General features: G+C 38.9%; 3 protein-coding genes and 1 long non-coding RNA gene across 6 annotated transcripts; 2 read left to right on the top strand and 2 right to left on the bottom strand.

Annotated features, from left to right (window-relative positions):
* The first annotated feature begins 2,598 nt into the window (after window positions 1-2,598).
* mipb (major intrinsic protein of lens fiber b) lies at window positions 2,599-5,682 on the top strand. The gene is made up of 4 exons (XM_032561681.1): window positions 2,599-3,332; window positions 3,408-3,572; window positions 3,656-3,736; window positions 4,468-5,682. The coding sequence occupies exons 1-4, from the start codon at window positions 2,973-2,975 to the stop codon at window positions 4,651-4,653; spliced, it is 792 nt and encodes a 263-aa protein (XP_032417572.1). The 5' UTR covers window positions 2,599-2,972; the 3' UTR covers window positions 4,654-5,682.
* A 3,512-nt stretch (window positions 5,683-9,194) lies between these two features.
* rbm38 (RNA binding motif protein 38) lies at window positions 9,195-33,324 on the bottom strand. The gene is made up of 4 exons (XM_032569693.1): window positions 32,796-33,324; window positions 28,628-28,751; window positions 25,597-25,651; window positions 9,195-10,727 (listed from the first exon to the last, which is right to left on the bottom strand). Exons 1-4 carry the CDS (start codon window positions 33,015-33,017, stop codon window positions 10,376-10,378), a joined length of 753 nt encoding a protein of 250 aa, XP_032425584.1. The 5' UTR covers window positions 33,018-33,324; the 3' UTR covers window positions 9,195-10,375.
* A 3,187-nt stretch (window positions 33,325-36,511) lies between these two features.
* On the bottom strand, window positions 36,512-109,411 carry LOC116724039 (nuclear receptor coactivator 3-like). Of its 3 annotated transcripts, none has more exons than XM_032569560.1 (23): window positions 109,306-109,411; window positions 73,059-73,146; window positions 62,591-62,698; window positions 60,279-60,439; window positions 57,529-57,629; window positions 56,859-57,033; window positions 52,584-52,766; window positions 52,028-52,114; window positions 51,785-51,925; window positions 50,822-50,969; window positions 48,981-49,513; window positions 46,710-47,782; window positions 46,493-46,625; window positions 45,252-45,410; window positions 44,021-44,248; window positions 43,479-43,584; window positions 42,845-43,016; window positions 42,212-42,538; window positions 41,324-41,422; window positions 40,885-41,134; window positions 40,528-40,666; window positions 39,780-39,972; window positions 36,512-39,035 (listed from the first exon to the last, which is right to left on the bottom strand). In XM_032569560.1, exons 3-23 carry the CDS (start codon window positions 62,677-62,679, stop codon window positions 39,024-39,026), a joined length of 4,509 nt encoding a protein of 1,502 aa, XP_032425451.1. In that variant the 5' UTR covers window positions 62,680-62,698; window positions 73,059-73,146; window positions 109,306-109,411; the 3' UTR covers window positions 36,512-39,023. The 3 variants fall into 3 exon arrangements, with proteins under 3 accessions (XP_032425451.1, XP_032425363.1, XP_032425278.1); XM_032569472.1 differs by having other exon boundaries at window positions 40,528-40,705; window positions 40,885-41,131; XM_032569387.1 differs by having other exon boundaries at window positions 40,528-40,705; window positions 109,306-109,410.
* On the top strand, window positions 76,231-76,677 carry LOC116724251 (uncharacterized). Its single transcript, XR_004340128.1, has 2 exons — window positions 76,231-76,350; window positions 76,427-76,677. It is a non-coding gene; the product is annotated as an uncharacterized LOC116724251 (long non-coding RNA).
* Window positions 109,412-111,816: the final 2,405 nt, after the last annotated feature.

The following is a 111,816-nucleotide window of genomic DNA, read 5'->3' as shown; positions in this document are numbered from 1 at the left end:
GTATTCTCTTTCACATAATCAGAATATGTAAATAAAATAGGGACTAATTGAAATCCTGCTGAATAATGGCCTGATGTTTCCAGATGCATCTCGTGTTTGTGATCGCTTTGAAATGCTAAAGCGGCTCTTCGCCGGCGCTGTGGGTTCAGTGATGCTCTCAAACAGGCCGTCCACGTCTGTCTCTTCTCATACGACCTGCTATTCACAGGCAAATGGACCTTCATACCTCTGTTGTGGTCCAACAGGGAGAACAGAATAAGCTTTGTAATTTAAAATGGAAACAATGGGAGTATGAGCACAGTTTCTGAGGAAATGTTTTGTTTTTGTAAAACCTTTAAGAATTGTTGTTTCTCGGTATGAACTGATATTTATCTAATTTCTGTTAGATACTAGCTGTTTTTATTTCTATATTTTTTTCCTATGACAAACACAAAAATCGATGTCTTTTATTGAGTCATTATATAACACAATTCAATGCATTATTGTAAAGAGGAGAGAAAATGATGCGTGGTTTCAAGATGGTTTCAGAACCAGCTTTTATTGCAATAACAGCTACAAGTCTTTAAGATGTATATTTCTACCAAATGTGCATATCTAGAGAGAGAAATGTTTGTTTGTTCATCTTTGCATAACAACTCAAGCACGTCCCCATGTTTCCACACGTCTCATCTCTGGTTTCATAAAATGATGCAACAGTTTGGGACGTTTTGCGTTTTAAATTGCTTGTATGAGGCTTCTACTAGTACTGTTTGCGATCAATTGCAACTCCAAAAATCGGATTTCATTCACGTTTGTAATTGGAATATTGATCATCACAAGACTGGACTTTGTTGTTATTTGTGTTGCATAAAAAAGTTGTTTTGTTATAGTTTCATGTTATTTAGTTTATTTCTGGTGAGTCTGAGGAAGCCTTTAATATTCTCTTTACTTACCTTTCACCAAACTGAACTTCACCGCCTTTTTTTAATGAACGATCCAAATATAAATAATCTGAACTGAACTTGATTTATTTATGAAACTATTTGAAAAACATGAATCCTTCTCCTTCTGCTTCACAAATTCTTTGTGCTGGGTGGTTACATGAATACATAAAAGTTTGTGGTTGTTACATGACAAAATGTTTAAGGAAAACTTCTGTAAGACACCGCATAAGACCGACCCTTTAAAACAAGTCAATGTTGACTATTATTGTAAAATCTTTAAATAAAACTCTTGCCATAAATGAGCAATGCTCTTACTGTGTATATTCTGGTTGCACATATGCCCACGCACTCAGAAAGGCTTGCAGTTTTACAACACACTACATACAGGAATTCACACACACACACACGCACAAAATCTACCACAGGACCAGCATTGTGTGTGTTCTTTCTGACATGTATAAAAGGCAGTTAAAACAACAAGATCAGCGTTCTGCATTCATCACCGCCAACACACACACTAGCAGCGACGGCTCTCTGCTGCTCAGCTCTGGTGAGCACTGATGTTACTCAGTGCCGCTGATCCCCCTCATCATGTCTCTACAACACACACACACACACACACACACACCCCGTGTCCACTGTGATCAGTCAAAGTCTTCTGCCAAACACAGAAACTAGCAATGCTTTGGTTATTTACTATTTGGGATTCTGGTTGACTTTCTGGTTTGCAGCTCTGTTGGCATTCTTGGTTTCCTTTTTGCACGAATCACTTTTCTTTATTAAATACTGTTTGATTTTAACAGGGTTTCAATCCCTTCAATCATCACATTTCATCTTTAGGTGTGTGTTATTTTTAGGTTATTTTTGCTTCTGTTGTTCATTTTCCATCTAACTGTCTCTTGCTGTAGCAGAATCAACCAAAACCCAGATAGTCAAGTACAGGTTTTAGATTTTGTCACCATTTTTAATCCTCAGCGATGGTTTAAATGTCTGTAAAACAAAGGCAAAGTGAAGGTGCAAACATTCCCCTGAACTTCACTGCATTTGTATTTTTGTCTTGTCTCTGAGCATATGTAGCGACCTTGCTTGTTGCAAACAATGGTTTCACAGGGTCAGGCATTTCAGTGTTAGCGTGTTAGCTTTGGGCGTTTCCGTGTGGGGCCCCAACTGTATTATCTGCATGCGTGTGTGTGTGTGGGGGGGTGTGCGCGCGTGCACATAAGCATGCATGTCTCGTTGTGTACAAGTGTGTGCTTTCTGCCCTTGTCCATCAGAATTTATATCTGCACGTTGTGACAGTTATGATATGTCAACAGATGACATGTGCCCTCAAGAAAACCTTCTCCTCTGAGTTTCAGCTGTTCCTCCCAGTGGAGGTTCGGCTCCGCTTCTGATCTGAATATACAAAAATAACCCTTCTTGATCCTATCAGTTGTCTGAAAAGATTTGTTTTTCTAACATATACTTCATCTGATTTGGCTCTTTGGTGGTTTTAGTGGAAGTGTAAGAAGAGAAGCAACAAAAGGGGTTAAGTTAGTTTGATTTAGGATGTTTAGCGCTGCAGTACCTCACCACCTCCCCACCCTCAGCCCAATAGGGGGATTATTACGTCACCTGGGGCCCCAGGAGGGGGTTTTATAAAGCGCCTGTCTGGCCCCCTTCCCTCCCTCACAGAGGCTAAAAGGTCCACTGGACGTCTATCACCGTCTGTGCTTTACAATCCCCCAGTTAGCATTGATGCCCACCTACTTTTGAATAATCTAAGCATCTTTGGTCTGTACTCACATCCCACATCATCTCACACCTATGTCTTTGCCACAGGTGGAGAGAGGTGGCAAGCAGCTGAGTTGACTTTACCAGCGTAGTGCACAGTTTGGTAAAGACCAGCAGAGTCCAGATTTGCGTTGAAAGCGGCTGTTTTTCAGCTGACACTACAACAGGAGATTTTTTGTTGTTTTAGCTGTTTCATGAAGGACTGAAAAGGTAAATTACCTTTTCTTGAATCACCAACACTCCTCTTCTCTTGACTAAGAACTTCAAGCACACATCATGTGGGAGTTTCGGTCTATGAATTTTTGGCGGGCGGTCTTCGCTGAGTTCTTCGGGACCATGTTCTTTGTATTTTTCGGCATGGGTGCCGCCCTGCGCTGGACCACCGGGCCTTATCACGTCCTTCATGTGGCCCTGTGCTTCGGTCTGGCGGCCGCCACCTTCATCCAATCCATTGGCCACATCAGCGGCGGCCACATCAACCCCGCGGTTACCTTTGCCTACCTTGTCGGTTCACAGATGTCGTTTTTCCGTGCCTTTTTTTACATCTTCGCGCAGTGCCTGGGCGCCGTGGCGGGAGCTGCAGTGCTGTACGGAGTAACGCCTGGGAACATGCGAGGCAACATGGCAATGAACATGGTAAATATCAAGGCTTAATGTTCAATATCCTGTGGGTCAAACATTTGCTGCATCTCTTAATTTTTGTGCCTCCAGCTGCAGCCTGGCATGAGCCTGGGGATGGCCACCACAGTGGAGGTGTTTCTCACCTTCCAGCTTGTTGTCTGCATCTTTGCTGTGACCGACGAGAGGAGAAATGGCCGTATGGGATCAGCAGCCCTCTCCATCGGCTTCTCTGTCACTATTGGGCATCTCATGGGGGTGAGAGTTGCAGGAAAAGGGTAAAAGCAACGCAAACTTGTGCACATAGACAATCTTTAACAAATGCATGAATTGTGTTTTAGATGTACTACACCGGTGCTGGAATGAACCCTGCCAGATCTTTTGCCCCTGCAGTGCTCTTCAGAAACTTTATCAACCACTGGGTAATATCTTTATTGTCATTTATCATTATAAGAATTTTGATTTATCAATGTCATGCTAAATTCTGATTAATGATGTTTAACCAAAACTCTATGTATTTCTTTGACTGTTAGCTTCACTATTTTTTCCAATGTTTGTTTATTGAGAGCATCAATAATTACCAAAAAAATTGAAAATATAATTAAATGCAATTACTGTGTGCAGATTAGTGATTCAAATCCCACTACTTTATGTAACTAGTATCCTAAAGAAGCATATAGCACACAGGTATGTTTTTTCAACAGCAGTTTTTGTTTTTCTGGAGCTAGAATTGCTGTATCGGCCACATAATTACCTAAAAAAAGAAATAATAAATACTTAATATCATGACTTTAGTCCTTACCACAATACTATAAAATATGGTGATAAAAAAATCCACATCGACCGTATCTATCTATCTATCAATACATAAATAGATAGATGGATAGATAGAGATAGATAGATATAGATAGATAGATTTCTAGCTAGCTACCTAGTTAGCTAGAAAGCTAGCCAGCTAGCTCGAAACTTTCTCTAATAATAAAATAAACTAAACAGATACATATATCCACCATTATCCAAAAATAAGATTACATAAAATTTATTAGAAAATCACCTAAAATATAATAACAGACAGCCGTACAAGTGTCTGCACAGCTGTGAATGGCATCGTGTAGAGCTCAACCGTTGACAACTTGTATGTCATTTCCTGCAGGTGTACTGGGTTGGGCCTATGATCGGGGGTGCCATGGGTGCCATCTTTTACGATTTCATGCTGTTCCCCCGTATGAGAGGTCTCTCAGAGCGCCTGGCCACACTGAAGGGAAGTCGACCCCCCCAGAGCGAGACTCAGCAGGACACTCGAGGGGAACCCATCGAGCTCAAAACGCAATCCTTATAAGCTGACCCAGTCCCCGTTTCTCCGATTTTGGGAGTCTGGGGACGAGGGACAAATCCCTGAGCTACGCTGACCCCCACCCACCTCAACTGTTCCCTCTCGACCTCATGCCTTCACACGCTCCTCTGTACAAGACTAACCCAAAATGTTCTCAGATATCCTAAAATGTAGGTTCACCACCTTCAACCTCAGCACACAACGAGAATCCTCAACCCCCCTCTCCCCCACATAGTCCTCTTTCTGTACTTTCACCTGGACATTGTGCTTTTTAAAGCCTGCACTACTCGCTGTCTCGACTCTTCACCGCCGTCTAAGATGCAGAAGGGTGAGGAAAGCCTGATATCAAACCGAGTGGTGAGGGTAGAAGGGTGTTAGAAAGTGGGAGACGGGAGCAGGATGAAGGTCAGAGGGAATTATAGAGATGGGAGTAAAGCGGGAAGTGGGTTTGGATATGACAGAGACAGGAACGCTGTCAGTTTTAGGTTGTGTTAGAACAGTGAAGATGGGCTTGCTTTTCAGTATTCATCCGAGCTTATCTCTCTTTTTTTCAGACACAAGATGTGGATGTAAAAAAAAACAAAAAACGTTTGATTTTAACAGGGTTTCAATCATTTCAATCACCACATTTTATCTGTTGGTGTGTGTGTGTTTTAGAGAGAAAATGTGAAAGAGATTGAGAGCAAGAGAGAGAGAGAGAGAGTGTGTGTTTGGAGGTGAGTGTGTGTAAATGTGCTTACTTGTGTGATCAAGTTTGCAGATCCAGTTGTTCTTATTTTTATTTTCATAACCACTCATCTGTTTTGTACCATTACCTGTGTTCAGTTTGTCATGCCATGATCATTTCTCCTCTCCCACCTGCTTGATGTCTCACAGTTATTTGCTATTTTATTAATTTTTACATAAATCATCTGCTTTTTTTGTTCTGAACCAGCATAATCCACAACAGATGTTGTATCCCAGGCATTTGGTCTTCTTTTAGTTATCTGATTCGTACTGGGAGCACACGGTGTTTCAATAAAAAAACAAAAAAAACCCCATAAAAAATCTAAACTTTACACAAATGTTGGCTCATTTTTTTCTTTTATTTTAACCTGCAACTTTTAAACATTTGAAGTACATTTCTAAACAGCGTGAAAATAAAACTTCAATGCATTTTTATGTGACAGACTGTCGTGGACAGTGTTTTTTCCAAGACACAGACCAACACAAAATAGTTCATAATTGTGAAGTAGAAGGAAAATGAGATCTGGTTGATTAATTTTTCTACAAATAAGAATCTGAAAAGTTTTCATTTGTAATCACCCCCCTTTACCAAAATACACCCCAAGATAAAATCAAGACCCAGTCCCTGATGTCCCTGTATGCCACACAGCTAAAATAAATATTTAGTTTAGCTGAAAATAGTGGAAAAATGTGCATTATGTTTGGTTTAACAAGCTCTAGTGCCCTTTGTGCTGGTCAGAGAGACTCAAAACTTGGCTTAGACAAATGCCAAGAGCTTTCCCTTTTAGATGATACCAAGCCTCTTGTACGATACCAGAGATGTTTGGTATCGTACCATGAGTCAAAACCGGACATACACCAGCCTCAAAAAGCAGAATTTATCCAAAGCGGTTTCTAACTTCATGAGGTGATAACTATGACTAAGCTATCACTTTGAAAACGCTATCGTACCAAAAATATTCATATAGAGACGTGTCATTTAAAAAAATATATATATATAATTAGGGTTTGCCACCATGAGATGGACCAAAATTATGCTGACTAATTAAATCAGTGGTACTGCCACATAGGCCATGTTTCTTGTCCCTTTTGCTGCACAGTTATTCGCCACTTTGCATTGGTTTTTCACTTTATGTTGTGCACAAACCAAAATTAGAAAGGCATCATAATGGATGTTTGGGAGAGTTTAAGTTGCAATGTATGACCATGACCAGAAGAGGGCACAAACAACACACAAAAAGCCTTAAATAGGAAATAGAAGCACTCAGTGACCTCAAACAAAATAAATATGAATAGTGGTGTTTATGGTACACTATTTTGGAAAATATTAAATTAATGTTCAGAAAGAGGGGAGGCTTTTTTAACCCTAACTCAGCTATGATTTTGGGTAGATGCCACATAATCCAGGCCTCAGGAGCAAAAGATGAGAATAATCTACAGCTGGAACAGAGCATCAGTCAAAGCTTGTAAATTAAACAGTATTTTGAGTTTGATTGCAAACATTGACAAACCTTTTGTTTCTTTTAAATATTATGTTTGTCAGCGGTCTTGATAAATAATTTCTCAGGCAAGTAACAGCCAGAATGACCAATTTGGAAAGTGAAAGAACATTTTTATAACTTTTACTGTACAAACGAGAGATAACTCCCTAAAAATCAAATGAGAGGCTTTAAAGTTCCCTAAAATGCAGTTTCAAAATAGAATGAGGCAAAATAAGCTAATATAATGGCTTTTATATTTCCAGTGCTGTATTACATCTACAGCTCTGGAAAAGACCACTTAATGATCAGTTTCTCTGATTTTACTTTTTATAGGTATATGTTTGAGTAAAATGAACATTGTTCTTTTATTCTATGAACTACTGACAACATGTCTCCCAAATTCCAAGCAAAAATGTTACATTTATTTGCAGAAAATGAGAAATTGTCAAAATAACTAAAAAGATGCAGTGCTTTCAGACCTCATATATTGAAAAGAAACCAAGTTCATATTCATTTAGACCAAACAATACTAATGTTTTAACTCAGGAAAAGTTCAGGAATCAATATTTGGTGGAATAACCACGAGGTTTTCAATGGGATTCATTGCAGTGGGCCTTAATTTTTTCCGGAGCTGTACATCTGTAAGTTAATATTTGCTTTTATCAAATTGTGGGTTCTTGTAAGATAAAGCAAACAGGCTAACTAAGAACATACATGCTCTGAAATTCGTGGTAAAATTCAGAGGCAGAACTAATTTAGCGTCACATTACAGTACATCACTTTCGCTGTCCTGAAAGTTTTGGATGCATCCTTACTCTAACACACCTGAATCAATGATTGGTTTATTACCAGGCATCCAGGAGGAAACAGAAACTAGGACAAACCAGTTAACAACTAAATCAAAAGCTTAAAGAAGGAAAAGTGATTTTATAAAACAGTGTAGAATCATGATATATAGAAGTGTCCAGCAAGTTGGACTCCACTTCTAATTCTAGTCCCACGAATCCTTGATCTAATGCAAAATTACAGCTTTCCAATTTTTGTCATAGCATATGCCAGCTATTTATTGGTCTGATAACGACATGAGACTGTTGACAAATTGAATGCTGTAAAACACATATAGTATATATTTTAAACCTATTCACCTACATTTGCACTATAAGAAACTTATAGTGCAAAATACATTTGCACTACTTCATATACTATACATTTGCAATGTATAGTACATGAACCTCTAGGCTGCTGCAACAGTTTCAGTAGATAACACTCATAGTTACCAGAGAACTAAGAAACCGAGAGCCACCCACTTCAAACATTCATTTTTATTTTGCATATTTGTTTAAAATCTGACATATGGCTTGGTTTAGACCACTAACATTGGTGCCACCGTCTTCCACACCAGAAGACTCCATTATCTTAGCTAAAGAACCTGTCTATATAACATAGCAAAAAGAAAAAAAAAACTGGACAATGGTACAAGAGGCTGGATGAGCGCTCTGCAGCATGCTGCAATGCTCTGAGTCCCATTCACACATACAGGCTACCAACATTCAAACACACGTTTCAATGCCCTCCACATATATTGGCAAACCAATATCCTTACCAGATATTTTGACTAGTTTTTTAGTACACTTGAAAGCAAGAAACTGGACCTAGTTTTAAGTCTATTATTCCTTAATATTTATGAAAAAGTACTAGTTAAAAGTGAAATAATCCATCAGTGGACATTTTCACTTAAGGTGGAAAAAATGTCTTGTTTCACTGGCAGATTATTTCACTCATATTAAATTTTTAAATTTAATATTAAGGAATTATTGACAAAAGCTCCTTTTCTAGCTGAAAAGTTGCTTGTAAATTAGTCTTGGTTTATTTGAAGTGTAATAAGATATCTTCACTAGAAACCAGACAAAAAATAATTTCTGTTTTTGCAGTGTAATTAATTACTAAATGATACTCAACTGCAAAAACACAAAGTCTTACCAACTCTATTTGGTCTAGTTTCTAGTGTAAATATCTTAGTACACTTGAAATAAGACTAAACTCATTTCCAAGTCATTTTCACCTAGATATGGGAGCTTGTTTTAAGATAATAATTCCTTAATATTGATGAAAAAGTTCCATTTCCATTGCAGATTATTTCACTTATGACATTTTCCCATATCAAACATGAAATAATCTGTCAATGGAACAAGTACTTTTTCATCAATATTAAGGAATTATTGACCTAAAACAAGCTCCTATATCTTGCTAAAAAGTTACTTGTAAATTAGTTTTGTCTTATTTCAAGTTGACTAAGATATTTGCACTAGACGTTAGACCAAAAACATTTTCAGCTCTTCCAGTTTTCTGGGGGAGTAAACCAGATTTTTTATTTAAAACATCCCAGCATTTTAAAGAGCTTATGATCTCATGCTTATAACAAAGTTCCCTGGACTTTTATGAGATAAACAGACCCCCAGCATCATACATCCTCCACCATGCTTAACATTGGTGCATTTTTACATATTAATAATTTAGTTTTTGCTTATTTAAATTCTTAAAGCTATTTACCTGACCTGTTTGGAGAGTGGCTAAGATATATTAGTTCCTTTCTTGTGTCATATTTAACACACAAGGTGTAGAATATGACTAAAAAAAGACACAGATCAACTTAAAACCCAATGTTAAAATACAAAAAAAATATATATTACAGTTGTACTTAAAGGTCACAGTAAGTCTGACATAATAATTTTTTCTGAATGTGGGATTTTTTTCAACTTAATTGTTCTTGAGCTTCTTCATTTTTTTTACTAGAGCTGCTAATAGCTGTGGAGGGCACTAAAATGAAAGAAACAAAAAATGTGTCCAGAAGACAAAAGAAGTAAAAAAAAAAGATCTTATGAATGTTGTGTTTAAATCCTGACAGAGTTGTGCTCTGCGTAATGCTCTAGGAATAGAAAAACAACAAAAACGAAATGCCAGTGTTGCCTACCTTGTTCTTACTCATCCTTAGTAATCCTAATTGCATATTCTGTGAAGATGCTCATGTTACAACCTCCTAGCAGTAGATAAGAGGAACAAAGAGGGATTACAATAAACTTTTTTTTTGTTCCTCGCTGAAAGGAGAGAGTAATAAAAATGATAAGTTGGGTGCAGAGAGAAATCGTCCTCTCAGATAGAAAGGTAACCTTGAAGCAGAGGGAACAGGCCCCGTGTTTCAGAGAGAACCTGGCTCTCGGATTGGCTGAAGTCCAGAATTCAGTGCAGTACCTTTGGAGAAAATGCAGCTGCAGCAACATGGCAGAAAGACGGATTTCTCTTTGTCTTTACTTTACGTTCCCTCCTGCCCAGAAGAAGCATCTAAAAGATCACAACAGAGTCCTGCCGGTTCTGGAAAAACATTCACAGTGTGTGCTGACGACAACGCAGGATGATCATTATCTGTTACACCGAGGAAAGAGAGTTCTCTCAAAAAGCCCTTTTTATAAACCCGGTCCAGCCTCCAATCAGCAGCAGTGTTTTGATTGGCTGCTCAGGTCTGCTCACTGCATCCGGTCGGGCTGGTGGAGGGGGTAATGGAGGAAGGCCGGTGGCGTGGCGGACACGGCGGTGAGCGCGGCCAGGGGAGGATGGATGGCCGCTGGAGGGGTGGGAGGAGCGGTGAGCGCGGGCGTCGGCGTACCCGGGGAGAAGCTGTAGCTGAGGTAGCCTGTTGAGGGCGACGGCGAGGGGACGAAGGGGTACTGCTCCAGTCCCGACGGGGCGTAGGGGCTGTAGGCAGAGCTGTACTCCAGGTAAGGGGAGGTGAGGGCTGTGGCGGTGGGGCTCAGGTGGGACTGCAGCAGCAGGCTGGGCTGGAGGAACGCCTGGGGGTAGACGTACTGCTGGGTGAACCTGCAGGAACAGAGGATCAGGTTAGAGCTGGGGGATGAACGAGGAAGGCTCTGAGGATGATGATTACCGTCTGTTTTATATTATTTACTGACAAAAGTCAAACGGTTCTTCTGCAGAATGATAGATGACTGAAAAAAATTGACAACAAAATAAGCAAAAAAAACCCCCATAACCTCTTTTAAGTAACAAAAACTAAAAATATATTGGTACATTAATGTATATTTACTGTAAAATAAGATATCTTTCCTCCCAAAAGCCATTAAAACCTACATTTTAAAATAAAAAAACACATTTCTAATTTACATTAAATACCACCAGAATATTACTGAATAAGTAAGGTAAAATTTTACCGTATTTATTGTATAAATGTGGCAAAATTCTGGCAACCACAGCAACTGGTATTTTACCTTAAATTGGAGATGTTTTTTATTTTTTTCCAGTGTATCATAACTCTTTGAAGACTTTGAATTAATGAGTTGCAATGCTTAATTTCCCTTTTGAATCAATAAAAGGGTTTTGTTTTGTTGTCAATAAAGTATTTTTGAATTTGTATACCAGGAATTAGGTCGGATTTGCTGCCATTTTTGTTCTAAAATAAGAATTTTTAATCCTAAAAAGAACAATGCAGGTCAAAAAGACAAAAGCCCTAACTGTTTATGTACACAGAAATGTGACAGACATTACAATCTTCTTTAAGAGATAAGTGGATGTTAATATGATTCTTCCAAATATGTTTGTGAATTGGCATTTTGTAAACAATTTGACCTAAATGTTAAAACGTTCGATTTGTTCTTCTGGAAGTATTTATTTCTCTTTCTGTAATCTCTACTTTTCTTGTTCTTCTTTCCATAGAAAGTGACTCAGCGCTTCTTTGTTTTTCTCCTTCATGGCCAGAGCCAGTAATGTTTTCTTTTTATTTGTCTTTCCTCTGTAAGGCATTCCTTCCGCCGTCTTTTTGTGTTTTATTTCTAAACAATTGGTGCGTCATCTTCATGCACCAACTAAAAATGCTTCTGGTTTAGTACTTCTGGGTTTAGTTATCTCAATTAAAAACTGTCTCTTCACAACACTCAGGTTGCAGAATTACTTCACAGTTAATGATTCAATGCTATTATCTTGGAATCACTAAATAAATTACTTTTTTCCAACTGGAATTAAACAATAACTACATTGTAATTGAATCTAACTATATGACTGGATTGTAGTAAAATTAATACAACTATTTGATTGATATTTGGACCCAGTTGGGTTCTATATATTTATAAACGTTGCTACATACTGTATGGAAAGTCCTTTTCATTATATCTAAAGCAATGATCTCGTTACAGGCGTTTTCCACCTCCCTTACTTGCGGTTCTCATCATTTGGTTTAAAATAGATATTCTCCCCTGAGTTTAAATTTAATTAGCACGCTGACTGAAAAAACGTAAAACAAATCCTACTTTAATCCAAATTAAACATTTAGACATGATTTCATACATTTCTGAACTGAATGTATTCTAGTTTCTGAACCATGTGCACTCAGAGACAGAAAATGCAGCAGTAGCTGCTCTTTATGAGAACATCAACACTCAACAATGAGAGAAAAAGCTCTCTACTGTCCTCCTGTATTCACTCATGCCCTTGCCTGAGGCTGCCCACTTAACCTAGACTGCCTCAGTTACATCTGGCAAAAGCAACAGCAATCATGTCAGAAGAATTAGGTTACACTGCGGTGTTAAAATGCTAACAGCAGAGCGAGGCTGTTCTCAACCCTTGCGTTTCCCTTTTCACGCCTGGAGACGTTCCGGTTATCGTGACTGTAAGTTTGTCATTGAATGGGAGCAGGTGAAAGGTGCTTACCCATAAACACAGTCAGAGCAGCGATCAAGTGTGCTTTCACAACAAACACAGCGTCTCGGCCCGTTCTCACCTACTCTGCTGTGTTCACAACACACAGACGCACACCAGAATGCGCCTGTCATCACTCTCATGAAGCCCGTAAAGTAATTCAAACAAAAATAACTCCACTTTTAACCCCTCTGACCCTGCTGGGTCCAGTCAAAAACCAACTAAAAGAAAATGTGTTTAATTTTGCTAATGTAAGTGAGGCAAAACAATCAAATACAAGACCAAAGGTAAAGTCATTCTATGCGTAAGAAGAGTCCGATATCATGTTGGTCTGTGTGCGATCAAGTTAAAAAGATGTGTAAAGTTCAATATTTGTTTCTAAACACAGCAGAAGACATTTTTTCTTCAATGTTTGTTTTCTGTTTCTGGGAAAAGACAAGATGGCGTATTAGCCCTCTTATTTGGGGCTTAAAGATATTCCTGAAGTTAGTGTGATAGTTTACAGTAAAAAAAACATTAACAATGACCTTAAAGGAGCAGTTGAATACCACTTGAATATTGGGTATAATAGTTTAGTCATTTGAGATCCCTTATTCTACTATGAGAAAAAACATTTACAAGTGGAAAACAGGTGAAACGATAGCCAACAAAGCGTTAGAAAGTGCGAAATAATAACCCCAAAGAGATTCATGTCAGATGCTACAGGTATGAATTAGTATGATAAATAATAATGTGACTGACAGTTCAATTATAAAAAAACCCAAAATAAAACTACAAAGCAGTACATGTTTGGTTCAAGACAAAAGCCTCTTTCCTCTCAAAAAACACCTATTTCCAAGTGTCGAGTGCAGTGAAAGAAGGGCGATAAATTGAGTTTGTTTTGTAGCCTCAGGAGCTTCGAATGTTCCAGATTTGAGATGATAATGAGCTATTCTGAAGTGTTTTATAGTCAAAAGTGAGATTCAGCTCAGTTCAAAATACTTTATCATTCTCAAAGGGAAAATAAATAAAATATAGATCATCTTTGTGACAGCTAAAGCCCGGCCCAAGTTGGGTCATGCAAGCAATGAAGCAATTTTGTATAAAGAGCAAGAAAACAATTCCTCCACAATGACATGAAAGACGATATAATGCAAAGCTTTTCCACTTTGAAGTTAGATTTAAATAATTCTGAACCTGTTTTTTTTTTTAGCTATATATTAGCTATATTTATATATATGACAAAATTCTTGGTTCTTGAAGTTGGGTAAAAATCTTTGCCATCACCCTAATCTTTATAGACTTTAGCTGAGTCACTCCAAAATAAAAATATTACTTCAGGTCAGAAGAGACATGTTGGTCGAACTAAAATTTTACTTTATAGCTAAATCTGCAAAGAGATGAATAAATTCACAGCAAAAACTCACAGTTTTACCATGTATTTTTAGTTTGTAGTGCAGATATCTTTACACACTTGAAATAAGACCAAACTAACTTACAAGTAACTTTTCAGCAGGATATGGGAACTTTTTAAAAGTAAAAGAAATAATTCCTTTAATATTGATTTTAAAAAGTACTGTTCCACTAGCAGGAACAAGACATTTTTCCGAAGTGAAATAATCTGCAATTGGAGCTGGTACTTTAAAAAAGTATTGATGTAAAGGTTTAACCAACGGATACTAATTTTAGGTTGGATCTGTGGATTACAATTTGGACAGATATCATATATTATACTAAAAACTATAACACAAACAGTTGAGAACAAAAACAGCAAAAATACAAAATCTTACCAAGAATTTTTGTCTGGTTTTTAGTGCAAATCCAGCTCTGGAAAACATTAAGAGACCACTTAAAATGATCCGTTTATTTATTGATTTTGCTTTTTATAGGTATATGTTTGAGTAAATTGAACATTCCTCTTTTAATCTACGAACTACTAACATGTCTCTGAAATTCCAAGAAAAATAAAGAAGTATTTATTTGTAGACAATGAGAAACGGTCAAAATAACAAAGAAGATGCAGTGCTTTCAGATTTCAAACAATGCAAAGAAAGCAATCATATTCATTTAGAAACAACAATACTAATGTTTTAACTCAGGAAGAGGTCAGAAATCAATATTTGCTGGAATAACCAGGAAGTTTTTAATGGGGTTTGGTGCCGTGGACTCGTAGTTTTTTCCAGAGACAAAATAAGACAAAATTAACTTAAAAGTAACTTTTTAGCAAGATAGGAGCTTGTTTTAAGTCAATACCTTCTTAATGTTGAAAAAACAGATTATTTCACTTATAACATTAGAAAAATGTCTTGAAATAATCTGTCAGTGGAAATAGTACTGACTGATCTAGAAGCCTTACAAGCTTCCAGATCTACAAAGAAAGTTACTTGTAATTTAGTTTTGCCTTTTTCAGATTGTACTAAGATAATTGCACTAAAAATGAGACTAAACATCCTTTGTAAGCTTTTGTGTTTGTACTCAGGTGTTTGTGTTATAGTTTTTAGTATAATATATAAAATTAGTCCAAATTGTAATCCACTAATCCGACCTAAAATCAGTATTGGTTAGTGAAACCCTTGTGTGTGCCTCTCTATTAGGATTTCATAATAGTTAATTAAATACTTTGTTAAATACTCTTTAATTATCCGACTTTGTGTTTAATACTTGAAAATGTTCAAAGATAAACACACTTAATTTGAATAAAATAGTGAAACCGTGCCGTTACATTGGACATATTGAGCAGTTCAGACCTAAGAAGCTGCAAGCTAATGGCATCCAGCTACATGTGAAGTCAAAACAAAGCTCTTCCTTGTCCTCTCTGAATCCCGTCACCCGGAGCAGAAGTGCAGTGTCATTGCCGCGGCCGCCCGCCCGCCCGCCTGTGCTTCGGCCTGACTGATCCGATGTGACAGCGTTATCGTAGGGAGGGAGCTGTGCCTCGCCTTGACTCGCCTCGCTCCTTCCCGGGCCTGACATCACTGCAGACTGTCAAGCACACACGCATACACGCACACACACACTGAAGATGTAAGCACGCTCAGACTCATCACGTTCAGGGAGAGCGAACAGGCAAGACGGTAATGCACATGTCTCAGGTTGTGTGTCGTTAGTTTAGTAGCTTAGAAGGAGGTGTGTGTGTGTGTGTGTGTGTGTGTGTGGTGAATGAGTGGGGGTTCAAGCATGGCAGGACTAATTGGCGCAGCTGCATGGGTGTACGCTCACTAACAGACTCATGAGAGCAGAATAACCTCCGCTGACTCCCATCTCCCTCCCCTCTGTGGGCTTTACTCCCTCACAGCCACCTTCCACTAGAAAGCACTCCCCCTCACCGTCCGCACTCCAACCAGGCATAGGATGAAAGAGACAGCAAACAATGACTACAGAGAATAAACGTGAAAACATCCGCTTATTCCTCTCTGCCTTTTTCCCTACGAAGGTCAGGGTTGCGTCTGAGGTGAAGGATCGGCGACGGTATCTCTCACGCCTTGAGCCAGCCGCACTTTTAAGAACTCGCATGAGGGATGTGAGTCAGTCGAAGAGACGCACACTCATGACCCTCTGTCCTCATAAACACACAGAGGCTTGAGGGAGTGTGGGCCGGCGTCGGAGCCGGACGCTCGGTTCAGGCGTTTCTGTCTGTATCACCAATCCCTGTTTCAGTGAGTCAGAGAAAGCAGAAAACAACTGACGGGTTTACTGGATAATATCACAACTCAGTCATGATGATTTCTGTGCGCCTTAGACTGCACTCTGAAGGGTATGTTACACAGTTGGCGTAATAAATGAGTGAGTAATGACCCCAATACTCCCAAAATTGCTCTTGTATGTTCTAAAAACCCAGATCTTAAGAAGCTGAAAGTGTTTTTTTTTAAAAAGTATTTGTACTAGAGATCATGTTTTTATTGGTCAAAACTAATTTGATTAGCTGATTTTTAGTTTGATCTGTGCAGTCTGATAAGTCCAAAATTTGATGTTTTTCCAGTCAGTGTGTTCATAATATCAATGCTGAGATCAACAGGCTGAACTCAATGAAAGTTGAATTTCAATTAGGTTAAATCAGAAGTCTGCAACTTTTACAACATAGAGAGACAGATTTACTCATAGATCAGCCAAATAAAACTTTAGAACTGCAAATGCCATGACTTTTCAAAAAAAGACAACATAGAATTTCAGATATTTGTTATATCTATATCTGTTATACATATGTAAATATCTGTTATAGGAAATTTTCTTTCTATTTTTAGGATTTAAAACAAAGATAAACGTGAAATGTTGCAATTTCTTTCTGTAGGACGGAAAATAATGTATAAAATAAAAAGTACATAGATTGCCAACTTAATTGCAAGAAAAAACGCATACTAGTAGTACTTTCAGTGTCATTCTTTATGAAATTCAATCCAAATATTGAGCTTCAAGCTCTGGAGCTGCAGGTTTCAGATCTCTTTGTTAGATATATCACATTGATTTAAGAAGCAACGTAAAAGTAATCAGTATTCGGTGAAATGTTGAGACAGGTCTGCAGTTTATCCGTTCTGTGGAAAAAAAGGAGAGAGCAGCATTTCCAGCAGGTAATAGGAAGGCAAAGTTTTTTCTGTTTAAACCTTTAGAAATTTTAACTTATGCATGTTTAGAACAAGTTGCATTTTTAAATGCTCGTCATCTCTGGGAAATCTCAGAGTTAAGATAAGGATTTGTTTATCTAAGTAAAAAAAGAACATTTATTTTTTATCTGTTCTATCTAATTGTTCTAACAGCCATCTAATTGGCTGTTCTATCTAATATCTAATAAAGAGTTATATAAGAGTACTTATACAACTCTTATATAAATACCACATATATAAGAGTTATTAAAGCTCAATGATGTTAAAATAGGCAGAGACACACTGCCGCAGTAAAAACTATCTGAGCTGAGCGTGTTAATTTTATTTTTCATGCCTGGTCCAAACCAATACATGATGTTCAATGTGTTTTTCTTTTAAATGTGGATGAAGTTTCCTCAGTGGTCATCTATAATAGGTTAAAACCTCGAAGCAGCGATGATTACCAGCTCCATCTCCTCAGAGAGCGTTCCCCTCTCTGCTTCAAGTACATCAGTTATTCTAGTAATGACACAAGCAACTCAATATTTGGATGGAATCGGAAAAATGTCTCACAGACCTTCACTTTATATAAATCTGCCTGCAAGCTGTTGATTTCCATTCAGCTGCTCTGCCCAAAGGGCTGGGCTTTATACTAATGTCAGACAAAAACTATCGACTGGTCTATCATATGTCTTCAAGGGCCTGAAACTGAAAAGACTTCTTCAAGTGCAGTGGAGCTGTGAGCTTTAGCTTTGACGAATAAACGCACTGCAGAGCATCCAGAGCTGGAAAAAAATATGGATCTGCACAACAACCCAAGCCAAAAAGTTCGTTTTTAACCAACTTTAACTCCGTTTTGCATCAGTATAGCTTTTTTTAAACGCTGGTCATCAGAGCCAGTCCAAGACATGTGCGAGTTGTGCGGCTGCTTAGGGCCCTCAAGGGCCACCAGGGGGCCCACAAGAGCAAAACGCGACATTATGAGAAATTAATAATAAAATGTATTATTTTAACTACTTGAAAGTAACATCAGGATATACCAGTATACATACAAATATATGTATGTATATACGTGAATATATACATATAGATGTATATATGCGTATATATAATACAAACTATTTTATAGTTGTAAAACTAAAACTTACATTTAGTTCGTATAGGTATTACAAAATAAATGTAATTACACATGACAATTTTGATCTATTTTTTATAACTATATAATAAATATTTGTGTAGTATAGGTACACAAATAAAATATAAGGTATTATACATAGGTTGATTTGATTTGATTTAAATTAAGTGTTTTTCTGCTGATGTTACTTTCAAATATTTAAAACAATATATCAAATTAACATACTTACTAATTGCAGTAGGTATTTTACACACTTAGAGTAGCCGAGGAATTATGAGCCGGCCTGTTGGCATGGGGGCCCATCAAATGAAAATCTGCTTAGGGCCCCAAAAAGGTTTGTGCCGGCCCTGTGCTTATCTGTAAACTCTCTAGTTCCCCTTCGCTTTTCTCTCCCCCGTTCCTTATCTGCCTGAAGGCGCATGATATATACAAAATCCTTAAGTTAGCCTGAAATACTTGACAGAAACTTGCCTCTACGTATATCTTCAACACTGTTCGCATACATTCATTGCTCTGACAGGAAAATAGAAAAAAAAGAGGTGGCAGCTGAATGTAGCACTTTGACACACACTTCACAGGAACAAAAGCTCAAAGCTGAACGACAACAGCAGCATTTTGAAAAGCTTTCAGCTGTGTTTTGCTTTCAGATTTTTTTTCTCAGACTTTGTATTTTTTCATCCAACAGAAGGGCCTCCTCTAATTAGGTCCCTAGCTGAGGGGAAAAAAAATCCACCGGAGGGTTTGCCATCTATCGCAAAGCCCTGAACAAAGAGAAAATGATAACTTTAGATGAAGAGAAATAGGTGAAAGGAAAAGAGAGAACAATCAGGGTGTGACTGTAAAAAATAAGAGGAAATATAAGCACTGGGGTTTTGGTATGAATATATAAAATGAGCTCCAGCATTGTGTCCATCACCAGCTCTGGAGCTGTACTGAAGACCCTCGGCCACAGGTGTGTGCTACGACTCTGTCACCCCACTCAGTTCCTCTGCTTCAACAGGAAATCCTCCCCCAGCTGCTCCCACACCATCTTAAACATGTCTCACCACACATCCATCTCCTTCCTCTCTTAGTTTCTCTCAAGAAATAGAAACATAAAAAACCTGTTGGGGAAAAAAAAGCAACTTCCTTTCTGCTAAGGAAATGCGTTAACCTTGTCTCTGCAGGCAGACGAGCGGGCGACCACAGGCGACAGACGCACCCTCCCTCCAGTCGCTCCTTTAAACTGGAACCACCCAGATTCAGTTGTATCTCAGAAGCACATTTGGCGGCGAGGCGTACCCTGTCTTCTTAAAACTTTGAGCAAATACGCAGAGGCAGCAAACAGAGCTGTGCCTTGTTTATCTTTGATATTTGCTGTTTATACTCTGAGTGTTTGTCTGAGCAGACTGGTGGAAGAAAAGGGGTGAAAGCAACCAAATTCCTGCTGACACATTTAAATAGAGTTTATGTCTATTGTGAAATTTATGGAAATAAATCTGATTAGCTTATGAACCTCCAGATATTTTTGTATCCTAAATAATCAGATTAAATTCTTTGATTTCTCTTGAAAATTATATTTTGTTTGTTGTAACAGCTAGGCCTCTCACAATAAGCAATACATCAATTAGTTGTGTGATAAATTAAAACAAATTCAATAATTTCTATTTGCATGATTTATCATTTTTGTACTTTTTTCAGATGTCAAAAGTCTTCAGTTTTGGTGCCAACTAGCCCTTTTTTTAAAGGTCAATTTTGTTTACAGAGGCTTCATAAGTTGTTTTTATTTCTTTATTTATTTTGGATATTTGAAATGTCTTCAGGTTCCAGTGTTGAATGTTCATCAGAATTTAAAGTTTATTGATTTCTGTGAACATGTTCTTGCATTATTAAGCCATCATATTGCTTGAAAATGCTCTCAAAACAATATTATCGTTTATTGCACTAACTTTTGGGACAAAATTTGTTATCATGACAGCCTGGTGACAGCCGGGTTACATTTTTAGTAAAAATGCACCAATGGACCAGCCAAAGCCTGTTTGTCATTTTTATGTGTAATTAACAGGTCAAATACAGAAAACAAATGATTTCCCCGCTCATTTCCTAACCCTTGTACTGTCCTACAATTAATCATCTACACCTCTTTGTATAAAAAATGTAAACATACAAAAGAATAAGTCTATAAAATGGGTGAATCTGGTGGAATACTGTAAAAACGTCCAATATCGCTACTTTTGTCCAAAATGAAAAGCAGATATTACAGAAGTTTATACTCTAAAGGCAGAGATTAAAAATAGTGTAAGTCAACTGGATGATTCTGGCAATAAAGCTGTTTCGTTCTTTGTTGTCAGCACTGCTTAGCTTGAACCTTTAGCTCTGTTTTTTACTTTTGCCTCTCATAAAAACCCCCAATATGTTGCCAACAAAAGCTGCGAACTGACTGCAGTCATACTGATCATGTCAAAGACACACACGGCCTCAGAGCAAAAACATCCGAGCAGAGACAGATGTGTCCTTTGCACATGCAGGACAAAAAAAATATTTATTTATTTATTTATTATGTCACAAGTTTTAGGATTCTTTGGTACCATATTTAAACATGAATTCAAAGTGAAAGTTGAAATCTACTTAATTAAATTTAAAACATCAACATTCGCTCATATCTCTTTCCATCGGTTTAGCTCTAAAATAATCCTTGACTTCCTACATTTATAACACAACATTTGAAGTGACAGTATTAAATCTAAATTGACAAATTATTGTTTGTTTGTTTTCTTAAAGCACAATACCTCATGCAGCTGTGCAGCACCAAGACCTCTTGAGGTTACCAATGTCTCAAGCTCTGGTCTCACTTCTTGTTTCACAACAGATAAATAAACTGCAGTGAAACACAAACTGATTGTTCGACGTCTATTTCAGAGATTTGTGTTTTAGAATGAAAGAAAACATGCAAATATTAAAACTGTTACCTGATTAAAGGGGGATTCTGCTCACTTTCTCAACACTGATAAACTTTACAGAAGCTGAGAAAAAGAAAAGTAGTTATCCTGCTGGGCTGCATGAAGACAATCTGCTCACCTCAAATCAAATAAAAATAAATGATAAGATCAGCAACAAGAAAAATATAGAATTTATTACCTAATACATGAGGCTAAGCAATCAATTAGAAAAGAAATTAACAAATTCTCTTGTTTTACATCTTTGATTTGAGCCACATCATCCTTAAGCTGATGAAAGAATAGTACATCAGGACTAGAATCAGAAATATTTTCCTGAAATGATCTCAGATCTGATTGAATCAGTGATGCTTTCCTGGCAGAATGCAAGCAGTGACATCTGTATTAAGATCAGTTTTTCACTTTGGATTCAGTCAAGAAAAACAAACAAACAATAGATCTATAATAATGAACATAATAACATTTGATTACGTAATAATGTCAAAATAAACACCACCCTGCTCACAACTTTACTTTTTTTTAACTGTGTTCAGGCTTGCAGCTCTTAATTATATTCACTTCTAGGTCTGAAATCTAGAAATATGTAAATGAAGAGTGATTAGAGACTTATCAAACCAGCACACTGCAGCGGGATTTAAAAGCTTTTTGTGGTGAGACTACTCTACCTGAATGACCATGTACAACAAAAACTGTACCTTTATTTCAGGTTAGCTGTTAAAAAGTTTGCTCCAGTTCTGACCAACAACGTAACTCCAAAGCTACAGCAACTTCACATCTCTAGACATTTACTTTACATAATTATGTTTCACTTTAAACTTAAGGCCTAGATGCCAAACCACAGATAGTTTTTCTTTGCTGACAGTGTTTTGATTAAATAAAATATACACCAAAAGGTTTCACATTCTGTGTTCATCGCTTGGAGACCTTAGTGACTCATAGGTGAGAAACCTCAGCTGAGAAAGAAAGACCATGCAATCCAATCTAACCCGACTTTATTTATAAAGCACTTTCAATTAACAAACGTTTAGTAAAATGACAGAACTACAACAATGAAAGCTTTAAAAATGACATACAACCAATCATGCCATTAAAAACTAAGCTAAAATAAACACAAATTAACATAAACATCCCATGTGGTGTAGCAGACAGTTATGTAGCCAGTCTGATGTGGCATGGTTGGTGATTATCCATTTTAAGAGCTGCCACAGCAAGAGTGATGCCTCCTCTAAGCTTGTGATCTGTTTTTGGCACAACAACCCTAGAAGACCCTCAAGAGATTAAATAAACTACATTCAGTAGCTCAGTACTTTAATTCTATCAAAAAAGCACAAAAGTAATGTTTTTTTTTCATGAGAACACTACATAAAAAATAGTTTTAGCAATGAACAAACCACTTCTAGTTACTAATCTCACAGACAGACCATTGCCTCTCTCGTTAACGCTAGCTGATCATTTCAAAACTTATTTTCTCATTCATCATTTCCCCGCCGTCCTTCATAACAGTTAAGATGTCAGATACATTGAAGCACACACAAGCACCTGAACGATAGTCCAAAATTATACTTCTGCTTCTCTGCTTGTCACCCATTCAACCTTGTAGCTTCATCAATGCATTTTTCCAAAAGAGCTTCCAAATAATACAACATAATCTGACGCCCATGGGTGCACACTCTGTGGAAGTAGTATCTTCAGAGCGTTCTTTAAAAACTTCCTTTCATGCAGTAGAAATGTTTATCTGCTTATTCAGTAAAGTTTTTATCATAATTGTCCAGCTGTTAGAGAAATAAAACACAAAGTTGTCTTGTAGCTTTAGTAGATGTTTTCAGTTAAATCAAAAATAAAAATCCAAGACTAATTAATAATAAATATTAGCTTTAAAGATTAATGTTAAAAGCAAAACGTTCACTTTATTTCAACATAGAAAAACTTGTGCTTAACTTCATTTTTTTAAAAAGTTAAAAGCAAATCCAAGTATTTGATCAATTATTTAGACACCATAGGAAAAGATTCCAAAAGCTTGAACTGGGGGTTTTTCTGTGTCTTGTCTGCGTTCGCCTCACGGGTGTGTCTGTTAGTTTTAGCGTACCAGGTGATGTTTGTTGCCTGCTTTGTTTCCATCTGTGAGGTGTCAAACCGCGAGTCTTCCTGGAAGCAGAGATTAAAAGACCAAAACCCCCCGCTGTGTTTCAAATGTCTGCCCTCGTTCTGGAAGATTTTCTATCACACCTCATCTCATCACTCATTCATAGGCCCATCTGGGTCAGCTTAAACTCCCTCATCCCTCATTCACAAATTGAGGGCTGCAATATTAATAGCACTCGCAACAGTTTTGGTTTTTAATGGGCTTTTTTGTAGCTGCAGCACGTCGGCCTGTGGGAAGTCGGAAAGGGGAGATATTTTTTCAAATAACTGAAAACTAGAAGATTCAGGTATCAAAAGCATCTTTCTTTATTAACTAAAGAATAACTAACCCTATGAAAACAGTTAATAAGAATCAAAATGCATCCTGAACTAAGATTACTTCATACATTGAATCTGATCGAAAACAATGACTGTTATAACGGTTCTGTTGCCATGGCGACGACTGTTTGGACGCAGCTGCGATGGCTCCTGAAAATATCGGACACTTACATTTATACTTATTATTGTTTATTTTAGCTATTTGTCATGCTTTTTATTTATTATTTTATGTATTTATTTAATATTATTAGAGCCTTGCAACATGACATGTACTTTTTAAATGTGCAGTTAAATGACAATCAAGCCTGAGTATGTTAATGATTACAAATGACCTGATGGATGCCATCTGTACAAAGGTATTAGTCCAGAGAAAAGCACAAAAAGTTCAACGGTATTATTTATGAACCATGACACAAAGTAATCAGTGATTAGAGAGTGTCGGATGACTAAAAAGTTATAAAAAACTGGAAATTTCATTAAAACGATTCAAAAGACGAGCTTGAAACTGGTCAGGGAAGGAACCAATAGGCTGACAGCAACACTGAAGAAGAATTCAGTCCGTAAGAGAAATCTAAAATCTTAAACATCCAGGTCCAATGGTTGAATATCCCTAAAGTCTGATTGGAGAATGCTTTCTGGTGTGATGAAACCAACCCTTGTTTTGAGCAATAATGTTTGGCATTAAAACAAAACTGTTATTATCGAGAGAACACGTACACCATGTTAAGTAGTAAATTTGCCCTTGCTGCAAAGTCTCCTGTTTCATATTCTTTTCATCTGTTTGTGTCTTTTACACCTGAATTTCAACAAATTTCAAATGATCCTCCATCTAAATCCATCCAAATTTATTTTAAGTGAAATATATTTTCATTAATTAGATGACAGCAGCACCCTTTATGAAATTCACATCTTAATACGATTACTTCTGTTTTTATTATGGCATAAATCAAGAGTAGCACCTCCTTTTGTAACTCCCAAACAATGAAAATACAGGAAAACATCTAAGCTAAGTTGGTGGAATCAATTAACTCACTCAATCTCTGGTTACTTAGCAACAGCTAACGCAATCGTTGTTTGGTTACCTAGCAACAACCTGTTGAATAACTTGTGCAGCAGCAGTTTAATAACTGCTTAAAAACAAAAACAACAAAGTGAAGTGAAAGCAGAAAATGAGAAGAATAGCTGGAAAGTGGCTAAAAGAGGAAAGGCCATGTCTCCAGTTTGGCAGCATTTCAAATATTTCAAATAAAAAACCAATCAATAATTATTGATATCGACTGATATGAAACCCTTATATTGTGATATGTTTTTCAACCATATCATCCAGTGCTAGCACATCTACAAAACTACGACTAATGATTGTTTTATATACCAAATCTGTACTTTATTTTCAAAAACAAAAGCCACAGTAAAGATTAGCATGGTAACATACTGTATGTAGCTTAATGTTTTCCTTATTATTGCCAACAGTATGATGATACTTCTGTTGAATAAAGATATTTTAAGGCTATCCGTGTCTAAGCATCTTTTCTGTCTCTTTCTGCCTCAGAAGACAAGTTTTAATATCAATAACAGTGCGCATCGAGTGAAGAGGAGTGTGTGTACGATGAGAAAAAGAGGAGGGAGTTTAACTAAATTCCTCTCAGCTTCAGTGAAGCTCAGCTAATGTGTGTGTGAAATTCAGAATTGAGCTTCTCACGCATTTAATGGACCAGAAAGAGAAGCAGACAGAGGATGCATCCAGTTCAAGAGTATATTTATAGACACAGTCCTCTATAGGCGATTTAGAGTTTATACAGACATCATTTATTTTGAGTGTTTTTTTTCTCCAGCACTGCAGGGCCACAGTAACCAAAACCCAAGTCACAGCAGGATGCAGGGATCCAAATGTCACAAATTAGAGAGAGAGAGAGTGAGGTGGAAACAGCCTTATTGATTGTTCTGTGTCTTACCCGTATTGCCTCTGAGCCCACGTAGGAAGGACTTGGTGAACTCCAGCTGAAAGAGCTGCACAGGAAGACAAAGAGAAAGACAGAGGGGATGTTTTATAGCTTCTGGTAGCACAGACATCCAGAGTGAGAGCTGCTTTTCTTCCTTGAAGTGTTTCTGTTGTTTCGCTCAGATATTAGCATGCTTATAATGGTATCACAGACTGTTACACCCTCAACATTTACTGTCACACAAATGGAGTTGCACAACATTCTCTGACAAACATCTGTGACCTTGTTGCCTCTAGACTTCATCAGGAATCAATTGGGGGATGAGTAAGAAAGGAGAAAGTTGTCCTCCTCCTCTGCTCCTCCTCTGCAACTTGTTTTCTTCATTCCTCCGTTAATATGTTTTTCTTTACCATGCTTGTGTGACTTCACCATTTCTTTTGTTCAAACATATATTTACGCGCACGTTTTCGTTCTTTGGGAGGACAAAGACGAGACAGACATGCTGTTATTTCTTCCCCATAACGGTCCCATCCCCTCTTTCTCTAGGCATTGTCTGCCTCCCTGAAACACAATAACAAAATACCAAGCGCTGCCATCTCCCTTCAGCTGCATGCTCGGGGAGTTGCGTCGCAGTGCTGGGCTCCAGAATAAAGGCAACACAGTCAGTTGTTGTTGGCGCCACTGTTTGTCAATCACACCTACGCGTGGCTGTTTTCAAGCCGAAGGAAAGAGGTTCTCAAGGTCAGACCTCAGAGGGAAAGCATGCAGCATGTGCGGTGGCAGATATCTCTGAGAAGAAAAAAAAATGGCATCAGGAAAGCTAACGCAAAGACCAAATGTAAGGGTGGAGAAGGGCTGATATATTCAGCTGAGTGGCAAGCATACCTGTGGTTTACCATGTTTTATCCACCTAACCTAAACATGCACAGATTCTAATAGGGATGGGGGATATGGCTTGAAAATTAAACATATGACTTTTTCTTAACAGATTCAAATTCCAATTTTAATCAATTTTTTCCCCTCTCGCTTTCTTTTCTAAGAAAGAAACTACAAATGACAGAAAATACTTTGAAAAAGTGGCTTTTATCTCAATCGTCCCTTCTGTGAATTGTACAGCAATGTGCTAGGGCCAGGCTATGAGACTTTTTATTTATTTACAACAATAAAGTCATAATATTAGCACAATAAAGATGCAATTATACCTGAAAAATGTCTCAAAATTAGAACAAAAAATTCGTTTTAGTGAGGTAAAAAGCTTTGATAAAGGTAGCAGGATTTAGAGTAAACAGCTCAGTTCATGCAATTCTTTCTTGGAAACAGATACAGTTTGCAAAATCGTTTCTGTTAATAATTTTATGTGTTAAAAGATTAAGTATTTCTGCAAAAGCACTAAAAACTTACATCAATGAATAACTTTACAAGATGCTCAACATTCCTTTTTTGTGTTAGAGTTCTCATAAAATTACAAGTGCAAAGCACTAAAAACTTATATCAATGAATAACTTTACAAGATGCTCCACATTCCTTTTTTGTGTTGGAGTTCTCATAAAATTACTACTTTCTTCTTCTAATATTACAACTGTATTATTGTAATATTATGACCTTATTCTTCTAATTAAAATAAATAAATCTTAGCCTGACCCTTATATTCTGTCATTAATTCAAACTCCAAATGAATAAAACAAGCTTGTCAAACAAGACGGCGGCTCTGGACGGGTTGACATCACTCTGAACTATGGAAAAAAATCCAGAAAAGCCAAATATTTGATCAAGTGATGTGTTAAGAAGGTGCATTGAGAAAAATATTCGACAATACTGGAAGGAAGAAAATTGTTAGAAGCTGCAAAAGACCTCAGGCTGAGGCGGAGGTTCACGTTCCAGCAGAACAACAAATCCAAACACAAAGCCGGAGCGACAATAGGAGAGTTTGGATCAAAGCACATTACGATATCAGAATGACTCATTCAAAGTGCAGACGTGAATCCAACTGAGCATCTGTGGTAAGACTGGAAAACCGATCTTCACATACTATCTCCATCCAATCTGACCAAGCTTTAGTTATTTTGAAAAGAAGAATCTTCCCATCATTTCAGCCTCTACAGTCGGACTCTGCAACCTGAGGGTCCGGAAACACAAGTGGCTCTTTGGATCTTCCACAGTGACTCTTAAAACCTTTCCCTAAAAATGATAAAGAACCAACTAAGGTTTTTTAATTATAGACATAACAACAAACGCAGGTTTTCAGTAGTTTTTGTCATTGAATATTTACTTCAAATTATTCCATCACAAAAACAGAAGATGCCAGTTAAATGTGTTACTTTTCTTTATCTTTAGGTCGAGAACTATGTGATTTTTTTATATATTATCTTTATATTATTTGCAGATAATTTTCTGCAAATATCAGCATCCGACAGAAAATAACTGTATTTTCCCTTTTTTTTTAAAATCATGCAGATAAGTGAAACTACCACCACTCTTGTACAGAAGGTTTGGTATTCAAAAGCAAAGAGAAGCTAATAATTATGATAATATGTAATGGCATAAAAGGCACAGTGAGGGATTTTAATGCATAAAGGATGTTACAATCTAATGCCAGAGAAAAACAGGTGCAAAACTCTAAATTCTCAGATTGATATGGAGGCAAAAATCAATTTTAAAACTAATGTTATGTTTTTTTGTGTGTTAAATCATAAAGAAAATAAGAATATTATTTCTATGATATTGTGAACCCTTTATATAGAGAAATTATGAAGATTAATATTCATATTAATCAGCTTAAATCTCCTATCCTTGCCAATGTATCCTAAATATTTATCAATCAGCAGGAATTAAAAAAACTAACTTGATCAAATATATACAACATGCTCATTTAAACAAGCTGAAATTTACCAATACACTTCTGTCATGAAGAGGAAAGAATCGGTCCTGCTTTTATTAGGGTGTTGTCTGTTTTTTAAATGATCATCATTGTATAAAAAACTTTTACACTTGTTATATATTTGTACCAGCAGATGAAATAAGGCGTGTTCAGCTGTAATCGTACTTGTTTGTGAGCTGCGAGGCTTTGCTCCAAGGTACGCCAGGTTCACGTTGGCCTTCCTGCCGTCGATGATGGGGTTCGGGTCTTTGCACGCCCGCTCTGCTGCTGCCCTGTCCACCATGGTCACCTGCAAACAATGATGCTGATCAATATCTGTTCAGAAAACTCTCTAAAGCCACGCGCTGAAGACAAAAGGGGGCCTGTGACCTTACTGCAAATACATTTACTTCAATGAATTTCCTTTGGATTTTATTTGACCAGGGGTCTGCAGCATTAAGACGCCAAAGAGCTCAATAAGCCTCACTACAGCCATAAATGTTACATGACCTTTTGACCAAACACATCTTATGATTTTTGAAAGAATATCTACTGATATAAATGTGTTATTATAAAAAGTTTTTTTTAAATTTTTAAATTAAGAAAAACATAAAATTTCTTGCCAAAAAGAGGAAAATAAGTGTCCTTATGTTGTGTGTGTGACAAATTTTCAAACTAATGACAAAAAATTGACACAGTACAACTCCCTCATACTTTTAATGTTAACATAGTGGAAATTGAATGCAATTATTACATAAAAAACTGCTAAAATTTGAATATGGTGTTATTAGAGCTGTTTTTAAACACATTAGGTGAGCCACAGCAGGTTGCAGACCCCAGTGATAAATCAACACAAGGTGGTGAACATTCATAAATTTAGATTGGATGGGGTATCTGGTTTTCAACATCTGTTGTAAGAGAAAGAAAGCTAAAAAATGTAGCATGCCTTTGTAGTCAGCCCCCTTTACTCTGATTCCCCTAAAAAAGATCTGATGCAACATCCAATGAGCATCAAAACAGATGATCTGTGAGGGTCTTATTAGACCTTATTAGATCAGTGGTTCTCACATTTTTCAGTTTCCGACCCAAAAAGTGACGCTGGAAGACTTTCTTAACCTCAATTATTAGTAAAGTATACCAGAATTACAACTGAGTCACTACATAAGGTACAATGACAACACAAACAGTTTCAGAAGCCACTATTTTGCTAGTTTCTATTTACACCATCAACATAAAAGACGACATGATTTTTATTATTTCGTTTCATTTCTGAAGATGATCTTAAGACTCCACACTTATTTATTCTCAATCTCAATTTTGGGAAACACTGTGGAAGAGAACATAAATAAATAAACAGCACCAGGAATAAGAAACACACTAGAAAGGTCAGAGATAACGTAGTAGAGAAGTTCAAAGCAGAATAGGGTTATAAAACTTCTGAGCTACAATAAAAAATTACCTGAACTTTAAATATATCACAGATCAATCATCAGGCAGACAGATTGGGCAAAGATTATTCAGAGAAGTAGCAACAAGATCCTTGGTAAGTCTGGAGGAGCTGCAATTAGGAGAATCTGATAAAACCAAAACTTTTACTTTTATATACGACTGGCAAGAAAACAGCCACTGCTGTGGGACAAGTTTAAGGATTCATGTTTAAAAGTTTGGCTAAAGTTTGATTAGCATTTAAAGTTTGGCCAAGACAGATTTCATTGGCGTAAATTAAAAATGCAGTGTGGAGAACTAACACCCTGACACACCACCCCTATGGTGAAGCACGGTGGTGGCAGCAGCATGCACTGGAGCTGGTCAGACTTAAAAGGAAGATTACTGAAGCTACAAATAGAAAAAAGCCTGTATCCTGTAATTAAAACAGGGGTAGAAGTTCATGTTTCAGTAGGACAACTTTAAACATACAAAGCTGCAGCAGAATGGTTTATATCAGGGGTTTCCAATATGAGGTTGGGGGGCCATTTGTGGCCCTTGGCATAAATTGATGTGCAGTTTAAATCACTGAAAATGGAGCTTTTGCAGATAAAAGCTTTCTATACATGGAAAATGTTGGGAAAGTCTTATTTCTTTTAATAACCATGTTTTTTACTTTCAATTTTAATATTATCGAAGTGGAAAATGTTTTCATTTTTGTTGCTGAGATTAGACAAAAAAACATTTTCAAGACCAAAACAATATAAAACAAAAAGTTAGAAACCTTCACTCCTGTCGTTAATTAAATAAGCTGCAATAAATGATTCTTTCCTACTTTGTTTCATGAAAATATTGCATGTTTAAATCATAAAAAACAAAGATTGACGATAAAACTATTTTGCATTTTCATTGTAGCAAAAGACGCCCCAACCGAGTGCTTTCAGTTTGGTTATTTTCGTTCACAGTGCAAAACAATTGGACATCCCTGGTTTAGATCAAAGAATATCAATGAGATAGTACTGTATGTCCATACTAATGAGAATATGTGGCAAAACTTCCTAATGATGATCACAGACAGTTTCAATCTAATATGACTGAGATTGAGGAATTTGGCAAAGAAAGATGGGCAAAAATATCTGTAAAAGACTTGGAGCTGAACTTGCATTAAAGGTGCTTTTATAAAGCATGACCTGAATACACATACATGCCGCACCTTTAAGATTTTTATTGAAAGTGAAAGTGTTTGAATCATTTGCATCAGTTGGTAAATTCCTGTGTTGACTCTGAAGTTGTGGTTGCAACCAACAGAAAACGTTTTACAACCACTAGACTCCTATCTGTTCAGAAAATCATTCAGTCTCTCTTCCTCTCTCTTTTTGTTTTTGTGTAAAAGCGAAACAGGACCCCCTGTCTGCCTGATGAGAGGAGGAATCTGCATTTTTATGCCAGGCATCGGGTCCGGCATGGGCTGATCTGTGGTGGGTAGGAGGATGAGATACAGAAATTTACCTTGAGGGAGCGAGCTGAGGAGGGAACAGATGGAAGCTGGGCGAGCCGATGAAGGTTAACAAACATCCACAGAGCTGCTACTCTTCATATACAAGGTAAACCACAGCTGCAGATGGCTCTACCACCACGAAGTGGGGCAGTGAAACGAAAAACATACCAGCATTTGGTTTTGCAGATCATTTTAAAGGGGCAGTATTATGTGTTTTCCATTTTACAGCACAATCAAGTAATTATGATACCTTCAGTTGTTATAAAAAGCCTATATATTTCAAACATGACTTAAAAGAAATTTGACTTTGCAATTTTCGTAAATCAATTTTTCTAATTTTACTGCAATCCAGTCATAAAGTCAGCATGAGATTCAAAGACAAACATCCCAATTCAACCCTATGATGCAAAACTGCCGACTGGTAAAAAGTGATTCCAGTATAATCGCATTAAATCATTAGATAAGCAGTATTATGTAATTTTCTGACACATGCTATCATTTTACAGCACAATCAAGTAATTATGCTTCCTTCAGTTGTTTTAAAAATGCTTTATATATCAAACATGACTTCAAAGAAATTTGACTTGAAATTGGGTCTCTGTCTCTTTAAGAAGCCCCTGCTCTTTCCACCAATGTTCCCCCATTAAGCCTTTGACAACATTTTTGCACTAAGTAGTTTCTATAACAGGTGTTTGCAAACTGCTGCTGCCGCTATTCTGGAGGAGCTGAACCCTCCAGGAGATTCAAGGTTTTCTCAAGCATTCATGAACAAATAAAAGCAACACTCCAAGTATGTTTGATGAGGGAATAACATTTCAGCATGATATAAAGCTAAAAAAAAAAAAAGTCAATTTCACACAATACTCTTTCTTTAAGAGACAAATGATCAGCCCAACCGAGAGGAAGCGCAATACCCACAACTCCTTCTCATTTTTTTTTTATCACTTTCAGAAACTCACAAACACCCAAATCTGGCAGAAAGAGAGAGATGGTGTGGAGGAGGAGGAGGAGGAAGTCATAATGAAACTACATCAGCCTTATCTCGCACAGCCAACCGACATGTCACACCTCTGAGACTGAAGACTCCCTCCTCTCCCCCAGCAGAGACATCTGCCAACAGCTGCAGCTGCTTTTACAAAGCGGAGTGTTTTTGCAGCTCATTTGTAGTTTAGGAGGACGGGGATAATTAATGACACACTTTCAAGAAATAACCTGCTCCTCACGCCGCCAGCATGTGACCGCCAGCATCTGACACGCTGCATGCGGTTGTTGCTTAAACAAAGTGGCAGTGTATGCGTGTGTGTGTGTGTGTGTATGTGGAGGAGGCCCTGACAGGAGCTGAGACACTATTTAAGAAATCAGTTTGCAGTCAGCAAAGTCAATCTGCGTCATTTTTTTTTTTATATCGGCTGAAAACAGATATCAACTCACAAAGCCGTATCCTCTGGATTTCCCCGTCTGCTTGTCCGTGATCACCACCGCCTCGTCGATGTCCCCGAAAGTCTCGAAATATTTCCGAAGTGAGGCGTCGCTGGTGTGGTAGGGCAGCCCGCCGACGAAGATCTTGGTGTAAGTTGTGTCCTTCTCCATGGTGGGGGGCATTATTTCTAGCGGGACCCCGAGCAGCTGACCCAGAAACAGCGGCGAACTCATAAAGCTCGGTGGAAAACCCAAAACTAAGCAGCGAGACGAGAGAAAGGAAGGATAACTTTACGCGCAGCGGTCGCACAAACCTCCTATAATATTAATGGTAACAATGAGGGTAAAACCGCGTCCATGCTTCAGCCTCGCTCGGAGTTTGTAGGGAAATGCGGCTCAAGCGGACAGGTGCCTCCAAACCTCCCGTCCTGGAGGAAAATAAAAACAAAAATCCCACGCAAAGTCTTTAAGCTCCGGCGGACTCTCACGGCGCTTTCCTTCTCTCCGCTTCTGGTCCAATCGACAGGCGGTGCGTCTGTTCCTGTCGGAGCATCCCGCCCTCAGCTCCACCCTGCCTCCGCAGCACGCGCACAAAGGAAACCCCCACCCCACTGAAACCATAACACGGAACTGTTGAACCCTTTGATAGAGAGAGTCATAAAAATACATGTTCACTAAATGAATCAAACAACTCACCTGATTTAATACGTATTTAGCAGAAAATATATATTACTTATGTGACGTAAGTTGATAATAAGCAGTTACTTATTGACTGCTTTTGCAGGAAAAATGCATAACAGCTTTTTCTGCCATTGTCTCATTTTTTGGATATTTTCTGTACAGGATGATTGATATAACAAGACCTACAATTAATTTATTAAAAGAGTGGGGTGGATTTTGTATTTTCCAGACACATAGCGCCATTTTACAGCACAACTATGTTTCCTTCAGTTGTTAAAAAATGCTGTGAATATCGAACATGTCTTAAAAGAAACTTAAAATTGGATCTATGTCTCTTTATGAAGCCTCCTCTCTTTCCAACACTCCACCTTCAGCACAAAATTACAAAAATGTTTCTCCATTATGCCATTTACTATCGTTCTTACCAGCGTTGCACTGAGAAGTTGATGGTATAATGAGCTCTGAAGACTCGCAGTTCCAACAGGTGTTTGCTAATTGCTGCTGCCGCTAGTCTGGAGGAGCTGAGTGGGAAGAGGCTTGGCTGGAGACCGCAGCTCTAAGAAGGAGCTAATGTTAATAGCAGAGTTTCAAGAATTCCTCAGAATCAAAGCAACAGTACAGATATGATTTTGATGAGGGAATAACAGTACAACATGATATAAAGTAAAAAAAAAAAAAAATCCATAATAAACTGGCTCTACCTTTCTATTCTAGTCACACATTGCTGTGGGATGTCGTTCCATTGTTTAACCAGTATTAGTCTCATTTCTGTCAATATGAACTTAAGTCAAAATTGTATGGACTAAGTGTGAACAAACTTCATTAGACGAACAAAGAAATCAACCAAACACAAATTTCCACACATTTTGTGTGAAGTATTTTGAAGCACTGAAAATATTCTGCAAAGATAAACACATTTCATATCCTCAATGCATTGAAATGATGAAGAAACCAGAGAAAATTGGTATTGCTGGAAAAGATGTGTATAAAAACATTTTAATAGAACATTATTCCAGAGACATGGTGACTCCAAAGGTTTTCTCCTGGACTTATGGACACAAAAGTAGGTTAATTTTGAGTCTGGTGAATAATTTCTTTAGCAGGATTTTAAATATGGATTCTGTGTTTTCAGTTTAGACATTTTTCATTTAGCATCTTCTTTAGAGACTTTGAAATAAACACTCTAACAAAGTTCCCAGTGAATCATCTGACCAGCCTTTTGCATGTTTATGTATAGATTCACTTTGAATAATAAACTCCAAGTGTTTAAAGCTGGAAGGCCTCCTTACCATCACCCTAATCTGTAACTCCCTCCACATATTCTGACATTTTCATGACTAACAACATCAGCCAGAAAAAAAAACATGATGGCAAAAATAAAAGAAAAAATCCTTCATCATATTTTTGGTAATTGAGGATAAGTTTTAAACACAGACGATTAAATGTTTAAATTAAATCATAAGGTGCAAACAGCTTTTGTTTAATGTTGTGCATATTTATGCAATCAGGTTATTGCAGCTTCTTTTATTTCATTGTTATTTCAAACAGGTTTGTTTGATGTTCATGTGAATTGAACAGCATACGTGTAAAACAGAAGGAGGGTGATTTACAGTACAAAAATCTCCAACAAACTAATTTTGATCTGGTATATAGAATTACAGCAAATGTTTAAATTGGTCTTTTATCAAGGGCAGTGCATGAGTGAATGAGTATCAGATGTCAGTCTATGATAGAAAGATAGTTTGTATTTTTTAAAACTACTTCAAAAGTAGTAGAGCTATCAGAGTGTTTATAAAAATTAAAAAACACAGCAGCTTCTGAACATAGGGTCAGGTTTGTAGGAGTTTTAGAAGTCCTTGAAGAGTGGTGTAAGATCATTTAAGAGGGGAAAATACAAGAAAGGAGAGCGGGTCTCACATGTAGGAGGGACAGGAAATGAGGAGATGAAAGTGAGGCTGTAGACAACAACATGGACAATGACTCAGACTTTTTTCACACTCTCATCCCCTTCACATGTTGATAGCCCCTCATCCACTCAAACACACTCATGGTCCCTTTTAATCCTGGCCAAGGTTTTTTTTTTTTTGCAGTTTTTTCCTCCTGAAAGGAATAGTTACAAAAGTTACAGACTTATCCAGCACTACACTGTAAAAACACACAATCATACCAACAATTTTTGATCCAGCTTCTAGTTCAAATATCTTAGTACGCTTTAAATAAGACAAAACTGGTCACTTCTGCCTCTTTTGAGCTCCTTTCAGAATGAACTGCTTTAGGGTCTCTTGTTACTTTAAAGCCAAATGTGCTGGCAACACGCCCACAAACTCAACGTTTGCACTCGCACGTGAAAATAGCTGCAAACATATTATATTGCTATACATACAGCCATACTACATTGAAAAGCAGAAGCAGAGCCTCCTGCACAACCAACAGCAGCAAGGGATTTCTGGATGGAAAGTCAACAACAAAGCTCTTCTCTTTTCCAGCAGCCATTGCACAACGTTTACAGTGATAAAACCAGCTGACCAAACACATGGCAACTCAGGTTGCTAGGTAACGATTCAATGACTCAACAATCTTGTTGGTTGTCCATTTCAAAATTGGGAGGATCTTGAAATTACTCATTTTCCAGACACCAAAAAACATTAACTTATTGCCAAAAAGTGGCTAGGAGTTTTTTTTGTTTTAAAAAAAAAATGTTTTAGTATTTTTAGAAGCCATCGAAACCAAAACAGGACAAAAACATCCAAAAAGTGAATTTTTCTCTTGTAGGTCCCCTTTAAGTCAATAATTCCTTAATATAGATTCCTCAATATGGTGAAATAATTTGCTATTGGACCTAGTACGTTTCATGAATATTAAGGTATCACTGACTTAAAACAAGCAACAAGCTTGTATTTTTATTTTATTGCTAAAAAGTTACTTGTCAGTTAATTTTGTCTTATTTCAAGTGAACTAAGATATTTGCAGTAGGAACGAGACGAAACATATTTGGTAAGATTTTGTGTTGTTTTTTGGGGAAAAAAAAAAAAATCACACCAGACACATTTTAATGTTTAAATATAAATTTGTATTTACATCAATATTAACATCAAGAAACAAGGTAAGAAAACAAAACCCAACAGTATTTTACATCCTGTGATCATGATCGTGTGTTTTCCAGATTTGCTCCTGCGATGTCAAAAGAAGAGCAACATTCCCTGTTTTTAATATTTATTTTTCCTCAATTCCAGCCAATTCCAGTTGTTTTGACATAAAAATAACACGAATCATGAATAAAACCTCTTCTCCAACTCAAAGGGACATTCTTGATGAATGTAAGCACCACATAAAAATCAACTGGCTGTAAGGTTCACAGAAAGAAAAAGATTTAAACCACCTCAGCAGAACCGGACAACCTCTCTACTCTATTTCAACTAGATCAGAGTATTTTATACGGAATCCAACTTTTGCTCCCCTTACATTATATGCAACAGTAAAAAAAACACACACACACACAATCTACTGAGCTGCTTCTATGCACTGCAGGATGACAAACAGAAATCTTTGGACTGAGCGTGTATTCAAAGGTAGATTTCTCAACAAAAACCTCCACAGGACAAAAAAAACCAAGAGAATTATGGATAAAATTATGATCTAAATTCCTCCTTTTGTAGCCTGAATTTGAGTTAAAACTACCAAATGTCTGAAAACGGATTTTTGAAGCACCTCAGGAGAGGATTGATTGGCAAGAGATCTGGGCCCACAGAACAACACAATCATGTGTCACTTCTTTTGCTGTATAGACATATTTCTTTTTTTTTTTTTATTCTTATTTTTTAAAAAGAAAAATAACTTATTTAAAAAAGCGTAACAACCTACTAGCACCTGTATGCTTTCCGACTACATTCTAGGAAAATAGGAAGAGGTTCATGATTTAAGGATTAGAAATAAAAAAAGTGCTTCCAGACAGCGTGAAAATGGCAGTATATCAAAGAAATATACATGTACTGCTTCCAAAAAACAGCCATTTTCCTCCCAATTAATGTATCGAAAAGAAGAGCTGACCTATGACAGAATAAGAAAATTACACCTTTAAATATCAAGCCTTACAATCTGTGCAAAAAACAGTATGTGAGCTAGAAAAGCATAAATATATTTATATATAGTACATTTGAAGCATATTTACAGATCATATTTACAGAAAAGAAGAGGAATAAAATGTTCCAAACAAGACATCGAGCTAAATACTGCGGTACCAATCTTTGGGTGAACAATGTGTCAGTGTTGTCCTCAGAGGGAAACCGGGAGGAAGGATTATTGCTCGATATTTGAGTCCAATACGATCATCTAGCACTTTGTTTTGTAGTGCGAGTGGATCGAACTTCTGTGAAGATAATTAGCTTAGTTTATAGTAACAACCTGGACTGGATTTGCAGCTCTGAACTTTCTTTTTTATCATTGCAACTTTAAAAGATCAGATATTAGCTTCTGACTGGCTCACCACTAATTTGTCTTGGTGAGGTGTAAAACAGTCTGGGGTTTTTGTGCATCTTTATTAGATGAATGTGCAGTTTGAATTTATTAATATTTCTAGAAGGAACCTCAAGGATGGATCCACATTTTGTATGAGTTGCGGAGGAAACGGCATGGTTGCCATAAAGTGGTTTAAACTTGTCAAGGAATATCTCCACTTATAGTAATAATTAAATTGCAAAAAGATTACTTCAAAAATCTCTAAAACATTAGGAAAGTTACCCTTTTAGGAGCAATTTTAAAATCTTAATTCATCTTCTTATAAACATAACTCTTCTCTGGTTCCCACTGAGGAGCAAAACCTGCAAAGTTTACCCAATCTTAAAGAATGTAAATGGAAAAAAAGAGGAAATTTCTGAGGCTATTTAGTAATTCATGAATAAAGGCCTCTAAATTGCCACAATCCGTTTGATGTTGGCTTTCCTTAAAGTGCAACGAGCCAACGGGTTAGTTCGATCCTACTCAGCGGCATCCTGGACGACGAGACGATATGCTACTTCTTAATAACATTCATGTGAGCGTCACAACCCGACGGCTCTTTAGCTGCTGGTCGTGTCTGCAGGGATCCTACGGGAGCAGCAGAGCGATGGCGGATGGAAAGTTCAGAATCGACATTTTTACATCTGAATATAGCTTCATGATACATTCAACAAAACAGAGGCTGTTTAAATACATTTGTCCATATAATGTAGCTTCACCGTTTGGTCCAATGAAAGGATATACTGAGGAACACTGGCTGCTCAGGAAGGGAGGAACATTAAATTCATGTCCGTCTCTCTGTGCATGATGGATAAACAGTTTGTCAGATTTTTAGGAAGGCTGTGTGTTTTCATGTGACAGTCTGTCTTGTTTTTCCTCTGGCGGTGAGACTGACATTACTGGCCATCATTCCAGAGGGAAGTTCACTCCCCCGTCTGGTGGGAATGTGGCGCTACACGGAGGATCATAACACGCCTGGTTTATTTCCACACACACTGCAGCTCAGAAGCCGTCTGCCAAATCTGGGTGGAGATCACAGTGAGACAAAAGCTTCTGGCGCGTTCATCAGCAGTATTTCTGGATCATCAGGGGGAAGAGAGCAGAGTGTGAGCATTTAAAGAGAAACCCACCAATAAAAACATGCAGAGTTCATCGCAAAGCAGCAAAGATTATTGATTCCTGTATCTGAAGAAAAATGATTGTCATGCTGAGATGTAGCAAAAAAAGGAGACAGAAATTAGATATTTGAACAAAAAAACCCAAAAAAACAAACAAAATATTTTTATCTAAGCTTATAAAATGGATCCCTTTGTTAAGAAAGATTGAGACCAAGAAGACATTTTTTACTATCAATAACAAGGATCTCCAGAACCACAAGTAACTGTCAAACACTTTGGCTGAAAATCATAGCGAACCAACTAATGTTTTTAGATAAAAATGTAACAACAAATGCAGGTTTTAGCAGTTTTTTCATGCAATAATTGCACTGGAGTTTCGCAACAGAATTAGACTAACAGTACAAATATTATTTATTTATTTGCTCCTGTGTGACAACAGAAATGTGTTTGTTAATATCATTATATTATCCAGCCAGGATGGATTTTTTTCTAGCCACTTTTAGTGTATGTGAAGCTAAAACTGATTTTAATTTAAAATGTATTATTAGCATGTTTTAGTTTTGAAAAGCAGAGGGACAACAATAGATCCCTGTGGCACTCCTCTTGTTGATATCCTTCTGAGATGCATTCAGATGTGTAAACCATCCTCAGAATAAACAATTAATGTTCTTTCAGTATTGAGACTCCCACTCTTTGCACATACCTGATCAGGACCCATAGGCATGCGCCCCATCACCATTGGGTTCATCCCCATTTGTCCCATGTGACCGCCTCCCCCGCTGGCCGGCATGCCGCCGTTCATCATCATGCCTCCGTATTGCCCAGGATTTCCCTGCTGTCCGAACTGCTGCTGACCAAGCGATGCCTGCGGCCCAAACTGCTGCTGAGGGTATGAACTGGAGATAAAAAAAATTTAATACAGACAGGATTTAAGTAGGGGTGCATTCACACCAGCCCTGTTTAGTCCGCTTTAGTAAAACTACAGTTCGTTTGTCTAGAAAGTTCAGTTTGACTGGGGAGGTGCTCAGTCTGATCCACCTACAAACTTAGGTCTCAATGAACTCCAGAGACCGCTCCAAAAGCAGGAAACAAAGGGCATTCTGGGTAAATACAAGCAAAACAAATGCTTGAGTCTGCCGATAGAGGGAGAAGTGGCTTATGGTTTTCTGCCACACACGAGAGAAATCCTACAACTGATCAAATCTGATGCTACTTGCTTTTTGTGTACATTCTGTGAAGGAGGAATTTGCTCTCATTTCTTCGATGGTTTTTAGTACACAGATGAGGGGCTAACCAGGTTTTTCCAAAGGGTTTGGTTTGATTGACAGTGCAGTGGGAAAGTAAGCTGCACCAGCTGAAAATGTAACAAACGTTGCAGTTTTGGTCCCCAATCAAACCAAGTCTATAGGACTATCCAGTGAAAATCATCAGGATAAGTGATGGCGTCGTACCTGTTGCGTCCCATGCCGCCCTGTGACCAGCCTTTCATGTCAGCGCCTGGGTACATAGGCCCCCCCTGTGAGTGCTGTTGCATCATGGGGTTTTGAGGCCCCATGCGGCCTGGCATCATGGCATTAGGCGGACTTCCACCTGATGGGCCAAAAGAGGGGTCACCTTGCTGGGTCACGCCTGCTGAAAAAAACCCTAAACCTTCAGCTCTCTCCTTCTACACACTGAAGATATCAAACATCAGACACCAAAGATAACATTTAACTTCATTAGGTCCTCTGTGAATAATTAATTTTACCAAAAGTTTGCTGCACAGCTTAGATCCACCACAAGAGAGCAGCAGCATTCACTAAACTCACCGTAGCTCCCACCGTAGCCAAACTGCTGCGGTCCCGGCTGGCCCATGTTTGGCCCCCCCATGGGGCTGTCCATGCCCCCGGGAGCCGTGACGTTTGGAGGCGGACTGAACCCCCCTGCAGCTGCTGCAGCGGCTGCTGCCGCCTGCTGCTGTTGCTGCTGCATCAGCATCATCATGCGCTGCCTCCTCATGTGCAAGTTGACAACGTCTCTGTTACGCTGAACCATCATCTGAGCATTTAGGAAGCCCTGCTGCACAAAGCAGATGTAATATTGTGTTTACTCTGATGTTTTGGTTATGTTTTACACACATTTAAGAAGATTTGAATCATTTAAAGGAGACATTTGTCGTATGGAAATCATATTTATCCTATTTATTGGTAAAATTACCATAAATAGACTTTATTTTGCGATATTCCAAAAGTAATTTCAATAATCTACCTGTCCTCCCATGCCAGGCTGCATGCCAGGCCTCATGCCAGGGTTCCCTCCTGGGTTCTCCATCTTCATCGCCATGCCCTGCCGTGTCTGATTCATAAACTTGACAAAAATAAATAAATAAATACACATTAGAAAATAGAGGAAATAACATACAGAAATATTTAAACTTTCTGGCAATTAATTAGTCCAAAAGACTAATGTAAAAGATATTTTTCTCTAAATTCAAGTAATAGATTACAGGGAGAGGATAGTTGCAGCTAATCACGATGGTACAACTAAATACAAAAAAACAAAACAAAAATTGAATGCATAACCATGTACATTGGATAATTTAAAAATACATCTGCTGATTTAATCAGGAAAAAAGTTTAACAAAAAAATTATCAGCAAAGCCTGTATAATAATAAATTTAATCTATTGTTTGAAAATAAAACCATGGATGGATGAAAAGACAAACAGATGGATGCATAGATGAAAATCTTTCAAGCTCTACTTTCCTTCTTCCTGTTTATTCAAACCTGAATAATAATCTAAATTAATTGCACCATTTTCTAGACTGACTGACACCGAATTTCTTTTAAATATACTTATATTAATTTTCCACTATTTTTAAAACAAAACTTAATCCTATTTAGTTCACAACATAGCCTGAGACTTACTGATCAGTTACTTTTTTTTTACACCCAGAATTAGGAAAGAAATTGTTCGTTGGGGATTTCACCTTAAAGCTATTATTGTTTTTTTTAATTATTATTTTGTAACGAGCCCCTTGAAAATGAGACGGTACGTCTCAAGGAGTCAATAAATAACATAAAATTTAAAAAACCTTATACCGAAATCTCCCAAAGCTGTAACTGATCGTTGCGTATGTTCAGCATGGCGTCCTACCTGCTGTCCCTGGAGCCGCTGCTGCAGCTGCAGCCTCATGGGCTTGTTGGCGTTCATCATCCTGGGTCGCATCATGTTGGCTCGAGGATGCCCCATGCCGCCCATCCCACCCATACCGGGAAAGCTCCCGCCTTGGCCCATCGGTGAGAGCATGGGCCCAAACCCGGCCTGCTGGCCCTGCCCCTGCATGGGGTTCCCTCCGTAGCCAGACTGCATCGGCATAGCAGGGGGTCCGGGATAGCCTGCTCCATACAGAGGCTTTTGGTCAAGCAGCATGGATGGGTCCTGTCCTCCAAAATGCTCCAGCTGCTGCTCTGCTCCCTGGGTCTGCAGCACACAAGACAAGGAGGACAAAGACAAGTTTGTCAAACTTTTCAGTTTAATTGATTCATCTCCGCCTGGTCGGCTCAGTAATTGCCTTTTTCTAAGCAGCACAGACGGACTCCTTAAGGCTCATCTATCTCCCTTCAGTGAGACGACAGCCTAGACACACTGAGTCATGACTGAAATATCCAATGCAAAAATTAATATGATGGTCTGTCGCGACTCACACTATGACAAATAATCTTTTCCTCCCGTTGCAGCACTTTCAGGGAGCACTACGCTGCAGTGTGGCTCTTTCTGACATCTTACCTGGCTGACAAGGTCTGGGATACCAAGAGCTCGGTCTATCTCCTCCAGAGCGATGCCGTCCGTGTTGTTCAGCAGCGAATCCAGCTGGTCTAGAAGCGCTCTCTCATCGCTCTGACCCTCACTGGTGGTGGGAGGAACCAGAAGATCATCTAAGGGGTTGCCAAACTGGCGTCTGCATCATGCAAACAGAAAAAAATAAAAAGGTTTGAATCACGTCTGTCGGTTAGATATGAATGCAAACTATAGCTTCCATTAAAACATTACAAATGTGTGCAATTTTTTTTTTTAAATAGTGCGCTAAAGTTTTAAAAAATTATTTTGTAACTGCGATGTTTCCATTAAATTAGAAACACAATTAAAGTCACATGGGAATAAGTTTGCTCAAACATGTCGCATCAGCATCTTCCTACCACTTCTTGTCGTTTTCTTTGTCATTTCTGCCAGTAGTAACATCCAGTTGTCGAAGCGAAAAAAAGTTGCAGTTTGGCAAAATACACAAATTTTGATACAGCTAATAAACCACCTCATCCTAGTTTTCAAAATGGTCGTGTTTCCATCAAGCAAATTTATTTTCATATTTCCAATTTACGAAATTATCATGAGCAATGCAACTCATGATAAATGATCCACCCACCTGTTTCCCTCCATGTTCATCATGGGTTCATGCCAGGATGGGGACTGGCTGGGCTGGCCCTGCTGGCTGAAGGGACTCATACCCATGCCCATATCAGAAGAACCTCCTAAACCAGTAAAGAAAGACAAAAGAAGTTAATAGTGAACAAGAAACAGAGGTTTTAGTAGGTATTCTGCAACGAAAGTCCAATTTCTGCAAAAAAAAATGCAAGAATAAAGAAAAAACTGTAGGTGTTTTAAACCATGATATACTAAATGATTCATAAATGGATTATTGGAGCCTGTGCATCGATTAGAAATACAATTTCACCTTCTGTTATCGTTGGTTGTCCTACTCTATCGTTCACCTTTAACCCGTGGAAACAGTTTCTGACCAATATGAAATAAACTTTGAAGGTTTCCAAGAAGTTTCAGTACCCAGAAATGCATCTTTACCACTGATCCACTGGGTTGGATACCAAGTTGTTTCTCTGCAGTTTTGAATCTCTCCCATATTCTCAGTTTTTTACTTATCACCACAAGGCGACAGTTTGAGCAGCGTACCCATATCCATGAGCTGCTGCTGCAGCATCGACCTGTTGCCCGGCACGCTGTTGGAGCGGCTGACCATGGGTCCTGACATCACGCTCTTCCCGTTGTTGTACTCCATGCCTGGGCGCATCATGGATGGATGTCCTGCTGAACTCACAGGGCTGATGCTGGAACGGGGCTTCCAGTCCCCAGAACCCCCCATGGGAGACCTCTGGGGGCCTGCGCCTCTATTCATTGGCCCTGGATATGCACAAATGACAGAAGAGCATTAGTTGGAATTAGGATTGCAAGTTATCGATTAAAGAGTTAATCTAAAGTTGACTGATCTTATCCATTGACTAATGATTAATTGATAAGCGTCCATTTCTTAAAAACCTGAGTTTTCTCTTGTGTCTAGAGGGCCGACCATAATTCCATAAAAAAACACAAATTCATTATTTCATGTCAGTTGTATTAAATACTGGCTGAATAAATGGAAAATGGTGGTTTTCTCACATTATTAAACTTATTTATAAAATAGAACAAAACAGAAAGTTGCTGAATAGAAGCAAAAAGAAATTAAAAGAATAAAATATGTGATACACTTAATTCCCCATGAACAGAAGTACCACCTGTGGTTGCTGTTGACAAAATGTTAAAACTTCACTCCATGAAGCGCATTATTTAACTCACAATCAACCTTGCTTATTGGCAACATGTTCCTTTTTCACCACGTAACAAGTTTTCTCTACTATTCTGTTTTTTTGCCATCACATCCTCGCCTTCGTAACACACCAGTAACTTTTGTTTGAAAAGTTGATGCTGCTTGAAGTTATGCAGTTCGGCAATTTCCTGCTCTGGTAAGGCCCCGCCATCTTTATTTCTGTATCAACTGGCTGCGCTGACCAGCTGACCAGAATGACCAGTGCTGCCCTCTGCTGGTTGGCGAAAAAATAAATCGTTTTTGCATCCCTAGTTGGAATCTTTGATCAGTTTTCTGGTCTTGGTCACTAAAATGTAAGTCCAACTGTAGTTGGATTTGGAGTTCCAGTATCATGTTGAGCTACAACTTATCCCAAAATGCTTGGAGATCTATTTGAACCCACACTTTTTCAGATTTTTATTAATAAAAGACTGTGTGTGTGTGTGTGTGTGTGTGTGACTGTTTACAAGAAAGTGTAATGCAATTAATTGAATCTGAGAGCAGATACCAGTGAGGGAGAGGCAAAAAAACAATAGAGAGGAAATATGCTGAGACACACACCCATGTTTCCTGGGAAGCTGTCTGGGCTGCCCATCATGTTCTCCTGCTTGATGAGCATCGGACGTCTTACAGCCCCTCCAGGCCCGCCCAGTGGCTTCCCATCCAAGGACATGGTCCTCTGGAAGGGCCCTCGAGGTCCTGGACCCATTACTGGACTCCCTGGACAGAGCAAGCAAAAAAAGAGAAAAAAAACCTTTTCAGAAAAACTGAACCTTGCTTAAATATTACATACATACAACATCTTGCAAAACAATTACTAATCCTTGCAATTTTTTTCACCTTAAAACCAAATACATTGGTCTTTTCTATTGTTTTTATAGGAGATAAACTAGAAAAGTAATACATAATTGTGAAGTAGAAGGTGAATCCTAAACAGCTTTCGAATGTTGTTAGAAATTAGAAAAAGTCTTAAAATGTGGATTTTAACCCCGCTAGAATGAAATCATATAAAATTAACTGAATGAAAATAACTGAGCTAACTAAAACAGGATTTACAACTAATACACCTGACCCTGAACACATCATCTCCACTACACGGTGGTGGCAGCATTATGCTGTGGCATGACATACCTCAATACAGTTGGAGATTTATTTGAAGTCTCACTTTTTGAGACTTTTATAAATAAAAGACTGATAAAATGTGTCATCTTTCGTCCACTGTTGTGTGATTAACACAACTGATTGTGATTTGAATCAATAAAATTCCAATAAAATGTATTGGGATTTCTTGTTTTAACATGGCAAAAAATTGGATATGAATACTTACGGCGTAGATAGTGACATGCACTCACTCTCATTTTAACATTACTGCATTTACACACACTTATTTATGCAGATAAGGAAGATATAATGAATTTTCTGTACTGTAAACCGAGCAGCAATGCAATTCTAAAACACCACTTCAACATTATACATCTGCAAACAATATTTTTCTCAGACTAAAATGCTGTATTCCAGTAGGACCAATTATAAACTAGAGAACAGGGCTGGTTGTCTCTTTCAATTTATGTTAAGTCTGTTTTTTCAGTTTATTGGTATAAAAGTACCAGTTTCAAAAAGACACAACTGAAAAAGACATGACATTTGCTTTAGGAAGAAAGCGATCCAAAAAGACAGCCTCTGATGGTGCCAGATGCAGTTTCAGTGGCATTTTGTTTTGATATCATTACATGTGATGTTACAACACCCACCCTGTCTGAAACTGTCACTTCTCATAGTTATTTAGTGCTTGAACTGCTTACCCTGCAGGCCGTCATCAAGGCACCCCTGTGGTTTGTTTCCTGTGTTGTTTGCCCCGGCACCTCCAGTCTGATCAGGGTAAAAGTCGGAGCTTGAACCCCTGAGATCGCCCAGAATAGACTCCAGGTTGTGCAACTAAATTTTAAAAATAGAGCAGTTATTTTTATTTTTGTAAATATCTATAAAAGTCATTATCATTTAATAGAAATATGCTCTTACATCATCAGGAGGTTCTGATTTGATCTTGCTCTCAGCATGCTCCGCCGCAGGGCAGCCGCCGCCGCCGCCGGCTCCAGAAAGACCTTTCCCTTCTGGATCTTCAAGTTTGGGCTTCACGTCTGTTTGTTCTTTGGAGTCGTCCTTGTTGAGGAGATAGTGGAGGAGAGCGTGGGTCTTCTCCTTCTTCGGGCTGTGCTGCTCCTGTTTGGGGTCCGCAATCAACCCAGGGCCCGACCCGGCCGCCGAGCTTCCAGCTGCACCTTCGCCGCCCTCCTGGCCTCCGAGCGTCACTTTCCCTGTCGCCTCTGCTGTGATCTTAGCAACTTCATCCGGAGTGTTGCCGTTCTGAAGAAGCTTGTGGAGAATTTTGTGCTTCTCCTGCAGCGACCCGGTGTAGTGAGCTGAGGCCGATGCGCCGCCCTGGCCAGCTGCTGGCCCCGCGCCGCCGCTGGCTGAGGAGGAGGAGACCCCTGTGGAGGAAGGGCTGGTCATCCCGCCAGTGGCTTCTTTGCTGTCCGACCCCGCTGAAGCGCCGTTGCTGTTTGGTGGAGGAGGTCCGGCTGGGCCCGTAGGTCCGCTTCCACTGATCCCCAGCTCCTCGGTTGGGGAAGTCAACAGCTGCAGCAACTTCTTGTGTCCTTTGCTGTCCGGCAGCCTCCGAGGTGGGTCTGCGCCCGCCATCCCCGCCTCGCCGCTCGCTTCTCCACACTCTTTAGCTGCAGTAGCTGCCTGGCTGTCTGGTCGCTCTGCAGAACTCTCCGCCTGAGGATGCTGATGATGGTGGTGGTGCACCGGGAGGTGGTGGTCTCCGGGTCCGGGCCCCAAGCCCCCGGCCGGACTTTTGGAGCCATCTTGTCCTGGTTTAGCTTGATGACTGGGCTGGGAGGAGGAATGGATGCTGGGAGAGCTGTCTGGTTTGTGGGCTGCTGAGGGGGACGTCAGAGTGGAGGGGAGCGAGCTCCCGACTCCCTCGCTGATGGCTTGGAGAGCATTCAGAGAGCTGCTGGAGAAGGTGCAGGTGTTGCCTCCGGCTGCTCCTCCACCGCCGAGGCCGCTCATAGGAGAGTGCATTCCTGCAGCAGAGAGATGTGGGTTAGTGCACTATCAAAGAAAACAAATCATGTTTAATCATGGTAAAACTGTTTCTAGTGAAATTTAAACATTTAAACAAATTACCAAAATAATTTGTTTGGAGGTTGTTTATGAGGTTCCCCGCGGTTCAGTGTCGAGACTAGTGGTGTTTATTTTAGTTTCTTAATAATATTTAATATTTAATGTTGTAAACTGATAAATTTGTAATGCTGATGACACAAAGCATCGAACGGGTGTGGAAAGGGTTTTCAATATCAACTGCAAGCCAATTTTTAGCTTTCTGAATAATTTTAATTCTGATTACAAATTTTACCACTACTATAAATGAATCAATGTTATTAGTTTATCATTTTATTGTTCGTTTTCCTCACACTTTAACTTATAATATTGTCACATGCCTAAAATAATGGTCTAAGTGATTTTTTTTTGCCTAAAGGGATTTTGGCAAAAACAAAAAAAGACTTTTTGAAAGTTGACGATATGGGAAATATGTCTTGTTATGCTGGGAAATTATTTCACTTATAACTATACGTTTTCATCAATATCAAGAAATTATTGACTTAAAACAAGCTCCTGTTTCTTGCTAAAATGTTACTTGTAGGTTAGTTTTGTGGTATTTCCAGTGTAACATGACGTTTGCATTAGAAAATGCACCAATAATACTTGGTAAAATTTTGATTTTGCAGTGAAAATGTCTCTTTTTCAAATTTAATGCATTCAAATTTCAGGTTCTTAGTAAATTATGATAATTTTAAAATTCAGTGTAAAGAGATAGGTTATTTGTTACTTGTCATTAGTATTTGAAGAGTATAATTTATATAAAAAATCCTCCAGGATCCGGGTGATGCATGAAATCAGTGTAAAAAAAGTTAACTTTTGTTTGTATCTTATTTTACTTCCAGTCCAAAATCATTTTGAGTCAACCTTAATATTAATGAAAAAGTTCTAGTTATAAGTGAACCAGACATTTTCCCATATTATAAGTTAAAATGTTTCACTTAGAGGAGTGATGGAGCAATGTCATTTTTAATCATCATCAGTGTAAATCCTTACAGGTGTGGAGAAGAAAATGTTTGGAAGGTTAGAATAAAAAAAAGTGAGTTTCTGTCTGATTCTTATTTTATTTCCAGTCCAAACTAAAGAGATACAATTCAAATCAGTAAAAACAAAAAATCCTACCTCCAGGTGAGAACTGGTTGGCCCCCATCTTTGGGCTTCCCCGGTTCCGGGGAGACATCAGCAGTCCCTGCTGGGGGCCGCCCATCCTGGGGCTCCCTGACGGACTGTTCATCCCACTGAGCCCGAAGCCTCCGGCGCTCTGGAACGGGGGCTGCTGCTGCGGGTGCTGCTGCATGCCCGGCCCGGGGTGATTCATGGGACCCATCTGACTCATCTGATTCATGTGCCCCACCTGATTCATCTGGTTCATCTGATTCATCTGCATCATGCGGCTGCCCAGGCCTCCGCCACCACTTCCTCCTCCGCCGTTCCCTCCGTACACAGAGCCGCCTCCCATCGGACCCATGTGGCCCATGTGGCTCTGCTCGCTCATGCCGAAGCCCCGGTTCATGCCCCCCATTCCTCCCATCCCCATCCCGCCGCCTGCATTCACGTTCATCTGGGGGTTCATGTTGGCGTTACCCATCCCTTGATGCCTCATGTTGTTGGGCATCATGTTGCCACCTGGTGCCGAGCGGTAACCATTGGGTTCCCTACGTTAATAAAACAACAAAAAAGTTTGGATAAATGGGAAAACCATGAAAATATTGAGGTTAAGCTTTGGGTGGAGCACCAAGTATTACAAAACTATTCGGTAACATTTATTTGAGGGAGTGTGAATAAGACTGACATGACATAAACATGAATGTTTATGATGTTACCATGAAGTGTGATTCTGTAAATTCTGACACTTTTAATGTAAAGTTGCATTAGAAGCTGCATGAAAAGTGTCAACTTTGAATTGTTCATTAAATAATGACAAATTTGTTTTAAAACTTGCATTAAAGGTGTCATTATTTACTGAATGAGACTTCATGATAAAAACAATCACAAACATTCACACCCCTTCAAATAAAGTGTTACCAACAAGTCACATTCAAACATTTATCTTAACAGTCTAATTCTATGATTGGTGCTCTGAGCCACATCATGCTTTCTTATTTATTTTTAAATTATATTTAATATTTCTGATTGCACTTTCTGAACCATTTGAAAGAAGGTTTATTGCAGTTTATTTTTTACATCTTTCACCAACGTGGCACAAGACATCTCCCCCGTATTTGAAGTTGAAATGTCTTGTTGTCTTGTAACAAAAATCAGGCAGACGAAATATTTTTCTAATTAAATTTTTTTCAATATAAAATCTATGAAACTAACAAAATCTGCAGGCGTGCGTCTGTGTCTGGTGAATGTTTTGGGTAAAACAAGCTTGTTCGTCATGAAGTGAAGTTACTCAAAGTGGGAGGAGAATCCAGAAACTTCACTCAAGTAACAATAGCGACACTTCATATTAAAATTACTCAAGTCAAAGTAAAAAGTCTAGCATAGTAAACAAACTCCTACAAGTACATTTCGTCCAAAAATATATTCAATGTAACTGAGTAAATATAACTATTTACTAACCCACTCTTCAAGTACTCTGTACAGCTCTGGTTAAAATGAAGAGACCACTGCACTCCATTAAAAACCTCCTGGTTATTCCACCAAATATTAATTCCTGAACTCTTCCTGAGTCAAAACTTCAGTATTGTTGTTTCTAAATCAATATGAACTTGTTTTCTTTGCATTACTTGAGGTCTGAAAGCACCGCTTCAGACCTCCTTTTCTGCAAATAAATAAAAAATCTTTCTTGGATTTTCAGAGACATGTTCTCAGTAGTTCATAGAATAAAAGAACAATGTTCATTTTACTCAAACATATACCTATAAAGAGTAAAATCAGAGAAACGGATCATTTTAAGTGGTCTCTTACTTTTTCCAGAGCTATATGTGTGCTATATGTTTGATTGCAGAGTTTCTGACCTCTGCAGCAGGTGAGTGGAGATGAATCCTTGCGGCTCGTTACTCATGGGGTGTCGGTACAGCTTGCTCTTGGTCTGGGCTGTTACTGGGGTGCCGTCAGACAGGGAGAAGCGGTACAGGGGTGTCTCGGCATGACCCTGGAGAAAAGCTGCGCACAAATCGCAACAAAAATAATCCCTCAAACTTTATTCATTGCTGGGAAGAAAAGCAAGTCTTTTTCTAATCAGTAAACACACCACACATAGAGGCTACCAGGTCACATTAACAATGCAGTCTGTAATGTGTAAAGCTTATCTTATGTGAATATTACAAGGCTTTACTTATAGTCAGGGATTGGTTTGCTGATGTTTGATATTTTTTGCTATGTTTATGCTTCCTTCCAGATATTTTAAAAGCTGCAGAGTAAAAATATTAAAACAGTCAGAAAAAGTACCTACCATCCACCTGGTTATGAGTTCACAACTGTTTTCCAAGTAAGACTTATCCTTTATGTTTTCCTGTGATTCATGGGTGAATACAATATTTTATAGTAGCAAAAAGTTACAATATTGGTTATTTTTAAGGCTTTTTTGGTGCTATTAAACCACCACTGCACACAGATCCTCTAAAACTCACTTTGTAATAAATAATAATCCAGTGATGTGTGATATAAATTTATGATCAAGAAATGGTAAAGTTAGTGAGACCTTAATTAGATGCAACTTATTCCATGAGATGGAGGAGAAAAACCTAAAAGGTGAAAAAAAACATACATTTTCTTCAGCCTTCCTGTTGTCTGCTGAAGTTTTTGTTCGCGCTCAGCTTTGTCGGAATGAAGCCACAAAAACAACTTTTGAATCAAACTTTTGAATGTCGCTGCTTAATCCAGTTATCTCTTTGCTCGCAAGTCCAGTTTTCTAATTATTAAAATAAAAAGCGCTGTAGTTGTTGACAGCAGCTGTGAGGTTCCAGGTCTGAACCCACCCTCGTGATAGTGCCGCTTGTGTGACCACGGCTGCCCGTCGCTGTGCTGAAGGAACATCTGGATGCAGCGCCGCAACAAATCTTCCCAGCCCGGACGCATGGACGCTCGCAGGGAGCTCTGGTCGATCTGAATCAGTTTACCTGAGACACGACAGGACAGAGGGAGGACGGGTCAAACCCACTCATGACCGAGTCAACACAGCGTGCTTTTGGACGCCACTCAGTCAGAGTCCAGCTCCTGACCTGACAGCTCATGTCGGGTGTTGAAACTCTCGGTCCGCTCCACGGCTGTGACCCGACGGGCCACGCAGATCATACATGACTGAAGGTCTGCAGAGGAAAGGAGAGCAGAGACGGAGTTAACAGACAAATGCTGTAACAAGTTATACTGGTTTTTAATTTAAATCCCCAAAATATGCCATTAAGTGTTTCTAATGATTCTATTTATCTTTTTTCTGATCTCATTTTATTTTTTGCTTTAAAGAATATTAGGTGATTTTTGCTATATAGACGCGTTGCAGCATGACATTTAGATGTGCTAGATCGCTACACTGCTCACCAACCAAGAAGTACATTATATGTAAATCTTTAATTAAATGTTTATTTTAAACAATAATCCAGTAGATTTTGAAACTTTATTTCAAATATATTCAATGTGAGGCTTCCAACTAAGTGTGTTGTAGAGTATTTTAATGTGTTGTGAGAGTTGTTAAAAGGAAAGACAATGTCACACACATGCAGGAACACATTTCTGGATCTAGTCGCCCATTTTTTGGCCATCACTGGTCCCTCCACCTACCTTCTCCCTCTTCGATCATGGCTTTGGGCTGCGTGAGAGCAAAACACTGCATTGTCTCGTAGCGCGGTCCTCCTGGCCCCTCCTCCATTGGGCCGTGGGCGTGGCCAAATTTGACCAGCATCCGGCAGGTGAAAGTGTGACTCTTCTGTCGAGTCGCCTCATTCCCCCACGACACGCCATTTACTAAAAATACAAAGCAAACCAAGAAACGGTTACTTAAGAGGAATAAACCTAAAGCTTCTGGGACTGAAAACCACAGGAGCTGTAAACCGACTGCCTTTAATTAAATATCACCAATGGCTCACATCCAATCGTACAAACAAAGCAAAACAAACAAACACCACCACAAACGAGCATTGTGTCTCTAAAACTGAGAAGCTAAAGCCTCTCCCGCTGGCTAAATGGACCATGGGATTAATGTAGCCAAGGCGTCGATTTCCAATATTTCTTTCTCTCAGTGGCTCTGCAGCCGCCGAGGCCGGGGACATGCAACCATCTATCCTCATTTAGGTCCTGACTACTCATCACAGCACACAACCACATGCACACAGATGCTTTTGGATGGGGTCACCTTCACAGAGAGAAGGAAAAGGAGGCAAACTTTAGAGAGCAACAGCAAAATGTCCTTTAGCAGTGACTAAACCGTTAAAGGTTTTATGAACAGGACTCTTACTTACAGAGTAAGTAAGAGTCTTTGGGATTTACAAAAGACCTAACTTTTGTAAATTTTTTTGCACAAAAATTATTCTTAGATAATGAAATTTAAATCTGGTCAGTTCTGTCTGAATGAGCTATTTTGGAGCCTCTTGTCACTTTAAATCCAAATAAGCTGCTGCAGGACACGCCCCCAACTCAATGTTTATGGTGCGTTCACACCAAACATGTTTAGAGCGTCGAGCACAGCATGATTTGAAGTGTTCCGAGTGTTTTGAGCGTTTTTAGCCTTTGATGCAACCAACGCGTCCAGGGCTGGAGTTGGAAAATCTGAACTTTCGCCGCTTGACACAGAGGGTCGACCAATCAGAGCGACTCCGCTACGTGGCGTAGTGGTAAATTTTCCAACGTGATCTCGAGAAAAAAACAACAACAACTATGGAGGATAAGCTAATTGTCACTGTTTGCTCTTGTCCTATAATCTACGGCAAATAAAGTTGTGACTACAGAGACAGGAATAGAAAGAATCAGGATCAGCGGGGAAGTTGGACTGTCGAGTTAGTTATAATTTTTACCATTTGAAAATATTTCCCCGCTTTTGCGCTATCCAGCAAAAACGTTGAGTCAAGTTAAATAAACGTTATAAATGTATTTATGTGGACGATATAAGCAGGAGACCGTGGAAGAGTTTGAAGGAAACTTATGCCAAGGAGTTTGCTCTTAACTTCCGCCTAGAGCGATTTTGACACATCTGACGCGCGTCGAGAGTAGAATGTCAAGCGTCTGACTTCAAAGTGCACACTCGTCGAACTTGACAGATATGGTTTCCAGATGGTGAGTCAACAACAAAACACTTTTCTTTTTCAGCCGCCACTATTCAGACCTTACAGGGAGTAAAACTAGATCATCAAACGTGCTGGAGTTCCGCTTGGGTTGCTAGGTGACGGGCTGGGCTTGGATGAGGTTGCTAGGTAACGGCACAGAGCCTGTTGAATGCGACTTAATAATCTGGAGGTTTTTGAAGAGGCTCATTTTCCAGCACCAAAACACACTATTGCCAAAAAAATGACTGGACAGTTTTTCTTTTAAACGCTTGGCTTGTTTTTAGAAGCAGTTGAGACCCAAATGGAAGTATAAAAACATTCAAGGTGTTTGGTTTTTTTTTTGTCTGGACAGTAAATCAGCTGGCAAAAGGTTTCTGTTTGGCAGGTGTAGAGCAAAAACAATATCTTACAGAGTATTTCTTGTATAGTTTCTAGTGGAAATATTTTAGTACACTTTAAATAAGACACAATTACTTAAAAGTGACCTTTCAGTAATATATAGGAGTTAAGCAAATATTTCACTAATATTGATTTTACAAAGTACTGTACAATGTGCATAGTATAATGTGGGGAAAAATGTATGTTAGTGAAATAATCTGCCACTGGAACTAGTAGTTTTTGCATCAATATTAAGGAATTAATTAAGGAATCTTGCTTAAAAGTTTCTTGTAAGTTAGTTTTGTCTTATTCTTCCAGGACAGGAGCATTTAGTTTTTATTATTACTTAGAAACTGTGGAGTACTCATTACTTTTACAAATTCAGAGAATATTTAAGAAGTCCAGAGAATACTTACTTACTTACAGTATACTTATTTAGCAACCCAGAACAGGAGCACCTATTTTACATACTTTAGATCAACATTAGATTATTTTTTTTCACTTTACTCTTTCTTTTGGTTTGTTATTTTGTTTTATTTTAATTCCTGTAAAGCACTTTGTATTGACTTGTTGCTGAAAATGTGCCATATAAATAAAATTACCTTACCTTACCTTATTTCAAATATACCAATTGATATCTGCACTAGAAACTGGAAAGAAAATACTCTAAGATTTTGTGTTTTTGCGGTGTAATAAAATTAGTTAGATCTGAAATGTGTAACGTTGACAAAAAACAAAAAGCAAGCAGTAATGGAGCACATACCTTTCGAACTGCAAAAACACAACATCTAACTATGTCTCACCATCAATCTGTGTTTTAGTTTGTGTGTATAGCTGTAACCACTGTGCTATGTGTTCATCCCACAGGAATGTGCACAGAGAAGGCATTTCATTCATGGGCCAAAAAGATAATGCAGACACAGGGAGAAAGAGAGAGAGAGAAAAAGAGGGGTGGGAGCGGCAGAGAGGGAGGCAGCCTGAGAAACGGATAGCCACAATATTCATCTTAGTAAGCAGCCATATTAAGTATGGATGAGGCTGAGAAGGAGCGAGCTGAGGAAGGCACCAGGGACGGCGAGAGGAAAAGTGCATAAAGAGGGATGGTTAGAGAGGGAAAAGCGAGAGAATGAATGACGGGGCGCAGAGGGAAGCAGGCGGCCAAGTCGATGAGCCGACTTCTGCTCGAGAACGTTACTGCAGAGCTAATCGAGAAGCGGGGTCAGCCAAGCACACACACATCCATAATTAATCGCCATTATAAATAGCGCACATACTTATGGGCTTACACGCTCATGCTGCTCCCTAAAAAATGCATCACTGTCATTTACACGTCAATACAGAGAATAATGAGGGGGTGTAAATAAGTGAATTTACTCAAGTACAATATTAAGGAGCAAATCACGGTGAAACACATGCTGAATTAAGCAGAGGGGAGCGAGGAGGCGCGTTACTCAGCCCTTATGTGGTAGCAGTGGGATCTGAATAGAGCCCGGCCTGTTTTACGCTGTCTGGACCACTGAGCTTGACAGACAGCTGCGCTACGCTCTGCCTGATTAGCAAAGAGTAGGTGGGAGCATCCGCGTAGCGAGTGTATGTTTTGTCAGGTGTGTATGTGTGTATGAACAGCTCTCGGGCTTCCCAGGAGCTCCTCATTAGAAAGAGGAGCTGAGAAGCGTGAATTTTCATGTAATTTGCTCACAAAGTTTTATCGACTTGGAACATGTCATCTGGTTTTAACTTCTGAGTAAGAATAAAATGTAAGCAACGAAGCGTTTGATTTATTGAAGGTGAAATAAAACAACAAATCAGCCACCAGTATTCAATATATTTACATCTGTAAAACTGAGTAGGACACTCGCACTGATTTAATCCTATTTCAAACACCCAGATTATCTCCAATAATAACTTTAATCTGAGCCAATCCCAGAATTTCTTTAAAATGTTCCACAATTTCACACCTTTCATACAAACCCAGATTAGATTTTGGTTGACATTGTCAAATCTAACTATGTATAATTCTTCAAGCTCTTTTTGCAACAAGTATAGTAGTAAGTGTTTACCCAAACCTCTACAAAATAACTTGAATATATGGCTACACCAAAGAAAAGAACGTAAGGAAATTATTATTTTTCTTCTCAATATAAAATTTTGAACGTTTTCCAGCAAATTTTGATATTGATTGTCACACTCAGGAATTGCGTTTTAGGTACTTTCTACATAAAAGTCTTCAATTTTGTCAGATGTTTGGCTTCACGTTACCCAGAAACTATTAATTTAGATTTTTTAGATTTTAAAGTTGCTAAAAATTCTGAAAAAAATTGATTCAAACACACACCCCTGTGGTACACCACACACATTTTCCAAGCATTCAGAATTACATTTTCCCATATTCAGATATTGTGTGTGTGTGTTTGCTCACTGTTGGTCCTGGGCAGGTTCTTGTGAAATTCCTCGCGGTCCTCCTCATGCAGGATGTTGTACACGCTGGTGTTGATGAGCTCCTCCTGCTTGTACTGCAGGTACTGGGTGACGTTGTCGGACACGAACACGATGCTGCCCTCCCGGTTCACCACAAACAGAAAGCCGTCCAGAGCCTAGGATCGTGCGATACGTACCACAAAACATTTTTATCGCAATATTTTGTGATACTCTTGTGACAATGATAAAAGTGAGGATAAGAAATCTTTAAAATGTCTTTTTTAGGTAACCGTATAAATGGAAATGCATGGAAAAAACATTTCCATTTGTAATGACTTTGAGACACCAGTAAAATAACAGTAACTGCATTTAATCATATTTCCAAATTTATTGATATTTGTTGATACTCTAAATGAACAAACTGTGCAGAAAATAATAAAACAAACAATCTCAGACAGTTTTTCCGGGGGATTAAACATCATTAATTAGAATTTATAGTGACAATGATAAATCAAAACTCCTATCATGATAAGAAATGAATCACGATAAATGATAAACGATATGATAAATGCCCAAGCCAAACAGAGACTCCTGGCGTAGAGACAGAAGATCAACCATTATCATCACCAACAGATAAAAACAGCAGCACATTCAATCAAATTCGGACTCACCTGCAGTAGAAGCGGCCCAAGGTGGTCCTTGTCAATGACCCCCTGACCGGTTGACGACACGTCTGATTTCTGGACGTCGTCATCGTTGGATGAAGCTTTTCCTGTGGGAAAGAAAGCAGAGGAATGTCTTTAAAAACAGAAAAAGAAAACGCCTGAAAAAGCCAAAACTTTAGCATTTTACTACCTAGATAAACCAGCAGGGGGCAGTGCTTCCACAGTTTCCAATTTCTTTCTTTTTTTTTAAAGCAGGGAGGAGGGGGAGGCAGATGGGGGTTAAAACTACAGGTGAGGAGGGAGACAGACAGAGGCAGGTTTCTGCAGGGAGCCCGTCAGAGGAGCATGTGGAGCAGGTAGCTGCTGTCCTCATGCTTTATATTCAGTGTCAGACTGTGAGGGATTGTCTGAGAGAGAGGGAGTGGGAGAGAGCCAGAGGAGCTGTGGAAGAAGCCGTAATGGTGCAGGGGCAGGAGCTGAGGCACCTGAATTAATGGAGCTGGGACCAAGAGAAGGAGGGAGACAGGGGCATCCAGGGGGGACATATAAAGACAAAAAAAGGAAGGAAGAAAGAGAGGTCCGGGGCAATGCTGGGAAAAACTAATAGTGGTTGGGTTGTTGTGTAAATGTGGGCTTTTGGAGTGTGAGCGAGGCAGCGGCTGCTTGACTACAGGAATTATTCTGTCTGATTAGCTCCCAAGAGGCACAGAAATCCACACAAAGGGGGTAAAAAAGAGGACACTACCACAAACAACTACTGAAGTTCAGGAAGATGAGCAGAGAGAAGGGGGGGGGGGGGGGGGGGGGGGGGGGGAACAAGAAACATGGGAGATAAATGCTCTGAGCGAGCTTCGTCGTGCAGTTAAACAGACGAGACACGATTTCAGGAAACCAGAGAAGAACTGATGGAGTTCAGAGAAACAGGAAGACTGAGCAACTGAGAGCACGCGGAGGGGAAACGAACAGGTATCGAGTGGCCAGACGAGCCTCAACGCCCGTGTCATGTCTGTCATCACTTCCTGTAACCACGGCAACCTGTCAGCAGCCAGTCAGGGCTGGCCGTTGCCTCTTCCCCTTCCTGTTGAGGTTGAAGACACTGACTGACTGAGCCCCAATAGAAACAAGAAAAATCAGCAGAGCTGTCTCAAAGCAGTTCAGCCTGAGTGGAAAGGAAATATCACACGCGCTCCAATCCAGAGTCACGTAAAAATATTCACACTCCTGGGACTTTTGCACATTTTGTCACACTGTAATAAGAGATTTCGGTGTATTTTCTAATGGTATTTGATGAGAGATACTAATGCAGAGTTGTGCTTTTGCAACAAAAAATCTTAAAAGTCTAGTCAGCCCCACTTTAGAGACCCTTTATTGCTTTTTCTGCATCCAGAAACTGAAGGTTTTACCCATTTTTCTTTACAAAATAGAGCAAGTCTTAGTGGACAAAGAGCGACTGATATTCCAAGACTGTGTGACTGACTTTCTAAACCATTTAATTGCAGCTCTGAATGTATGTTTAGGGTCCCTGTTGTGGTGGAGAGTGAACCTTTGCAGCCATCTCAAGCTGCTTGCAGCCTCTCACAGGTTTCCCCTGCCCTACATTTACCTCCATCCATAGATCTATCAACTCAGAGAAAAACATTCCTACAGCACTGGATGGTGAGTTCAGGGTCACACTTTCACCCAGAAATAACGATTTGTATGTCAATGTGGTTATCAGAGCATCTTCTATCACATGCTTGCAGAGTTCAAACATAGATTTTGTTTAAAAGTTTCATAAAGGTTTGTGGAGTAGATGACTGAAAGGTGTTTGGTTTGGAGATTCTCCCACCTGAGCTGTGTAAATTTAGGGGCATCAGTGTAGAGAGGGTCTTAGTTTTAGGGCTGCAACTAACAATTATTTTAGTAATCAATTAATCCCTCGATTATTCTGACGATTAATTGGATAAGAAAATTGCACAATCTACAGATTTGTCATTTAACCTCAGAAGTATTTCTTATATGTATAATATTAGAAGTATATTAAAACATGTAAATAAATAATCAATCAAATATTTTGAATAAGAATCTAAGCATTTTATTGCGTAAAATGCAAAAAGCATTTTATAAATCTGAACCAAGTGAAGTTAAAATTATACAACTTGTGGAGTTTTACCTAAAACATATTTACAGACAAAGGTGTTTTTTATCTTAATGCAACATTTATATAATTTTTATACGGTTTTTTGTTTAATTAATGATTAATGGATTACTAAATTAGTTGACGGTTATTTCAATAATCGCCTAATCATGATTAATTGTATAATTTTCTTTTCACAATTTTCCTGGTCACATAAAACTCAAACAAAATATGTTGAACTTTGTGGTTGTAAAGAGGTGTGTATGGCGTTGATCTGTTCCCTAATGGAGCATCTGCAAAGCAAACGTCGAAGCCGGCAGCTTTTCCATGTGGCTGCTGCAGGAAACAGCAGAAACATACCAGATCAGAAACTGAGAGAACAGCAGCTGTAGCAGAGCTGATTACCTGGCCGATCTGAAGAACAGAGAGCCATGTGTCTACCTGCAAACATCCAATTAGGCAGACCCTGGCGAGGCCAGCACACAGCTGCTCATGATCATACACGCACACAAACGCCACCCAAAACAGTAAAAGCTGTGAAATTTGTGAGAGATGAATGGGTGATTTGTCCTTGCATCTGGGCTCAGAGAAGTGTGTGTTTGTGCGGCCTTTATGATTCCAGACGTGGGCGTACGCTCACCTTGCTCCTTGATCTGGCGGATCTGGCGCACCGTCTCTTTGAGGATGGCACATTTGTCCGGTTTGACGTTGAAGCTGTCGATGTCGCTGAGGTTGGCCGAGATCAGCTCGGCCAGCTCCTCGATGTACTTGCTCTCCTGCTCCCGACGCTTCCTCTCACACCTGCAGGAGACAAGTTACAGAGATTGGAGCCAAACTAAACCATTGCTACATTTTTCTATTATTTTCAGTGCACTTCATAATTCTGAAAGCATTAGCTGATTGCTTCAAAATAGAGCAGAATGCAAAAGTCAGTAAATCTATCCTGTTTTGAAAAAAAGCTCTAAGTTATAGACGGGAGATAGTGTTGATGTGATTATTTCCATTTTTATAGCATCCACAAAAAGAGAAGAGGTTAGTGCTAACCAGCTTCTCTTTTAGCAACTTTAGGTTTCTGTTCTGTTTTTGAGGCATGATGTGTGAACAACACAGGTAAACATCTTAAAAGTAGGAAATGAAAACAAATGGCGCCATTGAATCTGAACGGCTCTTTGGAGAATAATCTGAACAAAAGCAAATCAGAATTATTCATTCATTACCTGAAAAGGTAATGAATGAATCAGAGAGGAAATTATAGAGGCAGAAGAAAATTATGAAATTCTAACATTTTGTATTGGTCAGTCTGGGTTTGATGTTTATTAGTGGCTTAATTTTGTAAATTTAACTCTCAAAAATATTTACAAAAACAAACCTAACCAGGCGCTCTCAATTGCAGATGATTTTATAAGTCGTAGGAATTTCTAGGTTTTAATACCACGTATAAATAATGTTCCCCTCCCAGTCTGACATTACATCAGATTTTCATTATTTAAGCCAAAGTTATTATAAACATTATGCTTGTGATGGCTCATATAACAACATTTGAGTTAATTGGCAGCACACCTGTGGGAAGATTTCAAGGCGACACCTGAAACATGCTTCTTATTTTTTGTCTCATCAAGGAGAAAATCAAATGAAATCTGAAAAAAAGGGAAGATGATTGTGGATCTCCACAAATCTGGGTCACCTCCAGGTTGAAATTCCAGACGCCTGCAGAAGCCACGTCCCATCTGTTAAAACAATATCCAAGTATAAACACGAGGAGAGGGGCTCTATGTTTTAGAGATCACTTCTTCTTGCTTCAAAATGTGCATGTCAACCCCAAAGAAGAAGAAAAAGACCTTGTCAGGAAACTGGCTGAGGTTGTGTCATTATCTACCAGAGATGAGTCCTGCACCAACACGGACTGAAAGGCCGTTCAGAGAGGAAGAAGCCATTTCTCAAAAAGCAGTAAATAAACCAGATTACAGCTTGCAACTCTGGATAAAGCCATTCATTTTTGAAGACATCTCCTCTGTTGCTGAGGAAACTAAAATTGGAGTGACATGACATCATCCCAACAGAAAGGCAATTCGTTTTAATTCAGTTTATCTATTTAGCGCCAATTCACAACAAATGTCTTCTTGTGGTTCTTCGTTAAGTAACACACGTTCCAATTGATCCCAGTTATCAAGTAGAACAGAAAGCTACTTATTCAAAGTAGCTAAAAAGTTTGTATCTTAGGAAAGATTGCATTAAGGCACTGACTTGCAGCATTTATTCCTTCTGGACGAGCTGCATTGTGTAGTTGACTTTACATCAATTTGTCGTACCAAGCATGCATGTAGCGACAGTGAAGTGACAAAACTTCCCTTTAACAGGAAGAAACCATCAGGCAGAACCAGAACCAGACTCTGTATCTTCCATGACCTACTGGGGGTTTGAGAGGACAGAGAAGGTACTCAAAAAGAAACTTATTTATGTATTATTTTTTATGTTTGTGAAAGGAAAAAGATAATAGAAAACCAAAGATCTGAATTTGAAGAAATCAAACAATAATCCCTCAATTGTTCTTGGTTAATAAAGTTAATAAAGAAGAAATAGACATAATGTTGGTAATCCCTGTTGTCTTTTTTATATAATATAATGTATACTTTACATAATTAAGTAATCTAAAAATAAGAAATAGTGTGTGATATAGCTAACGAAAGAAAAAAAATGCTGATTAAGAAAAACCAAAATGTGAGATCTTGTATTTTGGAAACATCTCACTTTAAAACCAATCAGAAATCTTTCAGTGCAGCCACATTTTCTCAGCTTGAAGCTTGAAGTCTTCTCGTTGGTTGAGTTTTCTCCCCATCACAGCAGACTTCACTCTGTTCACGTCTGGGTCCAGGCTCCAGCAACCATTGACTGACCCACTAGCCCACTTTCTTTCAGTTCCCCCCTCCTCGTGTGCCGACGCCATAAACTTACCCCAGACCAGGCGTGTCGCATGTGGACAGTTTGCGTTTGCGGTTTTCCGAGCTCAGAGGCTCCATGGAGTTGTCCCCCAGTCCGCTCATAGTGTGCACATATCAGCACCTGAGGGGAAGACGAAACAGCAACACACATTACAGCAGAGTCTGGGATTATAAGGTCACTTATAGCCTTTTTAGCTGGGGTTACTCTGCTAATTGTGAAGGGAAAACAGACAGTTGTCATGTAGAAAGAGGCACGATTTTGAAGCAGCAGCAGCAAAAAACAGTAGGGGGAAATATGCTTATATCATGCAAATCATATTCTCCTGGCAGCGACTGACGAACATAAACATGTCTCGTCAGCATCCTCCTCCTCTTCCTCCTGCTCCTCCTCCTGCTGCTGCTGCTGAGTGGAGAATGAGAGGTTATGTTTGGTGTGTGTGGACCCGTGCATTCACGAGTTCACCCGTTCAGTCCACACACACACACCGGATTAGCAGTGTCTCTGATGATAAGCACAACTAACCCCATCAGACAGGCGTCTCTCTCCCATAATGCATCACACTTCGTCTCCAGGAAGTGAGCTGATAAAGGTTGTGGGGAAGAGACGCAGATGGGATGAAAAAAAAGAGGAGGAGAGGGAAGGAGTGGAAGATATCAGCGAGGGAGGGAGAAGCCAGAGTGAGAAAGTGACTGCTGATTGGTCACTTGCCTCGCCACGGCGACAGCAGCCGACACTGGGGAAAGGTAGGAGGGAGGAAAGACAGGAAAGCAGAAGCATAGGGGGAGAAAAAAGCAGAGGGATAATAAGAGAGAGAGAAAGAGAGAGAGAGAAAGGCATGCCAAAGAAAGAGAGGAGGAACGGGGAGCAGGTGAAAGGAGGAGGAGGGAGGTGTGGAGCATCCAGAGCATCTGGAGTGTGTTTTAGATGCACGTGTGCGGTGCAGAGAGCGCTGAACGCATCAGTACCCCTCTTAACCTTCACAGCCAGCGCAGCTTTTTCATTCCATTGATTACACGGTTATCCTGTGACCAGATGACTGCCTCTGCCGCATGGCAAATCAGGCCAGCAACAGGGGAGAGATGCCAGGCCGTTATTTAATCATCACGCAGCATCATCTCTGACTCCTTCATGGGAGATCCGAGGAGCCCAAGAAGCTATGTAATTGAGTTTGTCTTCGTTGGCAACGAGGTCCTAAACACACCTTTCTTTCTGGGGCAAACTCACAGCCATTAGGCATTAGGGATGCAAGTTATCAATTTATGAATAGACCTTATCAATCAACTAACGATTAATTTATAAGATGGTTGACTGAATGCTTTATACTGAATTAAAATAAAGCATTATTTTGTGTCTGAATAAACAGAAAATTAAACATAAACATCTTTGTAAAATATAAACACAGGAGCCACAGAGGGAACATTGGGAATTCTTTTAGTTTGTGTTACCACACAAAAGTATTGCAAGTAAGTTGATAAATTGTTTGCATCCTTCTTGCAAGAATGGTGACAAAAGCGAATACTTGTGTGCTCTCAAAAGTGTTGCCCCGACCCTTCCTCTACAAGTTTCTTTCAGATTTCTGCTTTAATCATTCCCTGGAGTCCCTCCCATCAGACTGGCTGTCTGTCTTTGTCTACCTGCCTGCATCGCCTCTTGTCTAAACTCCTGGTTTGCTTCCTGTCTACCTGCTTCCCACTCTGCTGCTCTTCATTAGACAAAACCAGCGCTCGAGAAGGCGAGCAGCAAAGGGAGGAGGCGCAAAGTCGGTAGGATTGAGAACTCAAAGTGCTGGAGTAAAAACTCTGCTTTTGCTCTTGCACCGATCAAGCCCGCCTGCCCGCTCGCCTATTGATGGAGTTCTCAAAGGGGGAGCCGCTCTAATTGCAGAGTGAATGAGGCTGCCCCAGAGAATGGTTGATTAGGAGGCTGCTGAATGCCCCAGGGAAATGGGTCACCTCCAGCCTGGCGCGGGCCGCCCGCTTATTCCAGCACGGGGAGAAAGTCAATTACACGCTACAGGCATTGGGGCCTGGTGGCAGAGGGTGCAGCAGGGGCTGCGCTTGGTACAATGCAGCAGCGCTGTGGGGGGGTGAGATGAGCACAGAGGGGAAGCAAGAGAGGGTGATGGCAGAATCGAGGGCAGCAAGAGGAAAATAGGAATGGGCATGAAGAGGGTATTTTAAAAATCGAGTGGGCGGATAGGGTGGAGAGGTAAAAGTAAGTCACTCAGCTTGATTGTCTCAACTTTATTTACTGCATGTTTTAGGCTAAGTTTGGGTATAATGGGAAATAATTATCAAATACAGTTAAATGTAAATAGAAAAGGAGGATGCAGCCTTTAAATATGAGATGGTTCATCATACATTCAATTTCTTCTTGCGTTACAACCACCAATGACAAAATATTTCATTGGGATTTTATGTAGTAGACCAAATAAAAGTCTAAAAAATGTGGAGCTCAATTGCATTCAATTTCTTTGAGTGGTAAGATAAGCTGAGGCAATCTTATTTATATAGCAACAAGGTAGTTCAAAGTGCTCTGAATTAGAAGGAAATACAAACCAAACAACAAAACCAAAATAAAGACAAAAAGGTAAGGATAACAGCAAAAACACAAACAAAAGAAAACAAAACAGAAAAGTACAAGACTAAATATTGGTTCCACATGTTTAAAAAGAATAAGTAGTTGATAATTCTCTGAATCTTAAGTTTGTTATTGGTTAGTGAAGTATAAAGCTATATGTTGGTTCTCCATGTTTGATTCTTGCTCTCGGTTGCTAAGTAAACTAAAAGGAGTTTCTCAGGTCTTGCTCCGATATTAAAAGTACAAAGCTAAATGTTGGTTTTGACAGTACTCCACAATTTATTCACAATTTATAAAAGTAATGAAATAAAAAGTATAAAGCTAAAAATACAATATAGAACTATCTTCCATAACATTTCCTTACCCACTTTAGACATACAGGAACTGATATTTTTGCCAATTATTTCTTGCAATACAATTTTATGTAGTGTTAAGTCTATCGCAATCAGCAATTTATCAATTAATCACATGACAAATTAAATCGAGCTTCACAATTTCCATTCTGATGATTAATTTTTTTTTGAATGGCAATTTTGTTTACAGAGACATCATAATCCATTCTATTTATGATTTCAGTTTTGTGCGTTTTTTCTTTCAAGTTGTTGTTTATTTTGGATATTTAAATTATCTTCCAGTTCCAGTACAAAAATTTATGTTTATCAGTGATCAAGAGGGCGAACTTGTATTATTATGCCATTATCAATATATTACTCAAAAATTGTCTCAAAACTACAATATTATTGTTTATCACAATAATTTCTGGAACAATTTATCGTCCAGTAAAATATTTTATGGTGACCGGCCTATTCGGCACAGTCCCATTCCTCATCAACTCTGACCAAAACAACAAACAAACAAAAACATTCCCACAGCATGATGCTGCTAAGGCAGCAGCTTACAAATCCCAGTAGGTCTAAACCATGTGGGGGATTTCCATGAACGACTGAGGGGAAATCTTCTGCTTACAGGTTTTCACAACCTAATTCTGCTTGAAAACTTCTCCACAACTTTCTCCCTGACCTGTTTGTTGTGCTTTTCTTTTTCGGTCTTTGTAATGCTGTCTATTCACCAATAAACTAAAATAGGAAAATTGATGTTTATATATAAATATGAAAAGCAAGCATCATTTTCCTCCCACTTTGCTTTGGTCTATCACATAAAATCCATAAAAGGTTGAGGTTTTAGTGTGAGAAAATGTGAATAATTTCAAGTGATGTGAATACTTTAGCGATTCCAAGTTGGAGCTGCTTGTTTGGATCAGCAGTAGAAGGAAGCATCCAAAATGCATGTGAAACTAAAATCATCTGGCTGATTTTACACCCCTCCACATATGTGGTGCCATGCTGGGATAAGCGCAACAGAAGAGTTAAGGAAACTTTACTAAGTGCCAAGTTTTCCTCAGATGGCTGAATGACTTCAGAAACCCCCCGTCCATGTCCTCAGGAAATTTCCAGCATCAGCATGGAAAATTTATGTCACAGAAAATCCAAACGGGTCCCTGTTTGGGTGTGGTGTTGCTTTCTGATGGGGCTGAGCAAACTTCTGCATAAACTGGCTCTGTCTGAGTGCAATCCTGCGTATAAACCTGCTGCTTTTCAGAATCTCTCTCTCTCTTTTTGAGATCCTTAGACGACATAAGGAAAACAGGAGAGTTGTTTGAGGTAAAAATGCTAAGAAGCACACCCAGCAGGACATCAGAGGTGTAAAAAAAGAAATGAAAGGGGAAAAGGTCTTGGTGGGAATTAAGTGCAAAAAGAAGAGAGACACAAGAGCCACTTAAATGGATAAGATTGACTTCTTCTGCGAGCTAGGAGGTTTAATCACATTGTTGAGATTCAATAAAGGCATCAAGCAGAGTGAGAATGCTAAAGGTCTTAATCAGAGCTGCTTTTAGAGACTCGAATCATTCAAACTTATTTGTAAGGCATTTTTCATACAATGTTGTGCAAAACAAAATGTTTTACGGGATTAAAAAGAGACCCTCCCACCCAAAACACTTAAAACATGTCAAAAAAGGTCATTGTGCATAAAAAAAACCCCACGAATAAATAATCACAGAAACCAGATAAAATAGTTCAAATAAAATGGTCCAAAGAAAATATGCTGAAAATTATTATTGTTGTTAGAAATTCAACATAAAAACTCAACATGAGGTAAAAACTCTTTGGAAATTTGGCCAAGAATAAAAAGTCTAAATGATGTTTAAATGCTAGATTTAAAATTTAAGCACAAAACTTGCTTTTAACACTTTCGGTTATTTTCAGGTGTTTAGAGAGTCTGTTGCAGAAGTGAGGATTTTAATGGTAAGGAAAGACAACAGCTCAGCTATCAGCCCGTAAAAAGTTAGAGCATATTTAATGGCTCTGAACCGTGAACCATGACTCTCAACCTTGATCTTGACCCACGGGGTCACGACCTCCGCTGTGACCTGTGTATTTTCCAGGTCAGAGGAATCACTGGATCAACACCGATGTGTCATCACCACTTTTAAAGCTAAAAGATCCAAACCCAACAGTGACCCTGGGAGTCCAGCTAAAGCTCACAATCCAAAGGTTAAAGGTTAAACCTGAAGAAAATTATCAAATTAACATGGCTGCCTCATAAATCTCATACTCCAAATGATCCAAAAGAGCTTTTTTTTCCCCATTTGCCCTAAAAATTCATATTTTCTAACCTACCCATAACTTAAATTTGGTAATTTTTGATGAAAATTGAGAGTCAATGTGTAATTTTAGAAGCATATTTCTATTTATTTTCTGTTTTTCTGATCTAAGTAACTTTATGAACATGGTTTATGCCTAAGTGTGGGAAAAAAGTAGTTTTTACATTCATCACCACCAATTAAAACCATTTATTATTTAACATTTTAGCTTTCGAATGTTGTTTTAACATCAAATTTTATTCTTCTAAGCATACAACGCTGTAAAAACATTTTTCGCTTTCTCATAAATACGCAAAGACAATCGAGGTAAACACAAACATCTGCTTTCAATTTTATTTATTTTTAACAAAAAGTAATAGAGCCCTAAACCTAATTGTGCCATAAAGATTTTTTCGATGAGTCTTTTACATCATTCCGGTCCAAGAGTTGTTTTATTTCAGCCACATAGTCTTGAGTTTGACTAGGCCACTTCAAAACCTTAATTTTCTATCCATTAGGAGGTAGATTTGCTTAGATGATTGTTGTGTTACATAAGTTGGTTGAGTGTGGGCTTCAGGTCAGATCTGTTTTATTTTATTTTACATTGCCACCTTTTTCATCTTATGCAAACCGCTTTATATTGTCCATGCTGTGCATGCAAAGAGTTCTTTGATTGACTGGCAGGAAGTGAAACAATAGCAATTCATGATTTCTCAGGTGCCTTCTCACACCTGGCCAGGATTTTTTGGGCAGCTTTTCCCCCTTAATAAATAAAATCATCATTTGAAAACTTCTTTTTTGTTTACTAAGATAATCGTTGGATGATATAAACATTTGTTTGATAGTTTAAGACAGGAAATAAAGAAAAAAACTGCTACTCACCTTAGCTGGCCAATAGAGTCAAAGCGACACTTAAAAAGTTCACAACTACAAGAAGAAAGGCTCGACAAGGAGCCAAGTTTATCTTGCCACAAGTGAAGAGGATGACTAAAAGCTTCCAGTGTTTTCAGAGATTAGATATAAACTCTTTACAGACATTAAATCATGTTGCTTCATTTCTACTTTAATGTTCTGTAATTTCTTATTTGTTGTAAAATGGTCCTTAAATATTTCTAACAGATATTATCTTTTGGCATCAACTGATCTTCAGTTCTTTTACATTAAAATTCAGTGTCTGGTATGTTAAAGTTTTGACAATCAAGAATGTACAATGGGAGATTATTGTTTGAAGGTTTGAACAAAATGAAGGGAAGAAAGTCCCAAAGTCCTTCCAGTGCCGCGACAAAAGGAAATTTGAGAATGCATTCAATAATTTTACCCACAAGCTTTTTAAAATGTGTGAGGAGTAATCCTAAAGTATTGAATGTTCATATAATGGATGCTAAACAGCAAATACTCAAGGGGAGAGAGTTTTCTTCAGTCACCTCAGGCGGTTGTTTCTGTCTTGAAGTTTTTGCGAGTTGTTGCGCAATCACTGCAAAAAGCGACGAGCAGCAGATCACTGGTTAACTAAGCTAACGGACTTTAAGAAAGCAGAATCAAAATGGATGAACGGCGACTGCAAAAGCAAAACTATGGTTTTGGGTAGACAGAAAGCACAGCTGAGAGACGACAGAACTCCCACAGCAGAGTGAGTCATGGCGTACGTGGGGGGATGTTTGAAACAATGCAACAAACAAGAATATGAAGCAGAGAGTTACTGAGGGCAGACGAGGAAAACATGAGCAACTAACGCCACCTTGATCCACAGTCAACCTGTCATGAACTTCATTAACAAAGGAAGGATTATTCCTGTCTGAACATCATTAACATCTAGGGAATCCCCACCCTGATCATAAAACGCCTCATTCAGGCCCCTACACTTCAAGAAACACAAAAGTACTCGAGTTCATGAAAGAAAGTTTAATTTAATTAGAAAATAAAGATCTGTTTTAACAGCTTGACAGCTTCACCGCTGACTGAAATGAGGAAACCGAGATGCTTGGAGGCATCAAACTCCTGAATGGATCCGTTTCTATTCTCTTCATTAAAGTTGACAAAACAGAGAAAGCAGCAGGGTCAGAGCAGGCTGCTGCTGACAAAAGGCAGGAAGGTGAAGAGGTAAAGTGACAGAGTGAGAGAGAAAGGACTGCGCTAGATAAGTGATGCAAATAGCCGCCTGCCCAACACTCTTTTATAATATCTGTTGGCAAAACAGAAGCGCACAGCCCCGGTCTGGACATGTGAACTCACACTGGTGACATGTGGTTAAGGGTAACCATTTATCCAACCAGAAAAAAATAATTTAAATACATTTTCAGTCAGAAGATTACATACACTCATCATCAGTATGAATGTCATGAAAATTGGGAGCTTTAAGAATATTTTCACACCTGATTTTCAAATTACAACATTTGTTGCATTCTCATCTGGTATGATTCGCGTTCACACTGAAACCATTTCACCTGTTCCCTCCCTAACCTGTGGTGGCGCTGCACCAAGAACCACTGAAGAAATCGACATGAAAACCTTTGAAGACATGAGTACAACTTAATTCTTCATGGTATGGAAAAAGAAAATGAAGTAGCGTCAGATTTTAGCAGTTGTAGGATTTCTCTTTTGTCTTTGGCGAAAGACCATGAATCATTTCTCCCATTAGCGCTAGACACATTAGCGCTACGTTTGTTGTGGTTGCATTTATCAAGAATGCCCTGCGCTATAGTTCACTTCCTGCTTTTGGAGCAGTCTCCGGTCCACTTGGCATTCACATATGGACTCAAACTGCGTCAGAGTTCACTTCAACTGAACAGAAATTAAGGTTAGTAGGTGAACCAGAGTTTGCTTTTCTTCTCTTCTCTTCTCTTCTTTTCTTTTCTTTTTAGGCCTCCCCAAATGAACCAAACTTGCTAGTCAAACAAACTATAGTTAATTAAAACAGACTGAGTAGGACTGGTGTGAATGCACCCGAAGTTATACAATTGATTTGTGGGGGCAGAAGGATAAACTGCTTACACATTAAATAACAGCAACCATTTTATAAAAAATTCAAGATTGCCTTGAGAGCCTTGAAGATTTATTAGAGAACATTAGTGAACAATCAGCATCTTGAAGAACAAAGATAAAAAAGATAAAACTCCAGGAAGATTTAAAGCAGATTTAGGTTATAAACCAACATCACAAGCTTTGAACATCTCACACAAAACTGTTCAACCTTTCATATGAGGATGGACAGAGTATGGTATGACTCCAAACCTGCCAAGACACAGTCGGCTGCCTTAACTCACAGGACAGATGAGGAAAGCCTTAAAACGTGAAGCAGCCAAGAAGCCCATGGTGACCGTGGAGCTTCACAAATCTGGCTTTTATAAAAGAAGAAACAAGAAGAGCATTGTTGAATGAAAGCCATAAGAGGTTCTGTTTGCAGTTTGCCTTGATTCATGCAGGAGACAGAGCAAACACGGGGAAAAGGTGCTCTGATAAGACAAAACCAAATGTGAATTTTTTAGCCAGAATACAATATGTAATGCCAAGACAGCATATGTGACAGAAAGGTGACAGCCTAAATAACATCCAAAAGGTGAAACATGGTGGTGGCAGGATCAGGCAGTGGGAAAACTTTTCTTCAACAGGGACAGGAAAGTGAAGAAACCTGTTAGGTGGCTGAGTATTGTTATTAGAACGGCCCAGTCAAAGTTCAGCAGAGAATCTTTGGCAGGACTTGAAATGTGCTGTTCGAGACACTCTTCGTCTATTTTGCAAAGGTGAACAAGAAACCATTTCTGTCTGTTAAAGCTGAAGTATGTAACTTTTATTAGAAACATATTTTTAAATATTTGTTAAAACTGTCACCATGTTTTCACAATATGATAGGAGACTGAGCTCCTCTGCCTTCTCCCAGTGCTAATTAGAAACAACCAATCACAGCCATGAGGAAGGTCTTAGCGCTGTCAATCACCATTCTGTTTGGCACTGTTCATCTCCTTTTTCCCCTCCCGCTTGCTCTCTGCTAAGCTGCAGCTAGCATAGCCATAGTCATGACTGCTAAGATTAGTTAGCATAGCCAAGGATGACGGTGGATAAACGGTTTTCCTGTAACGATAGCTTGTTTTTTGTGAGGTTGATTGACAGCGCTAAGTCCCGCCTCCGGTGTCTGGTTGGTTGTTTTTCGGTGCATTTCTTGAGACAGAAATATCAGCACAGGGAAGAGGTGGAGGATATCAGTCTTTTCACAGATTTTCTGTCTCATTTCATACTGTCATGACATGGTAACAGTTTTAACAAATATATAAATAACATATTTTTATAAAAGTTATATACTGCAACTTTAATGTATAAAACTGGTAGAAAATCTGAAACTGCAGTGAAAATTGGTTCCACCAACTGATCGGCTCAAATGGGCTGAATACACTCCACGTTTTTCAGATTCTTATTTATCCATTTTTTAAAATTTATTCAGCATTTTTCCTTCTAATTAACAATTAGGCACTATTCTGTATTGTTCTACAACATACAATCTCATCAAAATTCGTAGTTGTAACCTCTCAAAACGCTCAAACTGTAAGAAGACGTTTTAGACACTGTGTGAGTTCAGTTTTAGTGGTTGTAGAAAAACTCCATCTCTCGTCTCCCGAACTCTTAGTACTTTCAGATTTTCCTCTTCCTCACTGCCCTCCCCCACTCCAAATAACTTCAACCCTCCCACCATCACTCCTGCTGCCTGTGCAACAGCAGCATGTCTGCAGGAACATTTGTGTGAGAACGCACATGAGCGAAAGAGAAAGTGTGGTTTGGTGAAGCCTGGGTACAGTACTGTGTGTGTTGTTGTTACCTGCAGACTGTGGGTAGGGTGGGGGAAGGGGGAGATTAATGCTCTCCTACAGCCTCTGTGGCAGGTAGAGCACAAAGAATAATTTGATTTCTCCTTCTGTCTCCTTGCTGTCTTCCTCCTCCTTCCTCATTTTCTCGACTGTCTGAAAGTAGTCAACTCTCTTTCTTTCCTTTCCTATCACAAAACCCATCAGGTTTTTTTTGAGCAAGCTATTCCGCTACCCAAGATTTAAACCTTAAGCATACATGCAAGAAAATGAACAAAAAACAAAAACAACTAACATCTCAACAAAACATCCGCATAAGAAAACATGCAGTGTTCTCTGAATTTCAGGGTTCAGGTCAGGAAGATGTTGCAAGAATGTGGCAACAACAAGAAACTGAGTCTGACAAGTGGCTCATCCTAAACCCAGCAGGCCGTTTCCATGCCAACCATACAGGATGTTAGCCCACCTTGTGATGGCGCCAAGATGACAGACGGTCAGATGGCCCCCTCCCCTCACTCTGGGGGTGCTCTCCTATCTGGGTTGATCAATTGACTCTGGAGAGAAAAAAGAAAAACATGCAGGAAAAGTTTAGCTCTCACGCTCACCAGTGTAAGTTCATTAGGGCAGTATTAATGAATAACCGGCAGCATATTAATCAGAATCATTAAAAAAAACCAAACAGGAGGCTGTGTTAGCTCCCTAATGAGTAAGGAACTATGAGAGAGCATCTGTATGCACTTTTGTCTTCATTATGGGTGCAGAGCGCACGCACTGTGGCTCCTGCTCATTTGCATTGATGCCCAGACCACTCCCACTCACCAGACAAAAATGCCCGACCACACACGCACAACTACACACAGAAAAAGTGACGCTGAGACACAACTTTTACAGGAAGCCACACAGCTGAAACCTGAAAGTGGCACTTCTAAAAACCAGCCAATCAACAGAGAGCACCTCTGTATCTTTTCATCTAAAACAAGCCCTACAGATCCAGAAAAAGAGGAATGATAACTTCAAGAACTTAATGTCAAAGGTCCGTGCTTGAAGGACTTAAGAGCAAAAGTAGAACCCCCCACCCCGCCAGCAAACTATTAGGTTAAATTGCAGCGCTAATGCCAGTAGCATATAACAGACCAATTTGTGCCTATTTAGATCCCGATAAGAACCGGAGTGTGTTCGCCTGTGTATTTTGGCTAGACTGAGTTGTTGCAGTAGCTCAAGTGTTCTGTCTGAACAATCACAAGAGACCATTCCGTAGAGGTAAACAGTTCGTAACCATGAGAACACTGGGCGTTTCCATGACACCCTGTCATCCGTGAAGCACACCAACAGGAAAGCTCATCTTCATCTGTCTTTGCGCATCAATATGTTTGTGTGTGTGTTGGTTGGTTTTTACAACATGAAGGGGTCCAGACCTCTCGATGATACGTACTTTGGGGACATTCTGTGAATGTGGGGACCAAATTGCTTTTCCTGCAGCTATGATGTAGTTTTTGAGGATTAAGGTACAGGTTTAAGGATTATGGCCACAAAAGCACAAGGTAAGGGTCAGGATTAGTTAACTGCACGACCCTTCGCACTTATACCCAACTTATGAGATAAATGTATAAAAAATAGGTAGAATACATTTAATATTAAGCCTGTCCCGATAACAAATTTCTCTGGATGATAAATTGTCCCAGACGTTAATGTGATAAACAATAATATTGTTGTTTTCAGACCATTTTCAGGTAATATAATTGTAATACAAGAACACATTGTCAAAGATCAAAATGATCTAAATATTTAACATTGGAACTAGACAACATTTTAAATATTCTGAATAAATAAAAAAAAACATATAAAATGAATTATGTAGTCTCTGTAAACAAAACAGTCCTTCAAAAAAGCTCTAGTTGAAACAAAAGCACCAGACTCAAGACTTATCACAGCTTTTGGTAGAAAGAGAAAAATGATGAACCATGCAAATGAAAATGATTGAACTTGTTTTAATTTATCACGCAATTAATTCATTTATTGATTATTGTGACAGGCCTATTTATTAGTGCCGCTCGCAGTTAAAATATATAAAATAAAGGCAAATTGTGTTTTTTTTCTTACTAAAACTTTAGCACATGTTCTTCAAACTGTGGTATAAGGACAACGGGTAGATATAGATAACAAATGTCATGATAACAAATTTTGGAGGATGACAAATTGTCCCAGTAATTATTGCAATAAATGATATTTAATTTTATACAATTTTCAAGTAATATATTGATAATGACCCCCGCTTGAAGACTAATAAAGTTCAACTTTGTAAAGAACACTTCACACTGGAACGGAAAGACATTTTAAATATCCAAAATGAAGCACAACAATCAAAAACAATAAATAAAGCAGAAATAAAAACCACACATAACCAAAGCCATAAATAACATGTAAATAAATTTTCCTACAAAACACATTAATTATCAGAATAGAAATGATCAAGCTCATTATAATTTATCATGAGATTATTTGATTATTGTTACAGCGTTAGTAGTACCCAGAGGTAAATATATATAACAAATAAGTGGGAGTACTTAAATAAGTAATTCAAGAACATTGATTTTTGCTTCAAAACTTCCATAAGTCCCTCTGGGAAGATGTTGCTGTGTTAACAAGTGGTGGTACTTATGTTGCATCCCATTTTCCACAAAAGTTGGAACGTAAACATGAGAATAAGGCCAAATCTGGTTTACTTATGTTTTGGTGGCAAGTAAGAAACCAGAAGAATTTGATAATTGCTGTTTAAAAGGATTCTTGTTCTTCATTAAAGGGACATTTTTCCAAATAGAGGTTTAAATCAGTTTATCCAAATTAAGGGTGAATATGTGGAGAAGTAAATCATGTCAGCTGTTATGTACAGCAGAAGATCTGTGATGCTGTGTGTTTGTTTATAACATTTTAAACTCTCCACAGTACTGGAACATTTAGACAAAAAATGGTGGTTTCAGCCAGAAACTAAATATTTAACTTCTTCTTTGGTCATGGCTTTGGTTAGGGCTTCAAACAACAATTATTTTAGAAATTCATTATTTTATCCTGATGATTAATCAATTAAATTGGATTAAAGAAATGCCACCATATGCAGATTTTCCATTTAACCACTTAAGCCTTTTTATATAATATTAGAAATTATTTAAAAGATGCAAATAAGCAAATCAATTACTTTAATAGAAAAAAATGTATTGGCTAAAATGCAAATCGTTGCATTCCTTTAGTTTATGCTTGATCACTTGCAGCAAAGGATGCAAAAATACTAAAAAATACTGTCAACTAATCTGCTGATTATTTGTTGGATTAATAAATAGGTGGAAAAAGGTGCTTAATAGGAGATTTATTTATTTTTATGTTTTTACAGAATTTGAACCCGCGAAGCTAAGTCTGTCACTTAAAGATTGCTGGGTGGAACAGATTTACAGACAAAGTCGGTTTTTTATTGTAACTGCAAAAATTAATATATTTTTTACACAGATTAGACTTAACTGCTTCACTGACTGTGTTTTTTTTTTTTTCAACAAAAGTTAACCATAACTCGACTACTAAATTAGTTGATGTTAATTTCAGTAATCGGTTTATCATGATTAATCTGATTACTTTAAGTCTTCATTGTCACAGCTGCTGTTGTGCAGTGACCACTCGCACCTGATCGTCATCCTCCTGATCTCCAGCTGCTGCCATATAAGGACGGAACTCTCCCTGCACGGCGTCAGATTGTTGTGAAACCCTCAGCGGTAACACCTTCAGACCTGTTACTGATACTTGAGCTGACTGCCCAGAATCTAACCTGTCTGTCTGTCTCTCCCTCAGCGATCCCTCTCCTGTCCCTGATCCCTGACCCTCTCTGTTGGAAAAGGACCTCCTGGCTTCGACCCCCCCCGGCCTGTCTGACCGGATACCCGTTTCGACCTGGGCTCTGGACCCGCGGGCTCGGATCCCCTGTTTGCCCGGCCCGAAGATCAGGGGCCGCCTGATCCTGAATTGATTCCCTGGTTCTGACCCTGGCCTGTCTGACTAAGAGTTTGTCGACCTCCCAATAAATACCTGGTTGTAATTTTCTGTTCAGTCCCTGTGTCCATCAGTGCCTGAGCCTGACATTCATTGCTCTTTATCATGATAAAAAGTGTTATGACATGAAATTTCTCGATGAAGAATCTTGTTTTAGAAATACATGATTGAATAAGTTCTGCAACAAAGTACACTTTTGTTTTTCTTGAGTGGACATGCAGAACATCGCAGCAGGGAGGGGACGTTTACAACCAAATCTCTAAGTCCAGTTCAAGTGTGTGTATGTTTGCATGGCTGATCTCATGCCTGGAGTGGCTGCAGTGTGTATGTTTATGTGTGCGAGTATGTTAGCACGTGCCTGACCGCTGGCTGCACCCCTGATTGGGAGCAGATGGGGACTGTCGGGAGTGTGCATGTGTGGGTTAGTGGGCAGGAAGGGAAAGGAGGAGGAAGAAGAAGAGGAGGAAGAGTGGGTGCTCTAGTTTAGGTGATGTATGGTACTCTCACAAACCAACAAAGACCCCATTTCAAATTATGTGTTTCCTATTAATTGCAGGGGTAGAAAATAGAGCCAACAAATCATTGTTTAAGTTAGGAGAATCTATAGATCTGCATTGATAAAGACAAACTAACCGATTCATTTTTACACGTGTTAAAAGGTTGTAATTTGGGACACGCACGAACAGGCCCTTTAGTGCCTTTAGTGTGATTATTACACTTCTTTGTGCTCACTTTCACACAGCCATGAAAGGTGGGAATGAATAAAATGATAGTTAACGGCATGTGGGGTTGCTCATACTGGCGTAAAGCCTTGAATATAAAAGCGGTGTGAATGAGCTTAAGATTGTGAATCAATGGAGAAATGTTCGGCTCGCAGACGCCAAGGTCTTCTCACAGTCAGCTCTGGTATTAGAAACCTCTCATCGTCTACCTGCGCTTGACAGCCAGAAAACTGAATAAAACCTCCGATAGCATTCTATAAATTTTTACTGGCTTGTCTTTTTCCAGCGCACTTGAGCAATATCATAATCATCTTTCAGTTGTAAAAACACAAATTAAAGGTTCAATAAAGATGCACCTCAAATGCAACTTTGGCTGTGACAGGGTGAACAGAAGCTGCTAGTTAGCCTGTGCTGACTAGCAGCAGAAGGAGACTCGCATGTGCTGCAGAGATCTTATCTCAGTGACATTTCTGCATTTCGAACTGTCAGAGAAACTGATTTAGCTTGGTGCTAGGTTTTCAAAGAAATCTTTCCACGGCCTCCAGGACAAACAGATGAGTCGTTGTGGATATAAAATCTTCAGCTTTTGTGAAAGTCACATCTTACTGCCTTACAATTCACCCAAGACCGGTACCAGTCAGAACTCGAGAAACACTTGCATCTGTTTAAAATCACAGTCAATGTATTTTCTCATTAGGACACGGTTCATGACAGCAAACTGGCAGAACTTCTTCAGTGACGCCAATAATTGAAAGATCAGGAGCAGTGCAATTGCTGCACCTAACTGCAAATTGCCATTTTAACTATAAAATTTTATGAACTGAGAAAGACTAGACTGAATGTTGGCTTTTTGATTAATTTATTGTTAGTATTTTATTAGTAAGTATTAGTTATTTATGCACAGTGGTGCAGTTGGTAGCACTGTTGCCTTGCGGCAAGAAGGTCCTGGGTTCGATTCCCGGCTGGGGTCTTTCTGCATGGAGTTTGGGTGTTCTCGCTGTGCATGTGTGGGTTTTCTCCGGGTACTCTGACTTCCTCCCACAGTCCAAAAACATGACTGTCAGGTTAATTGGTCTTTTTAAATTCTCCCTAGGTGTGAGTGTGCATGGTTGTTTGTCCTGTATGTCTCTGTGTTGCCCTGCGACAGACTGGCGACCTGTCCAGGGTGTACCCCGCCTCTCGCCTGGAACGTAGCTGGAGATAGGCACCAGCAACCCTCCCGACCCCATTAGGGACAAAGGGTGAACAGAAAATGGATGGATGGATGGATTAGTTATTTATTGTTAGTTGTTGTTTACCTGGCATATTTTCCCAATTTTAAGAACATATAAGGTCAAATAATTTATTACATATTCAAATTTATACAAAAGTTGGATGAGATTTAGCTTCTCTAAAGGATTGATGAACACTGAGCTAGTCTCTTGCCTAATGTAACATTTGACATTAATTTTAATGCAACCCTCCCCCCCAATCCAGATTTAGTCCATAGTTTCTGTTGGTCAGGACAAAACGTAAACTGAGTTTCCCATCTGATTGAACTTAAGTCTTCAGAAAAAGAAATAACTTGAGCTTGTGTTATACAATAATATTGAAAAAGGAACGTTTTTCAACAAAAGCTGTTAAAATCATGAAGCTTTTAAGCAAAGAAACATTTTGTTGAATTTGATCCAGTATGGAATCCTCTTACGAAAACCCAATCCTTTGAAATCCCTCATCAAATCTGATTAGGTTTAGCTTAAAACATTAGCAATTAAGTTCAGTTTTAAGGAGCTACAACTTCACGCTTTAATCACACTTCCTTCGGAGTAGTTAACATCAGTGAGAAGTTCCAAACTAAAAATCAGAAAGCAACCTGGAGACAAATATTATACATGTGTGAATGATATAATTTATTTCTAATTTAAGTCACAGTTTATCATCGACTGATTTTTGTTATATTTGACTTTGTAATAACCAGGATGACAGAAAATGTAAGAAGGACACGTTAAAGCAGAAACTATTACTAAGTCAAATCATTTATTTATTGAAGGGTGTTTCAGTCATTGAGTTGGAGCTGCTGATACACACTCAGAATTTGTTCCTGACTCATAACAAACTGAGTCAGACAAAAGTTGGCTGCTACTTACAACTTTTTAAAAAAACAAGATTCTTTGCCATTTCAGCGGAAACTTTGAGTTTTTATGTCAACTCTATGTCATTGCTTAGACCTTGGTGCCTGCATCATTCCCACCCTCTGCAGAGCAACGACTGCAGGGTTGCTGGGTAAAACAATCAATCCTGCAAAAGAAAATCTCCAAAAAGTGTGCAACCTTTGGAAATGATACAATGTGTGAATCAAAAGTTGATGGATTGAAAGTCAGCTTGAGCCTTGAAAAGAGCTGACAACTGTTTTCTTCAAAGAGTAAGAAGCACAAAAGCAATAGCAGTTCTTTCTGGTATTTTGTTTAGATTTTTTTTTATCCAAAATTTAAATATAAAGTTAAATTGTGTCTCCTTTGCATTTCGCAGCCAAATAAGGCAGGCAAACCCACTAAGACATTGTTTCTATGCTTTTGATACCAGCATAAGTGACAACAACATGCTGTAAGATACATAGATATGTTTGCCCAAGGTGAAGTCATTATGTCCCTTCAATACTTTTAATTTATGGTTGTTTTGTAATTAATAGTTTTGCTACTAAAAGGACGCAATGGTGCTGCATCTTTTGAGTAGACCATGTGTCAGTTTGCGTTGATACACTTTTAGTTTTCTATTACATACTAATTTTTCTGTTTACCATTAGAAAAATGTAGTTAAAGGACTGGAATGAGGTAAAATTTTAAATCTTTAGAGTCATGTTACCATGACATTGTGCAGTCCTAGAAACCATTTTACTAGGACTTTGATATATTTCTTTTGTAAATACAATTTTGAGAAGTCTGGTGTGCATTTGCAGTTTTTGTCCTATTATAAATAAAACGCCTTCCTGCTAAATGCTTTAAAAAAAAAAAATAGGATCCACTTGGTAGTAATTTAATTTCAGGATAAATATAGTTGTTCTGTGAAAAGCTCATAGGTTTGTTGCACTGTGAAGATCTGGTCATATGAGAAGAAAATTGACTTTTTATCTCACAAGCTAATGAAATGAAAAACAGAAACTATTTATCACCTCGAACATGCATTACCAGAGTGAAACATGGTGGTGGGAGCATCATGCTATGGGAGTGATTTTCAGTAGAATCAGGGAAGATGTTCAGCATGGATGGAGCTAAAACAGGAGAGTGCTGGAAGAAAACTTGCAAACAGGCAGCAACAGACCTAAGAAAGGAATAGAGGTTCACCTTCCAGATGGACAAGGTTGAAAAACATTGAAAGTACAATTACATGTTACTTTATAATGGTTAACCAAATACAAACCCAATAAAATACTATAAAGTTTGTTTATTGGGAGGTTACAAAATGAAAGTGGAATGTGAGCAAAACATGTTCATTGGGTATGAATACAATGTTCTTAACACTATTCTCATAAAAGGGTAAAAGGTTTTCAGACATTAAAAGTTGATCCACAATTACAGTTTGTTTCTTAGCGACCTTTACTCTTTTTCCTCATTTTACCTTTTGCATTTTTCTTTTCTGTGAAATGATTTCAGTCTAGCAGAAATCCCATTTGCTAGTCTTTTACACAACAGCACAGTGAGGAAAACCTAACAGTACATCGTATGGAAGTGTTTGCACTCTGGATGACTCTCATTCAGCCCCCGTCCAGCAAACCCCAAACCCAGCGAACACATTGGAGTAAAATACGAGCTAAGCCACATATTGGCACCTTGCCTCCTCTTAAACAAATCAGGCCATGGAGACTAATAAAAATATGTCTGAGTGCAACCCTTGCTTCCACAGACAAGGAGGTACCAAAGAGGGGAGCCAGCTATTCTCAGCTACCCTGCAGAAGACCGAATAGTGCTATTCACAAGAAGCACAAAGAGCAAGCCTCACCTGCGCATGCATATATACACAACCGCCCTACATTACTGTTAAATGTTGCTTTGGATTCATATTGTTCTTTGTGTCTCAGAAAACAAACTCACTCGTTGGAAACAAATTGCTTCTTTAGCTCAGAGACAGAGTGAGAGTGAGGTCCATCTTTAGACCAATTACTGCCATCACAGAATAGAGGCTGCTGCGTCAAACTTCACACTCCAGAGAGGGAAGAGATGGGGTGGCGGATGAAGAAAAGCAGAGTGTCTGTCTGGCTCAAGGAAGAAACAGACCCATCAGGTCTAAAACTCAAACTCATCCAAGCATCCAGGTGCGTTGGCTGTTAGCTGCCATCATAAGTAGATTTACATTTTTTAAAAAAGAGTTTTAGGTGTGTGAATGAGTCATCCTCACCCAGGAATTCAAGTGCAACATTTTATTACCTATAGCCCTAATAAATAATATACAGAGATACAGCAGCGAATCTCTGATGGTGGATAAATCTCAAGCAATAAAACAAATGATCTGTTATTTTAGCGCTTTTTTTTACATCATTGTTAGTTTATAAATCACTGAATGGCTTAGCACCAAAATACATTAAAGATCTGCCGTTGTATCAACCATCCAGACCTCTCAAGACTTCTGGTTCTGGTCTGCACAATCTACAACCCACAAATCTGGAACAAATGTCCAGAAAACTGCAGAACAGCTGAAACACTGAGTTCCTTTAAATCATGACTAATAACATGTTTAGAGTTGCTGTTGAACCGTAATAAATGAAACAATCACCAACATATTTGATGTGAATTGATTTTATTGTTGGCACTCGACAAAATGTAATGTTTGTTACTGGTTTCATAATTGGTGACTGTATGATGTTTTATGACATTTTTTATGTTTTTAAGATGTAAAACACTTTAAGCTGCATTTATTTATTGATTGATTACTTAGAAAAGTACCGTATTTTTTGGGCTATATGCCACTACTTTTTTCCACGCTTTGAACCATGCGGCTTATAGCCCGGTGCAGCTTTTCTGTGGATTTTTCTTCAACCACCAGGGGGCTCTTTAGCAGGAAGTGAATCATTGGAAGTCAAAATTGGAAATCAAAGAAGAAAGCGCTGATTTTCATTTAGAACAATTACATGCTAGCAGCAGGCACGACGGAGAAATGTTTTCAAACTAATACCCCTTCATCATGGAAACCACATGAAGAAGTTCATCTGATGCAGCTTTTAAGTTGAAGGCTATCGATCTGGCAGTACAGATCTATAGCCACTGTACGTAAGCACGACGTGAACAAATCCATGGTTCGGCGTTGGAGACGGAGGGCTGCGTCCTTAATAGCAGATTTATTAAGGATGCGTCCTTGTGGAAAACCGAGAGCGGCGGAGATACCAGCGGCTTATAGCCCTGTGCTTTGTGGATGCGGCTTATAGTATGGTGCGCTCTATACTCCAGAAAACACGGTAATCAAGATGCCACTGGTAACTCTGGAGGAGCTGCAGAGATTGAGTTAACATGAAAACTATTAGTCATGCACTCCATAAATTTGGCCAAGAACAAAAACTTTGTTAAAGTAAGAAATCCTGTTTGCATATAGGGACAAACATGGAGGTGGCAGCATCATGCTATGACAGTGCCGTTTTAATAGGAAGAAAAAAGCAACAGATGCGGGGGAAAATAGCCTCTTAGATCCCGCAAAAGACTTAAGACTGAGATTACTTTCCAGGAGGATCAATCTAACTTAAGGATAAAGCCATAGGGTCAATAAAATGGCTTAGATCAAATCTTGTGCATTAGAATGGCCCAGTCAAAGTAAGAACTAAAATCTAATTGACATTTGCAAAGAAGTATGGGCAAAGCTGGTATTGGGACAAAAATGGGAAAGAAATGGGTGAAACTACATTATGGGTTTTGCAAGACACCATAGATAGCACTAACACAGTTCATAGTTATTCAGTCTAAAGCTGCAAAGGTCTTTTGTTTTTCAAAATTGTGTAACTTCATGTGTTATCACTGATCAGCCTCACTTAGGGCCACAGTGGGGATCTCCTCTAACTTAAAAAATGTCACCATTAAAAAGTTTTGCTAAGTTGTAAACACATTTTGCTACAGCAGCTGAAAAAAAAGAGTTGTAGACACAATACGAAAACCTAGGAGCATTCCAGTGTGTCGCAAATGTTACAGAAAAACTAAACTTCTCTAAAAACAAATGCCTAGTATAGCATCTCATCTGTCAACTTCGGCTAAACTGAGAAGAAAACTGTGGTACAGGAATAAATCTTGTGAAAGTGTTGAAAACCTTACTGGTGCTCACCAACTCTGCCAGGTTTACGCACTACTATATCAAAGGGATTCATTTTATTAGAAATGTAACAATTAATTATACAAACAGGGTCATGACTGAATGCTGGAAACATGTCATTAAAGCGAATAAATTAACAAGTAAAACCTGATCTGGTTGAAAAAGAATTGAAAAGGTCAGTTCCTTTTGCTTTTAATTGGCCTGTTAAATTAATTAAAAATAAACAATATCAGTTTTATGGTTGTGGTCGACTTTAATAAGCCATACAGTGCAATGAACAAGTCACCCCCCTTTCTCTTTAACCACAAACGTGATTATTAATCTGCTGCCAAGGCAACAATCTACGCAAAGAACAACAACCAACTGCTAGTTAATGAAAACAACAGTGCAAGCTTACATAAAGACTCACACACTTACCTAAAAGCTGGATTTATTACCAAATTTTATTAGACTTAAAGTCTTGTAACTGTATTTTGCATCGCTGGCCTGTCTGCATATGTAACCACTGCTAGAAAAGCTCCTCTTGCATCTGTTAGGCTGTTTGATAAAAAATTTACTGAAAAATTGTAACATTTATGTAAATTAATTTGGTCTAACTGAAGTGTTTTGTTTAGTTAAAGGATGAAATTGGCTCAGTGAAAATCTCTTCTATCCAGAAACTGTTTTATCACTAGAAGCAGTAAACTGCATTATGGGCTCTATACACTAAAATAGACATATTATATGTTTATTGAAATTTAAGGCAGATGTGCAAACATTTCAGATGGCCAGCCAGTTTTTCTATGCAGTTTTTACAAACAAGCTAGTATAAACTACTTTCTGTTTTTTAGGACTTTTAAGAAACATTTACAAGCTACTGTGTAAAAACATACATTCATTCAAAATAATCGGTGCTTTAACCTCTTCAGACAAAATATGATCTCATGTCACTGAAGCACAAAAATGTTATGAAGTTTATGAAATAGGATATGAGGTTTTGTCTGCAATAGGGATGGGAACTGATAAGAATTTAATGATACAGATTCCATTATTGAACTCACTTATGAATTAGTTTCCTTATCAATTCTCCAGTCATTCAAAATATGCATCATGTTGCATTCAATTCAGACAAAATTAAAGCTGACTTAAAAAATAAGAATGTACGGACAACTTTGCCTTTTCAGGAAGGATTTTTTTAAGTCTCCAATTGTGGAAAACACCCGTTCACACGTTATTCATTTTCACTTCTCTCATTTTACTTTTCCCTGCCTCGATGAAAGGGGTAGCTAAAAGTGTGGATTAACAAATCCAAGGAATTTTCTACCAGAACCAATGAACTGTATCAACATAGCGTTAGCATTAACCTAGCACAGTCCTGGAGATCTACCATCCTGCAACTTTTAGATTCACCTGAATCATATTAATGGTTTACTACCAGGCCTCTTCAGAGCTGAAGGACTGAATGGTGATGAATTCAGTCATTTGATTCAGGTGTGCTGGAGCAAGTAAGTATCAGAAAGTTGCAGCTCTCCAGAACTGGACTTGCGCAACTCTGGTCTATAGCGCTTTAGTAAACATTTCATCTCCAGATGAAAACATACTTGGCAGGAGCATCAGAAAGTTGTTTAACAATGAAGTAAGGAGAAGCATAAAGGATGCAAGCATCTTATGAAAACTATTTGTCATTGGCATGACGACTAGTCATTCATGCTGCTACAACATAGAGCTACTCTTTGGCTACAGACTGTCATTTTGCTCTTTCGCCATTTCATACGAGAAAAGTACGTTTTATTGATGTTTAAGTGATTTGGGGAATGGGTAAATTGACCTGGAGTAACAGGAAGGCTGAACTGTACTACAGCAAAGTTATTCACAATTCTCTTATTCCAAAGTTCATATAAATTTACAAAAAGAAATGGCCACCAAACTAGTTCTGTGTGAGAGCATTACTGCCCCCCACACTAAAGTCAGGGAAAAAACTGCGTGGTATAAAATAAATACAAGCAAAAGTACTTAAAAGATGTTGTTCCTCACAAGATTACAGATAAAAGTCTGTCTAGGCCAACTAGCACTTCTGTCGGTATTTGAGCGCGGTGACATAAAAGCCTGTTTGAGTCTTACTAACATTTATAACACAGGTTTTATTTTACTATGTAAAGTGAGATCTTGATGGGAGCACACCATTTTCTTGTCCACCTCTACCTTCCTCTTCTCGCTTGTTTTCCGCTTCAACAAAGAGGAAGCGGCTCTTAGCAACCTCCTCCATCTATTTATTTGCTCCGAGTCCAAAGAACTGCAAAGCATCAGGAATAAAACAGTAGTGAAAGGGTTGGAGACAGGTACACAAACACACACTGCAAATTCATCTGCGCACACGTGGATGGGACTCGCACACAAACACACACTCCTGGTTGAGCATCTAAATCACATTAGCCGCCTGCCTGCCATCCATCACTCCCACAGACAAAAGCACATGCAGGAGAGGCGGGGAAACTGCATGGCAACATGTATAACCGCACGCAAACAAACACACACAATCGGTCATAGAGCAGCAAACACACCTTGAAACCAGGAGACAGCACACAGGAAAACGCAATCTCATTACGAACAGTCACAAATCAACTTCCATTCGCTTCCGTGCATATCACTGTCAGCTCACATCTATTGCACATTTAGAGATGGGCTCATTTGCAGAGCTGTAGCTGCTCACTCCAAAGTTACACAGAAATCAGAAACAAGAACAACTAAACAACAACATACTATGGTTGCTTTGAAAATTTTAAGAAGAACGAGCTAAACAACACGTTGAGTAATCTTTTGTGACTTTATCAATCTTCCTTACTATTAGAGGGGGAGGGGTTCCCACATCCCAACGCTCTGTTTGCGTAGATGTTTGTAGACCCGAGTGTTTGTTGGAGGCGCCTGTTATCTTGAAGATGGCGTGTGCCTGTGGGGTGCTCCTTACCTAATGGGATGCATGGTGGGAGTGTGGATGTCTGTGTATGTTTGCATGTGTGTGTTTTATCTAATGGGCTGTCTCTTGGGTGAAGTAATTACCTAGTAAAGCAATAAAGGGGTCAAAAAAGGAGAAGAGAAAAGATGGATTAGAGAGGCAGGACAAACTTAAAGCTTGCTATTTATCTATCCATCTGTCTATCTATCCATTTATCCATTTTTATCTATATATCTATATAGACAAAGAATGTTGCACTTCTTCTCAACCACAACTACCTGCTCAATCACCTTTCCTCCAAAAATACTGCTGCAAAAGTTCAACTCACTACTGAGATTAAACTAAATTAAAGGGGATTGTTTTATGCCTGTTTCATGCGGCAGTATTTTAAAATGTTCTGCCAATTTTCAAAACTTGAGGGACCCCCATGATGATGAAAAATCTTAAGTATAACAGGTTTGGTCATACAGTGTGCGGTTTTCAGCCTCACGGCAGAATCAGCACGTAGTTCACGCATGAGGCGATTTCACTCAAACATTCTGATGTCGGAAGGGAAATCTCTGGATTGTCTGTCCTGTTTGTTTTTGTGTTTTCCTACGATTCATAAACAACCTTTCGAGGTGGTTCCCTGCCTTTTGGCAATGGACTTCTAGAGATGGGGCACGGACTGGTAAAGAGGATGGATGGATGGATGGATGGATGGATGGATGGATGGATGGATGGATGGATGGATGGATGGATGGATGGATGGATGGATGGATGGATGGATGGATGGATGGATGGATGGATGGATGTGCTCTGGGGAACACACAAAGATGCAGTTATAAATGCTAAGAGTAATAATTGTGTAAATCTCCAATAGAAGACTAATAGATAGTAGAGTTCAAAATTTGCACCTTAATTCACGCCTATGCCTCTAAACTTAACCCCCAGTCATAAACAAGGGTGTCCACTAAAGGTGCACCGATAAATCAGCCAGCCGATTTGCTTAATTTTGCGTGACTATCTACAGACCTTATCTACCCCACCAAAGGTCTAAAAAGCAGCCACTGTCCTCTTTTGCTCTACTGCGAGACACTGAATGAGTCATGTCTGTACGTTTGCAGTTAATGACAGTCACTTCACTGTTGCCAACTCAGTGACTTTCTTGGTATATTTAGAAAAATTTCAGACAAAACAAATTCAGTATCAGCCAAAATCAGAATCAAACAAAAAACTGGCATCCAAACCCCTAATCCTAGACAAGAGTGTCCACCTTAGGCCCATTGGTCTTCAGAAGGTCAGTAAATATGCAAGAAATGGTCCTAAATAAAGTAGCTAAACAAGTGCACACACACTTGCACACGGGAGCATTGCCTTTATTCCTAAAATGACGGCTAGAAATAAATATTCTGAACACTGTCAATTACAGATCTTAGAGGAAAATCAAAAATCTGCATCAGCAGGTAGAAAGTCGATAAAACATCCCTCATCTCTATTTTTGCTCGCGGTGTGCATCTTCAGTCGGCCCTGGTGTGTCTGCTTGTGAACAGCAGTGAGGATTAGACAGTAATTCACCTCACTGTACAGCTACAAAACAGCTGCTGACAAAACGCATCTGCAAGACTGTATGTCTGCCCACGTGGCATCAAAGCAGCGAGCGACTCGACTGCTCCTTTACTTGGCTCGTACAGTCGTTTAAAATCATCTGCACACGCACACTCATACGCACATACCCCCGTCCGTTTGATGTGTAATGAGAGAAACCATTAGCAGTAAAAATGGGCTCTCCCCGCCCCACTGCTCAGCAGATCTTAGTCAGAGCTGCCGTTACATGTCTATTTATACATTCACTCCTCTTTGGATTTTCTTCCCCTCTAACAGAGCACAGTTTGTGCATAACATAGTCAACAATCCTGCATTCCTCCTGCCCTTCTCTCCCCATGTCTTCTTCTGCTGCTGATTCTCTCTCTCTCTCTCTTTCTCTCTCTGTCCTCTCTTCCCATCCCCCCCTTCTCTGGCAATCTCCTCCCACTCTATACCCTTCCCCCTGCTCTTTCCTGCTCTGTACCTCCCTCCCTTCTTCCCTATCTCATCTGGCTATATGCAAGCAAGGCACAAATTCATCAAGAGGAGGGAGAGAGAGAGAGAGTGAATAAAAACCAGAGAAAAGGGGGGAAGAAATGAAAGGGAGCAAAACAAGACCAGATGACAAACAAACAGGGAGTAAAAAGAGGAGCAAGGCAGAAGATGGAGGATGGAGAAGGGGTAGGAAGGTAGTGCTGAGAAGGAGGAGGGGGACGATCGCTCTTGATACAGCGATGGGCGTTCCTCTCTACGGCTCCTACGAGGTCAAAAGTTTACAGTGGTTTTAATTTCACCTTTCAGCAGCCAATCAGAACGCGTCTCTGGGTGCTGGGGGAACTTTGACCAGCTCCAAGAATGTGACTGGAAAGATCTGAAACTCGCCTTTTCTTCTAAACCAATCCTCTCCTTTCTTACCACTTTGGAAATTTGTATTTTTCAGAGCAAACCTGTACCTGTGTTTATTTGAAAAGACTTTAAGACAGAGGAATAAAGAAAAGTGTTTATTTGAAAGGATACTGAGAAAAATGGCATTTTTCTAAACACAATAAAAGAAAAAAAAAAGATCAACAAAATGTTACATCACAGGGCAAACCAGAGTCCATGTTAAGGTCACTTCCAAACAACACACACATAAACACAGCAGCGACACACCCCACATGCTGCCAGAGTGCCGTGTGAGGGTGTGTGTGTGCTCATCCACATGCCAGTGCAGGGGGAGGAGGCTCCAGTTAGATCATAGCATCAGGCAGGGGAGGGGCGGCACTGCAAATAGAGAGTGGGCATCATGTCAGGCAACGACACGTAGAGCGGCTGCGAGCCGCTCGTAAGGAGACAAGGAAGTGCATATTAATTGTGTGCATGTGTGGTGTGTTTGACTAATTAACAGCTACTGAAGAAGCTCCCCGCTGCTCTATTCTCCACACATCAGCAGCACAACTACGGCTGCGTCCACCTGGCTGCGAGGCGCGCGCATGAGAGCGCATTTCCTCCGAGGGAGCAGCCGCCGTGAATCTTCTGGAGGAGCCCAGACAAAAACTAGACAAAGCAGACGGCGAGACAAGACGAGATATACGGCCTGCTTCCACCTGTGGTGGACTTTTGCCTTGCAGGCGCTGCTTTTTCACTCAGCTCTCCGGGCACAGAGAGTGAAATACATCCACTACAACAGCTGCACATGAAGGACAAGCGCTTTGAAACGCTATAGGTCCAAATAAAAGAGCAAAAGCAAATCAATAGCCCAGAACCTCAGCTGTTCTCACATGCTGTATATAACCATTTATAGAAGCTCTACAGCAGAAATATTCTACTTTCAAATGTAGAATATCTCCTATTAGGACAACAACAAATCAATAGCAATACATATCCCAATAAATATGTCAATAGATAATCGATCTGATAGAATATCTAATTTATAGAATATTCACTGATATCCAATCCAGAACTGCACAGCAGAGGAAAAACTTTAGCCTTTCAACCTCTCATGGTCAGCTAAGCAAGGTTGGTGACATCAACTAACTCACTCACTCTTTGGTTACCAAGCAACTCACTCATTCTTTGGTTACCTAGTAACAACCTGCTGGATAACCTAGGCAAGTTGAGTAACTTGCACAGTTTCAGATTTTTGCCACCTTTTAATGTCTAACTGTTTAATATCTTACAAGTAAAACCTGAAAAGTCTAAATCAAATCTAACAGGATGCTGTTGAAACTAAAGTGGTTTCAAACCCATTCAAGGAGACATTGACGTGATGATGTCCTTCTTTCTGAGCTTCCTCTTAATGTTTAAAGCCTTCAGAGGTAAAAATGGTCAAATAATGACAAAAACTCTCAAACCAGACTAACTTTCTCTAGTTTAAAGGTCACACTTTGAAACCTCTCCACCTCAAGCAGTGATACCCATAGATTTGAGGCTACACAATAAATGGAAAAAGCACTCAGTGTCAGCCACATGTGCTGTTTTCAACTCCAAACCCTCCTGAGGCAATACAATCAAAAACCGTTCCCTTTACCCTCACCTCGTCACCTCTGGTCTTTTGTGCAAAAGGCTATTAGGTAAACTGTAAGAAAAATTGAGCTTGTGAACAAAATTGTACATATCACAGCATCTTAGCTCTAATTGAATGTAAAAACTACCGGCAGTACAATGTTTGTCGCAGTTGTCAGAGAGCAACAAGTCGACCCTGCCACCTTTGACCCCTCTGGCTGTATTTCTGCTCTTCTGAGCAGCTGAAGTGCGTCAGGACAAAGGTTAAATGCAGAACAGCCGCAAATTAGTTTGTAGCTGTCGAGGCTGAATATATGAGTGTGCATCAATGAGTAATGCTATGTCAAAAAGGAGCAATAATACCCCTAAAGCAACTGGGAATACAAAGACTAAAACTGTTCATCTTTAGGAATCTGTATGAACAAATTCCTCTAACATAAATTGTTGTGCAGTTAAAATATTGTGAACTTGGAGCGTAGGGGTTCAGTGATGACATTTGGTCTCGCTGTGGTGATACTCTCTGTTGTAAACTCGGTTGAGCAACAATGTTTTATGCAGCAGATTAAGTTTTCAGGTTAATATTCTGCCAATATAAACTATTTCTTTTTCCATTCAGGAAAGATCTGGTAAATGGTGGTGAGAGCCAAACTGCTCCTCCTGTATTTGACCTTTTGGCAGTCCGTCAAAGCCTCTGTTCGAACAGGCTAAAGTAAACATTGTTTGCAGAGAAACTGAGAAGTGTAATCCCTCAGCTGAAACAAACTCCAGTTGCAAAAAGCCTTTAAAAGTTTTATGCCAGTTTTATTATTAAATTCAGTTGTTCTGTTTGGCTGAGGCTGCACACATTTATTTACATGATTAAGATCAAAGACACTTGACAAGTGTGCAAGTATTTTTACACACATGGCATCAGATCTAAAATAGATCTTGCATCCTGCATGGGCCGCTTCATTGCATATTAATTTGTAATGTTATGACAAAGAGGTTGCTTTTTCTACAACTTCTACAACTTTTGAGGATTATGAAATCCTCAAAGTGCAAAGCTGTGCAGATTCTATCAGGTTCAGTCTTTCAGCAAACCAATCTTCTTTCATGATGCTTCCTCTTCTTACAAATTAATTTCTGCTTTTTATGCTAGAACCATTTTGCATGCCTTGCCACTGTTGAGAACCACTGACCAGACTTAAAGGTTGAACTGGATGTGCCCTGCTGGTAAATTATTAATGGCTTGTTGTCATTTCCTGCCTTAACCCTTTGGGCTTCCTCTGTTCATCTCTGCCCTTTCTCCGGCCCCGTTTGTAGTTTCACAACTCTACTTACGCCATCCTCACATTCACCTCTCTCCTTTTCTCCAAGTCTAGCACTAGAAATGGTTTTATTTTTAGCCTTCGATGAGATAGCCCAGAACGATCACTCTCCCAAAAACAGACTCACCACAAGGCCTTTACTGGAAACCTGTCACTGAGATGTAAAAAAAAAAAAAATCAGTTTCTACAAACGGTAAAGTGTGCACACGTTTCCAAAGTGCGTTTGTCAGTTTACTATTGCATCATGTGCTGTAAGTAGTGCTCAGCTATATCCCCTTCAAAAGTACAGCATCTTTGTTTAAAAGAAAGTTACTATAAATCAATACAACAAAAACAAAGCCCAATGGCTTCCAGGGGTCAGTACTCCAACCAGTAGGTCCTTTTCAGACAGCAAAATCTATTTCCTAGTTCTTGAAATCTATTGGTAGTAGATCTCCTTCTCTTTTGTTTCAGCACTCCAGGAACTATTTCCTATTGTAGTTTCCAGTCATGTTTATAGGTCTCAAACTGCTGTAGCTCAATGATAATAAGTGAATGAAATAAAATCACGACATATAAAGGTATGGGGATTGGTTGGGAAAGCTCAATTTTCTACCAGAGCCCATCCAAGATGAGCCTTTAAAGGCATCTTTCTATTATGCTATCCTGAACCATTATCTCCCATAACCTAAACACCCTGAACCTTCAATCTCCCCTGGGTTGTTCGTCTTAACTATTTCCACGACCAGTACTGTTTATGTTCCATGAAACATCCTTTTGTCTCCACTGAACTGTGATTTAAAATCTAAAACAAAAATATCCTTAAAATAAAGGAATAACGGAAAAGATTCTCTTGTGAAGGAATATGCTGTTTTATACGAAGCCCTACAGGGGACATGGGGAAATTTTTTTCTTTTGCGTTACCTCGCAAAGCTTTTGCGTTAACTCGCAATACTGTACTGATCAGTTCATGCGGCATAATTGAATATTGTAAGCCCTTCTTACAGTGGCCACCGTACTTTCTGCCTTAATACAAGGTTATGTAGTTTTTCTATGTAAGCTAATATCTCCTTGTGAAATAGCTGACATTTGATATCTTTTTCCTTAGTATAGAAAGGCACCACAAACCTATGATATAAACAGAAACTTTTCGTAAGTAGGAAAGAAATAAAAATACATCCAAACTATTTGGACTAGTTCTGAGTTATTATCGAGGGTAATAAGTCATCTGTCAGTTTTGATTGTGTCTCTGTTGTGTTTGTATTCTGAATGGTTTGAAGGGCCGTTTTCATGTTCAGTTGTTTATATCATAGATTTGTGGTGCCTTTCTATCCTAAAGAAAAAGATATAAAACTTCAGATATTTCACAGCGATATTAACATTCATGGAAAAACCTCACATAACCTTATATTAAAGCAGAAAGTACGGCAGCCACCGTAAGAAAGGCTTACAGTATTCAATTATGCCGCATGAACTAATCAGTACAGTATTGCAAGGGAACACAAAACCTTTTGGTTTTGAGGAAAGGTTGTCACCAGTTTGGCTATTATTTGGATATTTAAAACAAATAAGGAATCAATAATTATATTATATGAAATCCTTATATCTTGATATTGCCCAGCCTTGAGGCAACGCAATATAGCTGTACAGTGATTGATTATGGCAACAAAAATTGTGATTGAAAAAATAACAGTAATAATTTCCAAGTTTGTTCATTAAAAACACACATTACAAACTCATTCTTTATAGCAACATACAGGATTTAGGCTACAAATTTTAATTAAAGTGAGTTACTTAAACAATATGACCTAATACAAGTCAATATGAATGTAAACAAACAGCTGGGGAAAGGAGCAACAGTGTTTTTATCTGATGGAAAAACTTAATCATTCTCTAAATTCTTTTTTCCCACCATTTTGATGGTGTTGTTGTGCTTGGCAGAGCAACAAGAGTAAGAACTCTCAAAGACATGTCGTACTTCAGGGAGCGCCCCAGTTCATGCAACCCTAACAAATGTTTGAAAGTGGCTGAAATTCTAGTCGCTCACCCTGGTTACCGGAGCGGGCAACAACAGGAGGTGATATTTCATCCGGTGCATCGTTCTTAATGGTTGAACTGATATGTGGGGCTTAGTGCAAGGTCTGATTTACTTGGAAATTAAAAAAAGATTAATGCTAAATAACAAGAACTGCAAAAGAAACCAAAATTGTTGGTTCACACTGGATCAAATCAGTAACCAAATTGCAGCCTATTTTCTCCACAGAGCTGTAGACTGTTTACTACCACTCTTTGTGAGGGAGGGAGAGAAAATGAGAGGGGTTAAGTTTTATAGAGGAAAAGCTGATTCGACTGAAGACACTCCCCCTGCCTGAGCTGGGGCCCCTGCGTGGAGAGCTTCTTTCCACTTCTGAGCTTGGCAGAAACACATGGCATAATGGCAGTGACCCCGCTCACTTCTGAACACCAGCAAAATTAGCAGCCTGTCTGCAGCGTGATCCTGCAGGCTCTCGCATCACATCACATGATGAAATACATCAGGATCTCCTCATTCAGACCTTCAGCTGAGCAAGAAAATAATAAAGAAAAAAATAACTGTTGCACAACAGTTTTAAAGAGGCGAAACTTGGCTGCTGCGTCTCATTTGACTTTGTGTGCATGCAGTCAAACGAAGCAGCGACGAAAGCTCAGTGCTTCTCCTAAATGCTGCAGTGCACAGCAAACTAAGCTTGACAGGAGGTACAGATGAACAAGCTCCAGGTGTCGTCACAACACCAATATCGTGACCTCAAAGGGGAGGTGGAAACAGCCAATAAAGTAAAGCCTGCTCAACCAGTACACTGGCTCATACCAAGGTGACACACCTGGTTGGAGGGTGTGGGGTGGTGGACCTTGTGTTGCTTCTTCACCGTCATATGCTGCTCGTCATGCCGAACACTGAGATATGTTGGCATCTTTATACGGCTCAGAATATGTCGCAAATTTATTGCTATTGGTGGGGTCGGCATTTATTGTACAATTTATCACTTGTCATGATAAATTTCTTATTAAAAAAATTTGATTTATCAAGTTAATGATGCTTAAAACACGCCAAAACTGTCCATTTTGACGAGATTGTTAATTTTACTTCTTTTTTTTTCAATTTGTTCAATGAGAGTATACCAATAATTTTAAAAATATGATTAAATGCAGTTATTGTGTTCAGTTTAGTGATACAAATCACACTTCTTTATGTGACTGGTATCTTAAAGAATCGTGGTACAAGTGGGAATGTTTTTCAGGAGCAGTATTTGTTTGAGGCCAGGATGGCAGTGCCATGCAGCCACAGACATACAGTTAACTAAAAAAGAAGTAATAAATAGTTCTTATCGTTACTTTTATTGTTATCACACTGGAATCATAATAAAAGCTTTCCCTCCTGAGCTGTGGATCTCTGCAGCTCCTCCAGAGCTGGTTCTTTCTATGACTAATCTTCTGCTCACCCAGCCTTACAGTTTAGCTAGACAGCCATGTCTTACTTGGCTGGCAAGTGTGCCGCACTATTTCCAGATAATGGATTAAACAGTATTTGGTGCAATGTTTAAAACTATAGAGTTCCAGTTTTATTATCTAACTTTGCAAAAGTTTAATGCAAAGTGCTCCTTGGTCATTGGGAGGGTGCGTGTTCTCTAGCAAACCCCTGAGGTCTTCACAGAACAGCTCGGTCTCTACTGAGATTAAATTACTAACCTTTGGACTTTTGAAGGTAATTGGCTGCATTGGGTTTTATTTGGGAGTAAAGGAGTTACACAGGACTGAAAACACATGCATACAACATTTAAAGGGGCAGTATTATGTAAAATTAACTTTTTTGAGCTTTACATCCTGTTAAAAAGTTATTCTGTCATCACAAACATACATGGAGTGTTTCATCCACGTTTGAGAAATTCTTTAATCTTTCACATTTTTCAACTGTGAAAAATGTCTGGCTGTACCTAGCCTCGCCTTTGAGACACAGCTCCTCCTCAGAGCTGCAGTTTCACTCTCCCCCTTTAAGCACCTTCAGACTAGCCAGCAGAAATGAGCAAACTCCTGGTGAAACTGTGCATCAGCTGATCTCTTTATATGAGCCACTTCTCATTAAAACGCTGGTAAAAACATTGTCAGAGGATTAATAGAGGTGCACAGTTGTGATGACTTCCTGAAGGCGGAGTTTCAGAAAAGCAGGAGCTTCTTAAAGAGACAGAGGCCCAATTTAAGGCATTAAATTACACAGTCAAATTTCTTTTAAGTCGTATTTGATATATACAGCATTTTTAACAAGTGAAGTTGACATAGTTACTTGATTGTGCTAGCCTAGACGTTACACAATACTGCCCCGTTACGATTTTGTATCATAACAAATTTTGATAACTGTGTCCTTTTTGACGATGGATGGACAAATGCATGGACAGAAAATTTGATTTATCACAAACCATAACTGGAACAAAATCCAAGGAAATAAATTTAATTTTGTGGTTGTATCATGACAAAATTGAGAATAAGTTCAAGTGATATGAAAACATTTGTAAGTCCACACTGGCATGTATTGCGTTGGCTATGGAGGGATGTGGTGGCTGAGGGGGAAGGCTGGACCAGAGTGAATTAAGTTGAGGAGGCGGTCATGTAACAGCTGGGTTCAGGCAGAGTTAAAGCCCCCTTGCTTGCTGTGCTGCAGCTGGTAACATTTACCTCAACTCCTACCCCATAAAATGGTGCGCATGTGTGCGTGTGCGAGTGTTTAAGCAAGGAGAGGAGCCTTAAAACATATAAACTGAGCCTAGATTTTTTTTTTTTTTTTACAATGGAAAACGAGTAAGAAAAACAGAACTCTTCTTGTTAGAAACACACCATCCAAGGACGCCTTTAACAAGGGTCTATTACCTTACAGCAAAGAGGAAACGTGAAACTATCCCCGACCTCCTGAATGGTGCTCACAGACACGTTGTGCTTTCCTTACTTTTAAACAGTTGTTCACACACAACTGCCTTTCAACATCACGTTATCGGCCAATAAGAGTTAAAAAAATCCAACTGTGTTTCTGTTTGAAGGAAAATCAAGTAGAGTCAGCATGAACAGAATGTATACTGTCAGGATATGATAATAGTTTTACAGTGCTAACACAAAAAATTTAACTAAAACTGTTTACCATAATCTATTTGATCTTATTTAATGCAGAAAAGTTAAACCGAATGCAGAAATAAACTAAAAATTAGACTATAACATCTGTTTTTCATCTATCCATTGTCTACACTCGCTAATTACTTTAAACCGTGAGAATAAAATTACTGAAATTTTTAAAACTATAACTTTCAAAACTATAACTTTTAAAACGTTTAGATGCCTTATCAGTAACAAAAACAGAAGCAACTCTATTACTTACTTACTGAAGTAAGACATTAATTGTAGATTAGTTATATTGCATCCCAATTTTAGCAACCCTAACCCTATATTAACCAATGAAGCACCAATCTGGACAAGTCTATTTTTTTTATATTATTGTCTATAGCAGTACTTTTCTGTCTATTAAACAAACTGAGACTTTTGCGTTTTTCAAACTGCCCCTTTCAAAGTTAATCATAACGACGCAGATGATCCCTGAATATTTACTCTACAAGCCCTGTGACATTGGTCACTCTGTGCAGGAGATTAGATCTCAAAAACAAACAATGGGTCAAATATTTGGCAGCAAAGAGAGTACCGGCATTGAATGGCATCTGGACGACAACATGCTGGGTTTTTAAAGAACTATCTGCTTCCCGAGACTTTAACATCCGTGATTTTTTTATTTTTTTATTTTCAGAGATTCAATTTCAATCACACACAGGAAAAAATACTTTTTAATTTATTTTTTTTTATCAAAACAACTTGATTACAAGCTGTAAATGCAATTGAATTAAACTGGTGCCAACTTTCTTCAGTTTTCACTACCACAAGAAACTACTTTATAATAATAGAAAACATTAAATATCAGTTCCAACTACTGGCTGGACAACAAGAATGAAAGACTTCCTTCAGCAGCTTAATGACAGGCTAATGAAGACCAACGATGAAAATTAAATTGACTTTATCTTAATATAATTTCAGATGAAATCACAAATCTTCAGTAATAACAAAAGGCCATATTAGCTCCGGAATAAAATGAGCCGTCTCATGTTAGCTCTTTGTTTTGATATTATCCATCCTCTGCTCTGCATTGAATTGTGGTTTGTATCTGTTCTTTATAGAGCCACTAAAGGGGTGACAATAGCAGGCCTAGCAGTGTCACAACTGGTGGAAAAACCTTACTTGGGAAAAACCACTGCTAACTTAATACCATGTTAGCAGTGGTATTAAGTCGGATAATGTCCGACATTAAACGGGCATTATCCGTTAAATGTCGGATACATTTAGACATATAGCAAACAATTTTGTGTTTCTATTTTGTGTTTATTTATAATAAAAATAGTTTGAAAATGTATGGGAATGCTAATAATTATGTTAGAAAACAGATTTCTGCTACAAATATATTTCAATCTGATGTGTTTGTTTATTGTGCTTTTGATTTTATTATGTGAAGCTCTGAAAATGTGCTATTTAAATTAACTTGACTTCACACTATTTAAATTAAATTATTTGGGTTCCTAATTCTTCCTTGTGTCAACAGGATGGTGATATCTCCATTTCCTTTAAAGCCACAAGTCAGATGGATGAAAAAAAAATAACTAGAGCAGCTGTGTTCAACTTAGCCTACTTGTTGATCGTGTGCAGAGGTAAAAAGTTTGTTCAGTTGTTTTTACTCCAGCAATTTGAGATAAAACTCCCACCACTTCTAGATTTTTCATAGAAAAAACTAAAGCTAATTTATCTTTTATTTTCTGCTTTTCTACTGTGAAACATTTGAATGTGCAGCAGACTTTGACAGCAGACCACACTTGTACACTGAAACTTTAATCTCACAAGCTAAAAAATACATCCATTCACACATTTGAAACATTTCTTTATAAACAATTTACATGACTGATATGTATATCTTAAAAACGTCTAAAAGTTTTTGAGACTTTCAGCAACATGCTGTTTGGAGCAGATGATAGATCGATACCTGACCCACGATGGACGCTGGTAGTGAGTCTGATACTTTATTCCATCACTAAACATCTAAAAGATTATTTTACACTAAGAAGAACATATGAATGTTCTCTTCCCCTTCTTTTCCTAGTCTGACAATACTGTAACAGACAAATAGCTATCATATGACTGGATGACATGGCTGAAAAGTGAATCAAGATATTTTTACGTTAGTTGATATAGAAAATTATTGATTAGAGTTTTGTTTTAAATATCTGAAATACTGCCAAACTGGTGACCTTTCCTGTTTTATCAACACTTTTTTCTTCTCATTTTCTTCCTTCACACCATTATCTTTACATTTGAGCAGCTATGAGGTAAAACATGAAACTGCTGCTGCGCAACTTAGTCAACAGGCTGTTGCTAGGTAACCAAAGAGCGAACATGTCGCTGCCACCAACCTGACTGACTGAGCAGCTGAAGTCTTTTCTCTGCCTACAGCTCCCAGAATGCTGTGTGGCTCTGGATTGGAGTTCAGTGAAATTATGACTTATTTCATATTGATCATGTTGCAATATATATTAGTCATTTGTTGCCCAATCATTAGCTAGTCTAGCAACATTTAGAGAAGAAAGTAAGCATTGTAGTTTTCATTTTGATTCAATACTAATAACTAAATTAAATAAATTGACCTGATTGCACCAGTTTTCAGTAGCCTAGCATCGTACTCTGAAAGCATGAAAATACCAGTATTACCAGTATAGGCATGTCATGTTAGCAGCGGTATTAAGCTGAAAATACCACTCTCACAGAGGTCACACTGTATTACGTGTAATAATTGTGTAAGATCTTTACAAAGAGACTGTAGAAAAGCTTTCAGGGTACAATGTGTGCAGCTGCCGCGCCAACAAACTCCCAGGAGATGCTCCTGCAGATTTGTCTGTGGAAGAGAGGAGAGGAGGTGGAAGAAGCCCCAGGTAGCCTCACAGCAATGCACCATGAGAAACAGGAAGAGACAGAGAAAAGCACTGTTGCTCACATCTTTTCCAGCCAGTGAATCCCTCCGTCTCCCACTGACCAGCTAAATATTGTATCAGCTGGAAGGAGAATCTACCGGTCTCAAGACTGGCGGGGATTCTTTTGTTCGATTGTTATTGTTGTTATTTGTTCCTTCATGTAGGAAAGTACTGGTCTATCTCTGTGTGTCTGTAAATGTGTGTGTAGTGTGTGTGCGTGCGGGGGTGCGTGTGAGAGTGTCAGAGGGCAGATGAAGGGACATCTGAGATTGTTCCACTGACCACGCCGTCACTGAAGTGCTTTTGATTGGTCACTTTGAAGTTACCCGTCTGTTTTCCTCCCTGCCTCTCTCTCAGTGCACATCCGATGTGTGGCGCGCTGCTGCTCGGTTCAGAGTTGGATGAACGACCTTGAGCAGTCGCGCAGGGCTGTGTTGCCATGGCAACGAAGCCTCGCGCAGCCAGTAACAGCTGGATGCAACAGCACTCCCTGAATTTTAGCGGGTGCCACGATGTTAATAAAGCGACTCTCTCCGTCTCCTCCCCCCTCCTTCTTTTTTTTTTTACTCCTCTGTCTTCATCACCGCCTTTATCTCTCAAATCTTTATAGACTCTCATGGAACTGCACTACAAGCTGCTTTTCTCTTTCTGTGACAATTTAGCTTGTTTTACATGAGCTAATTGTGTCTAATTGATGCGAGTTGGCCATGTGCAGTCCTGGCAACCAGTTGGCTGTGAGGCGGAGGGAAAAAGAAAAAAAATCCCTGACAAGTTGAGAGGACAAAGACAGAGGTAAAGAGAAAGAGCCAGAAATCAAGAGTGAGCCACAAGTTACAAAACAAAACGAAACAGAAAAAAGCGCATTGAGATGGGCACTTGACATTCCTCTCACAGAGGAAATAGCTCTCGGAAAGAAAAAAAAAGGCGGCAGAGGACATGAGCTGCACTGAGGCATTCTTGGAGAAAGAAAGGAAATAGAAAGTGAGGATGCACTGCACGATTCTGACAGCCCATCAGCTCAGCCCACACATCTCCTTTTGCCTCCTCTCACCCCCCCCCCCAACTTTCCTTAATACTTAGTTAATCTTTTCTGCCTCCTCCCCCTTAAACTTAATTCAATACTTAATCTGACAAAATAAATGGTATCAACTAAATTTAGCACGTTTTTCTTCGTTGAATGAACAAAAAGATCAACCAGATCAGATATTTCATCTGAGTTTTTGGTTGTTTGTCCTCATTATCTGAATAAGGATCTCTTTCTTTCAGGTTTTGATGCCGATTTGTTATTAACCATTTTACAATCTAAAAGACCTGTCTCTAAATGATTTTGAAAGTTATTTTAAACTCAGTTAGTTTAGCCTTCAACAGAAAAACATTCCAAGATGAAATATTAGGCTTGAAGCTTTCTACAAGATAAATTATAGTCAATGCAAGAATATACAAAAAGATGATTGCTATTTTTGTAATGCTGGCCATGCTAGTTGCTAATATGATGGTAAAGCTAATTTAATCAATTAAATGGTATAGGGCATTTGAGCAACAAGGAAGTTCAAAGAGTTTCACATCATAAAAACACAAAAATACAAAGTCATAGAAGACAATTTTAACTCTGATTAAAGTGGACCATGCAGAATCCACCCTAAGACCGTTATTGCAAACTATAGCTTGTTTGCCTGTAAAGTCCAGTTTTATAGGGGAGAATTACGAACAATTAAACTCTGATGTGGACCGAACTCTGGTTCTCTTATAAACCTAGACTTTGGCTTGGTTGGAGTGAACTCTAGTGCGGTTTGAATGCATATCTAAATCCCAAGTGGACTGAAGATCGCTCCAAAAGCAGGAAGTGGACTATAGCGCATGGCATTCTGGGTAAAAGTAACTAAAACAAGTGTCTAGCACTAGAGGGAGAAACGGCTCGTCGTCTGAGTCATTTGTTCTAGAACAAAAAATTTCTTTAAAAGATAGATGGAAAAAAACCAGAAATATTTTATTCATTTATTAAAATCCAGTAATTTGAAAAATAGTGTACTTTATTTTTAACCCTGAATATAGGATTCATTGATCTAATACAACTTGGCAAGGAAAAATATTGCATGTCATTGCTTAAAAACAGCTACCAGCTAAAAACAACCCAAAAATATCTTCAACATTGAACATACTGGTACAATTTTTATTTTTATGATCCATCAACTCAAGCATTCTCAAGTTGTTTGCCTCTGATTGCCCACCTTGTGTCTTAATCCAGCCAAGTTCCCATGAAGGCTGCTCGCATTCACATATTTTTGGTTTCTACTCTCAAACAGTGAAATAAATCTGAGAAAGCTCATTGCCAGCAAAAGTCACCAATTATCTGTATATGAGGAAAACAAGTTATTGAGAGGATCCAGCTGCAAAATCTGACCATAGACACAAGAAAAACACAGGTGAGAGAGAGGTGCTGCCAAATGGAGCATTAGTCACAATGCATCTGTGCACTTAGTCTTCCAAGTGTCTCTGCAGCCCAACAGGAAGGTTTTAAAGATCGAGTGGATAATTACAATCAACATGTTGGCAAACCCTGCATTGGAAGCCTGATAGCACCTTCATATCAGCCACCATGTTTCTACAATACACCCGCAGGGACAAACCAAGCAGGAGTTCATGAAGAGGGCATATCCCATATTTACATATGCTTTTTATATTTCCTATTTGGGAGAATGGAGGGTAAGCCACTAGTAGTTCACAGGCTTCACATTTAACGTGCAGGAATTCACTAAAGCTTGGTCGTGTTTATGGTTTTATCATTTCGTTTAACACAAGCTGACCTCTTTCTTTTCTAACCAAATAAGACGATGAATTTATAATCTCCTTTAAAACATCGCACGCTTCATTACTTCGAGACTGTAACAGTTTAGATATTTTAGGACGTTGTATGAAAACTCTTTTCTTTTCCGCACATACAATTGAACAAAACCAGTACCTACCACTTCACAAAAAAAAAAATGCTGCTGATTGTGTACTACTATGCACATAAATTTACATATTTAACACCCTCTTGTGCCTTTATGCCTTTGGAAAACATCCTCCAAACCTAATGACGTCTCATATAAAACTGCATTATTGAAAAGAACCGTCTTTTATGCAGTAGCATAATCTGACACTGGAAATTGTGCTGCAATTCACTTACAGTCTCATTAATGTACTACTTTGGAAAGATTATTATACATCTGCCTTACTTGAATTGCATGTTCTCTTGTCTTTCCCATTTTGAGAAGCGGCTAAGTAAAATGGTTGTATATGACACATTAGAGAAGCTAGGATCATGAACCACTTATTAATTTTCTTCTTTTTTTTCATATATTCGCATTGACTTATACTTTTCAGAGTTTTTTTTTTTAATCACCATAGATTACAGATGAAAGAAAAATATTAGCCTTGCTGAGAAGCGGTGTTTGTGTGAGACTATCATCACTTCCTGTGTTGTCTTCACTCAAACAGGCCAACAGCTTCTCGTTCAGCAGCTGGAGCACCGACTCAAACTAACACAGGGTTGCAATGTGACTTAAACTACTCATAATATAAGCAGCAGCATTATGCATGTAACAGGGACAGAAATTACAAAGTATTATTGTGTAAATATTTAGAAAGCTCCAGCTATGGAGGAAAAATCTGTCATATCATAAAAAATAAACAAGAGATTTAAATATTTAGCATTTCAGGAGACACTTCCGTCTCTTCTAGTTGATAAATTAAAAACAATTCAGGCGAGGACAAATTAAAGCAATTTTATAGACAAGAGATGCTTATAAGAAGTGAGCAAGAAAGCAAAAAGAAAAAAAGAGATTATTTGGGTGATAAATACAAACTCAACTTACACATTAAGCCGCCTGCCAACCTTCAGTAGAGTAGCAGGAAAATGTGCCACTTCACATTTTAGCTTCAAGCTCTGGAAAGAAGCCTCAAACTTTATCAAACATTGAGCTAATAGCAGCTGAATAACAAAAACTTCAGATTATAACTGGAGGTTAAACTCCAGGTCATTGCCTTGTTATAAAACTTGTTACAAAATTTGAGATTCCTTCATATTTTTTGCTTACATATTTTTCTACATCCTGATTTTTCTCCCAAACTCTCTCTGAGAAAAGCCACCACATGTTGCAGCCGCAGCTGTGCGCGGCTGTAATGGGGATTTAAAATAATGCTCCTCAGTAATTTTTTGGAATAAGGATAATCTCAGTCTGAAGTGATAAGACCTTTCCTCCTCTACTGTGAGAGTCATTCAGGCTCCAAGTTTTATGCCTTTTAGAAAGCACATTCATAGAACAGCAGCATAGAACTCAAGTACTCTGGGGCTTGCTTTTGTTTCAGGAAACTAAATTCATCTAGTACGCTTTTGTTTTGGTTTTTGAAAATTACGAAAGTGGATTTAAATGTTGGAAAAACATGACCCATAAGAAATGCTTAGATTTGAAAAAAAAGAAAATAAACATGAAATAACCATTTCTTTTTCTATGGCATATTTGCAGCACAAAGTATTTCCATTATTCACTATCCAGTTCCCATATTTTTAATATGAAGTTCAGTTTATCACACATCTAACCAGCTAATTTTCACCTTAATTTGCAAGGCTCAAGTCCCAGACCTTGAGTCCAAGTCAAGTCACAAATTTTCCTGTTTGTTGGACTTAATGGTGACTCGGTTTCTCAACTATTGCTGTTGGGAAACAATTAATTGTGATGAATCAATTCTGGAAATAAGAGTCAACTAATCTAGGAATTAATTAATTGCTAACTGGAGTATATAGACTCAAAAAAGGACAACATACTCAGAGCAAAAATTGCACAAAAATACAAGCATTTTGCATTTAAAATAACAAAAACTTTTCTGTAAATATATTGTACCCAGAACACATCAAGTGGCACAGCTTTACCGGCACCTGGTTCAAATTCTGTAAAAGAAAAATAATCTCCTATCAAGCACCTTTTGATATCTAATTATTCATTGGTTAATCTAAAAAAGACTCAACAGATCAGTCCTGTACTGTAATGATGTGGAGCAGAAAGAGCTGAGCTTTTCACATGTTGATGTTAGAAGCATGTTTTAGCTGCAATGCATCTTTTGCTACAAATGATCAGGCGCTCATTAAAGGAATGCTGTAATTGCATTTTAGGCAGTATAATGTTTATTTTCTTATTTAAAAAGAAATGAATTATTTGTTTATTTGCATCCCTTAATTATTTCTAACACTGTATGAAAAAAGTTTGTGGAAATCTGCCAGTTTTTTTTTATATGACTAATCGTCAAAATCATCAACAGCTTAAATGATTACTAAAATAATTGTTAGCTGCACTTGCAGTCCTAACTGTAATACTTCCTGTAATATCAAGTTACACAATAAAATGTGGTATTTTAATGCTATTTTAAAAATATATAAAATAGGAAAAGGTGTGAGCGTCTGGAGTAGAGATGCTTGAAATCTGGGAAACCTGCTGAAGATTATTTCCCTATTTAACATTTCCTGACATGGAGAAAGAGGTCTCTATAACAACAGCACAACAGATCTGCTCACTGTGCTGCATTCAAGGGGATTCCGGGAACAGTGAGAGGAGAAGTCTACACAGCAAATAATGCAAACCATCTGATCCCATAAACTTCCTGATTGACATGATTCCTGATGACAAAGATTTGAGAAACAAGATCAACCAGGATGGGCACAAAGGACAAAACTGCCAGGCTGATATCCAGCAGGTCGCCCTGCCTGATCCGTCTCTTCCCAGCATTTTAAACATCCTCCCTCTTTCTCGTACCAATACACACACCCAGACCGACCCTGCTGGTGTATGAGGTTCTATCTCCAGAGCCCCGGAGCCTGACCCAGACACCAGCATCCCCAGTTCAGCTTTGTCCCTCTCTCCCCCACCCCGATTCACCAAACATAATGCATCACTGTCACCCTCCTCCACATCATCAATACCACCGTCCTTTCATCCACTTAGGAAAACCCCTCACACGGTTTCCACAACCCAGCTTCAAGGCCTTACGACCGGGCTGTAGGCGAGTGTGCAGAGCAGCAAAACTGACAGTAAGTCGGTGAAGAGCACGATGCTGTGGCTTCAACTAGTATTGTTGATTATTAATGTATCGTTTTTAAATCAAAGGAGCAACACTAAACTTACCCAGAAGGAGGGTGGCAAAATATGTGAAAGTTAAATTTAACCCAATGTCATTGTGACTGATAAAAAACTGCCTGGAGTGATTTGCAAAACAGGCAGCAAGGACTGCAGACAGGGACTACTGTCATCATTTTTCTAAATGAATAACTCTGTTTATAAAATGATCTCCACCGCAGTTTCACTGACTAATCTCTTCAAATGCCTTAAATCTAGGTTCATAATCACAAACAGAAGAAGTCAATGTCTGCATTACAGTCTTGGATCTTCTAACTAGACATAGACCGGTTGCAGATATGAAGGTAAACCTAAGTTTGCCATTTTTACACTCATGTTTGGTCAACTTTGAATCACCTCTTCTTTTGGACAGGAGTGGGAGCCCATCAGAAATCTGATGCAGACAAAACAAGCAAACTCTTTTTCTCTGTACTGCTGCATTCATCTTATATATAAACAGTAATGATTATAGATTTCTGTCTCATATGAGGCAAAACATTTTAACATCCAACAGCCAGGGTGGATCTTGAACAAAATATATTACAATTTTTAAATAACTGTTAATAATAATTATTATTATTATCATCATCTCTTCCTGGTAAAAAGAAATGGATATCCATGATAATATTCTTTTTATCCACAATAAACATTTCATCGATATCAAACGTTATCCTTCCAAAGAAAAAATTATGTCACATTTTTGACTAAATCTAATAATGTCTTGCCATACTCACCTGCTGTTAATACTAGGCAGCTTGTTGCAATATTGTGTCAACCTAGCAGCTGAAGTTAATGTTTGAAATGGTTAAAAATGTTATGCTAAAGTGAATCAAACCAAGTGAAGTAATTTATTTTGTCAAACAGTCAAACCAAGTCACCCAAATTATCCTGGTGTGACAGAAAACTTGGTTTCAAAGCCAAAAAAAAGTTATCCTCATGCTTTAAGAAAATAATAGAGTGAAATGAGAGCTATCTCACTCCATGGAGAATACAGTAGAACTGCCCCTCCCCACATGTTGCTGCACAGTGTCAATCAGCTGGCTGAAACAGAATTCCTGTGGATTTTCTTGCTTACGACAAAGAAAAACTTGGGTAGAGTATTTGGAAATTTTTCTGGTTGCTAAAAATATGGACAGACGTGGAGTGCAAAGTAAAGCAGAATGCCTAGATTTATCAGGTGTTTGTTTTACTCATAAGTAGATTTTAAAATAGTAATACATAGATTTCATACAATGTTGTAAATAGTAATAAATTTTATGTTATTTTTGCAGCATTAATTTAGCAAGGTAATTAACTGACACTAATTTTGACCACTTGCAGAATAATCAAGAAACTTTTGACAAATTTAAAATGTTTGTTTTGTTATAACTTTCCCCAGATTTACTTATAAATGGAGGGAGACACATTACCCCAAACATTCAGATTTTAAAATACTTAATTTTGAGTCTACATAAATCATCATAGCAAGAAATTAAATAAGTATTTATTCGTTTTTAACAAGGAAGATGTTAGAGGAAAAATAAAATAAATAAGAAAACAAACAAAAGTTTCATATCCAGTTTGAAAAGGAATAGGAAGAAGCAAAAGCTTAAATCCTACAACCTTTTGTCTTGGCCAAATATGTCAAGACATTTTTGGACAATTGAAAGTTAATTTAAAAGTGTTTTCTAACTGAATGGTTTTCTTTCACATGTATTTAGTGAGGGTAAATGGCAAGAAATTATCCAGTAAATTTGTTTCACATTTCGAGTCAGATGTTATCGAAAGAAAAGGGGGGATGATGTTTTTTATTAATGTTGCACAAGTCATTTAATTTTACTGCGGGGGTTTGCATGATAAGGTGAAAAATCCCGGGTGTGCACACTTGCAAAGATGCAAGAAACAGAAGAATGTGATCAACAAAGAAAGCAGAGGTGGGCTCAAATGAAGTGACAAATGAGGAAAGCATTGACAGTACTGAAAATTTGGACGCAGCTCCAAATTATTTGTTCTGATAGTAAAATCTTAAACAGACTTATTAAACTTATTCACGGATTTCACTGCAATTACCTCAAGCTCTTGTCTCTCACCTGCAGTCCACACATCAGCCTTGCATCCATTCAACCTGTGTTTGCACACACACTGAAAAGAAGACTGCTATTATCCCCGGAAAACCTGTGCTGTAGTAAAGATCTGGTGTCACGCTCAAGGACACGGTGGCTTTTTTTCCCCCTGCATGTGTGCGCACACAGACTAACTCACAGCAACACATGCCTGGCTGTGTCAGGGATCAAACCTTGAACCTTACGAGGCGTAGAGCAGCGGGAGCGCACAGGGCCACGCTGCTGCCCCCTGCAGACCTACACGGGCACATTTTATAACAGCGAGCAGAAACTGCCAAATCCTTCTTTCTTCCGCTACACACACACACACACACACACACACTTAAAGACAATGCATCGGTTATTCAGTGCACAGTTACGACACATCACAGAGCCGCTGCACTTTTTTCTCTCCGCTCTTATAACATACAGTCCGAGCGAGAGCAGTCAGCATCGCCTGCATCCATGCACGGGAATAAAGCTGTAAAAACAGCAGGGCAATCTTTGGGCAAACATGGTGCATACAAGTAAAAATTAACAGCGTTTCAATTCCTTTAAGTTACGACAGAGGTGTGTTCAGGTGTGACTGTCCAGTCTTTGAGACCAAACGATTAGAATATAACCATGCGCTGTGTTGAACTGTGCAGAAACCATGTTTAAAAAAAAAGTGTGCGCTGTTCCTCCTAAAAAGAAAAAAAAAAAAAACTTCCCCGTGTTCCCTGAGCTCTATGTTGGAAACCCAACTGTGATCCAGCAGCAGCTTGCGCGTAAACGGAGCCGCTTGATCCGCCAAGTTAAGTTGATTAAAAGCTGCACATCGACTCGTTTTGCAGCCCCGACTGTCACACAGACGTGACAACAACCGTGCACCCCAGAGCAGAGATCAGCGGGGTGATCTCCCTGCTGTCATGCACTGAGAGACCGTGCACTGTGCCCTCCGCAACGCACTGATGCCCGGCCAGTTATCAGTGTGTGTGTGTGTGTATGCGCGCGTGTGTGTGTGTGTGTGCACAGCCACTGGAGACCCGTCTCAGTCCATTTCCGACTTGTGTCGACATGCAAACCACAAACAAAGTCCGGCTTAATTAGCTGAATGTCTTCCAGCACGCAGCGCGGTCTTACCTGGAGAAAAGCGTTATCTCCCTCCCGGATCGATAATTTCTTCTTTACACCATTAACTCTCCGCCATCTTCGGCACTGTTTGTTTAAATGGGAAACACTCCCGGAGCCCTTAGCCAGGTCTGTAAGTTGAGGGGGCGCGGTGGCTTCTGGGGAAGCGAGTTCGGAAATGAGGAGCATAGAGTTTCCTGCTGCCTGGTTCAACACGGAAACGGACTACAGACGAGTCTCCACCAGACCGGAGGAGGAGGCGGAGGAGGTGACAGAAAAGGCACCGTCTGTCTGGCAGCCTACAGACGAATGTCAGCCACTGAAGAGAGGATGATAGCTCGGTGTCTTATCTGTTCACCAAAGAACATATACTAAAGAACATATCTATAAATCAGCTCTCTTAAGTTTTTCTTCATTAAATTAAATTAAATCAAGTTAAATTGCATTTCTGTTGTTTGGATATATAAAGACTGAATACAAATTACCAGAGCCAGCTCAGGTTTGTTTGAGGCCCTGAGCAGAAATTAATTTCTTCACCCATTTACAGCAAAAAGTTTCCCTCATATATCTTTTTTCTATATATATATTTTTTCCATTACTCATCAAACATCAGCCGGATATCTGGGAAAGCAAGAACATTTTTCACGCGTTTCTACATTTCACCAAAACTGTTTAACATCACCAAAATCAATTATTTATAAAAACGCTGACCAAAGTGGAGATTTGAGGAAACTACGTCTTTGTATTTGCGTCTGTACATTTGAAAGCAGAGATTTGTGGTCTGGCACATTACAGTCTGCAACAAATAATTCACCAATATATCCATAAAGTTGCTTTGACATGATTCCCAGTCGATGTTGTCTTGTGTCTTATTAACTTCATACTCTAATATGTTACTTACAAGTAGTTTATCTATAGTAGGAGATATCTGTCCACTCAAATGAACTTCCTGGCGCCATGTTTAATATCTAAGAACAAGCCCTGTTTGTTTTGAAGCAATCTGATTTTCTGAAGTAGGTTTTAGTTTTGAGCTACACTGCCCCCTATGCGTTTGGCATGTTTAAAACAACCACATGTGTGGGATGAAAACCTTTCTGAAACCAATTCTGGGAATACATTGTTACTTTATTTTTAATGTAGCAGATATATAAATTTTTATAAAGAACCAGCTATGTGTGTACAATATCTGATGAGTTTTGGACTTTTTTTTCAGGATCATCAAACAAATTAACATTTCAAGCCTGGACTTTGGTCTAGCTAGATATCTGGTGTAACTAATACATTTTTCTATGGAACATTACCATGGGTGGCAAAGGTCTACGGCCAAAACCATTTGATAACATTTAGTTTGTTGCCCAGACTTTTTCAATTTGGACACTGACCTTAAGGCAAGTGAAGCCTGTCTTAATTTAGATGCTTTATGTTCGTTTTGTCATGATTTCCCTGTTTCCTGCCATGATTGCTGCTCCTCCAAATATTTCCCTTACCTGCTGATTTCCTCTTTGCTCTCACCTGTAGCTCTGCTCCTTCTGCACTTGTTGGCAGCTGATTGCTGATGGCTGTCACCTGTGCTGCTGTCTACATAAACTTTTACTTTGTACTCCCTTAGGGTGAGATTTTCCATTGTCAATCATTGGTCAAGCATTCTGATTTTATGCTTGACCTATTTTTTTGTCTTCTTACTGTCACCTTTGCCTGCTCCCTGCCTTTCCTGATTACGTCTCTGCATTTTTATGGGATACAATAAAATAAAACAGGTTTCATTGCCCTTTTCTGTTGCTGGCCTGGACTATTTACCAGACCAATAAACTCAATGTGATCTTTAACTTCACCATGATGAAACCAGATCATCCCTGCACACCAAGGCTTCACCACTCCTCGTTGCCAGCACATGGAGTTTCAGTTTCTGTCAAGTCCTGCGCGTGAAACAATCCCCAGTAAATGGACACTCTCTTCTATCTTGTCGTCTTTACTTCAAATAATCCAGCATGTCAATGTTCAAAAATCCAAGTCAGAAAGCCAAAGATCTCTGGTAGAGATACTCCCCTGTTCCTGCTTGGACATTTTCACATTTCCTGTCAATAAAAAATATTTTACGTTTACTAGGTTGTGGTTTCTGTTTTGGGTCCACAACATCATACTTAAGCACTCATTTAAATTTCAAAAAACAAATTAGACAAGGATATAGTTGACATCAAATGGTGAATCTGTACTCCTTTTGCTCTTTCTGAAGAATCAAACATTCTTGCCTAAAACCCACATTGACGTATACCTCTCTGCACTCTAAATATCCGGTTATATGAACCACATGCTTGTATTTGTTTCATCCCTCCAGTTGCTCGTTGTTGCAGACAAATACTAAATGTCACTTCACATCCTGTATCCTTTACTGAACTGGTCCTGTTTCCCTGGAGGGGCTGCGACTTCTTCAGGCCACGCATCTCTCACGGATGAGACCCATATGTGGGCTCCATATGAAAGCTGGCAGGGTCGACGACGAGCAATGGTGGCCTATGAACTGGG

The sequence above is a fragment of the Xiphophorus hellerii genome, chromosome 1 (genome assembly GCF_003331165.1).
Source record: "Xiphophorus hellerii strain 12219 chromosome 1, Xiphophorus_hellerii-4.1, whole genome shotgun sequence".
Classification (NCBI taxonomy): Eukaryota; Metazoa; Chordata; class Actinopteri; order Cyprinodontiformes; family Poeciliidae; genus Xiphophorus; species Xiphophorus hellerii.
The sequence above is the reverse complement of the archived record's forward strand: the minus strand, read 5'-3'. Positions and strand labels throughout refer to the sequence as shown.

Excerpts from the sequence above, each read along its gene's own strand:
- mipb (XM_032561681.1), top strand. The coding sequence starts at position 2,973 with ATGTGGGAGTTTCGGTCTATGAATTTTTGGCGGGCGGTCTTCGCTGAG. Across the intron at positions 3,333-3,407 it reads GCAACATGGCAATGAACATG|CTGCAGCCTGGCATGAGCCT; the intron begins GTAAATATCAAG and ends TTGTGCCTCCAG. Across the intron at positions 3,737-4,467 it reads GAAACTTTATCAACCACTGG|GTGTACTGGGTTGGGCCTAT; the intron begins GTAATATCTTTA and ends CATTTCCTGCAG.
- rbm38 (XM_032569693.1), bottom strand. The coding sequence starts at position 33,017 with ATGAGTTCGCCGCTGTTTCTGGGTCAGCTGCTCGGGGTCCCGCTAGAA. Across the intron at positions 25,652-28,627 it reads GCCTCGCAGCTCACAAACAA|CTCTTTCAGCTGGAGTTCAC; the intron begins GTACGATTACAG and ends CTTCCTGTGCAG. Across the intron at positions 10,728-25,596 it reads TGGGCTCAGAGGCAATACGG|GTTCACCCAGCAGTACGTCT; the intron begins GTAAGACACAGA and ends CTGTTCCTGCAG.
- LOC116724039 (XM_032569387.1), bottom strand. The coding sequence starts at position 62,679 with ATGAGCGGACTGGGGGACAACTCCATGGAGCCTCTGAGCTCGGAAAAC. Across the intron at positions 52,115-52,583 it reads CATGATCGAAGAGGGAGAAG|ACCTTCAGTCATGTATGATC; the intron begins GTAGGTGGAGGG and ends TTTCCTCTGCAG. Across the intron at positions 46,626-46,709 it reads AATCAGAACCTCCTGATGAT|TTGCACAACCTGGAGTCTAT; the intron begins GTAAGAGCATAT and ends TTTAAAATTTAG.